This window comes from Anopheles coluzzii, chromosome X (genome assembly GCF_943734685.1).
Source record: "Anopheles coluzzii chromosome X, AcolN3, whole genome shotgun sequence".
Taxonomy (NCBI): Eukaryota; Metazoa; Arthropoda; class Insecta; order Diptera; family Culicidae; genus Anopheles; species Anopheles coluzzii.
The window spans coordinates 10,580,887-10,722,878 of NC_064669.1; the positions used below are offsets into that span (position 1 = coordinate 10,580,887).

Sequence of the window (141,992 nt, forward strand, 5' to 3'; positions counted from 1 at the left end):
TAAGATGGACAATTTTCTTCACTTGCCGCTCGAACGCAAGTGAGTGCAAAGTTGCTTCGCTTTTACCTGAAATGAGACCAAAGCAAACAAATAAACTAAACGAAGAAAAGGAGAAAGAGAGAGATATATATAGGGAAATAGTGCGAGAGAAATGCATAATAATGCTATGATTCCTTTTCGATCCTCACCTCCATCTCATTGTATATATGGTACAACAGATCAGAATGTCAGTAAGACCGGAACTCCCTAGCGGATGGGAACGTAGACAAACCGAAACTACGAGAACAGGTCTGACAGCAGTGAATAGTAGAATGATAGCAGTAGTAATAAAAATAGTAGTATGCAGCTCGATTCGCTTCTTGGCCCACAACGTCACTCTTAGAGTGTAGTAGCCGTACAAAGGAACCGGCGTGTCGTGTTCGATTACGAGTGTAGAGCTCGAAGAGAAACGAAGAGGGCAAAACACTTGAAATGAGGATTCGGTTTGACACGGCACTCTGGCCAGCAATCGAAAAAGACATAAGACTCCAACAAACGTCTATAGCTATATGGAGGTGCACCGTTAGACATCTCGAACCAAACAAAACGAACAAATTCCATACGTTCTTTCGAGTCTGATGTCCTGTTCGATGGCTGGCAGAGCGCGCTGTTACTGTTACCAGCGTTGTTTATTGTTGTAGTTTCCTTCGAGGAAGATAGTTTAATGAGGGAGTAGAAGCAGAAGTAGAGTAAAAACTGAACGTTGCGTTTTCTTGTTTCATTGTTCATCAGTCATCATGCTATTAAATGCTTCAAAAGCGCAACCGGCACGATTCGTTAACAAATTTGAGGTTATAAATAGTTTATATATAAAAATAGATGTATACAGTCAGCTATCGTTGTCACCGTTCATATTACGAAAGCATCAAAAACTCGCCGTACATTAGTGTAAATGTATCGTCTATTTTATGATTGCTAGTGAATGCGGAGCTTGGAGCAAGAGCGCGAGCCAATGCACCGATGCAAAGCTATTGGCAAGTAACACGTTTTCCAGACATTCTTAGCTAGAGCTGCGGAAGAGCAGAGTGTTGCGGACGGCACAAAAGCTTCCACTTTAGGTTGAATAAAGAAGCATCCAATATTAAATGTTACCCGCTGCGGAAAAGTTGAAAATCACCGTGAGCCTAGCTATTTCTTGTTGTCGGAACGCAGTCAGTTGTAAATTACGTTAGCTTCATAGACTACTTTCGATAAAATATCACATTTATAACATCAAGACACATTCCATATACGGGCTACTTTTATATTGTGATCTTCTTATAAGCACGGTTTCAATAGTTTCAATTTGGTTCATGAATCTGACTTCCACATCACCACAAGGGTTGTCTATGTCAACCGCGATGCCCCTGAATTTTAAGATACCCCTAGATGTCAAGGAAAGGAACAAAGTAAAATGTTGTACGCTACATCAAGCATTCAACACTTCAACTCCTTCCGATGACAATGATGCAGACCAAAAGCATTTGTTCAGCGTTGATAATACCTTTACTTTCTTCCTTTCTTTATTTATCCATCGCCCACCTGGGCTGACGAAATCGTCTGCATTTAAGCAGTGCTCTTCGCAATAAAACAAAATACTAAAAACTGAACAGGCCGAATGCATCTGTAATGAGCACTCTCGATCAATAATTTCGCTGATGAGATAACGCAGCCCCGGAGGTATGCCGCGCATCCGGTATTTCGACATACTGCGCAAAGTGCGTAGCACCTAACACCCGAAGTAATGGAGCGTGTGAAAGCGGTAAACGACAGGGTCCAGATGGACGTCACCGTATCAGCCAGTGGATGCGCTGAAGTGCTTCATGAGCACGCAAGGTGGAGGAAACGTGATTGGAACGACCAGCCGCGTTGTCCTGTGTCGCATTTCCCATCGGCTCACGCTGATGCCAACAAAAAACCGAGCGCAACTTAAGCCAAGTCATATGTCAAGTGCTTGTGCTCACGCTGTGTGTGTGTGTTTGTGAACAGTACTGCACATCGCCTTTGGTAGCCTGTGGGAATCGTGAATTCGAAAAGGCCTTCGGCCAACAGGTGTCGAAAGCAAACGTGTGATTCGCGTTTTTAAGTGGTTTAAGTAGCGATGGGTAGCTCCGATTCAGATTCATGAATCTTAATGAATCTTTGAAATGAATGATTGAATCCGAATACCAAAAATTGAGATTCAAGAACCTTTAAAGATTCATCAATGCATAAAGGTTCTTCAAAGTTTTATGAAAATTCGGAAAATCATCATGAAATAATTTGTAGAGACTACAAATTGATGATTACAGCTATAGGACGTTATAAAACCTTTAAGTTTCAAAAGATAATTCAATATCTAAACAATCATAAAACTCCATTGATTCATGAAGCATTAGATCATCAGAGACTTATGAATCTTTGGAGATTTATGACTCTGAATGGATTCTTGAATTTTTGGAACTTCATGCTTTTTTGATATGCATTAATCTTTGACGATTCATGAATCACCAGATATTAGAATCACTGATCGCTGAAACATCTTAAGAATGAATCTCAACGATAGCTTCATGAAGCACAACACTAACTTTAAGATGAACTCCGCGTTTGAAAGGATGAGCACAATGCACTTCGTGCAGGCGGGAATTGGCATAGACAAGCCCTAAAGCGTACGAAGCGGATTGTATCTGCTCTTTCCCTCGCTTACACTTTTGGGCCAAGACATTTAACAATCCATTCCCAACTATGGTTTGATCCCGCTGGCAGCTTGCGTTTAGCGCGCTGCGTACGCACCATTTACGGTCGCGCCCGGAAGGAACCACCATGCACCGGCGTGTTAAAGCCCGTCCGTTGAAATAGGTCTGTTCGCTCCGTTGCATTACAGCTAAAGCTTACCATTTCGTGCTGCAGCAGCCCAACAACAGGACGGTCGATGGCGGGAGAAGATCAATCGACCAACCGAAGATGCTCAAATTAACTATTTTCATTGCGTTGCTGTGTCCTTCGTACTTGCTGGTGCAAGTCAAATTTGGACAGCTAGTGCCACTAACGAAGCCGTGCTGTTTTGCTGTGAGGGGGGGGGGGGGTTTCCCTCTTATGTTTTCCAGTTTTTCACCAGCGGGGAAAGGTTTGAGAATTCGCACAACCGGGGCCCAGCCTGCTTTGCACGATGAGGCAATAGGCAGTGAGGCCACCACCAACGCGCGAGGGGATGCGATTAATGAACCGATGATTACCAAATGTGTGGGATCGCTACGGTAGGGGCGGAAGAGATTCGAGAGGTAGGGTAGTATGGGAAGCAATATACAAATTAAAACGCTCCCCACACACACACACACACATACAAAGTGGACGCGTGGTGAGGAGCAAAAAAGGGAAAAACGGTGAAAACATCGTAGAAATTAAGCGCACCGCTTCCCCTAAAACTTTATAGCGAACCTCCGCGGCCCCGACACAGAGACAGAGAGAGAAAGAGACAGAGAGAGAGAAAGAGAGAGAGAGAAAGAGACAGAGAGAGAGAAAGAGAGAGAGAGAAACCATGGAGTCAGCCGGGGCCGGGATGAAGTAATCGAAGGTGTACGATGGGCCGTTGCATTGCGCAACGGCGCGCCAACATTTTGGCCCCACGGAGGTGATTCCGCAATTTCTCTTGCCGCTCTCTGCTGGGTGGAACGGTGTTATGATGGGTCGATCATCTGTTCGCACCAGTCAACCAAGAAGGGACGTCCTTTTCCCGATTGACCGAGGCCAACGCCGAAGAAGGCCAACGAACACCACCTCGACTACCCGTGTAGCCAACCGCGGGCATGTTGTGAGTTCAGGGGAGTCAAGACCTCTAGGCGTACCGAATCCGGAATGGGAAGATTACATGCAAAAGTCAAAGTTTCACCATTTCTTTGGGTGTGTGTGTGTGTGTGTATGTGTGTGTGTGTGTGTTCCAGGCGTTTTTAATATTGGACCAATGGCCAAGTACTCGCTGGCAGATGACAATAATGGTTTTGTTACGATCGATGCCAAAGCATTGCAAGCGATTGGAGTGCGCGAACATCAGCGCATCCGGAAGTTATCGTAGGAAGTTGTCAAAGCTACTAGCAAAATAGAAGGCAGAAAGAAGGAAAGCGTTCTGAGTCGCAATATCCATCCAAATGTATTCTCTTCTAAGCGGAAGCGAATGAGCTAATGCCACGGATTTTACCTCTCGGTGGACCTTCTCGGGGATGCTCAAGGATGCAAAAATAGATGTCCAAACCTTTGTCCAGTGTTTTGAGGGTCTCTTCCTCATTAGTTCTTCCATCACCAGTTTAGCCATATTAATCGTTCGCCGGTGAACGAAGCAGACGGTCTGTCACAAGCTCTGTTCGACTTCCTGGAAGTTTAAACCTGATATTCTTGCTCTGGGTGTTGGTCGGTCCGTAAAAAAACACACATAACCAATGTTAATCATATGCTAATGGGTGACATCGGATCTACTTGCAAGTAGACAAATACGATCTAGCAGCAACCACAACAACAACTGGTATGCTGATTAATAATGCCCCTGAAAGCTGTCAAAAGCACCTGCGAGTGCGCAGTCCTGACCGGTTCACGGCAGTTGAGGCCCCGTAAGGTCAAGCGAAGGTCAGTCTAGAAGAATGGGCCTATCCTTGGGCATTTTCAGATATTAGGAGACTCCCTCCCGATATTAGAAGAAGACTCATTTAAATACACGATGAGGCTAATCGTGTAACTACAGCTGATATACGCAAGGTACAAATTAAAAAGGGCACACACATAAACGTACAAAACAAACAACGAAAGCGAAACGAAAGGAAAGGAACAATATAATTGATGCTAAATGTTATGATAGCTACGATTTTTGGATTTGATCGTCTCGCTGCATCGCGGTATGTATTTATTAATTTATTTATTTTTCCATTTATGATTCCGAGCTTATGACCGATGTATCTATCCATAGCAATATTTAATGGCTTTAGTTACGCCATAAGCCGTAAACTGCATGGATTTATGGCTGGTTTGTCAACCTCAACTAATCTCATGATTTTTTTTTGTATCTAACATTTTTATATCTTTTGATGCCGGTATCCAACTTGATGCAATATACACCTGACTTTCATGCTGCGTTTGCTAGTTTTTCTCATTATTTACCATTAGCTAAATTATATCAACTAGGTTTTGAAGATGGCGTTATCACCAATGCCTCCTAGCTGGCTGGGACCATTAACTGGCTGACCTATTGCATTTAAATTATCGATATTATTGGGATAAAATCGGATCTAAACAGTTTATTTGTACGTCAGATGTCCCGTCAGGTTGTGTGCTAAGATTCGTCTCTCTCACTCTTATTACATTGTATATTCTATCAGCGGTCTTGGTGTTATACTTGATAGTCGTCTATACTTTAAACTGTAACTAGATGAGGTTTTACTAAAAGCTAATCGGACCCTTCTGTTTATTTTACATTTGACCTCCAACTGAAAAAGAAAGAACAAAGAGCCTGTACTGTACTCTGGGACGACCTATTCTTCAGCGTTATTTGGAATCCTCCCTCTATCGATGGCTGTTGAGAATTGATAGCATTTAAATCCATTTTATTATCTCTTTGGATTTTACTCTTCTCTCAATTATTTTTGTTACTACGTGGTGTTCTTTTCTCTAATTTCTCTAACTCTTCTTCTTAGTTTCCTTTTTTTCTATTTTTTATTTATAAGTTTACGATAGTCTCTTTGCGTTTTGCCTGTCTTTCTTTCTGTCATAGACTAGTTTAGTTTAGATTATGAACTTTATTTTTGTTAGTTTTTAGTTTTAAGTATTCGATATTCAGCCTTGATTGGCAGATTCTGAAATAAAATAACTGTGAAAATAAAAATAAATTTAAAATAAAGAAGATGTTTAGTGTTGGGAAATGAAAAGTACTGAGCCTCACTCGCTCACTTCACTCTATACTCCATAGAGAGTTCCTCGCATGTTATAAGTCCTGTAGTGTAAGTGCAGTGATCCTCATTTTCTCATAATGAATAGGCCAATAAGGTACCGAAACCACGATACGAAGGAGAACTTGGATGATGGAAGGTTGTAAATGTGTAGTAAAATGAATTGATATGCAACTGGTTTAACTATATCTTAGATGTGACAGGTTTTGCCAGTGGTTCTTTTAGTTATGGGACACTTCGCTGACCCTTTCTTATAGGAAGTGAACTTGGAGTCCAATTCCCATTACATTAAGTTCAATTCACAATAAGAAAGAGTCAATAAAGTGTCGCACAGCTATTAGAACTCCTGGAAAACCCTGTATTGCAGTAAGAACTATTTAAAGTTTTCTTCTTCTATTTGGCGTAACGTCGTACGCGGACATGCCGGCCTATACAGGCTTTCGAGACTTGATTCATTACCACGTAGCCGGATAGTCAATCCTTGCTACGGGGGGGGGGGGGGGAGGGACGGTCCATTCTGGGCTTGAACCCATAACGGGCATGTTATTGAGTCGTTCGAGTTGTCGACTGTACCACGGGACCACCCCCAAACTATTTAAAGCGATTCAAACTACACTACACTCTCTCTCATTGTGAGTGATTTCAAAAATGGAAGTGTTACAAATAATTCCACTGAATCGATTCCTCCCCAACTTCCGCTCTCTACCACTGCTAACGCTACTTCATTTTTAATAACGCACCATCGCGATTGAATCGTAACGCGGCGCGCTTAGTTCCACCTTACCAAACGGTGGTGCGATTGCGATTGCGTATCACAATGCCACCGTCACGATAAGATTCGCAATCCCTTTTTCTCAGTCCCTTTGCCAACACTTGCAGCAAACCAACCCCCAACAAAACGGTGGCACAATGATAGCTAGCTGTGGTGTACCTTAATTGACTGAGAATTGGCACTCACCACGGAGGGGTGACCGGCTTAGCAACTCATTATCTTTCCGTTCCATGCGCTGTGCCCGAAATGGCAATCGCAAGTGGAGCGTGCGTGCGTGCGTGCACCGATCGGCGGGAAACAACCGGCGACCCACTGGTCTGGCGGATCCCAATGTGGATACGAGCGTTCAGAACGAATCTGGTATTGTTGTACGATTGCCGTCAGAGGCTCTGTCAGTCGAGCCACGCGCTGAGGCAACTCGCACAATAGGCTGTTGGAGCTGGAAGTTGTGTACTAAGAGCTGTGTTCCAAGCGTGTTCAAAAGAACTTGGAGTAGTTCTGTCACATTATATTTTCAATTTATGGCAAGTATAAATTATGAAGGCAATGGCGTGGCTTCAGTTTCCCGATACAATTAATCCAATATGTCTCAAAGTGTGTCCAACATATTGCAAACCGCAATCCAAAAAGCACCGTAAACTATTCCATGCATAACTCTTTTACGCAACGTCAAGCGTAACGATCACACTAGCCCGACAAAATCCCACGTTACTGAGCACTGGGCTCTTTTTATTTTTTTTTTCTTCCAAACAGCCGATCAACAATCATCTCCCTGCACACTCCCAACAAAATTACCGTCAAACCTATTGATGAAGCTCCGCTTGACTCGTTTCGAATAGGTTCGCTTCAGTCAGCGCGCTTGTTTAATCCATCGCCCATAGTTGCCACAAGGCCACAGCTCTACGCCTGGTTTCAATCGATAGATCTCGGAAGAAGAGAATATTGTGACAGAAAAGCATATCCAATAGGAAAAGCAATCGAATATATTTCCCCAACAAATGCAATAGGTTCGAAGATGATCTCAGTACAAAAGTTTGAGGTCAAAGTACACGAAGACGAAACTTTGGAAGTGCATAGTGACCCTGTTACGGGGACTACATAATAGCAAAATCACCTGCAAGTTCATCATCATCAACGAAAAACAAACCAACCGATAACCGCCGTACCCAAATCCTTGCGCGTTCGGAGTTTAAACCTTTTACTGTGGTGCACATCCCGAATACCCGTGTCCCACCGTGTATGATCGATTCAATTGATCGGAGAAGGACCGAGAGCGAGAACGGGAACACGTCCCGGGCGATGATGCCTTACCGATTGTTCCGGGTCGCGGTTCAGCTCGACGATTCAGCCAGCTGGAGTCGTTCGAGCTGATTTCTTTTCCTCGTTTGTTTGTCCATTGATTTGCATAGGGGACGGGGCAGCACGAGTACGCAGTGAAACACGGCCCCGGTGGTACCGTATGGGTAGGAGTAGCCAGCAACTTCCCATCGACGCCCTGCCTAATTCGCAATGCGGTGAAATGTTTATTGGGTAATGGAATTTCGGGCTTTCGAAAGCCGCACGCATATTTACCTAGTGATGTTTACATGACGGAGGGGGCGGTGAGGCAGTGGGTGCCGACGATAACACTCGCGTGAAAGCGCACATCCCGCAACAGATGGGTCGCAGCCCAATGTGCAGCGTTCTTCTGAAGTCTTCCCAAAAAAAAACAACATCAGCAACAACTACAAAAAAAAAAACGAACGAAAACAAGCCCACGCGGGAGGTCCTCATATTTCAATTTGTTGATCGAGGAAGAGAGCCGTGCTATGAGCGAGAGAAAGCAGGGCAACGCGAGTGTCGTCAACGCGAGTGCTGTCGAGCGAGGCAGAGATGACGTCTGAGATGTGCTGGCGAAGCGTCCCTCGGCTGGGCCGAGCCGAGTGACACGCGATCTGGATGAGAAATAGATGTCCAGGTCACGGGCTGTAATTTAACCTCCAGAAGAAAAAAAAACAGGAGTGGCTCCGGCCAGCGTTCATATGCGAATTCGCCGTATTTAAGTGTAAGAGTGTGAGCAGCGGACGTGGGAAGATATCCGCGTTAATCCCCACACATCCGAAGAAGGGTTCCGGGCGGCTTCACGAGGGATCTTACTCAACCATTCAAAAAAAAAAAAAAATCCGCTTACGCTGGTGAGGGAGCGCAGCATGTGGAACCCCGAAAAACCCACCCTCCACCAGACGTTAATTGGGCTCGGAGTTGCGTTCCTGCCCGCTGAACACCCTGTACACGTTCGCACACTTCGCACCCTGGGCACCGTTTTACATTCCATCGCTCGGATCGCTCGGGGTGGGCAGCATCGTTTCATTGCCGCACCAGCCGACGGAGCAAGGGAGCAACCAACGAGCACGGTCATCTTCGAAAAGCAATATTATTTTCACAAAGCAGCAGGCCCGTGCAGCCGCCCAGTGAAAGTTTAACGCTACCCATCCCTGTTCTGCACCGTTACTGAAAAGGGAGCAAGGGTATGGGGGGGGGGGGATGAAGCCGGGCAGGCTTTAATTCGATTCGATACTCTCGATGGTTCAATTTTAACACCGCTTGCCCGAGCACGAGTAGGACCTATACAGCTCACGGTGTGGTGGTACACGCCATACTCACGGGGCAAACATTTTTCCAACTTGAATAAACTCTTGCGTGACTGCGTGTTCCGCCTGCTAGAATTGTCATCTATGATTACAATTGGAGCCAGTTTGGGATTAGAAACAAACCAGAAACCCGTTCAGCAAGAACCAAGAGAAAGAGAGCCATTACGCCTAGGGATCTCGATAAGCTCAGATCAATTAAAATGATTATAAACTATCGCATCCTATGCTGGAAGCGTTGGAACCCATCGATCAGGCTTAGCTCTGCGCTCCGTCTTTCTAGCGGACCATTCTTAGGGGGAAGCTTTAGCGACGATGCCACCACGAAACTCATCTTTAAGGAGGGGATACGAATGACGCATCCAACTTCAATTCTGCCTTAAGTTAGAAGCGTCCAACAGCAATGAAATTGAAATGAAGTGAAGCTATCTGCTTTCTTCGGATCACGGCTATGCCAATGATGATGCAGACTGGTAGCTTTACAGGCAGTCCCTAATCTTGTTTAATCTCAACTTCACTACGGGATGAACTGGGATGACCTTTGGTTCTTTGGTTTGTTATGGAGAGTTCTGGCTCTGATTTGCCAGAGTTAAAGCAGGTAGCGCTGGCTACAACAGCTGGTAACCTGTCATTTCGGCGCAAGCGATGTCACCCTGTATGCCGGAATGTACAGATGAAACCTCATCGCTTTAACCTACCTAAGCCTGTCTCCAGCTCAACGCTGGGATTGAAAGTGAAATCGTGAAATCGTGAAATCCTTTACCTCTTATGTCACCCAGCATCAAACCAAGCGGAGGAGCATCAACTGTACGGCAGGGTGGCATCGAACCGGAGACATCGGGACAGGCCGAAGTTATCGTGCTGGCTCATCCCGCTTTATCCACTTCCTTCCTGCGCGTGCCCCTGGAAAACCGAAAGTGCCTGCTGCCGAAATCGAAATTGTTCACATTCCTTCACACGCGCCCATCCGCTGCGCTGCAGGCGCACACATGCGCCCTCTACCTTCGCCTTACACCTTCATCAATCATAAGCCGGAGCCGAGGTTTGGAGACGGACCCCTTACGTCGGCTGGGATGTTTGGAAGCACACTGCGGTGTAGCATATCGATCTCTTCGCAGACTCATACACTCCGCTGTGCTGTAAGTGTGTGTGTGTGTGTGTGTGTATACACTAACGAGTATTTGAACACCATTGTAAATTGTGTATGAATGATTGTGTGTTCATTTTTTTTTTGCTGTTGCTTTCCTGTCATCCAACACCCGTCAAGAAGATGATGATGATGTTGTTGTCATGCAAAAACTATTTCACGACACTGAGCGGCTTAATGTGGCGCAAAGGGTTGCGATTGGAAATCGTTCGGCATGAAACAAAAGAAAAGGAGGGGAGAGGGAGGAAGGCGACGCCATTTAAAGCGGCACAGTGGACAGAAAATCGGCAACAGAGCAACACAAAAAAAACGCACAAAAATGATTAATATAGCAAGCCGTCACAGTACACACTGCCTTGCTGGACGCAACAACATTGTTGGGAACGAAAGTGAACCATTTACACATTCCACGCCACATCGACATACTGCACAGCACACTCGTGGGTAACATTTTGTTTTTTTTTTTTTTTTTTTTTGGCGCATAATTAGAAATGATCTCGGCCACCGGCCACGGGCACTACTAAGCACAAAGGCCACGCAATCGACCATTATGCTGCGTTTGATGCGAGGCTGCACTTTCGTCAGAACTGTTGGGTGTGTGTGACTGGGTTGATAGATGGTTAGTACTTTTTTTATTCGTTTTTCTTTTCAGCACGCACGCAAAGTGGATGATTACGAACCGTTGCGTTGAAGTGAAAATTGTAATTGTTCCGCGCCTCTCGGTGCTGCTTAATTGGAACAAAACAAAAAAAAACGTAAGAACGAGAGTACAGGCGACGAACCCGCTGCTGACCATGTGGGGCTTGATTTTCGATGGTTTTTACAAAGAACTTTTACAAAAAAATGTCCCTGAAATTTAACAATCAGAATAATCAGTATGGAACTTTTCAAGTCGCAGTGGAACCCTTCATAACGAGTGTTTCGTCTACAGTAGTTGTCGTCAAATTTTGACTTTAATGCATCAATTTTTGACAGTGCACATCATTCTAATTTGGCTCTAACGCACCTATCTTTGACTGTAAGTCAAAAATTTTTTAATCTTGTTAGATTTATGATAGATTTGCAAGGTTTTTGATCAGATCTATGACATCTGTTATATGATATCAATGTTGTTTTCATACTTTCCTAGATGTACTGGAAAATTAAAATAAATTATTTTTTGGGGGGAAAACTATCAAGTAGGTTGTAAGCTTCTGAGCAACAAACTCTTCCTTGACAAAAACCAATTAAACGCCGTTTTACATTATTTCCTCATATTGCTGACTCTACGAGCAAATGACTTTTGTGAAACAATAGAGTTTGTCTGTTTTTTTAATAAATATTAAAGAAACCACTAAAATATTTCAAGCTTTCAAACAAATACATTAATAATAATGGGAAATAGTGCATTACAAATGTCTTGATATTTAATATTAGTTTTACGGTGATATTTGTGATGTTTTCATTTTGCATGTATGATCTTTTTACCAGGCACATCAGTGGTGCTGGTACCAATCATTGCACATTTCCTACTTATTGCATGGAAAAGAGCCTCCCACATAACGAGTTTTCCATGTAACAAGTGAGCCACTGGAACGGATTAAACTCGTTATGCCAGGCTCTAGTGTACTTGGTTTGGAAATCATTCGATCATGATCGTAAATCGATAGCTTTTCCCATTGATCAGAAAAGTTACACAATTACTTACAACAATGAAAAAAATAACTAAATAAAGCAAGAAAATGTTTATGAAAACCATTGAGTAGATTTAAGATTGCTTTTTGAACCATTTCATACAAACAAAATATCAATATTCTCCCTAAAATAGAGCAATATTCATCAGCCGGGTTATATCCATTGTAAACAATTTGGTCCTTCCATTTTGGATCTCACCATTTGTGTGCAAACAAAGATGTATTTTAAAATCATATTGTTTTCATATTTTCTGTATAATATAGTAGATTTTAGTACTTTAAATAAATTTTAAAATATCAATCAAAGTTTTTTTTATTTATTTATTAGGCTACAGCCAAAAACTTCAATCCCTCATGAGCTTGGTGTGTACTTTTGTTTTCGGCAGAATTTTGGCTCAAAATCTGATGCGTGTGGTTTTGTATGGAGTGTTGACATGGTTTCAGCCGTTAACTGTCAAACTTCATATAATAAAGCTGGCCAGTATCGCAAAGCCCTCATTATTAATCTAATAAAACGAAAGAATAGAAAATATGCACACAAGCGACGAACCCGCGGCTGGCTTATATGGTTGTCTAATTTGTTTTATATTAGTGGTTTGAAACAATAAAAGCCATAGTTAGTGCAAACAAAACGCTGTCGATCAACTCGTCAGTACTGTATTTCTATCAATTAGCACACGCTCGATTGGGGCTTATAATTCACTTTAAATGAAGTTCATCGCAACAATGTACGTCCGGAAGAATGTGTTGCGTTGGTCGGTGTTGTGCGTGGGCTGAGCCAAACAAACAAAAGAAAAAATCCCTCACCCAACAACAAAAAAAAAAAAAAAAAACACTCAAACCAACGGCAGATCGTGAATCAATCCCAACCACATCCGACAACTGAACCACACCCAAAGCGACACACGTGATTCCGCCGCGCTTAATTAGGAGCCTTCCATTCGGGCGGGTGCCTAAGCAGATGCTGCTCTATCCGTGAAACCCCACTGCACTCGCCCCCTCCCCCAAAATCCTTCCGAAATACTGACCGGTTCGGCAGCTTGCCGACGGTTTCGAGCCTGCCGTCTCTGTCTGGCCGGCGCGCCACAGCCAAAGCGCACCGACTACCCGTGCTCGCGGCATGCCGTGTTGCTCCCGCAGCGCGCTAACCGTGCCGCGGCTGCAACAACCGGGGAGGCTGGGAATACGCACCCCGCAAGCGCAACAAAATCTCGCGCCCACCAGAGCAACCGTTTCAGTCGAACGTAGACGTTCGCCGTGCAAGCAACGGAAACTGCGCGCCGAAGCGATCGCAACAAAATTCACGCCGCCGCAAAGCGAACACATTTTCCCGGCCCTTCTCGGGCCAGCGTTGTCATTTCAGTGCACTGTTTGTGAGTGTGTGCGTGCGTGTGTGTGTTTTTTTCCCTCTCATTCGAATAGTGGCCACCGTGAGAGTGTGTGTCTTGTGCTGTGCTGCGCTATTTTGAGTGGTAAAGTAGTAGGCTACGCCTGGTGGAATCGTTCTAATGACAGCAGAAGCGAAAAGAAAACACACAAATAAGAACGAATAAACAAAAACATCTCCGTCGTGACAGTGCGTGTGTGTGTGTGTGAGAGAGAGAGAAAAAAAGTGTGCTACGTGTATCAAAATTGCGGTTGTGCACGAACTAAAACCCAAAACTCTGTCGCAGCAGCATCCCCTCATCCTCAACGGTCGTTTCCACGGGCTCAAATAGCACATCAACGTGCTCAACCTTGAACGCAGCACGCGTGCCGCTAGCAGCAGTTGCTAGAGGCGAACCGGAAACAACAAAACGAAAAGAAAATAGAGCAAAACAAAAAAATTAACAAAAATGGTAAGTTCAAAATTATAACACAATACGAAAGATTTGAGTGCAAGTGACGAACCTGGACTTAAAGTGAGCTGAACTCACTTGTGTTGACACTCTCCCGAGGCGCACACTTTGTTTGTTCGATTTGTGACCCTCCTCCACTGCCTTTCGCTCCCACTGTTGCGAAGAAAATGAGTGCCAAAGGTAATCACGATCGTGGGTGACCGCACACTACCCCATTGGCCAAGCGATTTCACGTCCGCTGGTGGTGTTGATCAATTTCGCGCTACATTACAACAACCTTTTCCATTTCCATTTTCTCCCGTTCTGCTTACCACACCGCACGTTTGCCCACACACGGAAGTATGTTCATTCAGCTGGCTTCCGTTTCGTACGTGAAGCGGCGCAGGTGATGGAAATGATCAGCTTTTACTCCCCACCCTGCGTGAAATTATTTGGGACGGGCCGAACCGCAGCAATTTGCCTGCGGTTGACATTTGCGAACGGGCAAACCCCGATCGCCAATGCGCCAATAGCTAGGCATGAAGGGTGTATTTGTAAATGTGAAAACAAAAAAAGGGAAAATACCAAAATGACTCTTTCGTGACGTTGCGGAATGCGGGAGACAGATACACACCGTCAGTACCCATGCACCCGCGGCTGGAGCGATGGAGGGAACAGAAACGCTTAACCCTTCGCCACAGGCAAGCGAAGCCCTTTTAATGGATTGATTAAAAAGACGAACCAAAAAAAAGACAAAAGGAAAAACAAAGAAAACAGCCTCTCCTCGAACCAGTCCCGACTTTGCTGCATCATAGAATCGTCGTCGGCGTACGGGGCGACAGCAACTAGCGGCCGGTTTGGTCGGATTTTCACTGCAGCGTACTGTAACCCTTCTTTGAAAAAAAACGAAGCAAGACTAACCCGAACGTTTGTGTGTGTGTTTTTTGTTGTTTCTGTTTTGGTTTCTTCTCACTAATTTATCCCTTCCCATTTTGTATCGCATTTTTCGTCGGTCAAAGAACTAGACGAGAATCGACGCGTCTCGGTGCTTAGCAGGCTGCAATGGCCGAAAGACAGTTCACTTTCCTTTCTTGCTCCACCGATTTGCTGCCCTGGGTTCCCTTTGCCTCTCATGCCGGGGATGCGCTGGTTCGTTTTTCGTTTTTAGTTCACCTTGCTTCACACCAGCCCGAGTGGGGGCTGTGGCCGTCCAGGAGGCTGCACATGCTTCCCGTGCTGCTTCTAATGGAGCGCACTGAGTGGATGCACACCGTTCGGCGCTGCTTTAAATTGCTTTTGCATTTCCGTTGCCGTCGGTGTGGCGTCGGAGGCAAAGAGTGCTATATAATATAAAGGAGAAAGAGAAAAAGAGAAATAACTATGCATAGCCAATGAAATACCCTTGGCTCTCTTCACCTTCTATAGTAAAATAAAAGGATTAGGGTAGACATGCGTGAAATGGTGGGACTAATGCAGCAGCGCATTCCCTAACCAAGGAACTGCTTTCAGTAATAACGACAATCTTTTTTGGTGCAGAAATTAGAGGAACGGGAAGCATATTTTCAATATGATAAATTTAGACCATAGAGACATGCCTGTTCTCTATTCCTGTAGTGGCAAAATAGTAAAAAAAATGCCTAAAATAAAGAAGAAAAAAAAGCCAAAATCCAATGTGTTTGTAAAAATCAATAATAGTCTTATTAGACTATGGAAAATTCTGCCATCCTTCATTGGTATTTTTCTGTCAAACTTAGACTCTGGCACAAAACAAAATCTACCGTATATGAAAGTTTTTCTATCAGTTTTCACATGTTTCGTTCAATTTATTTGATTGCTTGAGCTTTATCACAAGCAATCAAGAATTGATTATCATTTACATTATTTTTATCAAACACCACCATTAAATTCAAATGAAGGATCCTGGGGCGAAGTGGTCACCTGGAAAAGTGGCAAATTTACACGTTTATAATGACTTCTAAAGATTGAACAACATCAAATACAAAGCCTATCATAACCTAAGATTTCGAAATAAGTGAATAAATGAGCAAATAAAATGTATGCTCAAAACGATGTCATTTTCACCGTCTCGAAAATAAGCTTACGTAAGAATTTAACATTGAATTAGAGAGAGAAAAAAGAATGTCTATCCAGGAACATGATATTTATCTATGATTCACGTGAAAAAAGTAACCATTCTAATTGAATGAAAAGTTTTGAAAGTAAAGTTTGTAAAATGTTACACTTGGAGCAAAATGGTCATTCCAGCAAATGGGCAAAATAGTCGGTTTTTTTTTGACACGAGCAACATGATGAGGATGTGCTATAGGCTAAGGTCGCTACAAATATACTAGCTTTACATAAATAAAACTGTACTGTTTGTATACTATATCAACAAGAAAAATGACTGAAAACACGTGAATTATTAAAATATTCCAGCATTTGACTAAATTATTCAACAAAACACATAAATACTAAACTTCAATTTCTAATCTCATAATCCTACCGCGATGCAAGAGCTTAAACCAGAGCCTTTAGTTCAATGTTGTTGTCCATTTTACCCCTTCATTTTGATGTGGTTTGACATTTCGTGTAAGGCTATTTTGCCCCATAGCAACACCATTTTACTCCGCACAATACAGTTTCACAGCGCTTGACGTTAATTTTTAAAATTCATTTTAAACATATAATTTTGTTATTCATATGTCAACTTATGATTGTTTTTCATGAATAAGTCGTTGAAGTATCGATTGACCTCAAAATAACAGTGCAAAGTGGTTTAACCAATAGGATACAGTCCAAAATCCTTAACTGGTCCATTTTGCCCCGCTTTCCCTTACTTCTATCGACTTTGACAATCCTCTCCGGACCAATTTGGAAATGAGCATGTCGAATTCCGATTTCTAGACCAATCAAGGTGCCAAGTACTTTCCATCATCTAATAAACCTATAACAAACATTTGCAGCGTTAATAACGCTTGTTTATTACATGCGAAGGAGTCCGACAAAGTCACTTAGTAAAGGCTGTAAAAAAATCAATTTCTAATACAGAAAAATGATTTTGATATCAAATAAAAGGAATTTCATTTATATTTCAATAAAAAACATAAAAATAATCCTTAAATTGTTGGTGTACTGATAAATGCAGCGACTTATCCTTTGATGCCTGTCGTTAGAGTCTGCCCTACCGATATAACGTCTGATCTAGATTTTTTCATCTGTAGTACGCAATTTGTAAAGGTGTTTTAGAGCCACTGTGCCCCTTGATAATAGGCGAAATTCATGTATTAGGGTATATTATTTATTTATTTATTTATTTATTTATTTATTTATTTATTGCTCAACAAGACGTCAATATTGCCACTCATCCAGTAATTATTGTTTATAAATGTTTGCATTTATTATTTTATTGGTTATGAAAGTCCGTGTGATGTGTCTTCACCTCCCACATAATTTGTCATTGCTTCAATATGCCGGCAAATTTCGCAGCAAAATAGTAATTATATTTGTTGGAGACATTGGATCTTTCTTTGGTAATATGAAATTTTTGACCAAGAACCAATTTGAAAGAAGTTTCGAAAACTCTCTTTCGCCTGATCATGTTGAACTATAAAGCCAACGTTTTCTTTTCTTCTTTAAAGCTTTCAAAAGCGATCGTGCTAAGAATGCAGTGCAGTTTACTGCATCAATCGAACAGTATAGAGATATAGTGAGATGACACTACAAATGTAACAGTTGAAAACATCACAATAATAGCTAAATTCGCTTCGCTTTCCCGGGTGAATGTTATCTGCAACGTCTGCCACAACTAATGATTTAATGACCCGATAAATAGTTTGCATTATTTTCCATATAATTCATCCATTCTCCGGCATCGGTTCCAAGCTCCAAACACTTTTCTATCAAACTTAAGCTCTAATCTATTTTTTTTTGTTATGATCCATCCAGCATAGGCTCCAGCAAATGATTGATGGTTACGGACGATTGTTTTCACTTACTGACTTACATATAAATGAGAGAAAGAGAGCGGCATCTCTCCGAACGAAAAATGATAGCATAATTAGCGTGACTCGCGAAGCGAAAGGTCAGGAAGCTTTGTGCGCCCAATGTCGTAACGCGTAACGCACAACTTTTTTTTTTTGTAGTTTTCGGTTGCGCTCACCGCAATTGTGACGTATGAGCACGCGGCACACACCGATGCTGTTGTGTTCGCGTGCCGCGATTGTTAAGGGGTGCCATTTTTGTTGTGGTTGTTGTTAGGCAAAGAAGCAATAATACCACCACCAACCACTCAGCATCACGTCTGCCAGCATGGTGTGGTGTATGAGAATGCGTCTGTTTTGCTGGATGGGGTGTGAAAATGCGTGCGCGCACCGCATGCGGCCAAATTACGCTTCCAGCGTTGAATCGTTGAATAAAACTTGGGAGCGGTTGATGCGCGAGCAGTTGAGCCTAAGAATGCACTGGAACGCAAACGAAACAACCCAACTAGGTGGTGCCGAGGGAGGAAAATGGTTTTTAAATTCATGTTGTTGGTGTTGTTAAAAAACAGGCATCGAAAGGCAAGAAAACGAAACATCACGATGACAATCCATTTCCACCGGGCAAAGCAACCGTTCTAAATCGGGAGTAGGTACGCAAGCGTGTTTCGATTTCATTCGGCTATTCTGGTGGCGCATTGCATTCGGGAAGGGGCGTTTGGGAGAAAGTTTGGGTAGTTTTCGAATGGGTCTGCTGGGCCGCTTCGTTGGGCAGTGTGAGTGAGTGCAAGTTTTTGCTGCTTCTTTTCTCCAGTGCCCGTGGGAAAGAATGTCTAGCAGTGAGTGGTAGAATGTTAGAGCAGGAAGCACAAACGCAACTCAAGAAGGGATTTTTTTTTAATTGACAAACAACCGAAACTCGTCTAGCTTTACAACTGCTTTTGCAGCGGCATGAAATTGGAAAATTTCCTCCATTTCGAACCCCCCCCCCCCTTTCCACTGAAAAACCTTGCACGAAACTATTTGTTTGATCGATAATGATGAAAATATGGCTATTATGAGCGGAGCGGCTGTGTGTTTGGGGTCGCAGTTTGAGGCTTCAAGTGGAAATAGATAGCTGCCCGTGGAGAAAAGGAGCGTGGCACCGTGGTGAGGGTGCGTCCCCATTTTTCTTCGCTCGTTGCGCGTATCACATGCAAAGCAGGCAGCCGCACTAAATCGAAGCGGAACGAATTTGATTTCAACCGACCTTGAACCGGTCCGGGCGAGCATTTTTCTTTTCTGTTTAGTGGTAACTACACCCCAACACACCTGCCCATACCCTGCGCGAACGAAAGTGCTGAGTTTCACCCTGAAAAGGCGTGTTCAAAAAAAAAAGGGGGTAGCTTGAGTGGTGTCGCCTAAGCCGTTGGGCTTAAAGTCAACGACCGCGCGGAGAAACGAAAGAGCGTCCGAACGGTCAGAGCTGTCCAGCAAAGTGGCTCATGAAGGGTGAAATGGTGGAGGTTGTGACCGTGAGAAAGCTCAAGCAATGTTTTTTACAGCTGAGCTTTTACTTTCCACGCCTTTTTTGCCTGCTAGAATCTTACCTTCCGCTTAGAACACAGCATCTTGCGAGCCGTTCCGTTCCGAAGTTCGTTCCACGCAAGGTCAGTACACATGTAGGGGAAGGTAGGCAAAGATGGACAGTCTTGTCATAAACACAAGTTTGTTGATGTTAATTATTGAGTTACTCAAAAATTCAGCGTTCAAACTGAAGGTATCACTACATATCTCAAAATATTTTTGGACATGCTATCTGAAAAATTGGTTATTACGGACCTCATGCTCCATAACTTGCAATGTAGTTATTTTCAGGCAAGTATATTAACTGAATGAGCTGTCGTGGGTTTTAAGGTAAAAACTGGTGAAAGAATGACAATGTAAGCACTACGAAATTTGGATTTTTGATAGTATAACCATCCTGACACCAAAGTGCGAAAAATGGACACCAATTGTCATCAAATACCTTAAGTAAGAGTAGTCAAAGGAGATAAACCATTAAGCAACTAGAGAAAGCATTGAATAATGCGAGAATCTTGGTCAAATTAGCAGCCATACGTCACTCGACGCTGATGAGGAACTTCACGAAACGCAATATCTTGCCACGACACATTGATATGGCATCATTCAGGAGTAGATAGACGATTCCATAGGATTACAAAGAACAAAAAGCTGAATTTTTAATGTCCTGAAGGACCTATTAACAAGACCACCAAACATGCTGGGGACGTGGACTTGAGTGAGTTCCTAAAGAGAGGTTCGTTACATCTGTAAACTGGAATAACGTCCAGTGATATCGCCCGAAATTTCAATAATGCCTTAGATTCTGCATCCAACGATGTGTTTGAAGCTGCGCTAAATTTGATAGAAACTTAAAAGTCTCAACACGATTTCAGACAAAATATGAGTGTAAAGTAAGGTCACTATATTGAGTCTATAATGTGTCCGTCTGTACCAACCTTCCCCTATGTCTTCGCATGGTACTCCGTAACGCGTAACCATTCACCGTCGAGCTTTGTTAGTTCCTGACGCGCCTGTTCCATCGTACCATTTGCCTCGGTACTTGGAACTGTAAACGTAAGTAAAAAAAAACAACATCCCATTCAAGAGGAGTCTTCACCTCCTCCCACCCGATGCATCCGTGTATGGACATACCGAATTAGCATTAAAATGTGGCCCGACCCGGACCGAGAACCTCCCAGGAGCGGTAGGGAAAGTACGCTTCGTTTCGAACACGCCAATGCCAGGATTTCAGACTTCCCAGGAGGAAAGGGCGAAACAGCTGGACAGGGCGAAGATCTTTACCCGTCTCCCGGATGGCTTCGGGAGAAAGTTTCCCCACGACTGAAGACGACACCGATTACCAGGCATTGGCGGCGTGCCCATGGGGCCGGGCGGACAAGCAGTAGGCGACGAAATTACGAAAGATCCGGCTGGTTGAGACGTTCGTGGGGACCGGGTTGACAGTTTTTGACAGTGCAGCATTCGATTCCCGCTTGACCGGTAGTTGAAGCGGTTGAAGATGCGTTACAACCCGTAAAGGGAGAGACAACAGTGAGAAACAGAGATAGAAAGAGAAAGAAAGCTAACGATAAAGCGTTTGCTGCTTTGTTTGGTACGCTTTCTAGCATCGAGCAGCTTAAACACCCGATTGCGCTCAAGTGCTGTACTCCTCTTCACGATGGTGAAGGCTGACGGTGGTGGAAGGAAGGTGCTAGAGCAAACGTGGTCGGGTCACGCGCACAAACCATCGCTAAATGTCAAACATCAGCGACGACTAAATAAGCAATATCGTGCGCGGCACAAGGCAGGCCTCATTTCACAGCGAGCAGGTCCCACCGGTAGAGCTACCGGGGATGCTCCGCGACGACCCGACGACGACCTCCCGGCAGTGGGCAGAGCTGACAATGAAGCTCGTAAAGCGCATCGGTACTCTTTACTTTGCTATCCGAGTCGATCCGGGAACTCTCGCCCAAGGTCCCGTAGAAAACCCCCCCGAGCCTGGGGACGACGCACGCGGTACATTAATGGGGTTCGAGCTGTTTTAGCCGTTTTCTTTTTTTTGTGTTTTGTTTTCTATTTGTCCTTCCCAACCCGTCCTAACTTATTCCCACCAAAAGAGTCTCGTTCGCTCTCTCAATGGTTTTGTCTTCCCTCGTCATGAAACATACGATTAATTAAGGAAGGTAGTTAAACTACCATTCGATCGGTTTCAAATTACGACCTTTGTGCATGGAGATGACGTCAAAAACAACAACATCAACAACAACAACAACTAAAGCGACTTTAATCAAGCTCGCTCGCCAGGCAGCACCAATCAATTCCTGAAAGCGTTTCGTTTGGCCGCTCTTCTTAAACACTTTCCAACGCGGTTGGATTACAAGTTTGAAAAACAACAACTACAGCCATTGCAACATTCGTTTACTTTCAGCTGTCATTGTCGCTAAGTTTTGCCTCGAACTCACATATGTTTGTCGCTAAGGCACCAATTTTTCACAATTTTTGTCTCCAAGGCATCAGTTTGTGCTAGTGCGCATCCATTTTTGTCTCTAATGAATCAATTTCAAGGCTCTAAGGCATCAGGTTTTGCCTACAAGTCAATTGTTTTGTTTATAAAATTTAACCTAAAGTTTGAAACTGCGCTATGCTCCAAAATTATGCACACTTACGACAATTTCACGTGTAATATGTTCTCACTGATTCAAATTTAATCGATCATACCTCTGCATAACTCACTTAATTGAAGCAAATCTTCAAAAGTTTACGAAAAAAATAAGGTCTGCTATAATTTTACTCGAAACATTGCAAAAACTCATGAAATTGAATCGATATTTGGATTCACATTCCGAACAGTTTTGAGCCCATATTTCAAATTACGGACGTTTTGATTGAAATTCCAGATAGCCTCAAAAGTTTCGTCAATGATGTTCACATTCATGTATACACACACACAAAACCCTTTTTTTAATTTATAAAAACTTAACGTCTTGTAAGGTCCTAACATCCAATTCTGAGTGTCGGTGTCTTCTTGGACCGACAGTACGACAGAAAACATTTATTTATCGTGATAGGAGGGTCTAGCCAGGGGTCCGACACGTTTTTAATTGATTATAGTACATCATGGCAATCATGCAGAATTAAAAAGCGGCATGGCCAGGGACTGGATTTGAAGAAGTTAAAAAAAACATGATGCATAACCGGAGTTTGAAGCTGTCCGTGATTTTAAACCATAACGGTAATTGATTTAATTTAATTTAAGACGATTGAAAATATAAAACTGTTTTTGTGATGTAAAGTACAAATGTCATAAAGCTGCTTAAATGACTTGTAAATTTTTCTCATGATTCCTACATCATGAGTCAAAAAATTGCGGATTTGCAGTCAAAAATGGATGCTTCAGAGCCAACATTTAGCGGCAGCTACTGAGTGTATTTGTGAAAATAGCGACACAATGAAAATAAAAACCTTTGCAATACACATCTGCTCATCGTGTGGTTTATAAACTCGTGCCATTTCGGTTCGGTCGAGAACTTTCGTTCACTTTCACCCATTCGCAGCGCCGACAACAGCGCCCGGTGCGCATTGCGCAGAGACAAATCGAATTCCACATTTAATGGCAAAAACAAAACCGTTTGAGTCCGACCGTGTGCCAGTGCGTAACTACGCGTGGATTGCCTTCGTGTTTGACTTTTACCACAATGCCAACATTTCATAACGTCCCAGTGTGTGGCAGTGTGGTTTGTTTTTTTTTTTATTATTTGCTCCATGTTACTGCTTTTATTTTTCTCTCTCAATGAGATGCGCCGCCGCCGTTGGCGGAAGATGCTGTGCTTCGTGGCGTCTAAATATTTATGTGCGAATCACATTCTCTCACTCACCTCCCCTGGTATGCACCCGAACGCTGGCTTGGTTTTGGTTGCTGCTTGGAGTGTTGTGTAGCCCTCCCACCAGCCCCCAATGCTGCAGCATTAATGCCCGAGGCGGCGCATCTTCCCCCGGGCGCTCGGTGGAACGCACGTGGATCATAAACAGCTCGTTAAAAATTAGTGATGGTAACGTGGTGGTGGACGGCGCCGTGACGCTCGCGTCCGTACGTGTGACCAGATGGCGCTGTTTTCCCTCTTGTAGTGCGCGCCCGGTTTGCTTTGGTGACGTAAGCGCGGTGCGCACAATAAATCAAAATCAATCAACGGAACAGCAGAAACCCAGGACCGCTGGAAACGTTGCCACTGGTTGCGCCCAAACTCTGCTCCCCCGCGCTCTCGGGCTGTGAATTATGATAATAACGGTCACGAAGGGTTGAGCCCACCACACCCAGGCCGAACAGGCTTGTGGCCGGCACATGTGAAAATGTGCATGCCGTTGCTTTGACATTTGACGCCGGACACGATCCGCGGGAGAAATTGCCTCCCCCGCCCCGTCCATTTGGCCGGACGACACACACACACACACACACACACCCACGGTGGTATCGCAAACATGTGGTATCGCTGGACGTGTGGAACCGTGCGAACGGTAAAAAAAAAAACAGCGCAAACCGGCGAACGAATAAATGGCAGTAATGAAGCATCAATACACCCATCGACACGTACAAGTGTGACGTGAACTGTGATTTATTACCTAATGGGTGAATTATCTAACGCAAAGAAGAGAGAGAGAGCGAGGGAGAGCTCAATCAAAAACATAGTTTCGGAGGCTCTTCGTCTGCTTCGCGGGACAGCAAAAATAAAACAAAAGACGCACGCGTGCATCTCCCCAAGCAGCAGCAGCAGCAGCAGCAGCAGCAGACAAGCCTGATCTGAAGCCTAATGCGCAACAAAACACATTCATGCGCCCGGTGCAAGTAGATTGCCGTACGGGTGCGAAGAGATACGCGTGTAACATCTACCGATAGAAAACTAATTGCGGCGCTGCGTCTTGCCGTTATCTCACCTGCTTCTTCGGCGGCGGCACTGACACGCGGAAACGCACGACCCCAGCTTGGGTGTTAAGGTGGGCAACATTTTTCAGAAGTGGCAATAGTGGTATTTGCACTAACAGTAGCAGTAAGCGAGGGTCATTCATTCTGTCTTTTTGCGATGTCGCGCAACAAATTGATTTTGACACAGCTTGAAGCGCGAACCCTGTCCAATCCAAACAGAACAAAAAAATCTTTGTTTGGTGAATTTTGAAGTGTTAATTCAATTTTGAAATATAAAAAAAACGGTTCAAATAACACACTTCGTTCTGCAGCCCCTTTCTGTGTTTAGTCCGCGTGATGATGTGTACACAAATGTGTCAAATAATGTAGTATACATACACTACGCGAAATAAAAATAGCACCACCATGTGTGTGTGTTTTTTTTTTGTATTTGTTGCACTTTTTGAGGAATTACCTTGCTGGTTCAGGTTATTTTAGTTCAGAATGCACAAATTACCCGGTTAATTCATGAGCAAAATATAAATAACAGCGAATGATACTCGATCTGTTCCAAATGTTAACCAACAGGAGATTTTAGCATGCCGGATCTGTATGGTTTTATCAATGTTCATACAAAAAAAAAAAACAATAAATAACCAACAAGGGTAGCCAAATGATTTTTCATTGCAATTCAGAACTGATTAGCACTTGATCACTGCAATATGTTTGTCAACAATCTAGCTGTAAAGTCCAATGCAAGCTTCTAATAATAGTAATAATAATAATTTCAAGTTCTCAGGCTCCTTTTGTGACGTTTTATGCATTTTGATCAATTTCCGATTGCCATTTATTAAAAGATAAAGCTTTCCAAATAATAATCATCAATTTCATCATGATAATCATCAAATTTAAGCTTAATTTCACCCAGAAGAAGAACATTTTTACAGTCTTTCTTGGTAGAAAAATACTTTCCGAAACATTAATACGATTTAGCACTCCATCAATCATCGTTTACTTTGGTATTTACTCTATTGTATGTTTGATTTGTTGCAGAATTTAGAAAAAAAAAACAGTATTTTGAGTTATCGGAAAGGGCAATCATGCACGATTTTGATGAACTATTGTTAGCTGGTACACGACTTTTCTATTTAATCTTCTCTTATCTGCCAATTAAAGCCTTGTTTTTGCTCGAAATTGTGTCTGAGAGGCTGCTGAATTTTGGACATTTCTCATTATTCTACTCTCCTGAAAGATTCTTCAAGCGCCTTCACGGAAAAGAATACTTCCACCATATTGATATACCAAAAAAATATCAATTTTGCTTTTTTTTTTGAGCAAACACATATTTTCTGATGATTTCTAATCGAAACTGAATCATAACCTAAACGAATATACTGAAGTAATTTGCTTTAATGGAGTAAAACAGGTTGTTTTAACATTCTCAACAAAAACAATCTTAATCGGCATGGTAAATCCGCAATAATTGCACAAAAATATAACATGTTGATGCTATTTTAATTGCGCACAGTGTATAAAAACCTGCCTCTATGTAAAAAAAGGTGTCAAAAATCAAATTGAACGGGTGAATATTTATATTGGACCAGTAAAAATACGTCGCAGGTTTCAAAACCAGTTCCGTATGCAACAATCATCGCACCAGGCATCGTTGTATGTTGTATGGTAGTAAGTGTCGTTGTTTGTAAGGTGAGGGACGGCCACTCGGCATCGACCGATTGTAAATAATAGCGTAATTATGACAGCATTCACATCCACCGCTACTCAATTGTACTGTTTACAATGTTGACAGAGCCGCGCACCGCCGAAACGGCAGGAAGGATTAAGCATGGCGGAGGTGTACGGTGTTCGGGCCGACCTGGAACATTGCCTATTCCTTAGCGGGTTAACCAATGCAATGTCGTGCCATGGGTCGCAATGTCCCCGCCGTCCCGGAAGTAGCCGTAAAACCGAGGAAGCGTTCATCGATTGCGCCAACCATTTAATCCAGGAAGATAAACGTAATCATCAATCGTACGACGCTATCTTGCCGCCGGGCGGGATTCGGGGAGAAAGTTGATACTGCATCTCCTAGTGCCGGTCGGAGGAAAGGGGCTTCAAACCATCGACTACCAGAAATTTGATCGTAACAACAGCACCAGCCGCGGTATATTGCAGGAGCTCGTGTGTGATGATGCTGCTGCTGCTGCTGCTGCGGTTCCAAATTTACCAACACGTTACCTTCTTCCCGGGGCGATGCAGCTTCTTCACTGCCAGAGAAGCCAGTCGAAGCTTACTTTGCCACAGAGCAAAGCGCAACCCACAGCACTGGCAGTAGCTAGAAAGCAGCAAAGAAAAGAAATCGGTACATCGTAGCGGGATGGTGAATGATGTCGATTTTTCCGTTCGCTGATGTCGAACCGGGTCGAAAGATGAGCTCTGCTTACGTAAAACATTATGCGCCGAGCAGGTGGAGAGCGTATGGAAACGGGAGAATGGGGGAGGGATATAAATTTGAATACAATCAATAGGTCCTCGTTCAGGTACACCTTCGCCGCATGGTGTATCATTGCCGATGGCAGTTGGGTTTATCACTGACTGACTGTTTGACTTTCTTTAACCTACCCGGTCTCTCTTCTCGCTCTCCCTCTCTCCCTCTCTTTTCTTGTGTACGAGTGGTCAAAGTTCACTGTTGATGGTATGTGAACATCGGTGGCCCCTTCCAGAGGCCACCATCTCCTCTTACCGTGTCTTGTTGTGACGGTACTCCACGGTAATGGAGCTGTTTTCGCACATCGCGTCATCTTTTTGCAGACCCGGCGGGTGAAACTTTATGGATGGTGATGAGGAGGATGCCCAGATGGCGCTAGTGATAATTTATCGCCCTCTTCACCGCAAACTGCCAAACCACATCCGCTTGCACAGAGCTTACGCAGGGGCTGAACGATTGTGTTCGGTACGGCGTGCCTAAACAAAGCAAAGCCGCGGGGAGCAAGTAGTGCTGCTGGGAATTTCTTCGGTTTCGAGAGCTAACCCGCAACAAGAAAGTATTGGGTTACGATTTTTGATTTCTCGAATTTGAATCAACCAACACCGCTTTCAAAAAACATGAAAACCCTAATCTACGCCGTCTACTATGAGCAGGGCGCTCGTTAAACCTGCAAAAAAAAATACCCCGTGATGTATTGAAACGTATACTTACGCACCGGAAAGCATTGGCTTGGCAGGCGAAAGATGAGAGGACAAACCCAGCCTCCAGTCACCAACCGTGGTACGAATTCACAATCATTGAGCTCTTGCCTGCCGTACTTGAACCCGGAATCAACGACACTGTTACACACAAAAAAGCGTGGATTCAATGACACTGTTTCACACACCTAAAAAAAAACAGCCATCTCACCTCTGTTTTCATCGTCTATATCAGAGATGTCAAACTGGCGGCCCGCGTTGTCTTTTGGTGTGGCTCACGACTATTTGAGCCAAAATTCTGGACACCTGAAATAGGAAGAGATTTACTGAGAGTTGGCAAATTTCGCTACTAATTCTGAGAGCATCCATCGTCAGAAAACCTTTGAAGCCAGTAAACAATTGTTTAAAGAAACGACTGGTGTTTTAGCTTCAAATTCATACAAAATCGTAAAAGTCTGGAATTAACTGGCACATGCTTTGTGTGGTTTTGAACTATTATTATTTATTTTTTAGACAACATTCAAGATACTTGGTGACCAAAAGAGCTATTTCTGTTAGAAACATCTTTTGAAAAATTTACAAAATCACTCAACAAATTCGAATTGAAAACGCAAGCCAAAGTATCAGGCCAAACTCCTCTTTAAGCATGATTGCAGCTTAAACTTCTGCAAAACGATTAGACATCAGCTTTGATAGGATGTTGCAAACGATTTCAAGCTTTCCATCAGGCAGTATCAAGGCGACTAGATTAGACTACAGGTGGTACCCCCCGGACTGTCCAATGAAGATTTGTCTAAGCATTATACTGGACAAACTGACCTGTAATAATGTATGGACCAAGGATAGCTAGGATTTCTTACATTCTCAAATGCTGTTGACAGTCAATACCAGCTCAACAATATTGATCAGTTATAAAACAAAACGTAGTCAGTCATTGCTAGGTATTGTCATTATTTTTGCGTACCAAATTTTGTTATTTGAAACAAACCTATCCAGCATTTGATGTAGCATTTTGGTCCAGTTGGTGTTAAACAAGTTTGACAGCGCTGAGGCTATTTTTTTTTTTGCAAATGTATCCCAGCCGATGAACGCACGCTGTCTCCCGCTCTCCTGTTGCACTGTTTGCAACGGCAATAATTTAATTTTAATGCGGCACTGCCTGTCACAACACCCAAACTGCAAACGGCCGTCAGAGCCGTTTTGGTAGGCCGATGTTGTTTTGGGTTTGTTTTGCTGCCCATTCTCGGAAGTGTTTGAGAAAATAGTAAGATACTGAAAGATTCCGAACAAGCCATGGGCTTACAGTATTTAACTAATACAAGCTATTTTACGGAACCGAGCACAGTAGCAATCTCGAGTTTTCGCGTCGCTAACGAATTCCTATGGCAGAATAGTGTTTAATACCGATTTATAGGGTCAAACAGAATTATGAAATCCATTTTTTCACTGGTAAAACATGTGTATGTATCACATCAACATCGATCTAGCATGCTCTTTAACTATTATTTCAAAGAACACACACGTGGAGCTGTCAAATTAAGAGGATTCACGCACTGCGAACTCGCGTACATCGAGTATCGCAAACTGCAGATAATTGTTGTATTCTGCGAGGCCTATGCTGCACACTCAAATCACTAAAGTGTGTGGATGACCGTCGGACGCAAAAGAGCAATCTGCTAGATCGTCCGCTCTCGTACAATTGAGTGTTGGATGTAGTTGATTGAATCTTTGAAATGACTCAATAAATCTGAGTATCAGTTGAAAAGAGTCTTCTCAAGGGATTCACAAAACTCAACAGATTCAAAACGCTTGAGCTTCTTCTGATGCTTCTTCTTGACGTAACGACCTACGTGGCCATGCCAGTCTGTACAGGCTTTCGTGACTTCTTGGATAGTCCACGCAGCCGGATAGTCTGTCCTAACTACCGGGAGACAGTTCATGCAAGGTCTGGACGGGCATGTTGTTAACTCGTACGAGTGAACCACTGTACCATGGGATTGCGCAAATTCAATATTTTGAAAATTATACATCTCCAAAGATTGAAGAATCTCTGGAGATTCATGAGTTTTTGTGGATTTACGGATCCCTGGAGCTTTATGAATCTTGGGAAATTGCTTTACTGAAATCGTTCAGTACTCCATTATTTTACTGATTGTCAGCATTAATGTCATGTTTTTACAGATGCTACAGTCTACTAAAAAAAAGTGCTGTATGTAGTTCCGACCCGCGCCGGCCCGACACAATGACTGGCGACCAAAAAGTATCACGTCACGCTCCCGAGCGGCAGTGGCCGGTAGGCTCCGCTTTATGCAAGCAGATTACACAGCGTGCCCAAACCTTGATTAGCTGACGAGTTAATGGGGTGGATTAACATTTCCTGCACTTTTTTGGTGTTGTTGTTGTTGTGAGTCTGAAGATGATGTGCAGTGTGCTGCCTGGTCTGTTCGCTTACAAGCTGGCCGTCACTTTTCGGTGTGAAAAGGGTATTCTATTACCTTTTTTTTCGACTCGCTTTCAAGAAAGCGTTCAACAAGAAGATAAGCATGGGGTGCCAGTATCAAGCGATAGCTGTCAGATTAAGTCAAACCTAATCAGCTGAAAAGCGTATAATGGAAACGGTGCGTTTTGGCTCCGTTTATGGAGCGATAACTGCAAGAGGATCTCTGTTCAGTCACTCACTCCAATACTTTTGAGTTTTGTGGGTCGAATCGCCTCGCAAGTACCAGTGATGAGGGCCTATTTTGTCGTGGGATCTTGGCACCTCATGGGTGATCGTTTAATGCTCATTTTGATAAGGCCGCATTTGGCCCGTGGGCCACGCGTTTGCGACCCAATAAAAGTTAACAATACATTAAGTTCTGTCGATAGCTACTTAACAGTTCCGAGCAATCCTTATCCATAGATTCTTAAGGGAAGTAGCAATGCCTTCATCTTCTTGGCGGATCCATGATGTAACCTTACCGTAGGTTGGTTGCGTTGCAGCACCCAATATCTAATTACGAGAACGTCTTTCGTGTGCCACGCATCTCCAAAAACATGCCGCTTTTTTCCCATATATTCATTCATTGCCCGTATATTCCTCCAGCGCCGCTTTACTACTCCCGGTGGGATGCGCACCTTGCGTTTGGGTCACATGGGAAACATGGGGATTTTGTTTTCGTTGAGCAACGTCGCCGAAAAAAAACAACAAGGCATAAAAAAGTCACGAACTACACGCAACTCGGACTTGGAAAAGTGGTGTGTAAGATTTCTGTAAACACACACACACACACAAATAATGCACAGCGCTGGGGTTCCGGATGCGCTGCTACGGCAGGCAAGCGGTTGGGCATTATTCAGCTTCGCTTCCCTTCGCGCGGCCGATTTCATGCTGGATGGCGGCGAAAAACGAGATATTCAATTGCTGCCGGCGTGAGAGCAGCGTGCCATTTGCGATTTCGGCACCCACACTTCGTTTGCGTCATCGCATTTTTATCTCAGCCCCTCACTGGCGCGCTCTGTCTCGCACCGTTTTTCTCACCGTTTTGTTTTTTCTTTCTTTTTTTTTTGTTTTGTTTTTTGCTCACCTCAGCTGTTCCGGCCACTTTTCCTGGCGATAGTGCTGCTGGCCGCGGTCCTCGCTGTGGCGGCAAGGGAGGAGGGTACGGCCGACCGGAAGCTCAACATTGATCCGGCCCTGCGCAAGGCACTGCTGCGGGCGCTGCGCCACCTGAAGGAGCGCCAGGAGGAGGAAAAGCAGGACCAGCAGCAGCAGCAGCTGGGCGACGCGAACACGACGGAGGAAAACTTCGCCACCACCATCCTGGACGAGCTGCTCGAGGAGAGCACGGTGGCGGACGGGGCGCCGGTCCCCAACTTCCAGACGTACGTCGCGAACGCCCGGGAGGACGACACGATCGAGGGCGAGGTGGAGCAGCGGGATACGGGCGCGGTGGCGATCGGGTCGGCCGATGCGAACGAGATCATCAAGACGATCATCATCGCGAAACCGAAGGCGACGCCCGTCCTGCCGAAGCTCGAGTCGGAGAACGAGATCGTGCCGGTGGGCGGTTCGGACAGCCAGCCCGGCACGACGGTCGCACCGACCAGCACCACCACCCAGCAGCCCGAACCGGTGTCCACGACCCTCTCCCCGGTACCGACGACGCCCGCGCCCACCCACAACGAGGACGGCGAGAACATCGAGCAGGTCAAGTCGGAGGACGTGAAGATATTCCAGGCACCGCTCGTGGCCGCCTTCACCGTGCAGCAGGACCAGCTGGGCGTGCCGCGGAACGTGATTCCGCTGCTGCAAACGCCACCGAAGCAGCAGCAGCAGCAGCAGCAGCCAGCCGCCGGGACCGACTTTAAACCCTCGCCGGTGATACTGCCGGCCGCCCCATCGGTGCCACTGCTGGCGCCGCTCCAGCCAGTCCCGCCCACCCAGGCGCTGCTCGCGCCGCTCAAGCCGACCGCAGGGATCGGGCTGAGCACGCGCGCCCTGGAGGAAAAGACGCACCAGCTCGAGCAGCAGCTGATAGCGCTCCAGAACCAGCAGCGCGCCCAGGAGCAGCTGCTGCGGGCGAAGCTCCAGCAGGAGCAGGCCATCATACACCAGCAGCAGCAGCAGCTCCAGCAGCAGAAGCAGCGGCTCGAGGAGGAGACGCGGCTGCGCATACAGCGGTTCGAGCAGGAGCAGCGGCTCTTCCGCCAGCAGCAGCAGCAGTTCCAGCAGCAGCAGCAACAGTTCCAGCAGCAGCCACCCGCCCAGCAACAGCTGCCTCCGTTCAAGCCGCAACCGCTACCGCTGCAGCAGCAGCAGCAGCAGCCGCAACTGCCGCTAGCACCGCAGCCTACCTTCGTCCAGGAGCTGCCACGACCCGGGCCCGCGGTACAGTTCATACCGAGCGTCAGCCTGCCGGGCGGCAAACCGATCCCGATCTCGGTGGAGCAGCAGCTTCCCTTCAAGGAAGCTGTCGACTTCCAGCCCCAACAGCCGCCCCAGCAGCCGCCCCAGCAGCCGCCCCAGCAGCAGCAGGGAGTCCAGACGACGACCTCCGTCGAGCAGGTGAAGGCGCTCAGCCAGCCGCCGCAGCTAGCCCGCGACCAGGCCCTGCCGCTCAAACCGTTCCAGCCGTTCAATCTGTTCCCGGTGCTGCCGCCGCTACTGCTCGGCCCGAGCCCCTTCGATCAGCAGCAGCTGCCACCGCTCCAGCAGCGCAATCGCGTCTTCCGCCAAGAACCGCCGTTCACCGGTAACTTCGGGCTCAACGGAGGTCCACCACCGCAGCAGCAGCAGCAGCAGGCACCGTTCCGTCCATCCCAACCGCTCGCATTCAACGGGCAGCAGCAGCAGCAGCAGTCACTCACCGACAGCCAGAATCTGCAGAATCTGCTCTTCCAGTCCGGCATCACGTCCCGCTCGGCGGAGGATTTCAACATCATCACGAAGGTGCTTGCCCTGAACCACGGCATCCCGCAAGCGTCCTCCCAGCGCATGTTCGCCAAGCTCAGCCCGGACCAGCAGCGGCAACTGCTGTTCCGGAAGTGAACATCTCCATCCTCACTCGCTCACATCGCCCCCCCCCCCCCCCCCCCACCATCCACCTTCATCAGAACGTTAACGTGTAGTCCGCTCGTTAGTGTGGTTTTGGTTAGCTAACCTCATCTCTGCCATATTTATTATTTGTCACCACTTCACCAATCCACTGCTGCCCATGGCGCGCAGCCCAACAGTGGGACGGTGTTTTCCTTTTCCCTTCATTCTTATCGCTGTCGTCATACTCTCTCCTGCCTCCTGCCACATTAGAGCCTAGCTTCTACCATCAGGTTAGAAGTTCACGCCTTTTTGCCGCAGATTGGTCCTCCTCCTCTGTGTCTCCTCTCTCTCTCTCTCTCTCTCTCTTGCTCTTTTATGCTAGTATTGTAAGAAATAGTACGTACGTCGGCCGTCTTGGCGTTTTGCACTCCCGTGGTGAGCCACATTCAGCCACTCAGCTAGCGTGTAGGATATTCTAAATCCCTGTCCGGAGGCTTATCCCTCCCATTTTTTGTTTTAAGTTTCTTTCAGACATTGCAGGTTGCATTGCCGGCAAACGCAGTCGCGGCTTGCGATTGGAGATTATTAAGTAGCTCTTTAGTATTGTATTTCCTCGCCGGTCGGTTCGCAACGATCGGTTGATTCACTGAAATAAATGGTACTATAAATAAGACGGCGAAATATGGCGTGGCAGTGGTTGTGTTTCTCCTTTCCAGATCAGATGGTAGGTCGACTTTAATGTCGTGGAGAGAATCAGTATGATGCAATGCGAAAGAATATGTTCGAGGCATTTGAGTGCGGCACGGTTTGTTGCGGCTGTAATGTATGCAGTGGTGGATCTTACGATTACTCCGACTCCGGACGACTCCAAACGACTTGGACTCCAGTTGACTTCAACTCTGGACGATTCCGACTATGGTTGACTCCAACCCTGGATGACTCCGGCCGACTCCATTAGACTCCAGACGAATCCGTACTACTCCGATATTGGGTTACTCCGACTCCAGGTGACTCCGGTCAACTCTGCTCGATTTCAGATGACTCTGATTCCGACTCCAGGTGACTCCATGTCGGAGTGAATCGTTCCGGATTGGAGCGTCGTCCTAAATCTCCGACAACTCCGACTCCGGACGACTCCGGACAACTCCAGATGACTTGGACACCGGTTGACTTCTACTCTGGACGATTTCAACTCCGTTTGACTACGACTCTGGGTAACTCCGGACGACTCCGTACTACTCCGACATTGGGAGACTCCGACTCCAGGTGACTCCGGTCAACTCTGGTCGACTCCAGATGACTCTGATTCCGACTCCAGGTGACTCACTGTCGGAGTGATTCGTTCCGGAGTGGTGCGTCGGCCAGAGTCTCCGACAACTCCGACTCCGGACGACTCCGGACAACTCCAGACGACTTGGACACCGGTTGACTTCTACTCTGGACGATTTCAACTCCGTTTGACTACGACTCTGGGTGACTCCGGACGACTCCGTACTGCTCCGACTCTGGGTGACTCCGGCCAACGCTGGTCGACTCCAGACGACTCTGATTTCAACTTCAGGTGACTCCAGGTCAGAGTGACTCGTTCCGGAGTTCCAATGATTCTAAACGGCTCTGGATACTGCTGGGTGGACTTGTGTACCTGCTAAAATTTTCGGAGTCGGATCGGAGTCGCTGCCAGATTATTTCCAATTTTATACAGCACTAGTTAGGACCCCGTAATTGACAAACGCTGAAATCCAAATTGTGATGTACGGTGGATCGCGCTACACGCAGCTATCGAACGAGACATCAGACTCGAAAATGAATGTGACAGATTTGAGACGATGTTTGTCTTGTTTGTTTGTCCGTCAATATGACCTCCATATAACCCTATTCAGGAGACCAAGATACGGCTGTATTTGGGACCGAAAAAAATGTCCCCAAGCAAGGTGTAATCCGAAAAAGTCATATGTCATCATTCTATACAATATCGGGTAGTTTAGGATCCTTCAGGGGGGCGGTCCCGTGGTACAGTCGTCAACTTGAACGAGTCAATAACATGCCTAGAATAGAACGTCCCCCTGTAGCAAGGATTGACTATCCGGCTGCGTGGTAATGAATTAAGTCTCGAAAGCCTGTATAGGCCGGCATTTCCGCGTAGGACTTTACACCAAATAGAAGAAGAAGAAGAAGGATCCTTCAGAAATGTAAAGTTAACGTTTATCAGTATTTTTTTGTTGAAAATTTATCAATTTTATCTAAATAACAACTGGGAAATCAAAAAATGAACATCGCATCTCAAGCAGGTAGTATCTCGAGGGTCTTCTTTGTTGCGTTTGTTCTGTACTCTGATATCTTGTTCAGACAACAATCAGAGCATCGAAAGAACAGCCGGTTCCGAATAGCCGACGACATACCCTGAGCGACACGAACGAACGCTTGGCAGGGAAGTTGATGCAACCGGGCAAACAGAGAACAAGTGAACCATTAGAACATTAACATGCATGTCAGGGAGCGGATATATCGCGTCCTGTGGTTTCTGAAGGCAATGAACTGCAACCACACATTCCCGAACATGAGTTAGTCTTTAGCGAGAGTCGTACATTACAATAATACGTTGAAGATATCACATATAGAAACAATGCGAAAGCAACAGGAGTACGATACGGGGATATTGAAATTCATTAGGTAAAAACAAATCAATGCGTCGAACACTACAAACGCCCTCAAGAAAGCGTCATTCTATGTAGGTTGCTGGCCTGCAATTTAGATGATTAACAGAACATGCGTATTAGGAACACAAGTCGTGCACATTAGATAATTATGTGATGTCACTCCCGTTTGTCTGAAGCCTACCAAACGCACAATCAAGTCTATAAGATCCTCGAAACAGCTATCTCAGCCTTCTGGAGGTATTGAAGGTATAGGCGACCAGTCTGGGAGTTAGTGTTATGCAATCCAAGAATGTTATGCAATTCCGCGAGATCTTGGAGAAAGGTCCAGAATTAAATGTTGTCACTAAATATGACATAGGGATCATAGGATATGGGATCATTTGACATTTGAACCAGATTACTGTTAGTACACGAGCTATATGAAGCGTTCTATTTGAGCACATTGGAGTACATATGAGACGTCTCCAAGACTGTCTCAACTTCAGGCACAAAAAAATGATCCCTAATTTTGTTCAGCACGATTCAAAATTTCAAGGTCAAGCTTGTCTGTTTTGAATAAAATTTACTGTTATTTCCTTCCACTGCACCTATTTCCACACCGTCCGCACTGGATAGGCTGCTAAACGCTTACCCGTTACTTAACTTCCACCAAAACCAATCCCAGGGAGCGGTGGCGCACGAAACGATTGCCCATTTCGCTCGTGTTTTTATTGCACCCAACAACAAGAAAAAAACAAACGAAACGTTTACGACCCACTCACATTAGCATAGCGCGTCAGATCGCGTGACTTTTGCCGTACATCAGCGGTGCCGCGCTTGCGGGGGAAGCAACAAAAAAAGGTATGAAACAAAACGCCTAAATGTAGGCTAGAGTGCACGTGGTCACCATTGCATGCTCAAGGACGTATGTCTGTTTGGTGTGTGGGCCTCGCTGCTCTCCCTCTCTCTCTCTCTCTCTCTCTCTCTGAACCCCCTATTTCGGACCCACAGCATGGCTTCAATAAATTTCACTTCGACAACGTTTCCAATATCGCACACCTATACCAACTATCAGCCACGGGACCGTGCGGACACCGCCGCAGTCGACTGCGGGACACCGGGTCCGCGTTACACGCGCTGGCAGCAGTTCCGGACCTCTCGCCATTCTCAAACTGTCCACGGACAACCGCGCAAGCTGACGCCGGACGGGCGGACGGACCTGTTGGATGCGCTGGCACGGTTCTCCTACTTCGACCGGTGGTCGGACGAGCAGCGGCGGGACTGCTGCCACCGGGCCCAGATCCGCCAGTTCGAGCCGGACCAGACGGTGTTCGTGGAGGGGCAGGCCCCCGTCAACTACGCGCACTTCATGCTGAGCGGCGAGTGCGGCCTGCTGCAGTGCCTGAAGCTGCACCGGTGGCGGGACAGCCGGACGGCGACGGTACGCTACCGACTGTCACGCGCGCAGCCGACCGAGGACGAGATTACCCGGTTTCATCGGCGCCGGGCGCAGCGGGAGGACGCACTGCACACGGTGGAGCCTTTGCCGACGGTCGGGTAAGGTGGAGGTCATTGCAAACACGCTCATCACTATCGTCTATTCAGTTTAATCGTTACAGTTGGATTTGAGTGTGCAACAAGACGCACAAGACGCGACCTAAAAGCTAAGCGAGCTGTAGCGCTGTAGCCCTTACGCTGAGATAAATACATAGAGCCACGTGTAAGAACTAAGCTTTAAAGTTACCCCCTCTATCGCTAAGTACATACGGTAAAAGACTGCTCACAGTGAGATGGCAAATTGTAGTAAAACGAGAAATTCAAAATTTTGTCAATGAGTAAACAATAACATTAATGAGCAAAAGAGAAATAGCAACTAGTGGAATAACTAGTTGGCTGTCGAGATTATATAATTGTGAAGTGATCCTGATTAGCAAAAAACAAACAAATAACAGTTACATCAATTGCCATCTCTGTAATGGCAGTACTGTGTATGTAAAGTATCGTAAATGTTTCTTACTAACAACATAATATGGCTCCCAATCTCTGCAACGCTAACTACTATTGATTAAAACTTTTCGCACCCACAAGCAAATTCAATCGATGTACAAACGGCTATTCCCTTACAACTGTAATGTGTATTCACTTTAACTCTGTCTGTATCTTATCATGCTATTATCTAAAATAATATAACGTTCCCCCCCTCCCCCCCTTGTTAAACTTTCGCAGACCGAGCAGACCGCCACCGCCGACTGGCCGGGACCGGATCGAGTACCATTTCGTCGACATTGCGACGTACAGCCGCGGTTCCGTGTTCGCCATCGGCGAGCACATGGTCGACCGGGCGGTGTACGCTCGCACGCCCGTCCAGTGTCTGCTGATACCGCGCTACTGGCTGCTGGAGAAGCCGCAGAACCGGGGCAACATCTGGAACCGCGTACGGTGTTTTCTCGAGCAGCGGCAACCGTCCCGCGATCGGCTGTTTCGCTGGTTCCTCACCGAGCTACTGTGGCACCGGTACCGCCGCCAGCTAGTGGACGATTTCCGGCTGGTGCATGCGCCGCGCCATCTGCCCCGCCCGAGCGACGTGCCGCTCGTGTGCCGCATCGAGGAGTGTGATGTGCAGCGGCACGACCACGACTGAGACCGCAGGTCGGTTGGTTGGTTGGTTGATTGGTTGGTTGGTTTGCTGGTGGCAAGACACAGCCGGTACAGCGGTGTACAGCTGTTGGCAAACAAAAATACTCCTACTACTCCATCTACTCCTGCTACTACCGCTCCTATCGCCTAACTAACTCTAGCTGGTCTGTGGCGCCGACTGTTGCTGCGGCGCTGCGTACGGTTTCGGTTCGTTCAGCTCCTGCACCTCGTTCAGCACCGAGTGGCTGTTGATGGTGCGCTCAAATTGCTCTATACAATGCAGGAGAAAAAAAATACACATTAACATATGACCCAGTAGAATGCAGCTTGCGATGCCCGCTTACCGAAGGAAATGACTCCCCGCTGGCTGGTGTCTGCCTCCGCAAACAGCTGATTGCACTCCGCAGGCGTAATAGACGCTAGATGCTTAACTGCCTGGTAAAGACCGTCGCTTCCGATCAGATCACGCTCCTCGCTGTACAGCTGAAATAAAGAATGCAATCGTGGCATACATCACTGGGTTTGCTTTTTTGTTTGTCTTTTTGTGTTAAATTTACTTTACCTTAAACAGAAGCTTCATCAAGTCCAGCTTTGGTTTGCCCAAGGTGGACAGGAAGAGGGCTAGCAGCAAGTACTGCCTGAAGTCAATTACTCCTGCGCTGTCCTTATCCTGTTGCGATAAGATTTTATTAGTTTTCGCTCTATCTCTCACAGTTCAGGGTTGCCACTCGGATGAAGATTTTAAATTCCCGTTTTTTTTTCCTCGATTACCTATGTATTTATTTAACACAAAAAGGCAAATTATGGCATCAAATGGCACAGACAAGGGACCATCAAATCACACCTTTAGCAAAAAAAAATAGTTTAGCACTAAAATGGCACCAATAGCAACTGAAACCCTTTAAAAACTGAAGAAAAGTCATTTGACGGATGCTTAACAAGTATTCCACTATCAGGCTTTTGACTCATCTACATTGCCCAAACACTACGTAGACACGAAGTAAATCTAAAATTATCAATCTGCTAGTGACACGATTCCGGTCTGGTGGTACAGTCGTCAGCTTATACGACTTAACAATATGCCCGTCATGGGTTCAAGCCCCGAATGGAAAGTGCCACCATACGTAGGACTTGACTATCCTGATATGGTAATATATAAGTCACTGAAAGCCAAACCCCGCAAGTAGTATAGGCAGGCCTTGACCCCGCTAGTGGCTTAGGCAGGCCTTCATCGACAACGGTTGTTGTGCCAAAGAAGAAGTGACATGATACTAACTCACTGTATTTTTTGTTATGTCAATAGTTCTAAAGGCCTCAAGTCAGAGAGGACAGAGAGGCACTAAAGGAGTTCAAGGAATGAGCCATGATGGCGAAACTCGTATCTTACTTCTGTGCATTGCCTATCCTAACCATTTTTGAAGGATGTAAGCTATGTGGATGTGGAGCTATGTTGCTCTGTAATGGGATGGGATTCGAAGCCCTCCGAGGGATAACACAGGCTCTCCCATCCAACTCCTATTCCGACACGTCCTCGTCGTGCAGAGTGGTAACATGTGCCTGAACGTCGAGGGGGGGGGGGGGGGGGGGCAACCCGACGCTAAATAAAACGGCCACGTGGGCGCAGGGCCAGTCACCCAGTCTCACGGAACAATCGACTACGGAAAGCAACAGGAAGCTATGTGGAAGGCACCATTACTTCTTTTAATCAGCGTTTGGCCATTGTTCTGACACCAATTGTGTGTCAAACTATGAGCTCAGCAGCCATCCCTGTCCTTTAAACTAATGGAAGGAGCGGTTTATTATAAAAAAAATCAAATATAACTCAATAATCATTACATTCCGCAATGACCGACAAGTTAAGGAGAAGTGGTGAGTCACATGTTGTCGATGGGTCGATGTTGCGTAGTATAATATCAGCTCATCAAATGGCTTGAACGAGTTAGTTGTTACGAAAAGGCCCTGTTAACAGATTGAAACAAGTTTGTCAACATGTCGAGATCATACGGCCGTCGTGTAGTATATGGGAACTTTGATTCTGGCATGCCTAAAACCATTTGAATCTCAGTTTTGAAAATTTTAACCTAAAAAGTATCACATGTATCATCAAGTATCAAAGTATCAAAGTATCAAAAGCATCACCAATGCCACTCGAGCGGGAGAATATACAGAGTATTGCTGTTTGCCCAAAACCTGCCTGCACGGCTTAGAAAACTCTGAATATGATATCAGTATCAGTATCAGTACCGTATCAAGATTCACATAAGTTAGCGCATTGGTTAGACCCCTTCAAATGACTTTTTTTTTTACTTTTTAAGTGTTGCATTCTGAGAAGAAACGAATGAACGATACAAGTAACAGTCAGTAATTCTACAGTTGAACACGTTTGCGTTGTTTTTCGATATATTGTTCCGTATATCGGTCTAATATTTGGCAGAAGCATATCTAAAGAATGTCCTCTGACGGCGCGTGAGGAAAGTTTTTCAATAAGTAGCCCAAAGAACTGTCCAGAAAGCCTCATAGTCAGAAGATGTCTTACGTTAGGTGTAGGATATAGGAATGGGGTCAGGATCTGTCATAGGACCGATTTGGAATCTTATTCAGTTCGAGACCAGTATGGGTTTGAGATCTGTCTCATGATATGTATGATGTCAGGATCAGTTCCAGGACCGATATGGGTTCAGTGTAAGTTCTAGGTGCAGTTCCAGGAATTCCACGCCAATTCCAATAGTTTCAGGATCAGTTAAAGGGCCGGTAAGGGATTAGGATCAGTTTCAGAGCCAGTGTAGGTTCATAACTAATTCCAACACCGGTATGGGATTGGAATCAGTTTCAGCTCCAGCATGAGTTCTTTAAATACCAGGATCGACATGCGTCTGCGATATGGATATTTCCGGATATGGATTCTGAATCAGTTTCTCTTAATGTATCCTTTGGAGTTAAAAATCACCTGGAATTCGCGTTATCTTTTCAGATATCCTTTGCACGCATCCTAAAGTTGTTAAATACCTTCGAAATCATGTTGCGTAACTCTGTAACTGGGTCCATTAACTAGAATTCAGATAGAATCAGCAATCGCAGTGTACGATCGTATAAGAGTAATGCTAAATTCCCAGTTTTTGAGTAGAAATTCCAAGTTTTTCCCGACTATTTCCGGATACATAAAATTCCCATCCGATTGTCGGTTTCCCCCGATCGAGTGGCCACCCTGATAGCAGCTTCCAATCTAACCTTGTTGAAAATTTTGAACAAAATCCTCGTGGAATCATTATACACCGAGACGTTCAAGCGTTCGGCAAATTCTTCCAGCGTGACGAATGCGTTCCGGTCCGTGAACGGTGCGTACTGCTCTACCAGCTCCTGTTCACGCTTGCCGTCAGCCAGTCTGCAAAACACAGAGAGAGACAAAGAGACAAGGACAATTATTGCAACAAAACAATTCGCCCCACTCCCCACTCGACATTACCCTAACCATCGGCGCATCTTCGCAATGTCATGGCTCCAGGCAAAGTAGGGCATCCCGATGGCGATCATGTAGTTCATCAGCTTGCAATCGTTGTACCCGTGCTCGGTCCCGGGAATGCCGAGCGACTGCGCAATGTAGTTCCGAACGTTCAGCGCGTACAGCTTCGCATCGTTGCGCTCCTGCTCGTTCGGGTAGTACACCGGCAGGAAGTTAATCTCCAGCCCGGTGTGCAGGGCGGTCAGCGTACGCCAGAGCAGTACCGGCCTGCAAAAAGGATTAACGCAAAACTGTTGCAGAGCACTCGCAGCTGAGAGAAGGCACCGGCAGCGGCAACTTACACGCCCGGACCCTCCCACGTCCACGACACTGTGTTCGTCCGGTTGGGGTAGCGTATCGCCACCGGCTGCACCGGCAGGCCCGGCCCGAACGCACCCGGTTTGAACTGCACCACCGCGTGCCCATTGCTGCAGGTACCCTCGGGGAAGATCAGTATCTGGGGCCAGTCCTCCTTCGAGATGACCCGCTCGATGATGAGATGGCGCGTGATGTGGCGCGAGTTCGGATCCTCCCGGCACACGTAGATCGGCTGCGTGATGTCGATAATTTCTGAGAAAAAATGGGAAGAAGAAGCAAACAGGTAGAAGATTTAGTTTGTTTGTTTGTCATTCCATGGCACGCTGCTACTGCTCGACTTACTGCCAATGATGGGTAGATCCGCGGCTTTACTTTTCGCGACGACGGTCGAGGGACCGCAGTACGCAACCACGATCCCGTCGAACAGACTGTAGTGCGGGCCGACGACCACGATTGGCGCTTCGCGAGGCGACGCACACACGCCATTTACCCGGATCCGGTGGAACGAGCCGAAAAAGTAAACCATCCGCATGGCCACTGCGGTCAGCTCGCGCATTTCACTGGAAAGAGAAACAATGCGTGGTCAGGTGCCGTCCGGTCTTAGCTCTAAATGCAAGATTTGCAAAACTACTGCAACGCTATAACGAACAATATATGTGTGCTCTAAAACTGTCAATTTGAATTCTGAAACTACTATTGTTTGTAAAATATCACCCTTTTCAAATGTGTTTGGCATCTCTTACCAATTTTGCTGAGAGCAACACTGTAGGATATTAGAGATTGTTAGGCATCTAACAAGAATGCTGTCTGAAAATCATTCTATTGGTGCAAAATGGTAGTTATTTAACAACTTTACTTCAATAATTTACCAACATTTTCATCGAAAAAGTGTGTTTTCTTCCATAATTCTATAATTTATCAAACTAAACATTGATGCATACCAATTATCGCAAATATATCATAGATGCTTTGTTACATGTCAGCAAATCGGGTTTCTCGTTTGCTATTTTCGCAATCTAAAGCGGTACTATGCGTATAAAGCATCAGTCACTTGTTCGATGTTATAAAATCAGTTTCATTAAAATAAAGCAGTCTTGTAGGATTTGCATACGAAAAAAGCGTATGGTCCTACAGCCAAGTGCGGTCTGGTTCTTCCCTGATCGTTAGTTAGGGTAAGTAACCCGCTCTTCCAAGATACTTGAACAAAGGCTACAACTCTTCATTTAAACAGACTCAAACGGACCATCATCCTGATTTGTGCACGTCCTCTGCGTCTCGTGCCTGAAATCTGGCCTAATAGCTTCCAGATGACATGCAGTATTATCAGCTGATAAGAAGTGTGTTCAAATACGGACACACCTTGTGCTATCAGTAGAATATCACTACACAAATTCTACTAAAATTCATACGCTATTTCCTACACTAACTCCTACGTTGAATTCCTACGCTATTTCCTACGCTGCACATTTACAACCGGGTATGTATATGGTTTTGTCGACTGGAACTAGAAAAGTATCGGTTCCAGGCCCGGGCTGGATTCATGTTTCGTTCCGAATCCGGAACAGGTCCAGGTACAGTTCCAAAATCAGAATAAAGTCGGTAGCTATTTCAGGACCGATATGAGTTCGTGATCAGTTCTAGATCCGGTAAGGGTTCGGTATTGGTTCCTGGCCCGGAATAGGTTTAATATCAGGTCCAGGACCGACATGAGGACAGGATCGGTTCCAAGAGCAGTATAGGTTCATGACAGGTTCCACAGCAGATTTGGGTCCATGATCAGTTCTTGACCCGGTATAGGTTCAGTATCAGATCCAGGACCGACATGAGGTCATGAACGGTTCCAACACCGGTATGGGTTCATGATAGATCCCAGGGCAGGTTTGGGATCAGTTAATAGCCCGGTATGGATTCAGTATCAGGTCCAGGACCAGCATTAGGGCATGCGCAATTCTTGAACCCGAATAGGTATTGGTGTTAGGAACAGTATTAGTTTGGTTTTGGTTTTAGGTATGTTAGAGGTTGTCATAAGTACCTCACTTTAGAGTAAAGAGGATCCTATAACCTGGCCAAATCAACTATTGAAAATAGTATTTTATAAGGATTAGAAAATGAGGTTTGGTTTACATATCCTCAAGTTTTAGCTATGACGTTAGGAACATTTCAACCTTAAGATGCATTTTTTAAATTGAATGTTTCTATGATTCCGTTAAAACCTAAGCCAAAAAAATGCTGTGGAATTTAAAGATTTTAGGCTTCAGGAAAACATAGACTTTTGAAACCTCAACCCAAAACTTCATTTTAGAGCAACAAAATCGGTATCTTGAGGACAAATTTACATGCAATTGGAAGTATTAGAATTCGCAAGTACGATATGTTGTCAATACCTACAAAAACAGACACCTTAGGTTCAAGCGCTACAGAGTTAATAATAGATGGGTAAAAGTATCTAGAGCCATTATTCTTCAGTTTTTGCCAGCATTTCCTCCAATATCTTGCTGTGCTAACATGCGACAAAACAACTGAATAAACAACGCTAGTGCTCTCTTTCCCCGCTCTCACTCTCAGATAGTTTCCCTCCCTGGTAGCTAGGAAGGGGGGAAACAATTCTTGGCCAGCAGACAACAGATTTTTCATTTGCATTATGATTGTGCATGGGGTACTAAAAATATTCGATTGTTGTTGCCCGGCCGCGACTGCAACCGTTTTGCGCAGCTAGCAAATGCGCGCTCGGTCCCCGGTGACAGTCCACGGTCTCAAACTGCCACAGCAAAAAAAAACAAAAACAAAAACAATCGAGGTGACACGCCGTTGTCTACACTCCGGCCCGATGCCGCATGAAGAATCCCCAACCAGGACAACCTCCGAGAGGAAGACGCAAATTCTAACACAGAAATCCCCACGAGGGACTTCGTTCGGGCAGGCCAAACAAGTGTGCCAAAGAGACACCAAACAACACACACACACACACAAAGGCATTACAACGAGATCCGTGTCGTTTTGCCATTGCCTTTTACTTGCGGGGACGGGCGAGTACAAACGCTGCCAAACGGTGAACGCGAAGGCCGCGCGTGCACGGGGAGCGCGCGATTGGGTTAAAAGAGACGCAAGCGCAAGCCAGTTCGAGGTTGTTGTTGTTGCTGTTGCCTACACGCGATACACGAGCAGATCACGCCACATTTTCCGCCGGTGACGAGACGGGTCTGCGTTTTAAAAATAACTTTGTCCCGCTCTCGCGCGCACCCAATGCTTCGGTGGCGAGAAGGCGAGAGGAGGTGTGTGTGTGTGTGTGCTTTGCGTCGGGTGCCGGAAACGGGTGGTTCCAGTGCGTGGAAGTGGCTGATAACGCGCGCCGCCAACCAGCGAGGTGCGTGTGCGGCCTAGTCCAAAGGTTTCACGATGCTCGGCTGATCCGGCGTGGTATCGTTCGATTACTCAGCTGTTACGTCTTTCTCTCGCTCTGTCTCACTCTCTCTCTTTCTCTCTCTCTCTCTCTCTCTCTCTCTCTCTCTCTCTCTCAATTCTTTCGCTCTCGCGCACACTGAATCCATTCAACCGGTTTGAGAGTCCACGCTTCTGGACGCAGTGCTTGCAAACACGTGTTCTTGGGGCGTTTTGGTGGCCGCCTGACCCACACGGAAACCTACCGTCGCCAGCCAGCAATCGGTACCGAGCGGCGCTCCTTCTCGGTCAGCCCGTACAGCCCGATGGAGGCGAAGGCCCACGCCACCAGCAGGCACAGGCCCATCAGCACGACCCGTATCGGTAGCACCAGCAACGTCATCAGATATGTCTGCAGCAACAGCAACAACAAAAAAAGAAAAGAAAAAAAACATGAATCAATGTACGGCTCTGTCGCCAGCCGAGACCATCACGCGCACCTTTCTCCTTTCCCAAGGATCGTCCAGATCTAGCTTGAGCACGAACGGGTTCACGTATTCCGCTTCCGGGATGCGCGTGACCGTACTCGTGATCGTAGTTGATCGCTGAAAGTTCATCTTGAACGGGTTGTTGGTGATTGGAGTTCAATGCACGATTCTGCCGCACACAGCACGTCACCCACACACTGCCTACACACAATCACACACACACACAGCACACACTAATTGCTTTAACACGAGCGCGCTAACGGCCGCCCAGATGCGAAATGGGGGCCGCCGCCAAACCGATCTTCGTATCTCGCGGTCACAGCCGTCAAACACGCTTAGCTACCCTTCCGACGTCACGCCAAAAACGCACGTTCGTCGTCCGCGAGACAGTGAAAGGCAATGCTGACGGGGGCGCGAGCGCGCGCACTCGCTCTCAACATCTTGTGCCTCCCTTTTTTTTTTTTTTGTCTGCGGGAGAATCGCAACGGCGTTTGGCTCTCGCCCGCGATCGAACGCGGGAAACTCTCGCCACGGTCTGTGCAAAGCGGGATGGCCAACAATGGCGACAACGATATTAATAGAAGGGCCCGCGCTTTTGCCAAACGGCCGGGTTGTGCGGGGAACCCATGCTCGCGTGTACGTGTCGCACACGAATGTTCTTGTACCGTGAGGAGAGTACATTGAGCCTCTTTGCACGAAGAGAGAGCGAGAGAGAGAGATGGTTGCGTGTGAGCACTTTGAAAATATCTACCAAAACAATATGCAACGATGTTATGAGAGTTAATTTAAACAATGTTGGGTCATTTTTGCACAGCAAAATGAAGACTAGATAACGTTCCAATCACACAGAAAGAAGCAAATCATTCAATCACGCATCTAACGTTTCATCCAGCTGCGTCACAAAGCGATTTTCTTTTTGAAATCAATCTCACGCCACCCTTCATCATCCAAAAGCGTTTGCTTTAGAGTTTTCTTGTTTTATTATTTCTTCTAAATAGTTGTTTTCTCTTTCGTTCATTCTTTCTTGGTTTGTGTGTGTGTGTTTTTTTTTCACTGTATTTTGCTACATTTTCTTACATTTGCTTTTGTTTTCTCGCCGTTGCGCTTTCCTTTGAGGACACTGAGTAATAACACATGAACATTGTAACAGCTCGGAGAAAGACGGCGGAGCGTTGCGGAGTACGAGGTTGGAGTAGCAAAACAGCCCCAACCAGCGTCCTCCTCTCCTACTGCTCCTTCGCGCTGTTCTCTCTTTCCCTTCGGGCATCATTACTTTTTTTTTGCAATATATGTATATTAAATTATCTCTATTTCTTATATACCTTTGTGCCAGTTCGGTTGTGTTCTGTATGTTTTCTATGACCGTTTTTGTTCTGTTTTGTTTCGTAGTTGTGTGTGAGAGCGTGTGTGTATGTGTGTATGTAGATTTTGTTTACACTACGACATTTCGGTTACAGCTTTTCTCTCCGTTTTGTGCCGGATGACCCAAGGGTCGCCCGCCCCTTCTCATAGCTGTGGCAATCGTACAGCCCAGCAAAATGCGCATCTACGGCTAGACACTTAGTCAATAAATAAATACTCAAAATATCTCTTCATCCGTGTGAGTGTGTGTTTTTCTGCGCATATTGTGCATTTTTCAAAAAAAAAAAAAAACAACAACAAGTTCTGCTGCTCTTCTTAACCAGCTTTAACGCCTGTCTATTCGTGCATGTTTGACTGCTCTATACGTTCTTAGGCTTTTTGCTTTTGGCAAATTTTATTCACAAAAGCTTATTTCCGTTTGGTTCTCCTCCGTTTGGGCGCGTGGTTCGAAATTATTTCGTTTTTTTTCTTCTATATACGTTTGCGTGTTTTGCGTCTTATCACGTTGCCTACATGTTTATGTTTGTTGGAAGCTTTTTTGTCGCCTTTCCTTGTCGGCTTAGCAGGAGCGGGGAGCTACATAGCCCACACAAACATACATTTACACGCATGCACACACATATATATATATATTCCCGTACACATCCATACATTTTTTTTGCATCTATACCTTAGCATGACTTTATTTTCGTTTTTTTAACTTTAAGTTTACTCTTTTTGTTTCCTTTTAAGTGTGTTTCTTTGATTAGAATTTACTCGTGCGTCGAACGAGTTTCGTGTATGTGTAATAGATCTACTACTTTTTTGTGTTTTTGTAATAGTTGAAGCTCTCAGGCTGATGACAAACAACGACGACATTGCTCCGTTTTTGTGCTATTTGTTGTTTTTGTTGCAGAATCTTTCATTAAGAAAGACCCCACAATAGCGAACCAAAGATGTAGTGCTGCCGCAGCAAAACCCAAATTCAAACCAGACTGTTCCATCAAGCCAAGTTAATAATAATCATACAACGAAGAACAAACACATACCACATGACGTTTCACGAATCCTGCGAAACGCTCGCCCGTCTCGGAGTACGGACTTCAGACCTTCTGTTTGGCATGAGCATTTAGAATCCTGCATCTTCTTAACACTTAAACGTAACCTAACAGTTGCTTGAGTAGTTGTTGCACGCGACCTGCGCCGCCCAGTGCGGAACGGTGATACATATATAGATAATTATTACTTATAGACGACACGGCAATACACATACGTCCACATGCGTACACACATTGATTGTATGAATGTGTACGATTTAAGAACAAATTGTGCAAACATATGTGCGCTACAACGTAATGCGCTGTGCTGCCGCGCTACACCGCGGCCTTGGTTTTGGCCCTAAACGTAAAGGATGAACACGGAATAATTACAACTCGCTGGACGAAAGCTTTACACATACACACATACACACACACACGCACACCTTTCCATGTTTAAGCCATTCAAAATCGCCACAACGACACAACAACCAAAAACACCTCCTAACACTCATCGAAGCGCATACAAACACCATCGTGGTGGCTCAAATGCAGCGCGTGCGCTCGCGGCATTGAGATTGGAACGGAGTTTGACGTCGAACGTCGATTTTTGTTTTTTTCCCCCGCTGGCTTATGTCTAGCCTACATATTTATATATATTTTTTTAAGTTCCCACAGTCTGCTTCAACGGTCAGGAGCGTATGCTAGCGACAAAGTTGCTGGCACCTACGCAGGTCCGCAGCGGTGGCCAGCAATGGGGGAGGAAAGAGCGTGTGGTGTAAACCCGTACAGTAGCAGCGAGCGAGAGAGTAGAGTTCAGATTGTGCGTTGCTTTAGCCCAGTCTTAGGTTGTTGGGATCGTTATTCTTCTGCAGCTTGGCTAGCAGTGGATTGCGCTCTATTGCCTTGACAAATTGACCTGCGGAAGAAAGGCAAAGTAGAAAAGGGTTGAGTTCGTTAGTTCTCGGTTTTAGCGGTTTTAGCCATCAGATTGAACCATACTGTAGTCAATCGTGCCAAGATTGTCCGGATCCGCCTGTAGGAAGATGCTGTTCAGCTCCTTCTGCGAGATTCGTACCAGATTCTGGAGGGTTTGGTACAGTTGCGTACGGTTCACACGTCCATTCACACCGTACAGCTGCAATTGAACAGATGCCACAGATTAGTAAACCTTGGATGTTGTTTCGATACTGCACATTCTAAGATAGTATTGATGTGTGCAACAAACAAAACTAATCCTGTCCTTAGTTTGTAATATAAAATCACACTTACACAGTTTTCGAGCTCAAGCAAACATCGTTAAGCAACTTTTGAACATTGTCATTTGACCGCCAACTAAAATTCTGATGCCTCCCGGCACATTTTACCAACCGCAACTGAACATTTGCTTTCCAGAATATTAACGTACGTTTATATTACCCAGATTCGTTTCTTAGATGTTCATTTTGTTGCAATTAAGTTGTTTTGTGCTACATCATTATTGAGTTTGTACCAATTTAATAGCCAATTATTCATTTTGAAGGTACCGAGATACATTATTGGCATATAAATTCAAACTGTTTTTGTAAACGAAGGTACTAACAAAAGTCTAAACTCCCTACAGCAAACGGATGGACTCAGAGGTTTGCTTAGTTACGATTGAACGAAGTTCAGATTAGTGTTGGGTTTTATGAATCTTTCGTTGCGATTGAATCTTCAGGGATTAATGATTCAAATCTCAAATCGAATCTCCTAAGATTCATGAATCTCTAAAAATTCATGAATCTCTAAAGATTCGTGGGTATCCAAAGATTAATGATTCTCAATATTTGTATGAGTCTCTAAAGATAAACATTCTTGAAGCTCCAAGGATTCATGAACCTCGTAAGATATATGAATCCTCCAAGATTCATGTATCCATTAAGAATTATGAATTTTCCAAAATACATGTATCCATGAAGATTCATGAATCTCCAGGGATTCATGAATTTTTAGAGATGATTTTAAAAATATTTCATTTGCTTCATGCCATACTGTGGTACAGTGGCTAACTAGCACGACCTAACAACATGCCCGTCTTGGGTTCAAGCCTTGCATGGGCCGTCTCCCCGTAGCAAAACAAAGTTTCCGGCTGTGTTGAACATATCAAGAAGTCTCGAAAGTATGACTGTGTAGGCTAGCATGACTACGTAGGTTATTACACCATAAGAAGAATAATAAGAAGCTCAATTTCTATGAATCTTTGGAGATATATGAACCTCTAGAGATTCGCAAATATTTAGAGATATATAAATATTTCGAGATTCATGAAGCTTTCGAAATTCATGAATCTTTGAGATTCGTGAATCTCTGAGATTTTTCAATCTTTGTGATTCATGGATCTTATCAATATAGATCTAGATAAATTGAATCATCTCAAATATTCAATCAGATTGATGAATCTGAATCAGAATTACCCAACACTAGTTCAGATAGGCATCAGTATTTTAGTTGGAAGTCGAATGTTAATGTCAAACAATGTTCAAAAGCAGCTTAACATTGTGTATTTGCGCCTACCGCAACTCTACAATTCCAAACCTTGACAAACACTTACATGAAAAAGATATTCAACAAAGATTAGTTTCGGCTTGTACAGTGTGATCAAGAACAGTGCAAGTAGTAGGTACTCTCTGAAATCAATCACATCCGGCGTTTCAGGCTAAAATGAAAAAAAAAAAGATACGGATTACCATCGTAGTTAGGAGAGATTCTGCTAACATGGAAGCATACCCGGATCAGTTTGTGGAAAAGATTGTGTGCTGCCTCCTGCTGCACGTCCAGCTGCATCCGCTCGGCAAACTGTGGGTAGGTGAGCAAACTGTTCGCATCGGTGAATTGGCGCTCACTCGCCACGATCTTGCTTTCCCGATCGGTGGCGGCAATTCTGCAAGGCGAGAACAACAAAAGCAAAAACACAGGTCAATCAACACCGTTTCACACACACAGGCAGTTCTTCGAACGACTCACTTCAGCGTTTCGCGCAGCTTTCCAATGTCCGCAATCGCGGCCGGATGAGGCATGCCGACATTCTTCACGAACGTCATCAGCTTGCAGTCGTCAAAGGTGTAATCGGAGATCGGTATGTCGAGCGCCTTCGCCATCAGCATGCGCACGTTGTCGGCGTACAGCTTCGGGTTGGCCTTTTCCGCCTCGCTCGGGTAGTACACGGGCAGGAACTCGATCTCGCAGAACGTGTGGAACTGCGTTAGGGTGCGCCACAGCAGCTGGATGCTGGAAAATGGAGTCGAAAATATTCACGCGCTCAGTGTGGTGCTGCAACGTAATGTTATGTCAATGTCACAATAACATACGCGTTCGGCCCCTCCCAGGTCCAGGTGACGGTGTCCACCTTGTTCGGGTAGCGCATCAGCACCGGCTGGATCGGTACGCCCGGGTAGAACGCACCCGGCTTAAACTTGATCAGCGACGTCCGGTTCGTGCAGGTCCCCTCGGGGAAGATGAGTATCTGGGGCCAGTCCTCCTTCGAGTTGGCGCGCTGTATAATCTCCCGGATCGTCGTCTGGCGCGAATGGGGATCCTCCCGGCACACGTAGATCGGTTGGGCGTAGTCAATCAGCTCTTAACACACAGGAGGGGGGTTGTGAGTTGTGGTTTATTTGAAGGGGGAGATACAATAACACGGTTAGTAGAAGTTGTGTTGCCAGTGCGCCATCGGCCAAATCTCACCCTTGTGTCACGCACACACACACACACAAATTCGCCATAAAGGGACAAAACACAAACCGAACACGAGCTACACATACAATGTAATACTACCTCCGAACGCTTTCCCGCACGCTGAGTGCATACTATTGATGCCCTGCCAATCACAACCACACACTCACACGCACACACACACGCACATACAAGCACACAAATGATAAGGGAATAGGAAAAAGTCGATCGCCAAGCTCTGTATAAGCAATAGATTTAAATACTCGTCCAACAAACAAAAGCTATAGAAATGTAGTAGCAACTGAGGAAATACTGTGAGTTTTTGGATGTAAAGTATCAGTTTCAATATCCAACAGGTGGAACTTGATACTCTTCTTGTTTTTCGGAGAACAATTCTTCAACAGAATCTCATCAAGAGATCTCGAGCGATCCCAGAGGTTCCATTGGAATTGTCAGGCTGTAGTGGTAAACATATTGGGGATTTCTTGGATTCCTTTGAAGGATATGTAGTAGAAACTGGGTAAATTCTTTGAGTTTTTGGATGTAAATTATCAGTTTCAATATCCAACAGGAACTTGATACTCTTCTTGTTTTTTTGGAGAATAATTCTTCAACAGAATCTCATCAAGCGATCTCGAGCGATTTCAGAGGTTCCATAGGAATTGTACAGGCTTTAGAGATAAACATATTGGAGATTTGTTGGGTTCATTTGAAGGATGATATTGGAATAGATGTTATGGAATAGGAACATATAAGAAAGTTAATTCAAGGGGAGTACTTCAGATGATAAAATTTGACGTAAAGCATGTCCAATTCCAGTTGCCAATCATTGTAGCAAGTATATCTTATAATAATGTAGAGGGCTTGAAAAGATTGTAATAGTATTGTATATCTTAAGAGATTGTATTTGAGATTTATTTTTCAGGATTGTATGGATATATACATCTTCCTAATATGCATCATGTTTGGTTACATGTCAGGAAGATACATGGGAAGTGTAGCAGACATTGGGATTGGAATTCGATAGCGTTCAAATTCACACATCCAATGAATGAGCTAGATCAGCGGAAGCTTCGAAAGTTGGGCACTGGTGCCTTGGGGACATTGGGTTATTAAAGGGAGAAATTATATAAAACATTATTTTTTTTACAAAGGCGAGTTCAATAAATAGAGAAGTGATAGAGATAGGCCGGAAAAAAACAATAACAACAATAACAACAAAAAATAAAACACAAGAAATCAATCACAGCTTCTGTGTGGACACTTACTCCCGAGGTTGCGGTCAGCGTTTCGCACCAGCGGACTGGACAACCCGGTCACGTAGATGATGACCGCATCGAGGAAGGAGCTGTGCGGGGACACTACCAGTACCGGCGCTTCGGCACGGCTCGCCTGCCGCCCCCGTATCGTAATGCCCAGCCCAGCGCAGGTGTACGCGAGCGTGGCGAACTCACCGAGCGGCCCTTTCAAGCGTCTGCTCCGATTAATGCAGATAGTGCAGGGTTTTGCGTTTTGCGTGTTTCGATATTTTTTGTGTTTGTACGGTCAGAGAGTTTTTGTGTGTGTGTCAAGTGGCATTCAGTATTCCACCGGGCAGTGTAGTACGATGTCCAATGTGAAGATGGAATGGGATGAAGCGAGTCCGAGATGGCAGTGATTTAGGAACAATGTAATTGCGTCCAAAGGATGTCCAGAAGTATATCACCAGTCCAGCCAGATCGCGTCCAGGTCCGTCCGGGAAGGGTCGGGTTTTATGGTCGGATATAAAATAAGTACAGAGAAGACAGAAAGAGAGAGAGAGAAAGACAGAAAGAGAGAGAGAGAGAGAGAGAGAGGCGTGGGGGAAGAGATAGAGCGATGTGAATGTGGATGAGCATTTGCGAGCCTCGTGCATGCCGCGCATGTGCAGCAAGATCCGATCCGTTGTTTGGATCGAGAGAGCATTGCAATCAGGGCAAATTACACCGAAAATGAATCCGATAGGCATCCAAGTAGCAGAATAATAAGAAAAGAAAGAGAGAGAGAGCGACAGACAGAGAGTATCGGTGTGAATGAAGTCAATATGAAATAGTTTGCATTTGCCAGCGCACATCCGGATGAGGCGAAGTTGCGGATGAAGTAATGGACCACAGGCGTTTTTTTTTTGTTGGTTTGCAAAGATCGATCACCCGATTGATAGAGAAGCGAGATGAAAAAGAGAAGGAAAAAGAGAAGAAGAGAGAGACAGAGAGAGAGAAAGAGAGAGAGAGAAAGAAAAAAAGAAAAAAAATCCATGAGAATGAGCGGGCAATGGGAAGATGAGCGGTAAGTTTCGTTTCTTTCATCAGAGAGGCGATCTATCGAATTAGCCTATTTTGCAAACATTGATCTCATTGCTTTACCAGCCCCCCCCCCCCCCACCACCACGAACTGTCAGCAAAAAAAGAGCAAACCGCGTGAACACGCTGTTGAAGCAAATATACACCCGGATGGGGAACACGGGGCAACATGGGTTCGCTTTTAGTCGACAACGTTTACAACAAACTCAATATGCATAAAAGGCAAGCTAGTTTGATTGGTGAAAGAGCACCATTAAAGAAGATGGAAAGAGTTTTTTTTTAAATGAAAAAGTGAAAATTAACTCCTGATGGTACTTCAACTCATTTATTACAAAATGTCTATGGCAATATTTTTCCTTACGGTTTAGACAAGTGTTGGGTGAATCTGATTCACATACATGAATCTAAATGAGTCCTTGAAGTGATACAACTAACATGGATCTCGGTGGAACAGATTCATGATTCGAGATTGGTTTATGAATCTCAAAAGATTCATAAATCTCCAAGGATTCACGAAGAATTCTCTAAGGATTCACAAAAGAATTCTCGAAGGATTCTCTAGGGATTCATGAACCTCTCAAGGGATTCATAATTCTCAAAAAGATTCATAGCGCTTGAGCTCCTTCTTATTCTTCTTCTAGTTCATATTCTTATTCTTCTTGTTCTTCTTATTCATAACGACCCACGTGGTCATGACCCACGAGGTCAAATCTCAATTTCAAAGAATGATCGCGCCAATTCAATTAATCAGCCTTCAAAATCATACATCTCTAAATATTCATGACTCTTTAGAGATTCATGACTCTTTAAAGATTCATGATTCTTTAGAGATTCATGACTCTTTGGAGCTTCATGATTCTTTGGAGCTTCGTGATTCTTTAAAGATTCATGATATGTTAGAGATTTATAATTGTTAAGAGATTCATGATTTTTAAGAGATTCATGATTCTTTAGAGATTCATGAGTGTTAAGAGATTCATGATTGTTGAGAGATTCATGATTGTTAAGAGAATTCATGATTGTTAAGAGATTCATGATTTTTTAGAGATTCAAGTTTCTTTAGAGATTCATGATTCTTTAGAGCTATATGATTCTTCAGAAATTCATGAATCTTTAGATATTCGTGATGATTTAGAGCTTCATGTATGAATTTATGGAAATTCGAAACACTCATCGCTGAAGATTCATATGAACGAATCGCAACAAAAGATTCATGAATCACAAAACTAGTTTAGACGTCACCTTTCGTCAAAAACACTGCACTTGCTTTGAAGTGAACAACTTAATTTATTGATTTTTTATCTGTTATATATTTGAATAAAACACGCTTTGTATCATATGTTAATTGTGACGGTGACGTCATACGCAGAGTAAGAAAAAATCCCTAACATGCCCATGTTGACCCATTGCTCCCCATAGCCTCGGGTGGTGTTTATCGTTCTACAGAAATGGAGCAACCAGAGACTAAAGGCGACAAAACGAGACAGCAAATTTTGGAAGGTTAACCATAACGGACACAAAACGAAGGAGCGAGCAGCGAGGGTGTGAACTATGGATGGCCCATTCGCCTCATTCATCCTAGCCCCCGGCTGCAAGAAATATAAGTCGAGCAAAGCTAGCAACAAACGATTGAACGAAACAAAAATCGCTGCAACTGCACAACTGGCCTGCTCCATCCGAACGTCGAAAGAGTGCAGTAAAGGCAAAACAAACACGACACCCGAAAGCAGCAAAGGTGTGCGCAAACCAAATGTGTCGAATTCTTCGGCCTTTGTAAGGTGAACGGCACACGGGAGGACGCAATAGCCCATTTTTACGCGCAGGAAGCGTAAAACTGAACCGGTGACGCATTAGTATGGTGCAGCCCAGCCGAAGCCGCTTCGTGATGGAAACACGGTAGTAGAGGAATTAGTGATGATGTTAAATGTTCGGGTTTAATTTTAATGTACATCAAATCTCCCCACACATACACCCACACATACAGCATTTCTTTCCGAAAGCAAACCCTTGATAACTGCACCATGAAGTTATGATGTTAGAACGGGTGTAAGCGCCATATAATCTACATGTTGTTGTACTTAGCAGACAAAGGTGGATGAGTAAGGAGCAAGGGTTCCGGCTTGCAGTGATTCATCTGCTTTTTTAAAGTTACCGACACACACAGGAGGGAAACAGAAACAAAAAAAGGTATGACGGTGAGAGAAGATACAAAGACAGACCAACAAAAAATGACAGGAAGATACATGCACTGAGCGATGAGATGATTCGTTGACAGATGACGATGGAAGTGATCGTACGATGATGCGATGGTTGTTCGTCCACTGTCTTGACGTCGCGCGTACCTGCTGTCTGGGGGGTAAGCCGAGCTACCGCGGCTCGTATTGCGTGTTGGCTGTCGTTTTGGGTTATCACAGCCATTCCCATACATGGTTATACGTTAATCAAATGTATGTTCCCAAACACATACACACAATCACACACACACACACACACAAACATACGCACACACGCACTCATACATATGTGTAAAGCCAACATACAACCAAGCACGCCTATCACATTCACATATCGCCAATCAAAAAACACATTTGCTGTACATTTTGTACTACCACTTTCCTTTTTTTTTTCTTGAAAATAGATTGTCTAATACGTAAATCGTCACTATTGTTCCAGAATAGTGTCCCCTCAGCGTTCCCACCGTTATATGCATGCATGACGATAATTCCAGCACCCTTGTTCGGTTCGTTGTTTTGAGCTCTTGCGAATTACAAAACAAGCGCAGTGTGTGTGTGTGTCATATGCTGCGCTGGGTACGTGCGTACGTGCGGGCACAGCACAAGGGGTAAGAAGCAATGGAAAGCACACACAGAGAGGGAGAGAAAGAGAAAGCAGAATCGATCGCGACCGGGCGCGATCGGCAGCAAAAACACCTACTTCCGAAGAATGGCAGCGATGCGGTCTCATACTTGGCGACGACGGCCGACGGCCCGAACAGGACGACACACACCGAGTCGTAGAATGCGGTGTGCGGCGCCACACAGATGACCGGCGCTTCCTTCGGCGACGCCCGGACGCCCTTGTACCGGATGTAGTTGAACGAGCCGAACAGGAAGAGCGTGCGCATCACGAGCGCGGTCAGATGGCGCAACTGGCTGTCAGGCCGAAGACGATGCCGGTAAGAGGAAGAGATGGAAGGAACATTGAGAAGATGGGAGCATAGAAGAGAGAGAGAGAGGACAAAAGATTGATTGAAACACTGTTGGTTATTGGGGAAATGATGAGGACCTCCTCTGGAAGAGCGTTCCTCGGTTGGAGTTCACAAGATATCGAGGTACTTTCAAGATCTTTCCTTAGGGATTGTGTGGAATAGGTTATAGACGTCAACCCCTTTAATCAGCAACAATAATGGAGTGTAGAATTAGCGAAACAGCAATGCGTTATGTCTTAAGGTATCGTTTGGAGATGTTTCGAAATCACGATAACTTGGATCTACCAGCCTATGTATAACGGAATGGAACATATCCAGTCAAGAGAAATACATCGCAACATCACAATCTTGCAACAATGGATCGTCAACAGTATATTGAGCGGACGGTGGAAAAGAGTCCCTCTACCCATTGACCATTGTCACGCTGGCATACACAAAAGAGCTCGCTTGCGGTAAATCAAACGTAAGGGAAAGGAGTTCCGCTAATAAACATTTTTGCAGGCTTCAGGAACTGGCTACCACTTTTCCCTTGGGTGATGGAAGGGCATCATATTGGCAGGAGAAGCTATAGTTTGAAGGCGCAACTTTCCCCTGGAAGGAAAGTTAACGACGAACTTTGAGCCTTCTGCCAATCACGGTGTGTGTGTGTGTGTGTGTGTGTGTGTGTGTGTGTGTGTGTGTGTGTGTGTTGTTGATGTTGTTGTTGTTGTTGTTGTTCATATATGTGTGGGATTCCATTTCAGTTTTCTACTGTATTCTTCAGTATTGAGTTAGTCACACACAAAAGGCAAAATATACGCTACTGCCAACCCTCCTCCCCATGACTACGAGATAAAAGGCACGGATACAACAACAACCACAACAAACCGGACATACGACCGATTTTCCCGGAGAGAAAAGCCAATTTCACCCGAGCACGCTTTCTTGCTTCTTTCTCCTCTTCTTTCCCAATAAGCAACTAGTGTTACATTCCCACCCGAGGATTGTTAGTGCGATGAGTTAGAAGTTCAGGACCGACGCGTATCGACATATCGACGATTGTACGGGGTGGAGAGAAGGGATTGGAAGAAAGCGCATCCAATCGGCGGCATTCAACCACCCGGCGATAATGCCATTCTACCACAGCGAATGGGGCGCTATTTGGAATTAATGAAACCCTCCCCAACACCCCGTCGTACATGAACTCTGTGCGGACCCCCGCCGGGCCCGGTGCTAAACATAGCGGAGGGCTTGAACGACGACGACCTCCGGCCTCTGTGTACGGCAGCATGCAACGATCGGTTGTTTTACATTGTTCAACCGACAGTGTTTCCAGTGCATTCGCCAACACCTGGGAGCGGCTGCAAACGTGTACCCACCCCTTTTTGCACCGGCTCCAGATGTTGGAGTTAGTGTGCGGGTTCAACCGATATTTACAGGCTCGTATTAGTAACTTCATACATATTACAGGCTCCAATTATAATCACAATGTGTCGTTGTCACAACATTCTGGGAACATCTATTTGGGAAGCTGGTCAGAATTGGTGAGTCCTGTATTGCTGGAGAACTTGAGCTATTATTTCGTGGGCGAAGGCACAACAATTTCAGCAAATTCATTGCTATATAAATATAATATCTTTTATTGCAGTACTTAAGCATCCGCTTTGGTACTCAGAATACTCACCGCCGCCAGCCGACCAGTGGCTTCGTACGCAGATCCTCCTTGGACAGTCCATAGAGGCCGATATTGGCGAGGGCCCATGCCACCACCAGACAGACGAGAATTAGGACGACGCGAAATGGCAGCAGTATCACCGTCAGCAGTGCTGTCTAGAAGCGCGGAGAGACAGGAAGTAGAGTAGAGACATGGAAGAATGAGATGATAGAGCTAGTGAGGGGAAATAGTAAATCTTCGTCGGAATCGATTCCAGCTAGTTCCAACGTTTTCTGGAATCTATTCCGGATGGTAGCGTCCGGAAACAGTTTCTGGAATCGATTCCAGATTCGGCTCTGGAATCTGAAACGGCTTCAGAATCGGAATCGGATCTGAATTCAGAATCGGCTCGGAAATCGAAATCGGATCCAAAATCATAATCTGCTCCGAAATCTGAATCGGATTCGGCATCTCCATAAGAATAGGCGTTTGGGTCCTGAGCTGCTAAGATTGTATTGACAGCCATAAAGCATCCAAATTTACTTGTAAACGATCCATTCTCAAGGAGATTCCGGGACTGATTTCTCGTCTGAATCTTTTGATTTCAATTCCAGAACTGATTCTGATTCCGGAGAAAACACTGCTTCTATTACGGAGCCAATTCCGATTAAGTAATTGATTCCAGAATCAGGTAAGGAATTGTCTCCAGAATCGGAATTGGCTTCCGAACTAATTCTGAACACGGAATCGGAATCGGAGATATCTGATTCTGAATTCCAAACAAAAAAGAGAACAGCCCAACATTAATATTAACTCAACAAAACACCCCAACCGTAGGGAAGGGAGAGTAGAGCTCGCTATACCTCTGAAGTAATCATTTCGATGCAGAATATACAAACAAAACGCGACAAAATAAAGGAAAGCCACCATTGGCCACCGGAATGTTGGTTGTTACTGCTGGCACACACACACACCCGTTAGTCTCTGGCTTCCTCACATGGGGATGGTCGAACATTAAAATAAGTTGTTTGAAACTGACGCACACACACACATCATGAAAATGCAAAAAATAAAAACCATCTTCTCCCCGGAGAGAGGCTACAAGGGAACGTGTGCTGAAACGCGGGGATATCACGTTTATACGATGAAATAGATGTCTTGTCCGGGGAAGATCTTGAAGAGAAAAGACTCCCAAACAAGAATATAGTGCATTTTGTGTAGAACAATTTTCAAGAATGCATGAATTTCATTGTGTAATTATTTCCACTGTATTAATATTCATGTTTGGGTACTCAGGGAATCCTCATAAATGTGTGTATCAAATTCAAATTCGTATCTGCGAATCCTTGTATCTCGAGTGGGCCGTAGCTCAAGGGTCGCCTGTATCCACTTTGATATATAACTTCAACCAACCCCACCGCACTCTATCCGTTCCGTGCGATTTTTTAATGAAAATTTTCCATCATTCCCCGGGGGGCAATTACTGCGCCGTGGTCTGCTCTATTTATAGTGCTATTACAGAGGGTAGATGGAATTGGCATTTGGCTGTCAAAATCGATTCCAGCGAGCTTTATAGGACATTGGAATTCTTCTCTCTAGTGTAATAAGCAGCGCGCAGGGCATTAGAAATGGAATTGCTTTCAGTTTTTCTGTTTGAATGACTAAAACGATTCCCAACACGTTTGAAAGCATATCTGTTTTGGTTCCACCTTTCATTTCCATCAGTATGGGGTTTTTATTTACATTTTGTTCAGCATTCTGACAGTTAAATTCCTTCCGTAAAAGAAGCTACGTAAGGCAATCCGAATTCTTTATTTTTTGTTTCAGGACCATGTCCTTCTTCAAACGACATACTGATTCCAATGACATTTACTAAATTTAAAACTACTTATTATTGGAGCCGCTCTCGTAGTACAGTCGTCAACTCGTACGACCTATCAACATGCCCGTCATGGGTTCAAGCCCCAAATGGACCGTGCCGCCATACGTAGGACTGACTATCCTGCTATGGGGGGAAATCAATTAGTCACTGAAAGCCAAGCCCACAAGTGGGTACAGGCAGGCCTTGACCGACATCGGTTGTTGAGCCAAAGAAGAAGAAGAAGATTATTGGAGCCAAAAGGTCCAATAGGCTAAAACTCCAAAATCCAAACAAGAATAAGTGTTTACTTAAAAAGCAGCTTCTTCCCATAAGAAATCGTTTAGGAACATGTTTTTGCTATAAGACTCGCTACTGTATACGGCCTACCATAACTATATGTACATTGATTTTTTTTTTTTGCTTTTTTCGATTTACGGAAAATCCTGAAGAGATGGATAAAAAAGAACAACGAATTTAGGGTCGTAGCATAGCTTAAGTGTCTTAAGAAATGGGGTTTTCTGAACAACTAATTCAACAACTTCAAAATTGTCCAAAAATACATCGTTGCCACTAAATTTTGGCTCTAGCCTACCAATATTTTCCTGTAGGGCACGGATTTTTGACAGTGTGCATACATTTTTGTCTCTAAGGCATCAATTTTTGACTGTAGGTCAATCGCTTTATTTACAAAATTTAACATAATATCTTAAACTGTGTTCTTTAATTATTCAATTTATGTTAAGTCATTAATAATTAAAATTTCAACGAGAGAATCTACAATATTAAAAATGTTGAGCCAGTTATGTAGGTTGTAGTGGAATGAAAACAAATCGACATGTATTTTCAGGTGTAAACAATGTCTTGATTTACTAAGATAAATTAGTCTTTTCCATTCAAAAACGGTCAAATTATACGGTTTTTGTAATGTTTATGTGACTTAAAGTTGCAATTACCAGAAATCTTCTCAAATACCTTGTAAATTTATCATGACTTAAAGCCAACATTTGGCGGTAACGACTGTATGTTTGGAGCCTTTCCAAGTCACTTTCGAATATGCACATAATTATTCACCGCCTCCAAGATGTTTTTCAACAGCTGTCAAATGGTGTATTTGCTTCATAATGAAATTTCAGTTTTTAAACATGATTTTCAACACATCAAAAAGTACTATCAAACTCAAACCAGCTATAGATGTGTTGAAAATTATGCTTAAGAAATTAATAATTATGATACAGGGTTTTCCAGCTCACTTCACAATAATTTTCAATTACTTCAACATGATTGTCAACACGACTCAAGCGGGATTCAGTTTGACAGTTCTTTGTTATGTGTTATAAAATCATGTGTTGAAACTGAAATTTCATTTTGAAGAAAATACACAATTTGACAGCTGTTGAAAAACATCTTGGATTCGGCGAATAATTATGTGCACACATTCGAAATCTTGCACGCGGTGAATAACAATGTTTGCATTCGAAACTTACATGGAAAACCCAAGTAAGTCATGTAAATACAGGGTTTTCTAAGCCAATCTCCAATGTGCACATCGCTATTCACCGCCTCCAAGATGTTTTTCTTCTTCTTCTTCTTCTTTGGCACAACAACCGTTGCCGGTCAAGGCCTTATTGATTCCCCCCCCCCCCCCCCACCCCATACCAGGATAGTCAGTCCTACGTATGGGGGGCACGGTCCATTCGGGGCTTTAACCCATGACGGGCACTGTCTTTAGGTCGTAAGAGTTGACGACTTTACCACCAGACCGGCTCAAGATGTTTTACAATTACAATAAAATTTCAAACCTTCCACATGATTTTCAACACATCACATCATCACATCATCACAACATCATGCGAAAGAACTGAAATAATGTTAGTGATACAAGTGCAACATTGGACAGCTGTTGAAAATCATCTTGCAAGCATTGAAAAACGTTGTTGGCATTGGAAATTGACTCGGAGAACCCTGTAATGGTGGGTTTCATAATAGTGAGAAAAATATACACAGATATGAAAAAGCATTCGCTCTTGTTTTCTATCTCTTCTGGATTTTCCGCAAAAAATTAAAGAAAATCGAAAAAAACAAAAATAAAATGTAGCAGCATCCGGCATACGTCACAATCGCTGTGTTCCATTCAGCTTCCCGGGGGCTGTCAAGCTGTCAGATCAGCTCAGCAGCGAAATTTCGATACATCACACCAAAAAACGTTGTATCTGGAAACGACGCAAAAACAAAACACACACACACACACGTGCGCGACCAGAGAGCACAAGCACATGGGCACGCAACCCCAAAACCAAGACGCAGAAGTGATATCTTCCTTCTCCCATCTCCCCCGGGCCCTACGCAATGCCTCTACCCCGCGCGACCGTTGATTTTATCCAAATCACACCCTCCCCCCCTTTGCAGGCCCGAACTTTAACAACAACGCAGTATACTGTTTTGCTCACAGTTGGCCACAGCGCAGCCCGCGGCTCGCTGGTGGCATCTCATCCGCCTTCCCGCTCCCCCTTACCTTGGCCTTGTCGATCGGATCGTCCCAGACGAGCTTGTGCACGAACGGGTTGACGTAGTGTATCTCGTCCGGTTGATTGTTTTCCGCTTTCCGGTTGATTGCGGCCGGTGGGCCGGGCGCCGGTGCCGTCCCCTTGCGTTCCGGTTGCGCCACCGGGGCCGCTTCCGGTGCCACCGGTGGCTCCCATTCGGCCGTGGCCGCCATACTGCCCTGCGCACACAATTGTCACGCCCGGCTAGGTCACAACAGGTAGCGAGCGAGAGAGAGGGACGCGGCGAGAAGGGAATGGAAGAGAGGAAAAGCAAAGGAAAGTTGGGACACGGCGCTACACGACCGGAAAATGTAGGTGTGTGTGTGTTTGTTAGCGGGAGGGAAACGGATGGGATGGGGGGATTAATTGGCGCACCCACACACACACACAAACAAACACGCGGTTTTGTTGTTGTTTTCTTCCACTGCGTGCTGGAAAAAAGGGAGAGAAAGAAAAGAAAATCCTACATACACATGTTCACTTTGGGAGGGAAAACTCCGCACACACACACACACACACACACACAAGCACACGGAAGGGAAAATGAGTGTTTTTTTGTCTTCTTCCTGTTCGTAGGTGGGTCGCTAAGGCAACGCATGCACGTACGCACCCCTCAACCCCACCCACCCACCCACCCACACACACGCATGAAGAGTTTTTCTTTCTCCCCACCCCCCTTTGTTTCTTATTTTTGTTTTCAATCCTTTTTTGACACACACACAAATACACACTTAATTGATTAAGGAAATTAAACAAAAAAACTAACACTACCAAACACAATGGTTCCGAAAAATTTTCACACATTTTCCAACCCCTCTCATTGCCAAAAAACAAAAACACAACAAAATCCTATGTGCAATTGTGCATGTGTGTGTGAATGATTTTTAACCGAGCAAAATTGTTTCTTCCCTCGCTCACTTTCTTTCTTTCTCTTTAATTGTCTTCTTCTTCTTCTCCTGCTTCTTTCTCTTCTTCTTCTGTTGATTGCAGAAAATGGTTGTGGTGTTGTTGTCATTGTTCGACGCGCACTTTCACTGCTCCCTTCCCAGTGCTACCCCCCCCCCCCCCCTTCTGCACCTTTTTGCCATCCCTTAGGGACACCCACACACACACACACACACAACACTTGTAACACTTGTAGGAGGATGGATGGTGCATGGGAGCGAACAAAACGGTACCTCGGCACATACCGGGATGATACGACAACTCCCTTTCACCCACCACCACCCCACCTCGCATACCTTACGCCTCTCCCTAGCTAACGAAATTCACAGCACGGTCACTGTCCAACCTCCCCCCCCCCCCACTCCCCACCCCCCACTAATAGCTCCAAAATGCCATAAACCGGCACTCGCAAAAACTCGAAACCAACCACCCCCTCGATTTGCAACTGCGATGTTGTACCTCTTCTAGATGATGCTTTCGCGAACGTGCACACACACACACACGGCACACGGGCGCAGTGGCAAAGCACGCCGGAAGGGCGGGAATGGGCTGTGCAACGCGAGGTTGATGCGATTTCCTTCGAACGCGAACGTTTCAGCGCGCGTGTGCTCGATTTCGGTCGGCAGCTTCTGCTTCGGCTGCCAGGCGGTATTTGCGGGCGGTCTTTCCTTTCGGAAAGGGGCAAAACGGGCGTATTGGCATATACGTATGCAGGGCTTGACGGGGCCACGGCTTATATCCGGCACGATACATGAACAACAGACGCACCCTGCTGCTGGGGGAAATGAGACGGTTCTGATACGGCGGCACTACATGCGGTAAAGAATCGTTCATCCGTACAATGGCAAACAAATAAAAATAAACGAGCAACTCAGTTTATTTTGCTGATCAAGAAAAATCACCGATAAAAAGATATTAATTTTAGATACACACATAAATACGGTCCCAGTTGCGAACCAATTGAAGCAGCAAGCCCTGCAGCAACGGGTTTTGCGAAAGTCGGCGAATTTAAGCCGTAGTGATGGTACGCAGTGTCAGCACGATTCATTCCGCTCCGGCACCGGAACTATTTGGTTCCGCGGAAATGTTCCTGCCAACTTTGCTTCGACTGGACGTCTCCGGACGAGTGAGTATGGGTGCGTTTGGTAGCGACAACGACCGTTGGAACATTTTCGCATTATATGGTCCATTTCACAAAATCAGGCGACAAAGGCGACTTTGTTCCTCCTGAACATAAAAGAAAGATGATTTGGCATGAAGCTGAAAGCTCTGTCGACTCGGCTCGGTTCGCTTAAACACAGCCAAAGGCAAGTTGAAAGGTTTAGTAGACGTCTGCTGCTTTTCAACAATAGCAACAATGCTTCAAATAACAGTATGAGCGTGGACAATATACGATTGTAATGAATTTCTGCATTCAAAATCACACTGTATTTTGAATTTAGAAACTACAAGTGGTCCCCGAGATACGCTATTAATGGGAACCGAGATTCTCCTCGACTGCGTATCTGGAATTTTCGCTTAAATGCCCTTCTAAATTACCGTTAAAATAAACATAGAGCGTCAACGTTTCGCGCGACAAACAGTAGCTCAGAATTTCACTCCACGTAGATCAAAGTAGCTCACTTGACACAGACGTGATTTGTCGAAATAAAACATAAAATAAAGAGTTCAAATGTGTTCAAATTGATTTTTTGAGTTTTGAATTAGTCCTGCTCATAAACTAACTCGATAATTCGATTGTTTTGCATGAAGCAGAAATGTTGCGCGAGAAGTAGCTCTGTTTGCAAAATTGAGCTACTTTATGTCGCGCACGACTCAAATGCCGGAGGTTAAGCTTAAACGACTGGAAAATCAAATATCCTTAGAAAAAATATGAAAGCTCCATAGCTCGATTGGTTTGCTCAATAGATGGCGCGTATTACTTCTTCTTCTTCTTCTTTTGGCTCAACAACCGATGTCGGTCAAGGCCTGCCTGTACCCACTTGCGGGCTTGGCTTTCAGTGACTAATTGATTCCTCCCATAGCAGGATAGTCAATCCTACGTATGGCGGCACGGTCTATTTGGGGATTGAACCCATGACGGGCATGTTGATAGGTCGTACGAGTTGACGACTGTACTACGAGAGCGGCTCCAATAATAAGTAGTTTTAAATTTAGTAAATGTCATTGGAATCAGTATGTCGTTTGAAGAAGGACATGGTCCTGAAACAAAAAATAAAGAATTCGGATTGCCTTACGTAGCTTCTTTTACGGAAGGAATTTAACTGTCAGAATGCTGAACAAAATGTAAATAAAAACCCCATACTGATGGAAATGAAAGGTGGAACCAAAACAGATATGCTTTCGCAAACAAAGAACTGCCAAATTGATACAATTGCGTATTATTTTCGAATATGCGTCTAAAAGCTACCGCGTAGCTCGAGGACTACCTGTACTTTCATCATTTCCTCCTCCTCTATCTTTTCTCTCCCTCTCTTCACATAACATAAACGTCACATGAAAACAAAAACAAACACGTTCGAATCGCGCACCGGTAAACAACGCAATCCCGACCGCGAAGATGAGTACCTTCCCGGGCACGGTGCCGGAGCTGCCCGGTATCGGGATCGATCGGTTCGATCAGCCGGTCCGGGATCGGGCCACACTCTTCTTCCTGTCCCATTGCCACGTGGATCACATGCAGGGCCTGCCGGACGCGGCGCCACTGCCCGGTCCGCTCTACGTCAGTCCGCACACGGCCGTCATTGTCGGCCTCCGGCACCCGCAGCACACGCTCGTCCCGGTGCCGGTCCGGGAGCAGCTGAACCTCACCGTACGATCGCCGGCCGGACCGGCCTACGAGCTCTGCGTCCGGACCGTGCCCGCCGAGCACTGTCCCGGCTCGGTGATGTTCTACTTCGAAACGAAAACGGTCCGGTTGCTGTACACGGGCGACTTTCGCCTGTCGTCCGCCAGCCTGACCGCGATCGCCCGGTACCGGGTGCGGCCGACCATCGTTTACCTCGACAGCACCTTTCTCGACCGGCGGTACGCGTACTTTCCACCGCGGCAGGCCAGCATGGACCGGATAGTGGAGCTGTGCTCGCGCTGGCTGGCGCACGACCGGCGCAACGTTGTCGCACTATGGCCACCTGCATCGTACGGCTCGGAGGAGCTGTTCTGTCAACTGGCGGACCGGCTGCACCAGCGGATACACGTGTACGCTGCCCAGCGCGAACCGTACAACCATTTCGCGGCGCTCGATGAGGTCTTCACGGACGATGCGGCCGGTGCGCGGATACACGCTTGTCGGGGGAAAACGCTACAGCACGAGAGGGCGTGTCGGGCGGCGAAGCCGGAGGAGAAACATCCCGACTTTGTGATGACGATCCGCCCGACCGCGCGCCGCTGGTGCAACCTGCGCCCAGGGGAACCGTTCTGGCAGCAGGGCAGTGGCAATCTCTGGTACGTGTGCTACTCCTCCCATGCCAGCAGCACGGAGCTGGTGGAATTCCTGCGCAGCCTGCAGCCGGACGTGCGAGACATTCGCTTCAGCGTGGTGGCGGACGAGCTGGATCGAGTCGGGAAGGAAACGTTGCTGCGCTCGCTGCTGGAACCGGCTGGCAACGAGCTGGTGCCGCCCGGGGAAGAACCGCAGCGGCTGCACTGCCTGCCGCTGGGTGCCTTTAAAGCCAAAGCCAAGCTCAAACAGGCGGCCTGCAAAGAAAGCGACAGTGAGACGGAGGACGATGAGTTACACCGACGGCCGATGAAAATGGCTCGGCGAACCGGTTCGGATTGAGATGGTAGATGGTAGATAGGTTATAGGTTAATGATTGTTTTATATAACTAAGTAATGTTTTATAAAATTAGAATAAATGCCAATTCCATTCCGCCTTTCAACTTGCTCTGCTTGCAATCATTTCGAGGTGTGGTTGTTGTGTGAAGTTTACGACTGTTCCGAGTGCCTATAGCCATCTCGAAGAGTGCCCACAACTCATACGATCTAGACCAGCGGTTTTCAAGGGGGGAATTTCGACTTTCTTGGGGGGGGAATTTTCGATCAAAAATTCACAAAGTTCAATGGGCCATAACTAGAATTTTTATATTTTTAAAAGTAAGAATCATTTAAGCAATACGGCAGAAGCGCGTTCTTTCTGATTAAAAAAGAAGAAGTAAGAATCGACAAAAAAATGATTATTCGTCCAATAATTTGCTGTAGTTTCCAGAAAGTTCAACTTAGTACAGTTTGTTGAAACTTTAATTTGCTGTGGAATAACTCCCAATTAAATCCAAAATAAGCTTATAAAGTTGCAAAAGGAGTTTCTGCAGAAATGTAGCAATGCAGAAATGTGCTTAAAGAATTATATGCTAAGATTTTCAGGTTCCGATCAGCGATTCGTTGCATAATGTTGAGAAAACGGCTTTGCCAACTTAAGACCAACGCAAGACAATAGATCCAAAATGACATGTGATGTTGGGAAGAATGAAAATACTCCTATTAACCCTCTAATTGGGGGAAAAAACCCACATGGGGTGGAAAAGCTGCAAAAAGGATGAAAACCACTATTCTGGACCATAGTCTATAGCCGATCTTAATAGTCTGTAAAAGCTAAACTTCGATGCTGCTGGTGATATTTAATTTTTCATCTTGTACATTAGACGCTACACTAATACAGCCCAGGTGATTTACTGAGCGGCTCTAAAAAAACCGAGTTAGATTTCTTTAATTCCAACCAAACACTAAGCTAACAACAAAATAACGAAAATATCAATCCACCCAACACTCCCTGACCATTGCCGCCAGAGCTCTAGGTTTTGTTCTCCGCCGGCGGCTCCTCGTCCTTCTGGCGGATCTGCTTTTCCAGCCGGGAGAACTCCTGCTCCGCCACCTTGTCCGCCTCGTCCGTCACCTGCTCGACCGACACCACCTCGGGGATGTAGAACTGCAGCATGTTCTGCACGCCGTTCTTGAGCGTCACGATCGAGCTCGGGCAGGACGAGCAGGAGCCCTGCATCTTCAGCTTCACCACGCCATCATCGAAGCCCATGAAGATGATGTCCCCGCCGTCCTCCTGCACCGTCGGCCGGATGCGCGTGTCGAGCAGCTCCTTGATCATCTGCACCGTCTCGTCGTCGTCCTCGTTGAACTGCGTGTCCGGGTTCGGTTTCGCGTCGGTCACCACCGGCAAGCCGGACGCGAAGAAGTCCATTATCACCGCAAACACCTCCGGCTTGATGATGCGCCATTCGGCGTCCTCCTGCTTCGAGATGGTGACGAAGTCGCCGCCGAAAAACACGGCCCGCACGCCCTCGACGCGAAACAGCAGCTTGGCCAGCGGACTACACTGAGCGGCCGACACCGAGGGAAAGTCCATCGTTTGGCCCTTCTCCAGCACGGGCACGCCGGGCAGAAACTTCAGGCTGTCCGGGTTCGGGGTGTCCTGCGTCTGGATGAACATGCTGCGCCGGCTGGCGGCCAGCGTGGCCGGGCAGGCCAGCAGCTGTCTGCTGCCGCCCGGGTGCCTTGCCAGCGTGCCTGGGCGGAAGGCATTGCTGGTGCTGGTGCAGGAAGGAGCGAAACGTTAGTGATTGTGTGTGGCGGAGGAGGGAGGAATTTGGTACTTACAACGCACGCCCGCAGCTCACGGCTGCAAGGGCACGCAGGTGCCAGGCGAACTTTCGCGTACTTTGCAACATATTTGGAAACTCGCACCACAGCCACGGACGCCGCAAGTGATTACGTTTGTTTTGGTTGTGGTTTTGCGTTGTGTTGACGTTTCACCGGCCAAACAGATGAGGTTCACTTGTGTGCGCATTGGGCGGCCGGCGGCTGCGAAGCGTATGGGAACACGGTGCAAAGCGGCGATATTGTGTTAGCGTTAATTTTTAAATTCATTTCCAAATGCAAATATAACTGCTGTTGTCTTGGTTGACATAATTGTCCTTTTTTCAGCATGTTATATCAATGATCAAGTCGGAATTAAGCGGGATGGCACTTCTGAAGGTTTTAGTGATGGGCAAAATGGGCCTGCAGCCGGATTTGGATCGATCCGAATCCAGATGCTTTCGGATTCGAATCCGGATCAGCTCCAGAGGTAGTTAGGGTGGTGGGGAGGAGGTGCTGGTTTGGTTGAAATATTTTATATTACTTTATTACTATTTTTATAGAGACTTTGAGTCAATTGGCCTCCTTCGCCTCTTTATGTTGAAATAATGTTTTGTTCCGGAATAATGTTTACCTTTTAAAATTCTTAGATACATTTCACTGTCCTTAGTAAATTATTTGTTAGTAAATTATTAAACACAAATTACCTTATTACGTAATAGATATAGTTCGTAATTTAAATTCATTTATCTGTACTACACAGTGCCACTATACGCTCAACAGCGAGAAAAAAACATAGACAAGAAACGTGAAGCAGCATGAATTGAATTGTGAACCAATACGACGAAGATGAAGTACCTGGTTGCCTGAGATTCAGACCATCTGGTAAGCAGTATACTAGTAGATGGCGACTGCCTTGGGATAGTAGAAGAATTTTGCTATGGGTTGGTCGTTACTTTGGACAATGACTTCAGGGGTAGGTGAAGGGTAATCCTGCTTGCTATCGGCTTCAGTATCTGCTGAGATCCATATGAGAAATATGAGATAAATCGCTCATTGATTACTCCGAAGGTCCGGTGGGGACATGAGTCTTGGAGTTTAGAGGAGAAGGATAAATCACGAGCTTGCTGAGCTGTACGGCGAACCCTTATGCTTACCTTAACCTTATGCCGAACCCCGAGCATCCTGAAGGTGGCGAAGGCTGGCAGAATACGATGGCTGGGGCATGTTATGAGGATGTCGGTCTTATGCCCCACCAAGAAGATGTTCGACAGCGATCCCTAGTTCGGCATAAGGCGCAGGGGAGCACAACGAACTCAATGGCTGGACCAGGTGTAGCAAGACCTGACGGAGGTCAGGTGTCTGCATAGATGGGAGGCTACAGCCAGGGACCGAGCATCCTGGAAAATGATTGGCAATGGAGAGAGAGAGAGAGGGAGAGAGAGAGAGAGAGAGAGAGAGAGAGAGAGAGAGAGAGAGAGAGAGAGAGAGTCAGAGAAAGGAGAGAGAAAGAGATAAAGAGAGAGAGAGAGAGAGAGAGAGAAAGAGAGTAAGAGAGAGAGAGAGAGAGAGAGAGAGAGAGAGAGAGAGAGAGAGAGAGAGAGAGAGAGAGAGAGAGAGAGAGAGAGATACAGGGGGTCCCCGAGATACACGGTTAATGGGGACCGAAAACGACCGCAAAATACCGTGTATCTCGGATTTCCGCGTAAGTCGAATCTCGCGATTTTCAGCTAAAATATCACTAATTTTCGTGTAATGTTGCAAGTAGGGGGTGGTTTTAGTCACTTTATGAATTATTTGACATGATTCTGACTGAATATAACTGTTTTAAACCTTTTGAAATAGTTTTTAACATTCGATCAAAACGGAAATTATTTGGCAATTTACAATTGATGTGTCAAATCAGTACAATTTGTTCAAAGAATTGTCAAATTTAGAAAACCGCGTATCTCCGAATCCGCGTATAAGAGGTACCGTGTATCTCGGGGACCGCCTGTACAATGTAGGGGAAAGCGGGGCAAAATGGGCATGTGGGGCAAAATGGGCACCCTCTATTTAAGCATTATTTGACTACAAAGCTACTTTCCAATGCTCAAAATGTATTCATTAGAGTGTTTTATGAACACCATGTAAGTTTCATAACCCTAACACAAAAAATAACCAAGAAAAGTGCAAAATAAGGTTTAGTAGCATATTGATGTAATTTTTGTCACATCGAAAATAAGCTTAACCCAGTGTCACAGGGATGCGTTGAAGTTTTACATTATATACTATTAAAGATATGATATTTCTATACAATTTGTCTGAAGAAAGCAAGGCGATCGAATGCGTATTTTTACTAATATAACATAAAATACAAAAATGGTTCACGTGGGGCAAAATGGGCAGTTACGCTTGGGGCAAAATGGGCAGATACTTTTGACAAATGGCGTTTGGTGAGGCTATGGTGTTGTATTTGTCGCCTCAATAATGATAACAGACACAGCTTCAAAAGAATCGATTTTGTAGATTTAAACGTGTAAAAACTGTTTTAATTTTGATAACATATTTTTGGAAGAATTTTAAGGGCTTTCCTGACCAGCAAAACAAAAGATAGAACGAAAATACAATTCACGAAACGGTGCGCAAAAGCATAGACCATTACCTAAGCGCAGTTGTTGTGGCCCATTTTACCCCAGTGTTTTGACGTTTCACAGTTTATTTACATATGCCCATTTTGCCCCAGGGCTATGCCCATTTTACCCCGCGTGTCAAAATAGCTTCTCGTAAAACATCAACTTTTATTTTACACTGTTTTCATGATTTTAAGTTGTTTTCATTCTATGTGGCAATTTTAATCCATAGATAAATAGTGGAGGCATACAATAATGCATGAATAATTGTGTTTTGTGGCATATTCAATGGAATATTCAGTAAACTGCTTAACATGCCCATTTTGCCCCGCTTTCCCCTATATTCACGTAGCCAAAAGCTATAAGTTTCCTGACTTTTTTTTTCATTATTTTCTTATTGGTTTTTTTTTAATATTTATTAAATTCATTTATTTATTGCAGACATTGTTTGGATTCAAATAATTTATTGGAACTTTTCAACAATGTTTAGCACGTTGCTCAAAATTGTTTGAATAATTTGCATAAAAAAAATTAGAATAATGCCAATTGATTTTGGAAATGGGCAACACATATGCGGGAAACTGTCAATGAATCGTTTAACAAACCCAAACATATCAGGAAAGCAAATAATAAATCATAAAATTTATCGAAACAAACAATCTAAAACATCCTGAAAGCCATGGAAAACCCAGTATACAGTTGTTGCCGGCACGCAAATAGACGATCGATTTTTTACTTATAACGGTTAGCTGTGAAAACAGCCATGTTAGCTAGGAACTAGGGCTGCTTGCAAGCTTCCTTTTGTAGTGCAAGTGCTTTGCTCTACGAATTAAGCACGGTAGAAAAACGGATTCAATAGGAGCCATTTGGATTCGATCGAAGTAATCCGGCTTTAATCGGAGCCCATTGGACCTATATTCTTTCGGAGCAGCAGGATTCGAAGCCATATTTTTTTCGGAGTCGGATCCGGATTAAGAATGTCGGAGTCGGAGTGGATGCACGAATCCAATTCCAGGACTCCCATCACTAGAAGGTTTTTAATGTATGTTTGATTTTTATCCAACAGCAATATTTAACGCTTTTATAACATTTTACCAAGGCATGCAAGAGTCGTTCTCGTTCAAATATTTAATGTAAACGACTTGTTTATTTAAAACGCTTCTTTATCATCGAAATATTAACAAAATATATTAATAAAAATACTTACTCTCTAAAAACATAGCTCTATGTCTAACAGTATTGTTCTACACTCGATTACTAAATATAATACTATTCATTCCCATTCTGGCTTTCCCCTCGATATGTGTACAAAGGAGAACTGTTCGCTTCCTGTTGTGCACTTTCTAGCGTTGCATCTTGGAAAGAAAAAAAAACAAACATCTCTAATTTTAAAAACTATTCAATTTCAGTATGTCAGTCTTCGCGGTTGGAATCCATTCGATCCACTGGCAGTGTGGTATCTTTGGTTGTTTGCGGTTTGCTTTGTGTGTCCGCGCAGAGTCGCTCATTCCGCGGCTGCCGCCGCCGTGCGCGACTGCAGCTGCCGGGAGATAATGTTTGGATGGCAGTAGCGATAGAACACCAGCATCAGGCCAATCCCCACCAGGAACGTGGCGATCGGGAAGCAGGTCAGCAGACCGGTCCACAGCACCGACTGGCGGATCGTCGGGTTGCGCACGAACGTCCCGTACAGTGCGCTGGCCGCAACGGTTTCGACGAAGCACACGGCGTAAAAGAACGTGTACCGCAGCCGGGTAGTGCCTTCCTGCAGCGGGATGTAGTTGAAGATGAACACCGCACCGAAGGCGCAGGACAGCAGGGCACGCTGGGGAATAGAGTCGCCGCAAAAGCGGGGCCGCTCGTAGCAAAACACCCACGTCGCCATTAGGAGCGCGTGCACCGCACAGGCGGCGGCGGTGTAGAGCGGAAACACGCTCGCGACGGTGGCGATCGCGAGCACGCGCGCCACCGTGACGGAGAACTGCCACGCGATGTGCACGATCGTGCCCGACCAGGGGATGTGCCGCTTGTCGAGCCGGGCAAACCGGACGCACCGGTAGTGGGACGCCATGCACCAGGCGATGCTGCCCATGGCGCTCACGATCGAGAGCATCTGCAGGACGGTGACCGGCCCGGTCGACAGGACGATCGTCAGCTGCAGTATCTTCTGCAGCGTTACCTCCAGCAGGCACTCGAAGATGCGGAGCAGCGCCACGTCGCTGTCCTCCTGCACCAGCAGCTCGTACGTTCGCTTCTGGGCGGCCCAGTCCTGCCGGTGCTTGGCACGGTAGCACGCGTACGAGAGGCGCAGGGAGTGCCAGTAGCGGCAGCAGAACGGCACCACCACGACACAGAGCAGCGTGCTGCAGCAGGGCTGCCGGTCCCGCCGGTTTCGGCGCGCGTCGTCCAGGTACATCAGCAGGTTGAGCAGCGAGGTGATGATGCCGGGCACGAACAGCCCGACCAGTGTCAGGGCGAAGTAGACCGTGCGCCCGTTCCGGTAGTACTCGCAGGACAGCAGCACGGTCAGACTGATGCTGACCAGCCGGAACAGGATCGAGATGGCCGTCAGCAGTATGTCCCACCGGCTGACATCCACGCTCGGTTCGTCCGTGCGGGTCAGGTAGCTGAGCCGCCCCCCGACCGCCGTCGTTAGCTTGGCGCCATCCGTTTCGGAACCCCTCAATCCTTCCGCTTGCACCGACGGAGGTGTCATCGTGGGGGCACTGGAACCTACAACTAGCAAGAAAAAAACAGTACATTACCACACACACACACACACGGATAGCAACAGGCAGTTCAGCAACTCTTACCACGCTTGAGCGAAAAAAAATGGGCACTAAATTAACGAAAATTCCTTCACAGCTAAAGCCAAACGGGCCAAATGACAACAAACTAAGCGAAAGATTTCTGGCGCAATGACAGTTCGTTTTGTTATTGTCGAGGTCGCAACGACCCGCAAAACAAATTTCGAGCAGTCCGCGCGAGCTCTGCCCAGTCAGACAGCCCAAGTGCATTTTCTCGAAATTGTTTTCCCATATCTGCTCGATTAGTACTCGATACGCTTGACATTTTGGATTAGTATGTGATCAAGTGTGTTGAAAGCGCCAAAATTTGGTGCGTTCGTAAATTAGACGTCCCTCTATCGACGGACGATGCCGTCGAGGTCATTTTTCATTCATAGCTATGGTTTTTTGATGAAAAACAAAAGCTAATTTTGTGTGACGTTATTTTATATAAAAAAAGATTTTATTTAAGTATAAAATGGGAACATGGCCAACTAAAACGAAAGGAAACATCATTTCCGAGCGAATGTAGAAGAAAGTAACGAAAAAGCCGCATCACAGTTGATTTTAAAGGACTTTTTCTGAATTCCCTTAAACTGGTGCAGTTTAAGGGAAGTTTAAGGCTCCAGTTTAAGGGAATTTGCTCGAATTCCCGATTATTCGTGCTCGAAAATGTCAGCAGCTGGAGCAGCAACTAATCATAACCCAATTGAAATTTTCGAGCACGAATAATCGGGAATTCGAGCAAATTCCCTTAAGCTGGAGCCTTAAACTTCCCTTAAACTGCACCAGTTTAAGGGAATTCAGAAAAAAGTCCTTTAAAATCAACTGTGATGCGGCATTTTTGTTACTTTCTTCTACATTCGCTCGGAAATGATGTTTCCTATCGTTTTAGTTGGCCAAGTTCCCATTTTATACTAAAATAATATCTTTTTTTTATATAAAATAACGTCACACAAAATTAGCTTTTGTTTTTCATCAAAAAACCATAGCTTTGAATGAAAAATGACCTCGACTGCAGGCCATCGGGAAATCGTGTGTCCAGCTGGAGGACTTGCACATCTTTAACGTGGCAGAGTGCAGCGGAAACCCATTGCGCTTGCTAGCGAACCCGTCCGGCTTGCGCCAGCTGAAAATTTTGCACAGCACCACGCCCCATTCGTTCGCGGACATTGAATTGCCGCGGCTGGAAAACGCTGACGGTGGGTTCGGTGGCGGTCAATTGGCAGGCTCTCAAATACCTCAAGATCGAGATGCCGATAAGAACGCCAAACAGGGTGGCGATTAACAGTATTTGTGCCGCTATCAATCGAAACCGGAGTCAGCTATGCTTCCTGTGGTGCGTGTTGCCCTGCGCACGCACCGTCACCCAAAAGCCGCCCAGTCACCCCACCGTCAGTCTACAGTCGTCAAGTTACACGAGTTAACTACATGCCCGTCGCGTGTTCAAACCCCGAGCAATCAATCAAAGCCGGCGAAAGCCTAACCCACCTGTGATACAACGTCAGGTCTTGATCGACTACGTGCCAAAGGAAGCTTTAAGGATCCTTTGATTCCATGTATAACGTGATATTTTCTCTTTACAACCAGTATTTAAAACTCTTAAAAATAGTTCAAACATAGAAAGTAAGAGAAAACTGGAAGTCAATTGCAATAAAATGTTGAATTTGTTTAAAAAAAAAAGAATTGTGCAACGTTTTACTCACAGGACGGATAAAAAACGAAAAGCTAAGAACATTTAATATCACATCTTTAACATATATTACGACTGTGTTTTTTATGCAATCGTCTGGAAATTTCTGAAAGCGTAGCGTTAGATTCAAAACCATTCTAACCTTTATAAAAATCAGAATTCTCAATTCGAATTTTCTTTGTAGTTGCGCATTGGTTGCTCTGGTAATACACCAATCGCATTCCCAAGCGCCACAGATTAAGCTTAAACGACTGGAAAATTGAATATCCATAGAAAAAAAATGAAAGCTCCACAGCTTCGTTGGTTTGATCAATAGATGGCGTATTACAACTCATCATTATATTGCTATCCTTTTCTTGCAATGTGTTTCGACAAGTTTCATCTTATCATGACCTATATAGCCTTCTGACTTTCCGAGCAAAAATCTATATGAATGGTCGTGTGGTCAGATACGTGGGTATCAACACCAACGACCATTACTCAAATCTCACTTGCTTCAGTGCTGGTGGTTTCCGTTGGAGTTTAGTATTTAAACAAGCGTATCGCCGTTCTAGTTCTAGCGATGCATAACTTCAATGCGGAACCATACAACAGTACAGAGGAAATGAGAAAGCTCTCCTCCAAGCGATAAAGCTCAACTGGTTGGGGTATCCCACCAACAGATAGCGCCATCAGCTTTTTTGCTATTTTTAGAATGCACGAGTCGTTTGCCGTCTGCTAAACGAAGTCTTTCTATATTCCGTTTAGGTAGCGAACTTGAGTCGTTTAGAAGCCGTTTAGTGGTCGTTTAGTGGATGTGTGGCACTTGGGTTGTTACTATCTGTTAGAAGCGTAAGTATCGAATTCTAGTATGCTTTGGCTATATGAGTTAATAGATGTTCTTTTCTGTGTTACACTTCTAACCCTATCAGACGTAGCATTCAATAATTTACGGGCCCAGGATGCGACAAGCCGTGATTCACTCGGATTTTTACGGCCCAGGATGCGATCTTTGGCCACCAAGATGGTCCTAATTAAGGAGAGGACCTGATGCGTAGTGAAGGAGCTAGCTGAAGGTGAACCGGTATTCGAGCGAAGAATATATAGTCAGCATGTATTGGCTACAGTTCGTCCCAGTATTGCTCCAAGGATAGACGGAAACCGCACTAGGGATGCTAAAAATGCGAAAGAGTCGTAGGATAATCTTTGAAGTACGTACGAGCCTTGTGGATCAACTAGCAGGATTGGTCTTCTGGGACGGCTAACAGATATTCGTTTGTTCGGAGATGAACGAAACGATCATCTGCCAGACAACTCAACATTATGTGAATGATTTGGTCACGACTAGTCATCAGTTGGCAGAAGATGGATTCAACGTCGATGGTGCTTGGTTGATCAGTTAACTAGCTAACTTGCCAAAGCAATGCGATTCAATCATCCTTTACATGAACTTATCCTTAATTAAGTTGATTCCGGATATTATGCAAGCGAAATTGATTGCAAGACGTGAAAGTTGCAAGCGCGAGGCAGACTGTGGAAGCATTCTAGCGCAACTCGCAATCGACGGCAAAGAAGCGCAGTGAAAATTGTAGTGTACAGCGCTATCGGTACAGACAAATTTGGCCACTATGCATCTCAATGTTTGAGTCAAACAGCTTGCAAAAATTGGGAAGAGAAGTACTGATCATGCATGCTCATTCTTCAACAGTGATCATGCATGCTCCATTCTTCACGGCTTATCAATGAATCCCTATCAGCGAAGGGGTATAGGAAGAATGGTTTTTTTTTACTCTCGTACAACGTCTCTTTTGAGCCGGAATAGCAATTTGTTGGTTGATCGTCAAGCATCAACGTAGCCAATAATGTAATGCTATTCCAGTGGTTGGTAAATGGTTGGCGAACGTATCAGCAGCTGTCGGAGCATCAGCATGTGAAATTGAGATGAATGACGTCCTGTATGTACGGGAATTGACGATTAATTTATTGGCCCGTTAGCGAGCTGTGTCAGAATGGCTAGTGACTTTCCAACAGTGACGTTCCGCAAACAGAAGTGGAAGGTGGTCAGTCCGACTTGACTAATCAAGAATCTGGCGGTTGGTACATATTAAAAAGAGACAACCTAGACGTCGGTGAACACGGTCAGCCGAATGGAAGCTATTTTACAACATTGGCATCGTAGCCTGTGTCACATGACTGTTGGATGTATGAAGCGACTTGGAAACATGGCAAGCGAATTTGAATTTAACGCGACGAATGGAATTCAGTGTGTACCATGTATTATATTATAAGGCACCATCGACCACCGATCCGCCCAGTATTATCTGGAGTCGTTCGGTATAGTCCGGAATCGCCCGGAGTCGTCTGGAGTCGTCCGGAGTCGTCTGGAGTCGTCTGGAGTCGTCTGGAGTCGTCCGGAATCGTTCGGAGTCGGCCGGAGTCGTTGGGAGTCGTCGGAGTCGCCCGGGATCGGCTAGAGTCGAAGACGTCTAGAGTCTGCCTTCGAAACAAGGGTCGAACAACATACGAAGTGCACGCGCAAAGTGAAAGAGAAAACATACAACGAAATGAAACAGCCGATTACAATCATATTGCACCGGATAGCTCCTGTTGACTCCGACCGACTCGGATACTGGTAGACTCCGGACGACTCTGACGACTCCAAACAACTTCCAACGACTCTGGACGACTCCAAACAACTCCCAACGACTCCAGACGGCTCCAGAAGACTCCGAATCCCAACGACTTCGGACGACTCCGACTACGAACGACTCTAGGCGAATCCGGACGACTCCGATCCCGAATAACTCCGAACAACTCCGGACGACTCCGGGCGAATTCGGACCACTCCGAACAACTCTGGACGACTCTGGGCGAATCAGAATGACTCAGGACAATTCCGGACGATTCCGGACTAATCCGGGCGACACTGGACGACTCCGGACGACTCCGGACGACTCCGACTACGAACGACTACAGACGAATTCGGACGACTCTGAAGGACCTTGGACGACTCCGATTCCAAACGACTCTGGATGAATCCGAACAACTCCGGGCGAATCCGGAAGACTCCGGACGAGTGTGGACCGTATGTTGGAGTTGATTGATAGATTGTTCATTCATAGATGAACAAAGTCTCCATACAAATAAATGAAATCAAAAATATGTGACGGAATGAATGTCCGATAAACGGTAATTAAATGCCCTCTAGGATTAAAGTTAATTTAAGGTACAGCTGCAGCAGCAATGAAATGCGTGTGCCGATCAGTTTTGATGAAAAATTACAATGGAAATTGTCATGAAAATCACGTTTTCAAATGCACGAAATCATAGTACAATACCAACGACGCACTATCGCCGAGCCGCTATTTTTTTTTTAGCAAATATACACAAACAAATGATTTTGCTGCGATCGCAGCTAGTATAAAAAAAAAAACCGAGCGAGTATAAAAGGAGTTCCCAGCCATTGCTTCACAGCCATTCCGAACGACTCGGCAATGACGTCATTATAACATTCGCTACCATGCGTCCGAGCATAGAAGATGGCTATAAAAAGCTTTACAACACAGCATAAGGGCGTAAATGGGTAGGATGGTTCAGTATATTTTTCCATGCCCAATTCTAAATGGTACAATTCATATGAAAGTTTAATTTAAAATGCACACACAATTTACTTCCTTCGCCAAACTTACCATGTCAGGTACGCATGAAGGTTGAAAGATGGGTTTCAAACGCTTACAAATAAACACATCAACAATGAACGATTCTATTAAAGTCACTATCTTACATTTACATAGCTCTTCGTTCCTCTTGCTTTTATCTAGTTATTCGCGACCTGCAAATGCACTGCAAATACTATTTCACTTTGCACACGCGCCTGATACAGCTACATCATTTTACAGTTCCGAACTAACTCCGGTCTATCAGAGTGCACAGTGCTTTATAACCGTCTTCCTGTGCGATCTACTGTACTCGTTCCAATAGGTTGTATAGAGCATACCTAGCAAAAAAGGATCACCAAATTGGGACGCGAAGGGCAACAGCAAATTGACATTAGGAAATGTGGTTGCAATCGTAACTCCCTTAGCGGGCTCGAGACACTGTAGCTTACAGATTGCAAGCATCCTTTGGAGGCCATGATACTTGAACCTCGGCGCTATAAGCGTGGAGTATTCTATAACGGTAGCGAGGGTGGTTGCTGCGATAGGGCAGCAAATCTTGTGCGCTTAAGATACCAGGAACAACAGCCGTTAGCAATTGTGCCGCTCGAAGCTGCTCGGACAGCAGGGTAAACATGATTCAATGTCAATATAGAGACCGCGCGGTCACACGAAGCACATAATTAGCTTGCCTTGCGCCGGGTGTGGTGGCCGTTGTGGATAGACGGAGGCAAACAGAACCAGCTACAAAAAAGGTTTGAAAAAAAAAAACGGACAAACAAAACGCCGTTCTAGCCGTGTCGGTAACGGGGATATCTGGTGGGTTGGGTTGTTTTGGTGGATCGATAAGCCGACGCGAAACGGCTATTCCCGGTTCCCTGGTAGCGTTACTCTTAGCTGGAGTGTCGGGCCTGTCAGTTCTTTCCTGTAACCCGTAAGAAACAGCGTCGGTAACGAGTTCTGTAAAGATAATTGATATATCTCGTAGTGCGAAATTTTGGCGCGTGTGATCCATCGCCGGGAGCTCTGTCTGTTTTGAATCGGATTGAAACGTAAATTGAATGTAATAACTGTTTGGAAAGATTATTTGTTGTAATTCTAAGCTTGTGCTAGTTTCACTCGGCAACGTCATCAGTCTTCGGGGTAATTTCCTCTCCATTATTCAGTGCACAAGTGCGATAATGGCTATCATCTCGAAGGCCCCTATCAAATTTGTTTCCTATTCCGTATTCTAATCAGGCTAGTCAAACTGACAGCAATCACATATATTAGTATGCGAAAATAATTAAAATAATTGTAAAAATTCAGCTACACCCCTAGCCAAGATACATTTACGTCAGTGTGCAAAAATTGTTACATTAAAAATATTTTGATAAAATTATCCATCCCTTTTGATTATATTTCCTTTTGAATCCGTGGTTTCATGTTAGTAGACACGAAAAAAAAAAACAACACACATAAAGGAAAGCGGGGCAAAATGGCACTATTAAGGATTTTGCTCTGTATCTCATTTACCCAATGACCACTTATTTTGACGGAAATCGATGTTCTAGCATCTTATTGATGAAAAAAAAAATCAGAAGTAGGCTCATTAATATCAAATATAAATGAATAAAATGAAATTAAAAAATCAAAATTATAAGTTGTGAAAATGTATTGTGCGGGGTAAATGGTCTTGCTATGGGGATAAATGGTCATGCATGAAATGTCAAAACACATCAAAAACAAAGATGTAAAATGGACCACAACATTGGACTTTAGGCTTTGATTTGGTTTGCTTCTTGCATGTAGATAGAATTGTAATGGTAAAAAAAATTGTTTGGCAACGCATTTGCCAACCTTCACCACAGCAGGCAAAGTGAATTTGTGCATGCACGTGGTTGTTTCCGTGCCGAGAGGAATTTAACTGTCAGAGTGCTCAATAAAAAGTAAACAAAAGCTTATTTTCATTTAGATGAAAAACAAAACAAGCACAGAAAAGTTTTCAATGTGTTATCAACTGTTTCTATCGTTGAAGTAGAATAATTACCACAAAACCCAATATTCAGATTCGCCGGGCGTTATTACACTAGCGATTAGAATTTTTTTGTCAAATCGCTCGCTGTCATCGGTCTTGACACAAGAATTCCAATTTCACCTCCCTAGTCTAATATGGCCAAAAATGGTTACTTTTTTCATGTAAATCATAGATAAATATCGTGTTCTTATGAAAGCATATTTTCGAGACAGTGTAAATTACATAGTTTTGAGCAGACTAGGCAAATTTATTCAATTATTTTGAAATCTTAGGATATGAAATTTTCATAGTGGGCTTTAAACATTGTATTTTATGTTTTTCAACCATTGGAAGTCATAATAAACATGTTAATTTGCCAATAATGCAGGTGTCAACTTGCCCCGCGTTCCCCTACAAACCGATTCTTGGTATTCTTGGGATGTGAAGGACAAGCCCGGGAAAAGGTGTTTGCCACCCCTGCGATTCGATCGAAGCAAGTGGCTGCGCAGAGCGATCTGTCAAATTGGATCGGGCAGGTTGTTGTTATTGTCGTTTTGTGGCTGCTTTAGGTAAATACACAAACTGCACCGTCGTTTAATTGCTAAAAGCCCCAATCGGTTGGGTTTTGGCTGCCAATTTGTGCCACAAAACCGTTGCAAGCCACAGTGGTGCAGTACAACAATCAAACGCAGCAATCAAACAGTGTGCTTCGATCAAACCACCACATCCCGCAGCAGAGGTAAGCTGGCAGCAGCAAACAGGGAGATGACAACAAAGGGAATTCTCTAGAATGCTCCGCTCTCAATCGGGGCGAATGCATCACTCTGCTTACTGTGATATGATTTCCATTTTTAGCATCACGATTACTGTGAAATGCACGACACCGTTGGTCGCCTGCCCATCTTTCTGCTGCTGCTGTTACATCCGGGAATGAAGATGCACCACTGAGAGACGTACTCGTCCAGCTAACGTACCGGCGCAAACGAACGCTCTTTTTTTTAAATTCTGTTTGGTTTTGCTGTTGTCTAAATTAAGCAGCGAAATATCGAGAGAAGAAAGCTTAATCAGCGAATCAGCATTACCCGGTAAGAGCACTGAGGGGGCGATGGGGATGGTAGAATTAGCACCAGTTAGCATTCCCCGGGGCAAGCGTGGCGGCACGCGACAATGCATCTGTCCCACACAGCTCCTCGCTGCGCTAATTGACGGGTAAACAAAGGTGTGCGACAAAGGGGCTCGGCGTTCGCGACGACGGGCGCGTCAACAGCCCCTCCCGTCGCAAATTGTTGCGGCTAGAAATGGCTCGAAAAACAAACAAATGGATAGTTTGGAACTTAAGGAGCGTTTTTTTTTTGTAGGCGGCATGGAAGCCCTTACCTAGGGCCGGCTAGTGTCGCTTTTGCCAGTCTTTTAAGGACTTCAAGGATAATGCTCGTCCTGTTGCTGCAAGACTTGTGCCGGAGTGGTACCCAGTGCCACGAGTTTGATCCGTTCGGAATGACCCGCTCGGTATACGAAAAACTCGTTATACCGAAGGCTTCTTTCCATTTCGTTTGTATGAAAAGTACCAGTACAGGTATTCCCCGATATACGCCATACTCGATATACACGATATTCTAAAACTGACAGTTCTCTGAGAAAATTGTACTGATTTGACACCTCAATTGTCGAATGCAAAATAAATTCCCTTTTGAGAGAATTTCAAAATCCATTTTCCAATCCAATCCAAATCCAATGAATCTTTGAAATGATTCAATAAATCTAAATGGATCTTGGAAATGATTCAGTATATCTGAATCTCGTTTGGAAAGATTAATGGATTTCAATAGATTCATGGATCTCAATAGATTCATGAATCTCATTAGATTCATGAATCTCAAAAGATTCACGAATCTATAGGGATTCATAAAGCTTAAACATTTAATTATACTTCTACTTGGCGTAACGACCTACGTGATCATGCCAGCCTGTACAGGCTTTCGAGACTTCTTGGCAAGTACCAAGCAGCCGGATAGTATATTTTGCACAACCGGCATGTTAAGTCGTGCGAGTTAACCACTGTACCATGGGATCGCGCAATTTCAATAGTTTGAAAATCATACATCTCTAAAGATTCATGAATCTTTGGAGACTTATGAATCTTAATGATTTCATGTATCCTATAGGTTCATGAATTCTGAATCTTTAGAATTTCATGAATCCTTGGAGATTCATGTGGTCTAAATTTGAAGAGTTCTGCTCCTTTTGAATTTCATAAATCCTTCGAGATCCATGATTCTTTAGAGATCTTTGAATCCATGGAAATTGGATCGACATTCGAATCACTAATCGCTGAACTTGTATATGACTTTCATTCATGATTCATGAAACCCGACACTAGTAATGGCATTTGAAAAACGAAAATGCCACTGTACCTACGCTATTATTATTGTCCCATTTTCTTGAAAAAAGAAAAATTCTATTGATTTAGTTCTTTCTTCAATATTTACCGAATAGATCAATTTTGGAAAGATCTTTTATCGGTGCGTGTGTGTCTGGGTAAAGTTGTTATTCCGCTGTTAAACATTTCCTACATTTATGTTAGCTGTTGAAAACCCTTGACTCGTAAACAATAAAAAATGTTCTAATTCACCGCCTCCAATATGTTTTTCAACAGCTGACAAGTTCAACACATCGCAAGGAACTGTCGAACTCAATCCAGCTTGAGAGACGTGTTGAAAATCACGTGGAAGCATTGAAACATTATTGTGATGCAAATACAACATTTGACAGCTGTTGAAAAACATCTCGCAAGCAATGAAAAAAGCTGTTGACATTGCAAATTGACTCGAAAAAATCCTGGAATAATTTTTATTTTCTTCAGCATAATTTTCAACACCTCAACGGTCTGTTGCAATCGTTTAAAAAAACGATTGCAAACGAAGTAAAACTGGGATTTGAAGCCGGATTTCATCATCCGTTGATCGTTGTGGTGTTGAAAATCATGCTGAAGAAATCAAAAACTATTATGATGAAAATGAAATATCAGAGTGATATGGAATAACTTGCAAGCGGTGAAAAACATTCTTTACATTAAGTAACTTTGAAAATTCTGTGTGATAGTGTTGTATAGGAATGTCTTAATCATTCAATCCTCTCATTTGAGGTACTCTTAACTTACCCAGAGTTTAGTTCTGAGTACGATAAGGTTTGGTTTACTTGGTTTCTGATTAAATATAACACATTGAAAAACGTTCTTGAAAAGTGCCTTATCGCAACTGGTCCCATCATTATATGTATACGAAAAAAAAAACTGCCAGTGTTAGCTTCCCCAATGTTGTTACAAATCTCTGTTTGCTTTATTCTAATTGTTGCTCCATCTTATCACCGCTCGTTTGCAGCCGCGTTGCGATGGGATTCGCACGAAGGGATGCCGTCATCGCAATGCTGCTTATAATGGGAGTAACCGTGCCGGAGCTGCCCCTGCCGGCGGCGATGGCTCGCATCGTGGACGACACGGTGGCCGGCAGCAACGTTCTGTTCACCGACGCACCGCAACTGCTGTCGCAGGCGCTCGATCATACTACGCCGATGCATATGGTCGCTGTCGGAGAGCCACCGCTACCGGTAGATGCTGTGGGAGGAGAAGGAGCAGATGGTGGTGGCGGTTTCAATCCAGCTAGCGATCATCAACCGGGCAGTGTCGATGGTGGTAGCGCCGGCAGATCGACCGAATCATTTGCCGCAACCGTACCGATGGTATCGAGCAGCTCGCCAGCATCGGCACCGAACGGTCACGCAGGCTCGAGCACACAGACACCCCCGCTCTCAACGACGGCCACACCACCACCGATACCGTCCGCGGTAACGACGACCACCGGCGCACCGGTCGCTAGCTCTTCGAGCACGCTGGCATCGACCACGACGACGGCGACGGCGACGATCGCTGCCGGTGCGCCAAACGTTGGGCCAGCGCCCGCCACCGCCACGGCCACGAGCAACGGGCGCTCGGCGGTGTCGGCCCCGCCCCAGATCGAATGCTACCACGCCCAGCCGGAGCTGTGCGCCGAGCGCAAGGGTGACTGCGAGTGCAGCGTCGATCCGGTCGTGCCGGCCGCCCTGTACTGCTGCAACGTCACCGACATCAATAAGGCGATCGGGTGCGTGACGAACGCGCCGGAAACGGCCAGCTGGAAGTATCTGCACATCCGCAACGTGACCGTGCGCGAGATGGCGCTGAACGTGTCGAACCGGTACATCAAGACGCTGCTGTCGCTCGCGATCACCGACGGCACGATCCAGCGCATCAGCACGTCGTTCGCCCGGTTCTCGTCCCCGGTCTGCCTGAACGTGTCGAACAACAACATCAGCGAGATCGAGCCGCGCGCCTTCCGCGAGCTGCGCAACCTCACGATGCTCGACCTGTCGTACAACAATCTCTCCACCATACCGTCCACGAACGGGAAGTTCCGGCTCGACATACGGTAGGAAGGGGATAGAGCAAAAAAGAAAAGAAAGAAAAAAAAAACACCCGCATTTGATTCCGTTTTTCTTCCATTCTTTGCAGCGGAAACGTTGGCATGCTGTGCAAGTCGCTGCTCGAATCGCTCAAGAGCGGCGTCAAGTTTAAGGATCCCGAGTCGACGTTCTGCCTGACGAACCGCACCTTCAACTGGTTCAACTCGACCGACAGCCTGCCGCTGCACCAGCTGGAGACGATCCAGCGCGTGCAGGACGAGTGCCCGGAGAACTGCACCTGCGAGCTCGACCGGCTCAACTTCGACCTGAACAACACGGAGCGCAAAACGATTACGACGCGCGTGGCCTGCACCGGGCTCGGGCTGACCAAGTTCCCCGATCGGTTGCCGGCCGGCACGGTGACGCTGAACATCTCCAACAACAATGTAAGCGGTGGTTTGTGCGAAGCGTGTGGTGAGTGGCGCGATAATATGACCCCCGCTTCCTTGTTTGGCTTTCCCCGTTGCAGATCACCAGCCTGGAGGCGCTCAACACACCGCCGTACCAGTCGCTGCTGCGGCTGCACGCCGACGACAACCAGATCAGCTCGCTGAGCGACCTGGAAGGGATGGACTTCATCTCGCGCTTCACGCTGTTCTCGATCCGGCGCAACAAGCTGAAAACCGTCCAGTCGTACATCTTCACCAAATCGCTCGACCTCGGCTCGTACATCTTTCTCGAGGGCAACCCGATGACGTGCGACTGCAACGCGGCGAAGGGGTTCAAGAACTGGCTGCTCAGCCGGAAGGCGCAGGTGCCCGACCACGAGAACATCTTCTGCGAGGGCAACACCAACCTGCAGCAGCTGGTCACGATCCAGGAGAGCAAGCTGTGCCAGTCCCAGCACGACTGGACCGACTACATCTACTACCTGATCGCGACCGAGATACTGCTGCTGGTGGCGCTCGTCTGCAAGGTGTCGTACGACTACTGGGTGTTCAAGACGGCCGGCTATCTGCCGTGGCCGGCGAACAAAATGCCCAAGCTGCCGTGCGACTGCCTGTGCGAATGAGCGGCGCGATCGCTCGTATGCAAATGTGTGTGTGTGTGTGTATGTGTGTGAGTGTGTATGTGTGTGCCGTAATTATGATGAATGTTTCCAATTTGTCTACCCTTTTTTAAACAAACAACAACAGCAACAACAACAACAAAAAACTCTCTTTTAATCGTTTCTCTCGTCAGCTGTGATAATCCATACAAGAAGGCCTTCTGTCCAATGTCCAGTCCAGTCTACAAATGTGTTTGTAACGCGATCGGCTTGGAAATGTATCGTATCCGTCTTTATCATAAATAAAGTAAGTTATTGTAAGTGATCGTTTTGTGTTTGACGTAATGTTTTAAGATAGATCAGCGTGATTACTAACCGTTTACAGGAGTCTGCTCTTCTTGCCTGAGAAGAGCATTGCAAACGCTTCATTCACTCCCAGAATTTAAGCGCTGAGTTCTCAGTCGTGCCCTGGAAACAATATTTCTATCTGAAGAGGATTGGTAGGGATTGTGAGCAGAATCTACACCATACTATATATGGCCTAATCCTACGCGGGGAGAGAGAGTAGAGTAAGAATTAATCGCAACAATGCGTCTCAAGGTTAACAAAAACCACTGCTACCAGAGTTAAAAGAGCAACTGCACAGTAAATCTCCTTCCGAACATCAGGATCTAAGCCTAATTTAGCATTCTGAATCTTATGGATCTCGAGGATTTTTGCAAATGTTCGTCCGACGATATCGAAACCGAGAAAACCACTGCTACCAGAGTTACTTACCAGAGAAAACTGCACAGTACATCTCGTTCCGAATATCAGGATCTAAGTCTAATCTAGCATTCTGAATTTTCTGGATCTCGAAAAGTTTTGCAAATGTTCGTCCGAGGATATTTCTCTCGTAGCAACGTTTGAATTACATTTAGGCATGTTGTTGTTTTTTTTAAGATCTACCTTTGATTTTGCGACAAAATTGTTGGAGTAGAGCTTTTGCATCATGTTGGTACAGACAATTTTCGATGGGACACAGCTGGAAGATGTTGATTCGATTCGCTGACTAGAGAGTCATATCGAAATTTCACTGAAATTCACATTGCGTTTTTGCGTCCTTGCCTGCAGATCCGAAACCAGCTGGACGCGAATTCTGCTTCCTGATATGTTTTTTTTTTCATTGTTCCCAGGTACTATTTCAACAAATTGGCCGGTAATATCAACCTCCCGGCCAAGCGAACGTGGCGATGTAGCGACTTTGTCCTACGTTTTCGTGTTCAGTATCATTTGGAGCTTATTGTCGTCGGGAAGTTTTTAGGATCGTCGGCCATTCGGAACTAGGCTTTCTTTCGATGCTCAGATGCTGGAACAGGCTTATACGACACCCACAAACTACTGCACGGAGTCCGTTTTAGACGCTACGGAGTGCCGTTTTTTGATAACGTACGCTTCTGAACGTAGTTGCTACACTCTTTTGGCCAGCACGGTTTTGAGTTTGAGCGATAGAGATGTCATATTTTATTCGCTGACTCATGAGATACATCCGATTAAAAATACATGTTACTCTAGAGTCTTGGGCCGGTCTGGTGGTACAGTCGTCAATTCGTACGACTTAACAACATGCCCGTCATGGGTTCAAGTCCCGAATAGACCGTGCCCCCATACGTAGGACTGACTATCCTGCTATGGCAATAGTATGTCACTGAAAACCAAGCTCACTTCACTAAGTGGAGTACAGGCAGGCCTTGACCGACAGCGGTTGTTGTGCCAAAGAAGAAGAAGAAGAAGATTACTCTAAAGTCTAGACCTGCGATGTCAAATTCATGTTAATTTGTTATAAGGTCCCAACAAACTGTCAGCTAAGGCGATGTTTTTGTGTGTGTACATAGGAATAAAAAGGAAGAAAACCGCGCAAAATAGGTTATTGCGAAAAATCACGCAAGAGTGAAGATTATCGAGAATTTATTTTTTTGTTGTACCCATTTTTTAGAGCACCAGTTTCTAACACAGAGATATATGATATTTCCTACATTTCCACAGTTTTGTGCAAACTAACAAGATAAGTACGCAAAGATAATGACAACAACTGGTCATGACTCATGACTAACTATGTTAGTTTATCCAATACAGAATAGTAAATTCTTGGAAATCTTGATATTGGTGTCATTTTGATTATCAATATTTTTGAGCTGGTATTAATTGTGAACAGCATTTACCTACGTTAAACACAGCGAATTCTTACATTTGATGCTGCCCAATCTCCATAAATTACTACAGATCGGTTCGTCCAGTCCAGTCCAGAGTGTGGACTCCAGACTTGGACAAATCTTCATTTGACAGTCGGGGAGTGCAAGGTGTCATACAAGCCCTTCGTAACCGTTACTCTCGTCCTGCCAATATCCATAGAAATGCTAATTCATTATGGCCATCAAAAACAGAGTCATAAGCCCACCTAATTTTTTCTAATCACATTGATCTTGGTAGGATGCCTCATGAAAAGCTTTGGATCGTTTGTAACAGCCTATTGTGCTGACATCTGATTTCATCTGTTTTCTAAATGATTTGAAATTCCTGATGGTGGAGTGATTTAGTACAATTTTCCAATTCTTTTTCTTAAATAAATTATTTTTATTTTTAAGCAAGGTAATACTCAAGGTACTTGGTGGGAAAAAAAGTAGAATCATGTTCCAAAACCACATACAGATGGGTAAGATACTTCCGGACATTCCCGGTTTTATACATTAGTATGAGATTGAAGCTGAAATGCGAGTTGTTTCTTTAAAAACTTGTCCATCACAAATCTGTGCAGAAATGTTTCTACAAATAAATGTTGGGTCAAGCGGTCGCGGGCCACACCGAAAGACCTCTGGTCTGGTTGGGCCACTAGTTGGACATCTCTGGTCTAGACAGTCGCAGCCATTAAATGTTTCTGAAAATGTTGTTTCAAACAAACGTTTGAACAACATAGAAATATACATCCCCTCTTGCAAAATAGAAGAAGAAGTCTCATGAGATACTATTATTGAAAGTGCAATTAACGTTTCATTAGTGCGGGTGAAGATAAAGCAATAAAAAAATCTCCAATTCCAAGCTTCCAATCTTCCAGTATCAAGACCTGAAGATGCGTCACGCCTCTTGCCAAAAACAATGTTTCTTTCAGCGCTTGTAAATCTTACTTCCTACCCGGGGATGAAGCGGATGTATGGTTGTTGTTTTGTTTCGTAACTTTATTGTGTTGGAAAACTCTCTAGCGGGAGAAGCAGCAACAGCCCATATTTCGTATGCTATTCGCACAAGATTGGAGGTTAAAATGCTGCCTCTCTTCATCTTAAATTCTATAACGACATCTTGCTGCGGGGGAAGTAAGCACAAGGAACACCAGCAGCCGTTGTGTCGGGTCGCCCTTATCTCTGCCCCAGCCACTGCGCTGTCACACCGCGTTATTACGTCTTACAAATCGAACCTTAACACCTAATCGTAACTATCACGTTCCTCGCACTGCTCCAACAGCGCCGGAGCCTAATACGGACAGAAGGGTGCGGCCGGGTAGGGTGCCCGCCCGGGCAGCGCGTACGGGGCCGGATTGACCACCCGGCAGATGTCCTTGTAGTCGCGCCCCTTCGCCTGCCGCTTGTGGCTGGTGGCCGAGCTGGCCGTGGGGCGATGATGGCTGCCGTACCCGGTCCCGCTGGCACTGCCGCCGCCGCCGCCATAGTAGCCGTACTGGTTGCCACCGTAGCCACCGCCGGAGTAGGTCGGCTGGTAGGCCGCAAAGCCGAACAGCTTGTCCAGCATGACCGGGGACGCCTGGCAGGGCGCGGAACACTGTAGCAGGGCGAGCAGGACAGCCAGCAGGGCCAGCGCCACTAGCCGCCCGATCGAGGTAACGGCGGTGTACATCGCACTGTTCGGCGTGTCTGTTCGACCTTCAATTAACACACCTTGGCGGTTTGAGTGTCCGTTGTATAACGGCTTTTCTGTTGTGGTTGTTGTTGTTGTGGTTGTTGTTTAGGCGACACAACTTCACACCTTGTACGCGAGCTAAAGTCGTCGGCCCTTCAGGGATCCGATGGCAGGTTTGAGCGGCAGGTTTGATAGCGTTGTTTTGACTTTAGACGCAGAAGAAGAGCAGCAGCAGCAGTCGGACGAGATATGTTTTGATTGCAGGCCACGCGGGGGAAGAATGTTTTTTTTTTGTTTTGTTTTGATTTACCGGGAGACTCTCCGGTTGCGGTCCGCTCGGGTCTTCTAATCGCACCAAGGATAGACGCTACTCTGCACGAGCGTACTGTACGGGCGGCGTGCTTTTATAGTAGGGATGTGATGATCAGGTGGATGCGTCTCTCTTTCTCTCTCGCGCGTTCCTAGCAGAGCGGCCAAACGCTCTCGGTGCGCTCTCTAGCGACGTCGGGCGCTCTCGCACAAGAACCTGCAGAAAGATCGCAAGATCCTTGGCAATGTTTGGTGAACGTGGTAGCGCGGTAGAAGCGTCACACAGCATCCAGTCCGAATGAGCGGTGGCAGCACTCCCACCATTCACGGTGTGTTCTGTTCTCGCGCGAGAGGCGGGTTCCCCGTCTGCTGCTGACCTTGACTCGCGCGAATCTTAGTGCACTGACACGCGCCCCTCTCTGAGGTCGAGGATATGCAGCGACCGTGCACTGCTTGGCGAAGAGGAACCCGTTAACGGTCAGGTTTTGCAGTGCAGCTTTCTGCTTTTTTTGTTTTAATAATCAGCTGTTTCGGGGCGTGTGACGTCCACTGGAAACGGTACGCTTAGCAGCCTGATCGAACCACACCTGCCGTCTTCCTGAATCCCGGAAGTTTGCTTCACACCACTGTTGGTCTTTATCCATAAAACCTTTAGTTCTTACTTCTTCTGCTTTATAGTACGTACAATCACCCAACACTCCACCCAGTTTGTTAGTCTGTGCGGCAGTAAGCTTATGGGATTCTGGGACCTTGGTTTTAGCCCTTAATCATACAAACAAAGCTTCACACACCTTAATCCGCGCTACAGGCCTACCCACACACACACACACACCGCACAAAATCGATTCGCTCGGAGCACTACCGTGCGAAACCAGCTGCGAACCGAAACTGGCAGTGCCACGGCAAGCTGGTTCGGCAAGGAAATGGAGCCACGGATCACGGAATCGTGTACTGCAGGGCGCACACACGGTGGCATGAGGAAATGCACCCACCCCGCATTTTCGTTGCTGGCGGTTGCCGGTGGCGCACCGTGTCGTACGCGGCGCGGAATGCCATTTCGTTCGCAGTTTACCATAACAGCGTGCACGTTGCGCGCTGGAACCGTTCGTTGCTCTCGGTACGGTGCTTTTGGCCTTTTCCCTCCTTCACTTGTTGTTTTTTTTCCTTTCTTTTCTAGCGCTTACTTTTACAGGTTTATACGATCAACGATTTTAGCCTCAACGCTAATGCGAACTTTGTTATAGGGTTTCGCGGCGAGCTAACCCTTCTCCCGGTGTGTGCGCGTGCTGTGAAAGGAAAGGGCATTGGCGGTGAGAAATGTCTTGCAGCGGTGTCGCTCCAGGGGAGACGAATCTTCATAAGCACGCGTTGGGGAGCTGTGTGATTCACACAATCGATCAAGAATTGCACTCCAATCATAATGCGTACCGATCTGAGCGGGAAAGCCCGACCGCTGAGTCATGCTGCGTGATGCACCAGGTTTCTGCTGGAGGTCGAGCATTCTTGCGAACACGAACTACCAGCGCCAGTTTGTTAGTCGGCAATAGCAAAAAAGTAAACAACTCCCAATGCGCAGATACCGCCCGAAAGTGTAAACACACAAAACCACAATCATGTAAACAGTTGTGCGACCATGATGCGATGAAGCGGACCTGATAAGCCCGGAATCTTCAGAAAGACCTTGAAACCAGTCCCACTTGGCTGGTGCACCGGAAGTTACCGAGCGCTGGTAGAGAAAGGGAAAATGCACCTCAAGTTCCCCTCCCCTCCACCTCACCGTTCTGGTTTATGAATCGCGAAATCGCACCCCAACCCCGGAACAGCAGCGACGGTGTACCTCTCAAACCGCGCAGCTCATTGCTGGAATTGGCGGATCTTCGTGGCGTCCGAAATTGAAGTCGCTCATGGCATGCACGCATTAGATGGATACAAGGAGGGGGGGGGGGGGGAGAGAGCGAAACTCTTTTCCTGCACGCAAACAGTGTTTGTTCGGAGCCGCTCTCTGTGGTGATGACTTTCCGAGCCAGGCGACCAAGGCGTTGTTTTTCCTCTTCTTCTTGCTCTACGCCCTACGCCCATACGAGCTGCCTGCAAAATGCCTAGTTTCTATCAGTTGCTAACACTAACAAAATGGAACAACACATTTTGTTTTTAATAGCAATGATCCATCGAATTGAAAGAATCTAATAATTGTTTAAGAAGAAGCGAAACGATTCTTTCATAATTGCAAACAAACAGTATTCGGAATTATAAGGTTTATCTAATTCCAGTGTAATCTCTATCTCTAGGTGAATCTTCAAGGGAGCGTCAGAATACAGAGATATTGATGTTGGGGAAAAACGAATGAAAGTGTTGCTAGGAAAGGATCCAAGAAACTCTCCCGTGGCATCCCTTGTCCAATATTTTTGAGTACTGTCATCCAACATTCGATCCCAGAGAACTTGAACAGCCAAATCGCATTTGCAGCTTAAAGAATATTCGGCATAGGGCATAGATATTCTGAAGACATCTTGTATTCCGAGACATCTTGAAGAGAGGCATTATATATATAAGTAATATGACGGGACCTTCAAAATGTTCATCTTACAGAAACAATCAATCTTCAAGACACTACATCGTAGGGAGATTCCAGTGTATTTACAAAATTTTGAATACATCTAAAACGGTTGTCCAAAGAGCTTCCGGACTCTAAATTTCCAGTTCCTTTGATACAAGCAGGGCGTTGGCTGGGTGACATTCCAATGCCTTAAAATTCCTTTTTCCAAATTATTCTCCTAACACTAAAGGCACCAACAGGCCTGACATGGACGCAGTGTAGAGTATGGTTGTAGTGCCTACCGACTAGGAAGTGGGAATTTTTGTTTTCATTTCGCCGCGTTTGTTGACATGCCACTCGTCCCGGCAGCAGCTAATCGCAGCAGCGACACGCCAGCGTAGAAGGACACAGATTCGATGCTGCGCGTCAACATCACGCATCGACACGGATAGTCGCCCGAACCGGGCGAGGTTGAATGAACGTGGCCGATAGTGGGAACTGTTTCACGGTCAGTTAGGAGCAGTGCGCGCGTCACCCTCTGACCTGCCGCGCGATAGGGACGCACGGTGCCGTTGCAGTTGGCAGCCCAGCGCATCCAAAAACGGTACTCCAAAACCGTCCCAACATCAACATCACACAACACCAGTCCACACGGTCGGTTTTCATGTTGGCTTTTTTTTTTGCTTCTTCTCTTTTTGCCCTTTTCGGAGGGCGAGCTAAAAATAGCTAACGAGCGGTTGGGGGAAAAACGTGTCTGCCAGAGGTGCCCCAAGCCCAAGCGAAAGGGCTGATCGTGTGTGTGTGTGTGTGCGTGAATGCACGTGCACGGCAAACGAAAAGAAGAAGAAGAAGAAGAAGAAAAAAATCAAAACGGAAACCGGTTCGTGCCAATTCGTTAGCTAATGCTCGCGCGTCCCATGTCTGCGGGCACGACTAACGAGCAAGCCGAGCGCCTTTATGGTTTATGTCTGATGCCCGGCGGCTAGCATAACGATACCGGTGCTACCGGTCGCCAGATCTGGACCAGATCAAGCGCTATTGTAAAGCGGGGGGAGGGTCGCAAAAAAAAAAAAATACTAAAACTGTCGCTACATAATCGCACATTCTCTCGGTACAGCAACGCTGCCCGAAACGGCGACAAGGCGCAAAGAAAAAAACTGGGAACAATTTAAAGGGCTCGGTAGCGCTTAGCGGTGCGAGCTCACACCAGCGCTAGAACGGCGCGGAAAACACAAATCCTAACAGCTGGCAAACCCCGAAGCAGGGCATATGGTAATAGAACAAGCAGGGCCATTATCTTTTCAAAGGTACCGCCGCGCACGGCTGGGCGGACGGTGCGCAAAAACCAGAACAGAAGTGCAGCATAATGCACCACGCATGCGGCGGCAGCAGCCACTAAATCCTTCATTAAAATCCACTCGGTGTGAGCGCGAGCGGCTAGGGAGGATGGGGAAAGGTACGTTACGTTCGGTAATTACATCTGTGATCTCCTTTTTGGGGCCGTTAGGTTAACGACACACTGTATGGGGACACATTTTTTTATTACCGTCACACCACCGCCACCGACCACCGTGCGACGCTCGTTTGCTACGCGCAAGAGCGGTCGAAAGGGCTTTTTTCAGTTAATTTAACACGCGCGACACGTGATTCGCAACGCGATCGGAGCGTTTCGGGGGGAGGCAGAACTAACGATCAGCCATTAATGCGAAGCCCGCGTTATTTATTGGGCAGTAGTGGGCAGGCCGCTTAAGGGACAGGTGAAAGGGTGTTTATTAGAGTTTTGGTAGTTGGACCGAATGGTCGACGTCTGTCGCTGATCGGTTGGAACGATCGTTACGCTAAGGTCGGTCAAGGTTAGGCCAGGTGCGGAAGAAACCAAGGGGCCCGCTGGCTCAGTTGGCGGATTTAACGGAAAGCGGATTGAGCGTGCGACCACGAGGGCATCCGTAAATGGTAGGTTCCGGTATATATCAGCATGTTATCATCTGCAGCTGGGTGTCGAAAAATGTCGGGTCCTGGTATGTAGTGGAGCTTGCGAGCCCCACTTAGTACAGCTAAGACTAATAGACGGAATTCGCATTGATGCCGTCATTCACATTAAGGATTTTGGAATCATCCATGACACGAAACTGACCTTTAACGCGGAGGTAACTATAATCCATGCTCCAGGCTCTAAGGACTGGTTCAACGAGTGATTTTAGAGATTTGTGAGACCCAATGTGTGTTTGGAAGCCATTATATCTGACCGTATTGAGTCAATATAGCACAGACTCACCCGTTACACGTTGCGTCTTCTCCCGTGGCATCCAGGCAGTCTATGTTCGTCGTACAAAACACACCTAAAGCTACTTTGGTTATAAAAAAAAACTAAGCGACAGGCGTCGCATAGCGCAACAAATGTTTGTTGGAGATCTCCTAACAGGGAACATCGACCCAGGCCAGCCCTACTCCGACGACTGAACGACTATGCTCTGACGACTTTTCTACGCCCGCGCCCTCTGCTTAATGTTCCACGCCGTAGTACGAACTAAAGCTCAGGTGTTGCTATCATGTTCAATGTGGAGAGCAAAGTCCTTTAAAGACCGAATTCACGCCTGGATATAGTAGAGTGTGTTCCTCGCTAGAAATGTAGAACCTACGATAAGTTTAAACCAGACATGTCAAACATACGGCACGCGAAGGCTCCAAATGCGACCCGCGAAGAACTTTGGCAGTTATTTGAATGAAGCAGAAATAGATTGTACATTATAAGATAAGAGAAAACGGGTATATTAATGCTGATTCACTGAGGAAGAAGCTTTCATCCTTCGGTGTTAATAGTTCGATTATCGAAGAGTGAAGTAAGTTACACATAGTTACTTGTTTGGGAAGGTAAAAAAAAGTAAATAATATTCTAGGTCCAAGAATAAGTCCTTAATTTTTTTTTGCCCATTGAAAGCACTCAACTGCGGCACCGCGAAAATATTTTGAACCGTAATCCGACCCGCGACCCAAAACGAGTTCGACGTCACTGGTTTAAACCTAATAAAATTGATCAAGACTGTAACTGTCCTTTGTAGTGATGTGTGTAGTTGCCAAAAATCCGGTGTCGTCTCCGATCAGACATCGGAAATTTCGAAACCGACTCCGGAAGGTAGATTCGTTTTGAGTCGCCCGGAGTCGCCCGGAGTCGCCCGGAGTCGCCCGGAGTCGTCCAGAGTCGTTCGGAGTTGTTTGATATCATCTGGAGTCGTCCGGAGTCGTTCGGAATTATCCGGATTCGTTCGGAGTCGCTCCGAGTCGTAAAGAGTCACTCGGAATCGTACAGAGTCGACCGGAGTCGTCTGTTCGCTCCAGATAGCACATCACTAGTGCATTGAATAAACACGTAATAATAGTAGTAATAACAATAATGATAATACTAATTATAATAATAATATTAATATTTTAAACAATAAAACTCACAATAATAATAATAATAATTAAAATAGTAATAATAAAAATTAATAATCACAATAATTACAGAAGGTACATCAAGGACCTACGAGGTCGATAGGTTGACTTGGTGATTTGAGAGGTCCAAAACACCCTCACGCTCGACACCTTTAGGATGCCTCTACTACTGTTAGCGCTTAGGCTCCCCGATACCCTCAATCCGTCACGCGATCGGCTAGCCATCCGACGCATCGGAGCTGTGTCATTCCATGCTCAAACGGTCGCCCCTGCCTGGCATGCGAAATCGGGAACGTGAAAGAACCAGCAAGTAACACATAAAACATTCGGTAGTTCCCGGAATGTCTGCACCAGGAAATAAAATCCCCCGGGGAATGTGCCCTGAGGCGGCCCGGCCTAAAAACCCAACCTAAAAAAAAAAAAAAATCCCGATCTGCTAGAAGAGGTGTCAACCATTATGATTCACGATGTAAGCCCCTATTGGGCCATAAATTCTGGCACGCCAGGAACGAGAGACTTCATTAGACCGGGCCGGATCGGATTCTAATTGCATGTGCGTAGTGGCTTTTGCACCGTCTTCTAGATGACAGCTGGATGGCGGCATTAGAAGGGAATATGCATAAAAACAAAAAGAACCGAGTATTGTTGTTCGTTCTAAAGGTGTCTGTCTGCTAGGCAGAGGGTTGGTATGTGACGCAACACGCGCGGGAACTCGCGAAAAGCACGCGTACGCTGCGCATACTGATGGATTGGGTAATAATCCCTCCCGGTCGTGTATAAATATGTTACGTCTTGAATTATTAATTGCACCTACACGCAGAAACCTACGTCGCGTGATGGTGTATTGTTAAAGCTAAGGTAAGATACCTAAGACTGGAGATTCAAGCGGGCATATAGCGTATCTTCCGTATGTCCAAGATGCTCATGAGCAGAAGGATGCACTATAGATTATCGGTACAACATTTAAGGTACAGTAAGTGTTCGCTAGCTAAGATTTGTTTACTTTCTGAGTTAAATCAAATGTTATTAGAATCATCAAGGCAATCAAATAGAAACAGAACATTACTCTGGCGTATTGGTTTCATCGACAATGATCGTAGTTATGGTTAAGAACTCGCGTATTTGCTTACAGATTTGCTTTTTTATTTCATTGTCCAGCTAATGAAGAGTTCGGAATCCGGTACGATTGTTGAATAAGTTTTTTAAGCCTTTCGTTGTTATACACATTTTTGATTCACAAACATCTTTGGAATAAGGAACATCTTAAATCTGTTTTTGAATAGGCAATAAAAAAAGAATTATGCACAAAACTCAAAGCTTCTAAAGAACATGGAATCGAAAAACTTGGAATATGCAGACGTTTCCGCTGTTAAATGAAGCACTTTATTTATGCATTCGTCAGCAGCGAGAAGCTAATATTACCATCACAGGCGTTAAAAATCAAGCGATCAAAGAAGAATCCTTGCTAAGCCAACTTTAAGATCCTGATTGGTTTGGCAAAGATTATATTATTCATATTACTATTACAGTGTTGGACTACATGTGAAGCGTGTAGCCTGTGGAGATGGTGTTTATTGGTACTGCTGCAATATCACGATCACTGCCGAGCAGGGAAGGGCTTCCGGTTTGATTATTGTAATTCTACAAAAATCAAACCATACTGAAAACGTGAATTTGTTTCGGCTGGAAGGAAGTTTTCCAGTGCGTGCAATCTAGTGCCAAAGGCGTTGTTGGTTCCAGATAAGATAGATAACTGCACATCATAGAGCGGGACGTGAGCATTAAAACTTGAACTAGAAGTTTGAGGAATGGTTAAAGAAAATATATTTGCAGCAAGGCATTGAATGGTTGGCAGCCGCTAGGTTCATCTACGATTTAAAATTCGTAGAAGAACGAGTCGTAAGAAATGCAATGATGTTTTTTTTTAATGATCGAGTGTACGTCGAGCAGATTTAACAGCTGTAGTAAATGCGAAGAGACTGGCTGGAACATGGCTAGAAGAAGATCTTTACGATGACATTAACAATCCAGCTTGGATTACAAGCATGGTTTACACCGATGATGATACCATCAACTTTGTGAGGTGTTAGGTGATACATTTAATAGCGAGGATACTATTTCAGATGAAGCAATCAATGATAGTTTCGTCCATGCTTCCATATCCATGCTTTGCGAATGCCATCAAATTTGTAGATTATTTGCTTGATAATCATCATGATAATATCACAGAAGTTAGTCGTCTTAAATCATTACACAAAAAACTCATCGAAAACGAAAGGCGCAAGCGGGCTTTGTATATAATCTTTTACAAAAAAAAAAGAAATTTTAGAATAGCACGCCAGCTATCTGGTTATAAAATCTGGAAAATAATGGCCAGGCAGTGATATCAAATTGTGATCTAATTTGAATTCTCCCGCTAGAAAGCATCTAGCTGCGAAACCTTAGGCCCGTATCTGTGCTGCATCGGATGCGATTTTATCGGAAGGCCTGTCAAAATTTTATATGGGATTTGACAGATAACGTCGGACGTGCAAGTTGGTCGTACGACGGAATCACAAATGTTTGCTTTCGTCGGACGCCGAATCCGATTTTATCTGTCAAACTAAACTGTGTAGTGTTTTGTGGGAACAATCTCAACTGAATTGGTCATAATCGTTGAACTACCAAAGTCATCTAAATAATCACAATATTATACGAAAAAGCGTTTGACAGCACGTGCGATAAAATCGCATGCGATGAAGCACAGACACGGCCCTTGTTGCAATAGGTTTTCAGAAAAAAAGGAAGTGTTCTAAACGAAATTTATTTACACTCTCATTTGCAATTTTGGATTTTGTGTCAAGGACGTGAAGATATTGACAGTATGTACTCCCATCATAACATATCTAATAACACTTCATGAAAAGAGGTGATGATGACATTTTAACGGAACTCGATGACATGCAGTGGGGTCATTGCATTTCGTTTGCACTGAAATAAGGTGACGCCCTTTTGTGCAAGATGAAGGTCCAATTCCATGCTTGAGTTGCAGTACTACAGTTTTTTTTGTAAATGTTGCAAAAGTATTTATTTATTATTTATACTCGCTGTACATTGCATGAAGAGCTTTACCAATGCTCAACGAAATTATCTTCATGCCGATGTGATATCTACGGACGTTTGTTGTAAGTAAAAATAGTGTGTAGCACATTGATGTAAGTGATTCTTAATTTTATATTTCTAGGATAATAGCATCCTGAGTTGAATAACTTTAACCTGCAAGATACACACTGTTATGCAGTATCCTCTAGCAAAATACCACTAGCGAACGTTCGCTCCCGCAATCACAACAGAAAGAGATTAATCTCAGCACAATAGAGTATGAGTAATGCAACAACAGATCATAAAGCAATAAATGAAACGAAAAATAGGAAACATGATCACCTGTGAGGGAAAGAAATGTTAATAAGGCTTAATACTACTTCCCCTTTTACCGTGCACCGTCCGCAGACTGCCGACGACTTCCGGCGCTCACTTCCACAGCTTGATCACGCCGTCCCGGCTGCTGGACGCGATGAACGTTTGCTTCGCCGAGCGGCACATCAGCAGATCGCTGATCACGTCGTTATGCCCGTGGGCGGGCATTTCCGGCCCCACCCGGTGGTCATCGTCCGGCTGCCGGCCGCCCCGCTCACCGGACCCGCCGGCACCGGACCCTGGGCCGCCGGGAGTCGCCCCTGCACTGCCGCCACCCGGTGTGTTCGCATTGTTGCCGGCCGTTCCGCCACTTTGCCCTCCGCCGGTCTGGTTTGCGTTGGTATTGCTGCTGTTGTTGCTGTTGTTGTTGTTGTTGTTGATTTGCACGTTGCTATTGTTGTTGTTGTTATTGCTGTTGTTGTTGCAGTGTATCTCGGAGATTACTTTCGTGCCGTCGATTAGGCGTGATCTACAAATAAAAAAATAAAAGAAATGAACGGAATAAAGAACAAAATGCGGAGCTAATGTTTTTTTTGTTTCTGAATACAAACAATTGTGAAAGAAACGCAAGATATCGGGCAATAACTTTCATCTAAAATGGCGCATCTTTCGCCGAAAATAGTAATTAATAAACAGAAAGATGTCAAAACCGACATGCGAATGCTTGAGTCCAACGCGATACTCTGACTGACAAGCTGAGCTTAATGCCGGCGCAAGCATTATCATGATTTTTTTCATGGCTGTGAACAGTGCTATCAACTGTCACTGTTTCAGTCACCAACACACTGAAACGAAGTTCAAATCAGATCACGTACACGGCTGAGATGATCAGAGGTGAGACTCAAACAGTTGGTGGACCAATCACGTGCTTGGTGACATTTTGTTTAGTACCCCACTCTTGATCACTCACATTTTATGTTTAGTGATAATCACGACATTCTTGGAATGTACTTGACGTGTGATCTAAACCAACAAAATGATCATGCTTTCTAGTTCTTACTGCTTTGATAGTCTGTCGGGTCAAATAGAATATAAAATATGCTCAATTTATTGGTTAAGACCATTCGCACACATCGAATATCTCCCATGGGTATCGTGATGATCACCGAAAGAAAATATCGCGACCAAGTGACTGACTAAATGTTTGTATACAAAACAAAATGTCACAAAGCATGTGATGGTCGCATAAACTGATTAAGTCTCACCTCTGATCATCACAGTAGAGCACGTGACGCTGACATGATTTTGGTTCAGCCGGAATTTGTCATGACTTTGTCAGAAATGATCACAGTAAAAAAGTCATCACGTAGTGACTGACCAAGCGATGGTCGCAAAAATGTCACGAAGCATGTATTGATCACACCAATCGTTTTAAGTATCACCTCTGGTTATCATGTCAGATATTTTTATGTCATTGACAGTGATATTTTGCAGCACTGTATTCAGTAGCATACTTTCAGGTTGAATAAGAAAGCTTATAAAAAAGAATGGATAACAATTATATCTTTCTTCAGTACAATTTCTTCTATTGAGTAGTTTCACTACTCAAAACTCCGAACATATCCGGGCTAGCTTGATGCTCATTGCTGATGCTCAATGAATGAGCGTCATGACATGCCGAATGCGACATGCGAATGTTTGAGGCTAACCCGATACTCTGAATCACAAGTTGAGCTTAATGCCGTCACAAGCATAATCAAGACTTTTTCAGACTGTGAACAGTGCTATCAACTGTCACTGTTTCAGTCACCAACACTCATGACTGAAACGAAGCTCAAATCAGCTCACGTACACAGCTGGGATGATCAAAGGAAAGACTCAAACAGTTGGTGGACCTATCACATGCTTGGGGCCTTTTTTTGTAGCACCCAACTCTTGGTCACTCACTTGGTCGCGACATTTTCTGTATGGTGATAATCACGACATTCTTGGAAAATATTTGGCGTGTGGTATAAACCAACAAATTTGTGCATTCTTTCTCGCTCTGTCTGCTTTGATTGTCCGTGTTTTGTTGGAACCACTCGCACGCACCGCATATCTCCCATGACTGTCGTGATGATCACCGACGGAAAATGTCGCGATCAAGTGACTGACCAAGAGTTGGTTGCACAACGCGTCACCAAGCATGTGATGGTCCCAACAACTGATTGACTCTCACACCTGATCATCACAGTAGAGCTCGGGACACTGACATGATTTTGTTTCAGTCGGAATTTGTCATGACTATGTCAGTGACATTTTGCAGAAACAAAGTAAAAAAAAAAGTCATGACATAGTGACTGACTAAGTGATGGTCGCAAAAACGCCAAGAAGCATGAATTGGTCACACCAATCGGGTTTGGAGTATCACCTCTGATTATCACAATTGAGTACGTGACGCTGACATAGATTTTGTTTCAGTCAGTTTGCTTTATGACATTGACAGTGACATTTTGCAGCACTGGCAGTGGCCGTAACCATCGAGAGCAATACTCACTCGTACGTGACGTTGAGCGGGGCATAGTCCCGGGCGGACGGCACAACCAGCGCACAGTTTTCGATGTTGACCGGATCCCAGTAGCGCAGGCGCTGGTCGGTCCCTCCAGTCAGCAGGAACGGGTTGCCATCGTTCACACCCGGCAGCAGCGCGCAGACCGAGTGCGAGGACGCGTTGCTGTTGGAGAGCGGTGGGCTCGCGCTTGCCCAGTACGCCTGCTGCCGGTGGCCTGTTTCGATGTTCCACACGTACACCTCGCTGTTGCCCTGCGAGGCCGACACGAGCCAGGACGATTCGGTCGGATGGTGCGAGACGCGCCGGATGCGCGCATCGTGCGGATGCTTGATCTCCGCTATCGGCAGCTGGAAGCGCAGATCCCAGCACACGTGGCGACCGCTGCTCGTCCCCACCGTCAGCCACGAGCTGGACGGATCGATGCAGAACGTGGTGATGACGCCGCTGCGCAGGTCGCTCTGCAGCCGCCAGGCGTAGTCCGGCATGCGAATGTCCCAGCCGACGAGCGCACCGTACAGCGTCGCGTACACGATCACGCTCTGGGCGCCCTGGTCGAGGGGGTGCATCTCGACCACCGGCCCATCGTCCGGGCCGAGCTCGCCCGTCGAGCTGGAGGCGGACGTGTAGCGCGTGTCCGCCTCGAAGTGGCGCGCCTGCTGCAGCGCCATCTTACTCGAGTTGGTGTCGATCTTGAGCAGCAGCAGCGTGCCGTCCTTGCCCGCCACCGCCAGCGATTGGCCGGCGTCGCAGGCGGCGACCGCGTGCAGCGGCGTGTTGGCGTGGTACGACTGGCGCGACCGGTTGACCGACTGCTGCCCGTCCAGCTTGTTGCAGTCCCACAGCCGCACCGTGCCGTCGATGGAGGCGCTCGCGAACAGCGAGCCGGCGTGCGGCTTGAGCGCCGCCATCCGGGCGACGGCCGCCTTGTGCTCGGCCAGGTGGGCCACGAGCGTGCCGGACAGGCGCCAGCCGGCCGGCAGGGCCGGCCCGGCGTTGGTCGACTCGCGCAGCTCTCGCTGCCGCTGGTACGTGGCGTAGCGGGTGCGCAGCTTCGCGACGAGCGCCTCCATCTCGAGCCGACAGTCGGACAGCCGCTCCTGGTGGCCGGTGGTGCGCTCCGGCAGGCTGTACTCCACCAGGCTCGAGGTGGTCGGCGTCGCATGATGATGGTGGTGATGCACGGGCGGCGGCAGGGCGGCCGCGATCGTGGCCATCGGCACGGTGGCACCGGTGGCGGCGACCGGCGGCGGTGCGGGCAGAACAGCCGTGCCGGCGACGGTTAAATCGCCACCGCCGCCGCCCGTCGGTGAGCTTGGTGAGGGCGTGTGCGATTCGATCGCGCTCAGCATGTGCTGCCAGTCCTGCGCACTGTCCGATTCGCTTTTGCGCGTGGTACGTCCGCCCGCCTGCTTGCCCAGCCCGTCCCCCGTTGGTGCCGTTCCATCGCCAGCACCGCCGGACGCGGCTGGCCGCCCCGGGAGAGCGCCCCCTTTCGCCAGCGGGAGATGCGTGTCGGCGCCGGCCAGCGGCACCTCGCCCATCACGTCCGGGTAGTGGTCGAGCACGATCCGGCCGGACGGCTGCTGCGTGTGGCGCGTCTCCGCCAGCTTGTAGTGGTGCAGCTTCATCAGATGGACGCTCATCGCGAGCAGCTGCTCCTCGATCTGCTCCGTCAGCCCCTCGGTGGTGAGGCGGCGCAGCAGCTGCTGTATCCCGGGCGGCGGTGCCTGCTGGCCGCCGTCGGGCAGCGGCGACTGGTGCCGGTCGCCCTCCCGCTCGGCCGCGAGCGTTTGCTGTCGCGCGCGGGCCTGCTTGCGCTCCCGCAGCACCGCGATCAGCGGCGCAATGTCCGGCCCGAAGCGTAGCACCGCGTCGTAGATGTTGCGCGGCACCGGCGGCACCAGACAGTCGAGCAGCAGCTCCGGACAGGCCAGCTCGATCAGCGGCAGGCGCAGGTGGGCCGCAATCGAGGGCCGCACCTTGCACTGCACATCGATCGCGGTGAGGATGCGGGCGGCCGTCGCCACCAGCTCGACCACCTCGTGCCGGATCCACAGGTTCGGATGGGCGAGGTAGCAGGCGCACTCGCCGATAAACTCGATCGTGCCCTGCTTCTGTATCAGCCCGAGCTCCACCAGCAGCGTGGTCGCGTGGATCGCCTTCGCGATCACGAACTCCTCCGGATCGGTCAGGCCCTGCTGCAGCAGCGGCAGCAGCATCGGCGCACAGTGCCACCCGACGTACGACGCGACGCCCACGATGCAGTCGAAGAAGGCGCCGCGCAGATGCCGATCCTCCTTGTCGTTCAGGAAGGTGATCATGTGCGACAGGATGACGTCGTTCGCCTTCTGCCGGCCGAAGAACACGCACAGCTGCGTGATGCCGGACGTCATGAGCGTCTGCTTCACCGCGGACTGCGCGTCCGTCAGCAGGGACAGCACCGTCTGGTGCAGCATCTCGTGCAGCGCGCTCAGCTCGGTTTCGTAGTGCGGCGGCGGCACGTTCTCCGAGGTGCAGGTGTGCTGCGACTGCTCGAGAAAGCTGACCGCGGTGTCGGCCAGCGTTGCGATGTTGCGCGCGTACGTCATGCGCACGAAGGTGGAGTGGTCGGTGGCGAGCGGTGCGATCGCGGGCAGGATGTACTCGGGAAAGACGTTCGCGTCGCTGCGGGGCAGCTGGCGCACCAGCCGCAGGCAGCGGGTGAGCGTGTTGAGCGAGCAGACGCGGACGCGGGGCGCTGCGTCCTGCGCGAGATGCAGGATGTAGGGCAGGATGCGGTCGAGTATCGTTTCGGAGGTGGTGTTTTCGGCCAGCGCCTGCAGGATTTCGAGCGCGAGCAGCTTCGACCGGCAGAAGCTGAGCCCGCGGATGCAGGACGTGATGACGCCCGTGATCAGTATCAGCCCGTCGTCGTCGTCGTCATCGGACGGTTCGGGCGGGTCGTCGCTACCGCCGCCGCCTCCCCCGCCGCCAGTCAGTATCTGCACGATCTGGCCGATGTCGCCGTGCAGCCGGGTGACCTTCTCGTCCGGCGGCACCACCGGCACGGTCGAGAACATCTGCAGGTAGGACTGCAGGAAGGCGTAGAAGTACTCGGGGAACAGCTTGCCCCGCTCCTGGTCCAGGTACAGCTCGGCCGATTTGCGATCGCGCGGATCGGGGCTGAGCATCGACTCGACCAGCTGCCGCAGCCGCTCGTTCTCGATCCCGTCCAGGTGCTTGCGGACCAGGTCGACCTCGCCCCGCCGGTACGCGAGCAGCTGGGAAAACTCGAACGGCGCGGTACCCTCGGTCCACAGCTCGAGCAGCGCGCAGCCGGCCGAAAAGATGTCCATCTCGGGCAGCAGCTGCCCGGCACAGTACTGCCCGTCGCCGACCAGCGGCCCGTCCTTCGGCTGGATCGATTCGCCGCTGGACGAGCGCACGAACCGCTCCGGCGCGATGTAGCACGTGCGCCGCCGGCTCGTGTCGAAGAAGTAGCTGTAGTCGGCCGGATTGTCCTCCGGCAGGTAGGTCGGCTTGAACGAGGCAAAGTCGGACAGCAGCACCCAGTTCCACGAGGTGATCAGGATGTTCTCCAGCTTGATGTCGCCGTGGCAGATCCGCTGCTTGTGGCACTGGTGCAGCGCGCACAGTATCTGGAACGTGATCCACTTCTTCTCGATCAGCGTGAGGAACGGCCGGGTCGAGACGCGATCGTACAGGCTGTGCTTCACGTACTGCCGCACGATCAGGCACGCCTTTTCCATCGTCTGCGAACGAGTAGCGAATGCGGAGAAGGGGGTAATTCTTTGTTTGTTTGTTTTTTGTTTTGTTTTTTGGTTTCAATATTGGAAGCTTATTTTTATGATAAAACTAGCCGATTTTGACCTGCCTTTGAAACAATTCAATATACTCTGCCTCTGCAACTTTAGGCCTATTCAGTAGCAACCTTTGGCTCCTTTCTACCGTTTTACATGGATTCTCGATATTTTCAATGTGTCATTCGTTCTGATTATCAGAGCTGTTACAGAACTCACGATTTAAAAATCGCGAATGCCGCATCAAACTTGTTTGAGATTCGCGCCAATACGAAAGCAACTTATAGATTTCTTGAATATTGATAGTAGTGATGGGAAAAATGAAGAATTCGTCGGAATCGATTCCGGCTAGCTCAGAGGATTTTTTCTGGAATCGATTCCGGATAGTAGGCCCGGAACCAGTTTCCAGAACGACACCGGAATCGGATTCGGAATTGGTTCTGGATCGGCTCCAGAATTGGTTCCGGAATTGGCTACGGAATCGGTTCCGGAATCGGTTCCGGAATCGGATCCGTAATCGGTTCCGGAATTGGATCCGTAATCGGTTCCGGAATTGGATCCGGCCCCGGAATCTAAATCGGCTCCGGAATCGGTTCTGGAATCGGCTCTGGAATTGGTTCCGGGATCGGCTTTGGAATCGGTTCCGGTATCGATTCCGGAATCGAAATTGACTCCGGCATCGGAATTGGCTCCAAAATCAGAATCGGCCGCGAAACGGAGTCGGTTTTGGCATTTTCATAACAATAGGCGTTTGGGTCCAATGATTTTAAGTATTGATAGCCGCAAAGAATCAATATTTGCTTGATCCATACTCAAGTAGATTCCCGGACTGATTTCGCTTCTGAAACTTCTTATTTCAATGCAAGAACTGATGCTTGAAATCGACTCTAAATTCAACTCCGGAATCGGCTCCGGAATCAACTCCGGAAACGGCTCCGGAATCGGCTCTGGAATCGGAATCGGCTGCGGAATTAATTCCGAACACGAATAGAATGAAACCGTATGATGAGCAGGAAACGACTGAGGGGCGTATGATACTAGTCTGCCCCAATTCTTGCAGATATAAAACAAAATCTATGGTTTTAATTTTATGCACGGCTAAAAAACTCGAAACAATGTAAAATTAAAAAAAAAGAACTATAATCCACTATGATAATTGATATTTGAATAACTGCTTTGCCTTTAGTGCCATAAATTGTTGCGTTTTACTTTGAAATTCCTAAAGATATCTTCTCGAATCCACATTTTTTTCCTTAAAACTGTTTTGAAATTCTTTCCACCTGTGCCATCCACATGAAAGAACAGTAGAACCGCCCGTAACGAGTTTAATTTCGATCCAGTGACTCACTTGTTATACAAAAAACTAGTTACGCGGGAGGCTTTTCCACATGAGTTGTATGAAAAGTTAAATCATTCATTCCAGGCCCACAAATGTACTGATAAAAAGGGCATATACGAACAAATTTGTCATTATTAGTTTCGATAAGATATTTGTAGGTCACAATCGTTGTCGTCATTGAAAAAGTGATTGATCGTTTTTTTGTGTTTTTTAATTTCCCAAATACATTGTTTCTAGAACGATATATTTTGGTGTGTGTCTAAGAAGGTTTTGTTGTTGTGCAGATGGATTTTTTTAATTCATCATAATTGTATTTTTAAGTGGATTGTTTTTATGGATGTTTTTTTTTAAATTCATCATAATTGTATTTTTAATTGGATAATATTCTTCAGCATGAATAAGGTCAAATCTACAACACAGATCTGTCTGTATCAACGTGTTGGCATTAGTGGTGGGAACTCGGAGTCGGACCTACCCGACTGGATTGACTCCCAAAAGTCAAATGAGTTCCAGAACGAGAATCAGTTCTTGAATTGAAATAAGGAATTTCGGAAGCGAAATCAGACCGGTAATCTCCATGAATATGGATCGTTTACAAGTAAATTTTGATTCTTTGCGGCTATCAATACGGACCATCACGAGCCATACGGATCATCATGGACCTTTGGTGGATTGCTTATAGCAAAAAACTTAGTTATAATCCATTGGTTACAGCAACCGTGGTTGCACGAAATATCAAATAATTGTTAGTCTTAGTTCACTCTTGGAACGGTGTACATCGTATTTCAATCGTTCCCACAGACCCAAATGCCTATGCTTATGGAGATGCCGAAACCGATACTAATTTCGGGACCAACAAGAAGTTTATCAATTGCGATTCTGAGGTGACAGAAGGAAAATAATGTCGTTTTTATAGGCTATTTTTCATTTTCGCTAAATCCGCGCTAGCTGTAACTAGCTCTGGATTATGGAAATCGCTCATGCAGCCTTCGTTGTTGCATTCGTTTCATTGTGACACTACGCTTGGTGGCAAGCCGCTGTTACTGATCGTCTCCTATTTTTTTTTTAAATTTTTATGTCCTTTTCAAATACCTATTTTGTATGGCTGAAATCAAATAAATACAAAACAAGAAAACAGTTCCTGCAGCAAGTTACTTTTCTTTGCTCTTCCTGCACAATAATCCCCTAAATCCCTACATAAATGAAACAAACAGAATAAGCAAGTCTCAAAAAATTACCAGCACTTTCTGGAATGGTAAGCAGTTGACCGCGTTCGCAAGATGCTTCTTGATGTGCTCGATGCGCTCGAGGTGCTGTTCGAGCGGCAGGGAGGGATCGTGCCTTACAAACACCTTCACGACGGCCGGTCCCTCGTCGACCTTCACCTTGGCCACCTTCATGAAGCGGGTGCTTCCCATACTGCAATCGAGCGGAGCAAGAAAACGGACAATTTAGTTTTGCAACCATTTTTTTTTTGCTGGACATGTTACCTCTTCTCAAACTGTAGGTCAAACTCGAACGTCCCCGTGAGGTAGTGCTCGACGGGGAAGATTTGTGACGGTGCCAGCGCAACCAGCTGGTTGCCCATCGTGACGGAATTGCTTCACCCTCTGCCCCGCCCAGCCCCACGTCCAAATCGGTTGATGGGTTGTTCGCCCCCCCCTGCACGCTAGGGGCCTGCTGTTTGATTGTGTGTCCGCTAGTGCGCTGGTTCAGTAGTGTGTTTTTTCACGGCGGATGATGCTGCAGGCTTTCTTTCTACGTTGATTGATGTCGGCTGGTGAGAAACACCTTTTTTCTGATTCTTTGAAGGATTCACAACCACACATACACAAACACGCGAAAGAGGTGATTCAGCTGCACTGTTATTTTCGCGAGCCAAACGAACCAGCACAATTCAGTGCGTGTCCATTGTTATCAGCTTGTTGTTGTTTTGCTTGCGCAGCGCTTTTGACGTTTGCTTTTGACGCGTTCGGTTTGACGTTTCCGACAGGTGCCCAGTGGTGTGCTGCGTTATGGGACATAGCTGGGCAACAAGATTGAAATTTGAAATTTGTAACGGTTCTTATTTTTGTTCTATTATGTTTCTTCCGTACTGGTTAATTTTAATCCGGTTAACCCGGTTACAGCTCCATTTGAATAAAAAACTGATGAGTCTCATAAAAAACTGCCTAAAGCTGAAACAAAATCTACCGGTGTTGGAACTAATGCCAAACCCACACTGGTCCTGGAACCGGTACGGAACCCACGGTCGTTCTGGAACCGATATAGAATTCATATCGGTCTTGGAAGTAATACTGAACCTATACCAGTCCTTAAACTGATACTGAACTCATACCGGTCTTGGAACTGATCACGGACCAATACCGATTATAAAACAGATACTGACCCCTTTCGATTGTAGAACGGATACTGAACTCATAAAAGTCCTGAATACTTAACCCATACCAGTCTTGGAATTGGTCATAAATCCACGCCGGTCCTGGAACCTATCATGAACCCATTCCGGTCCTGGACCCTATCATGAACTAACATCGGTTTTGGAACCTATCACGAGCCAACAACGGCCCTGGAACCTATCATGAACCCATACAGGTCCTAGAACCAATCATGAATCCATACAGGTCCTGAAACCATCATGAATCCATATCGCTCCTCGAAACGATTATGAGCCCATACTCGTCCTCGAATCTATAATGAACCCATACCGGTTCTGGAACCGATCGTGAACCCGTATTGATTCTGGAACCTATCATGAACCCGTACCGGTTCTAGAATCTATCATGAACCCATACAGGTCCTGAAACCTATCATGAACCCATATTGTTCCTTAAACCTATCATGAAGCCATACTGGTCCTGGAGCCATCATGAATCCATATAGCTCCTCGAACTCGAATCATCACCTCGAATTATGAATCCATATCGTAACTCAAACCGATTATGAACCCATACAGGTCCCCGAATCTACAATGAATTCATACCGGTTCTGAAAGCGATCGTGAACCTGTATCGGTTCTGGAACCTATCATGAACCCGTACCGGTCCTGGAACCTATCATGAACCCATACTGGTCCTGGAACCTATCATGAATCTATATAGCTCCTGGAACCAATCATGAATCCATATCGCTCCTCGAACCGATTATGAACCCATACCGGTCTTGGAATCTATACTGAACCCATACTGGTCCTGGAACAGATCGTGAATCCGTATCGGTCCTGGAACCTATCGTGAATCCGAACCGGTTCTGGAACCTATCACGAATCAGTACCGGTCCTGGAACTAATCATGAACCCTTATCATTACGGGAACCGATTATGAACCCATACCGGTCCTGGAACCTATCAAAGTTATTTGCAATTGAAACCAATTTATAATTTACAATTTTTGAATTTGTTTCAGAATTGGGACTAGGCTTGGAACTAGTTCTCAGGTCGGGAATAAATCCCAAACTTCTAATAAAAGATTAATTCTGGAACCTATGATAAGCTTAAAACCAATACTAGAACATGACTAGTCCCAACAACAAAGCCTAAGGTATTCCTACTAGGCCGTATTGACAAACAGTTATGACATCGTAGTTGCCATTACATTAATTTTGATTGGAGGTTTTAGGTCATCCAAGAATAGTTTTACTCTGAAGATTGGGCATAGTTTTAGGGTTGATACCGGTTAAGGATTATTTAAAAATCAAAATCTAAATAAAAACTGTAATCATCTCAAACAAACTTATTAGAGAAAAGGGAAAAACACAGTTCCAGTTAAATGATTTTTATTCTACTTCGACGCAATACGAAATCACATTGCAAATTTATTGCACAATAAATCTAGTTTTGTTGTTCATTTCATACGAAGTGAATTGTATATGCTTTGATTTGATTAGGACTCGACTGTTTGGGTACAGAAGAATTGATTCCTTCTTTGTTTGTCCAAACAATATTTTTGTTTGGGTGACATTTCAATCCCATTTGATTTTCTGATCGATTACTCGGCTAATTGCGCCAGCACTTCTTCCTCCGCCGGCGATAGCTCTAGTTGCTCATTGGCCTCATCGGCCATCACGCTCAGCTGGGCCTGCAATTCCTGCACCTCCTGCGTGCAGAGGCGTCGCTGTGTCATCGCGCAGTTGCGATACTCGCGCAGTAGATGCGTCTCCCACAGAAAGTCGGCACAGTTGTCCAGCTCCGCCTGGCAGCGCACGTACAGGGCCACCACTAGCGGCTGAAATTCGGCCGGCGTTTCCTCCGGGAAGGCACGAGCAAACGACAACGCTAGCCGCTGGTTCTGCTGGTCGACCGTGCGCTGCTCAAGTGAAACACCGCCCACGGTTGCCATATTGCCCGCACCGAGCGCATTAGATTCATCAGGCTGAAAAAAAAAAACTCAAAAAGTGTTCCGAACAGTGCTTCCAAGAAAGTTTTGCGTATCATCCGCAATGCTACTGCTTACCTGTTGGGCCACCGCTAGGCCAATCGCTAGCACGGCAAAAATCGTCAGTGAGCTGTTCATTATGCTTGTTGGAGTGGTCGTATCTCGTCTGTGCGGAAACTGTTCGCCAGCCGGCAATAGATATAGTCGGGCCGGGGTGTTTATCTGATGCCAATGGAAAGACCCCCGGATAGCAGGGGCTGTGTGCGGGTGTATTAGAATGTTTGCTGGTAGATTAGTGGTGCAGTTCCGCACTGGGCACGGCCATGTTGGTAACAGGAGCGCAGTGTTGATTATTTGATCTTGTGTTACAATATCTCTAGCGGCGGGGGACATTGCAGACGATTAAAGTGATCAAACCACTAACGCTTCCGCCACAGCAACTAGCTAGTTTTCGAACTGACGCGTCAGAAATATTTTTTTCTCAGAACCCTTCGACCAGTTGAATAGATTAGTTTTTCAAGAAAATGTGGCCCAAAGTTCATAAACATTCAACTCAAAGTCTGTTAGCCCATTCCAAGAATATATTGGTAGAAATTCAATTCGAGTAAAGGCATTATCATTTCTGAGAATATTTAAACACTTCAAATCCTTCTCAAAGCTGAACTTTTGAGGCCAAAATCGTTCACACAATCATTCAATTCGCGAGAGACAATCCTTTGTAAATTGATCCTCAGTTTGGAATTAGAATACAAATCTGAGTTTCATATACAAATTTGAATTTAACTCACTGTGATTACTGTGATGGTATGTTTTGAATCGTTAAAAGCCTATTGCATCCTTCGAGAGCCTTGCAACAATAAGATATCCTGAAGATGGTTAGTAAAACTGGATATTATTAAAAAGCACGTTGATGACTGTTCAGACTAATTATAAGACTTGTCGCATACATTAACAAAATGTTACGACTGTTTAAATTATGGGCATATTAGGTATCTATCTATAGAAATATATTGCAGCACATGTCTGAACCTCCGAAAAAATAGTATATTTTGAAAGAGATTTACTTTTTGACATCTTGAATTACTCAACTTCAATTATTGTCCGATTACAACTCCTATGCCTCTATTCGACAGTTACATTCAATGACTTGGTAATAAAAGCCAACGGGCGTACACGCCTTTCCAACAAACTTTCTCCCATTTGCCGCAAATCTCACAACCGACCGAAGTTTAAATTATGACGACCATTAATACAATAGATACTGATAACACCTTCTTATGTTCGCCCCGAAGAACGACAAAGCGCTGTTGTAAAGTACGTGTATCCACATGGAGGTGCCCTCAGCCAACATGACAAAAAAATCAACCACAGCGATGACGAAGATATCAACATGGCTCACATGGAATGGACCGCGATTCTAACCCTACCGGGAGTATTACTCGGGGTGTCTACACCAGTCACGTGTGGCATTGAAGTGTCGCAGTAATATTGCAGCACAACGTCGAGCAACGAGCGCTGGCTAACGGTCGGGCAAACAGTGCACACAGAGGCGAGGCGCAGGCGACAAAAAGCCGCTATATAAACGAGAAGTGAAGAAGTCGTGGCATTTAATTAAGTTTTTCGCTCGCCCCGGTGTCTAGGTCGGCTCGCGGAACTATCTCACACGCCGCCTCCTCTCGGATCTTAATTTGCTTACTAAGATATCGGTGTAACTTGTACACCCCTCGCTGTAGAGCTCAGTGATACAGTCAGTGATAAGCTTTTGCTGGTATCCAACCATATTCTGCACACCTCTCAGCCTTTGGTTTCTTTCCCTTGGGTAAAAGCGGGACTCAACTGTAAGTTACAAAAAAGCGATAAGAAAAACGAAAGACGGATATCCTTTCGTTTTGGCAAACTAACGGATATCCTTCATTTTCTTCCCCATCTTTTGCGGATCAGAGCGTGTTTGCTGGGTGAAAGTTTGAAGAAACTTCTGTAAAGTATATACAGAAGGGGCAAGACCCTCTGGCCGGAGATAGAGTAAGAGAGAACGAAAGAACAGCGCAGCAAAGCACGCACCATGGTTCGCAAGGCACTCCTGTCCGTCGCTGTTGTTTTGGTGGCAATTTGGGCCACCGGGAAAGTACGTCTGGCAAAGGAGCACCTAGTATAAGGCTAATGTTTACACCCCTCCCGCAGGCACAGGAAACGGAACAGAGCGGCGGCGGTGCATTGACCCTGGAAGAGCAGGCCGTCCAGTACAAGGCGACGGTGCTGCTGGTACTGGCGAATCGGGCAACCAGCCTGCCCGCCGAGAGTGAACCGGCGGTGGCGGTCGTGGTGGAGGAGGCTACCCAGCAGCTGGACGCGTGTGCCGCCGGTCTCAAGGTGCACCAGCAGCTCTGGCAGTACAAGGTGTGCGGTTCGGCCGTATTGCAGCAGGGGCTGAATGCGCTGTCGGCGCTCCAGGCGGCTAATGGAGCATCAGCCAGCGTCTAGGCTCTGGTAGGCAGTGTTAATTGGTAGACATTGCAGGACGTTGGGATATGACTTTTTTATACTATTGGGACAGACAATAAAGGTTTCTCGTTTGGCGGGGAATATAGATTAATCTCTCTGAGTGTCTTTATTGAGGACTTTTGGTGAGAAATCGTTGGATGTTACGAAGCATCTAAATCTACAAAAAAACTTTGTTTTCGTCCCCGAAAAATCTTGTCCAAAGCCCAACAGACTGTCCTAGAAAGATCGTCCACAGACCCAAAGCTCTTCTGTTTGGTTTGTTGATCGTCAAATAATATAAAAAAAGAATAAGTAATCACACTTGTCTTGGGTTCTTATGGGACTCTGCGGGCAGGAAATATGTTTCTGAAGTGCCATTTTTCGGCCATACGCGGTTATAATTCTTCCCATCATAGCACAAAGCAGCAAAAGTATGACTGGTCCCTTCCGTTTCCCCAAAATGGGATGGGCAGCATCCATTTTGGCGAACAAGAACCAATCATTTCGCTCCAGTTGGTCATCCGGTGTGTGTGTGTGTGTGTATGCTGAAACCTCGCCAAGAACTGTTTTGATTTTTCCCCATCCTGCAAGAACAAACCGTCCTTGCCAACTTCGTACGTACACTGGTGGACACAAAAATAGGAACTTTTTTCTGTGACCGAAAAACATAGTTCTTGTCGGAAATATTTGGTAGCCCTGAAAAGGACTGTTTAAGTGGTTGTTGGGAGGTGGTGTTGCAGTGTTCCACAGAGCGGAAACATATTCTAACGGTCAATGTGTTGACCGTTATTCGCTATCACTTCCTCACAGCGTAGGGCCATATCGCCGATGAGGTTACGGCATTTGCTTCTGTCTATGCGTTTCCAAATAGCCTTGCAGCGTCTCCATAGTGAATCGGCAGAACGTGCATGCTTGTTCTTAAGCTGACGCTTGAGAGTTGACCACAGATTCTCAATCGGGTTGAGGTTGTTGGCGATGACACACCTATTGCACGCAAAAAAACACACAACAAATTTTTTTCCTATCTTTTTGTCCACCAGTGTACTCCGGGATGCTTCTCCGTGATGGCTGTTCTTTGTCCAAGCCTATTGTGTGTGTATGTGTGTGTGTGAGTGTATGTGTGTTAGGAGAGTATTTTGGGTCGCAAAAAAGTACAACAAAACCTGGAATATATGACTCGAGCTTAATTGCACGTTACTTTGTTAAGCACCGTACAAAAATGTTTTGGTACACAATCTCATCTCCAACCTTTTTCTCTTCAACTTTCTAAAAAGAAACAGTTATGTTTCACTTCTGCTTGCGCTCAATTTTGCAACAGCTTGATTTGATGTGTGTTCTTGTTGTTGTTGGGAACAAGGCACCAAACTGTGGCCCATACGCTTCCAATGTGTGAGTTTTTTTCCCCGCCCGTCCCAGTTTTGCAAGAAAAACCCCCGACCACGTGCGCTGTCATAAAAAAAAATAAACAAAACACAAAAATCCCGCAGCGAAGGGTTGCTCCAGCTGCGCCGATGAACTTTCGGCAATACCTCATCATTCCCGAAATGTGAAAACTCGCCGCTGCGAAGGTAGAGCAATAAAACCATAAACTGTGCCGCCCCCGGTGCCGTCCCAGTTCCGGTTCCTTGGAGGTGGAATTTTTCCACGATCAATCTCGCTTGTGGCCGCGATCGAAAATGATTGACTGGAACCAGGACGCTCCTCGGGAGTGGCTTCTTCGCGAGGGCAGGCCGGACATGCGGACACCGACCCCCGCTGGCTATGCCCTGAGCATGGTCGAGCAATTGTCGAGCAAGGGGCGAGCGAGTATGCCGTTGAGTGAGACATTTGTTATAAAAATTACCTCCCCGAGGCGCTACTGCTGCACAAAGCGTACGGGGTAGGGTGGCGAAATGTTGAGCCACCGGAAAAAGGTGCTTTGTTCGGCCGTGCGCTATTTCGGCAAACCATTCATTCAGCACACTGGTGCGTTTGATTGCCCTGTCGCTGCCTCACCTGAACGCTGAGAGAGCGGCCGAGAGCCTGCAGAAAACGAAAAAAAGCGAATACCATTTGTTCAGCACAAATTGGACGTCTTAAGGCTACGTTTCAACGGGGATGAGGTTTCCTTCAGCGGAACACCACTATCCAGGGGAAAAAAAGCTGATGGAAGAAAAGAGTGTCAGTTTTAATAACGCGCCCGCTTCCGTTTACAATACAGGAAGAAAATGCTCCCCCATCGAGGCGCCCTTCCGATCATCTCGGGGCAAGAAAAAGTAAACGCGTGTGTGCAGCAACGTGTAAAGAATGCTCGTTTTACGATTTGACATTACAAAGCATCTTGCACAACAATGGGGCGCCTTTAATTCTCGTGACCATTTGTGTGTGTGTCTGTGTTTGAATTTCCACTGAAGGATAAAAATGTCATAAAAGCGTGCGTACTCGCTGGACAAACAACCGCTCCCTCGCTGTGTGTTTTTGGGTCGGAAGGAAGAATCATGGTCCTTCTTTTAAAAAAGTACTTTTCTCAAATCTTTTTTCGGGATTCCAGGCTTTTCCAGGCACGAGAGTTTCAAGCACCGCATGCTGTACATTGTGGTAATGTGTTTTTGTGCCCTATTCATCACACCCAAAACTGTTCCATTCCGGCCCTGCGGGGGTGTGCACGTATGTGATTGTGCGGAATGTTAGCGAATTATCTAAAATGTGTACGCTACACCGCACACGAATGGGAGCCGGGAATTTTCTATTTCGATGTGGGAGTTTTGTTTGTTTTTTTTTCTGCTCTTGCTCTAGTGAGTTGATTCTTTTTACTCGGTATGGATCCAGGATGTGCTCTTCACTTCTTGGAATTTTGAGCCTTGCTTTGCTTTGATAAGGATAAGATCAGATATTTGGTTTTTCTTTTTCAATTTAATAGAGCACATCTAATGGTTTTGTATAAACTCCCTGTGCTCATCCCGAAATTGTCCTATTCTTGGGTGTTAATAGCAATAGCCTCGAGCCGAACTGGGGGTCGCTGTCGAACATCTTCTTGGTGGGGCATGAGTCTTGCCATCCTCATAAAATTTCCTAGCATCCGTCAGGATACTCGGTTCCCCTTACAGATCCGCTTTATCCTTCTTCTCCACACTGTATGATCGTACACATCGCCGAAGATGGTCCGGAGGATGCGTCGCTCAAATACGCTTACAGCATTTGCATCCTCCGCTCGGACGTATGTCCATAGAGGACCACCGGGCGAATCAATGTGCGATTTATCTCACATTTCGTGCGGTCTCGAAGTCTTCTAGATTTCAGCAGTCGGTGAAGTCCATAGTATGCACGATTCCCCTGCACAATGCGTTTTCGGGATTTCACTGCTGATGTCGTTGTCCGAAGTAACGACCGTCCCTAGATAGCATAACTCCTCTACTACCTCGAAGTTGTCGCCATCAACTAATATACTACTTACCAGATGGTCTGAGTCTCCGGCAATCAGGTACTTCGTCTTCGTCGCATTGATTCACAATCCAATTCTTGCTGCTTCGCGTTTGAGACCGGTGTACGCCTCACACACACACACACCTTCGCTGTCGTCTTGCCGATGATGGCGATGTCATCCGCGAAGCCAATAAATTGGAGAGACCGGTAGAGGATCGTGCCACAGATATCGTTGTCTAGCCCCGACACTTCGAATGACACCTTCCAGGGTAATGTTGAAGAGCAGACAGGAGAGTCCGTCACCTCAGACCTCCGTGAGATTCAAACGATTCCGACATCAAGGTCGACACTCTCTCCTTACACTGCACCCCGTTCATAGTGGCCTCTAACAGCCGGATCAACTTGCCTGGAAAGTGGCATCGCTGCATGATGTTGCATATGATGTTCCTCATTCCCATCTATGGTGTCGTAGGCCGTCTTGAAGTCGATGAACAGCTCTCGGTATTCCTGAAAGATCTGCCGAAGAGTAAATATTTGCGAGGTGGTGGATTTGCCTCCCTTGGGGGGAATTCCCCACCGGTTGAAAATCGCTGGCGTAGGTCGTTACGCGATATAGGAGAAGAATACGTTATGAATGGCATTTAGAGCGACTCTTTTGCTTGCTGAAGATCAATAGGAACATATTTATTGATTTGTATGTTCTTATCCGACGCGTGTGGCTCAACAAGAGATTGATATCGAATACGATAATAACTTATATGCTAACCTAATGCAAATAGATGTTCATACAATTGAATAACGAAGGACCTGATTAAGACTATTAAATTAGAAGCTAACATAAAAATTAACGCAGTATAAACATAAACTACGTGCCATGCCATAGGATCATTCAGTGCGTAAATATTATTGCACCGCTCCCTTTGCTTTCTACCGAAGATTGACTAAGCTATATAAACCTAGCAGCAAGTATCACGATCTATAGGGAATCTCAGAACTGTTTGGCCATCTTAGAAGTCTTATAGCATGCATCGTCACATTGTTTTGAACTTTTGCAAATCATTATATCCATTAATTTAAACTACAGAAGAGAATTCTAACATATAAAGCTCGTCACTTAACGTATCAATCCAAAAGTCATATTGGCTCCACTTGCTATAGCATCGTACTGGTTACGCATTGATAATTAGTCGCCTAGTAGTACACCTAGATCACGGATCCTATTGACGCGTTGTATTGGGAGCCCGTTTATTGTGTATATTTGTTTAAGCAGTCTACTGAATCGGATAAATGACACTAAAAAGGGTAAAGCACATTTTTGGATACAAATAACTGGGAAAGTTACTAGCACATCGATTGGCAAACAAATCCACAAGTTCTGGTAAAATATCACAGTTTCTATTCGATATTCACAGGGAGAAGAATCTTTAGGTCGTCAGTGTACATTGAAATGCTGTCATGGGGGGTAACACATATCGTTCACATAGAGTAGGAATAGTGAAGGGCTAGTATTGCTTTCTGATGGAACTATCGATATACTTGTGAATTGAGGAGCACTCTTTTCGCCGAATTTCACAAAGCCCGGTCCCGGTTTATCAGATACGAACGAAGCCATAATAGTAACGAAAATGGGAGCTCTAGCCTATCGCGATTTGCTACCAGTACATCCATCGATACACTGTCGAAGGCAATATTGAGATCAGTGTAGATACAAACCATTTGCTTCCCCTTGTCTATTTGCTGCTCAGACACTCCGTAGCAAGTTCGCCTAATTTTTTTTAGGTCGAATTTGAAGACGCATGAGCTCATGTAGAGCATCACAAATATAGTTTTTACTGGGCATATGCTAGCATCATGCAACAGTTATACACCAGGAGAAAGCGAAGTGACATCTCTATAGTTAATGGCCTCAAATGTGTCATCTTTCTTATGTATGGGCGATAAGTTATCATGTTATCATGTTTGTTAGAAACGCATTGAATAGCTAAAAAAAACACACCATGCCTTGCGATATTTAATACATTGTTACATCAGTTCTGGAACAAGTGGACATAGATTTCTTTCCAAGCAAAAAAAAATCCCCAAAAAAATTGTAAAGCCGATGTAACTCTTTACAGCAGTGCACGAACCAAATTTCACAAGTTCCAAAATTCAGCTTTGAAGAATATGCTTTCAGATGTTGTTTACCTGTTCATGTTGCATATCAGGCTTCGATGGTGGTTTACTGGTCTCCTTCTCGCTGTTAGTGTGATCCCTCTGCTCGATTGCTTTCACATCCTTCATATGCAAATACCGAATGTACCACTTTGTGCTCGATTGGCTCAATTATACGTGTATCGTGGAAAACTGTTACGAGTGTGTTTAACGGAGATTACGGGATAACTCGTTCTGGTCGGGTTTGCACAGCACAACAACGGCCACGTGGGTCGGTGTGTATATGCAAATCGATCGATTAGCGGTGCGTAAAGTATTCGTTCGTTTAGTACCAATATGATAATATCTGTTACCATGCACCTGATTAAAACAATGTTCAGTGTGTACGCGACCGGGTTAAGAAAAAGGTGGAAGGAGGGGAAGGGGGGAGGGGAGACGATGAGGTGGTGGTGGAAACGAAGGGAGGTATGGGGGGGGGGGGAAGGTAGGCGCGTGAAGAAAGATATGGATAATAAAAATTCCATTTCAAAGGCCCTTCTCTCCCACATCACGACATTGCTAATGCGGTGCCATTAAGAATAGCAAAAAAAAGAAACAACACGCACACACTCACAAAAAAAAATGTACAAAATGCTCTAGGCAACCCGGTACGCATTTAAATGAATCGCACGGGGTTTTTTCTTTCCCTTCAGTCAGTCCATTGGGAGGGTTTCCAATCGTGCCGACGACGACCTAAGACGACATCCTTTTCCCAGCGCACGTAACCAGCGTTCGGGAGCTGCTGAGGGACTGTGAGTGTGTGTTGCGGCTAGCAACCGGCGCACAAAGGCAGGACCCACCGGGCTGGGAGGCCAGCGAGCCCGAACGATATGTGAGAAAAATACGAAATTAACACTCTGCCGGTATAGAAATGGCCAAAAAAAAAAAAAAAAAAAATTCTGGGTGCCGGTCCAAACAACCGCACTGCGAAGCTGCACGGGGAGGGGGAGGGTTGGCGTTTGGGAGCCCGCAAAACGTCGGCATAACTTATCCTTAGCCTTGGTGATCGGGCAGAAAATGGAAATGTAGTGAAGCATGCTGTTGGATTCACTTCGTTCCTTTTTTACTTCGGTTTTCGAGGCTGCTCTGGTAGCCTAAAACTAAGCAACAAAACGTGTAAAGAGAGCTCCAATTGATTAACCATATACAGTTAAGAGCCAAAATAATACACGAACACACACAAAGAAAACAAAAACACTGAAGGGCGATGCAACCAAAATAAATCCAAAAGTCTTGCTAAAACTTAGAATAAAGCAAATGGGAAAGCAAAAGTAGAAAGAAAAATAGAAATAGAATAAAACAAAAAAGGCACGGCAAAAATAACACACACACACACTTACACTACCAGCAACAGTGAACTGGAAATGGATCCTGACAGTTTAAAATTCCAAATATGCTACCGGCCGAGCTAAAAATACATGTATGTCACCGGAGCGTGAACATGCACGTATTGTTTTATTTTCTAGTCTTTTTTTGTACTGGTTGTTTCGCTTTCTGCTGGGTTTTGCCCCTGCCTGGGCAAATCGGTAATGGGATGTGGCGAAAAGGAATGTCCTGTACCCATTTGGTGTTGGTGCTCATCGTGTTTTTTTTTCGTTTTCGCTTGCTTTTTTCTCTCCCATGTGTTGCGTGAATCCTTTTCGCATTTTTTGTTGTTGTTGTATGCGATTGTTGTCCTTTCTTTTGCCTTTCACCATTTGAGCAACCAGTTTCACCACACACGCATACTTGTGCAAAGAGGAGCTTTGCTACTTGCAAGGGGGCAGGATGTTGTTGTTTTGTTCGCCTGCTGCGATGAGTGTGGCAAGCGCTAGGAAAGCCAGTGGGTCGCAGTGGAACATAATAAAGAATGGAGAGAAATGGGTGTTGATGGGTGAACGCGTAGCGTAATGGGGGCAGTCGCGCCAATTGTCCCTGTCGGTGGCGTGCCCGATGGTAAGGGTTAACGGATAATCATAAACATGTACGAAAGGGTGGCACGAGGAGGAAGGGGCAGGGCGAGCAGGGCAGACAGAAGGGAAGGAATGTGAGAGGTGAATGTGAAGCAAAGCGGTACCACGAGTGCATTGGCGTGCGGGATCTTGCAATTAGCACATACATACATGTGGCCAATGCGGTGCCATAGATTCAAGCGCAAGACGTGTTGTTGTGCTTCGTGTGCGTTTTTTGAGATTAGGAGTGAATATTAATAGCAACAATTGTGGATGTTTTTTTTTGTTGGCTGCGTCACGACAAAACTGATAATATTTAATTAGTTATTTAATAAGGCGTCATCCATCAATTACGTAACGATGATAAGGGGAGAGAGGGAGGGGGGGGGTTGATGGATTATGTAACATATGCTCAGAGACCTGCGCAATGGTGATGTGGAAAAATAGGAACCACTAGTTCCGTCCGGAGTCGGAATCATCAGGAGTCGTAGTTGTCCGGTGTCGTCCGGAGACGATCGGAGTCGGCGTCGTCTGGAGTCGTCCGGAGTTTTTTGGAGTCGGAGTCATCTGGAGTCGACCGGAGTCGCAGTCGTTCGGAGTCATCCAGAGTCATCTAGATTCAATCGGAATGGATTAGAATCGTAGTTGGTCGGAGTCACCTGTACCCGTCCGGTGCAATGTGCTTGTGATCAAGCATTTCATTCCGTTGTGTTTTTTGTCTTTCAATTTGTGCGTATACTTCGTCTTGAGGCCTTTGTTACGAAGGCCCGCTCCGGCTAACTGCGGACGCTTCTAACTCCGTGCGATTTCGGACGGCTCCGGACGACTTCGAATCCGGGCGACTCGTAACGGCTCCGGATAATGTTGGGCGGACCTACCTTTCGGAGTCGGATCGGCGACTCCGGATTTTTGCCAATTTTGCCCATCACTGCTACGAAATGTCAGGGTTGTACAACGCAATGAAAGATTTTGCAACTTTCTTCTAAATATCAGACCCGGTGGCAGCTCATGTCTTATTTTACTCAGTAGATACCCTACATCATGTTTATATTTTATACCATACCACCAAAGCTGCCTTGTTTTACCTTTTATCTGCTATTTTTCCATCTTCTTTAAGATGAAGTGTTGTTTTTCTTGTTCCGCAGGATTTCATTCCGTTCTTATAAGTTTTATAGAATTGGGGGCGGTCCTGTTGTTTCGTTCGTCAACTCGTACGACTGTACAGGCCGATTTGACCGAGTAGGTCGTTACGCCAAATAGAAGAAGCAGAACTGGCTGGCCAGTCGTTGCTACTAAGTAATCTTATGAATTTAAATCTATTCCATCTGCTGGCCTGCGTATCCTGATTTTCCGCCATCAGATCATTTACCTTTCACTTTAAAGTGACATGTTAAAATTTTCTGGTAGTACTCCCATTTTTGCAGCTTTAATGACATCATTGCTTGATCCGAGTTTAGATCTAGTAATATGAAACTAAAATTCAGGCTTCCGGTTCAATAGATATTCCCCTTCTTATCTCACATGCAGTTAATGACCACCTTCTGACCAAAATTCTCCATCCTCTTATTTGGCTGACGTGGTTGGATGACGCCTAACACATTTTATGAGGCTAGCTATATGAACTATGGCCCTTGCCATTAAATGCAATGAGTTAAAACTAACCTGGCTAATTGCGAAGTGCGTACGATTCTATTATCCTAGCTATAAAAGTTTCGTAATAAGCATTGAATTGTCTATACATTTTCAAAATAGGGTCATTATACTACGCTACTGTTCTTGTATATTCGTTGTACAGGTATGTATGTATCTAGAATGGACCGTCTCCCCGTAACAAGGTTTGACTGTTCGGATACGTGGTCGTGAACGAGTCTCGAAAGCCTATATAGAAGACCGGCTTGTCGCCACGTTACGACCAAGTTGAACCAGAAGAATATTGTACGTTCTCGATTAGTTTTTCTTGCTGGTGAGTGAATAGAAATTTGTGTTAGTAACTCAGCTGCCCTTCATGAGATCATTTCTTGACAGTTTGGCTACAAACATACTCCAGTTTTTCGGCGATGTTCCAGAGATTGTAGCCCAAGCTATGCACATCAAGGTTAAGCATCAAGGTAAGCAACGTACTGCGACTCTGCAAAATGTTCGTTCTACAACTTTTGTTTTTTTTTTGCAAGGTTCTATTCATTCGGGGACATTACGCTACAAAATTCTAGTAGAGAACGGCACTGTGTTTGCATGTGGGTCATGAAAGAAGGAGTGTTTTGTTCAAGTTCAACGCCGTGGTTCAGTGTTAATATTATTTCATGGTAATGGTTTACCTACAGTCGTTTGCAGCGGTGGAATGATTGATGATCTTATTGACAAAAATTTGTAGTCTACAGCGTAGCACAATCCTCATGGTTACGTACTGTTTTAAAGAGTCTCTAACATTGTCTGCTTATAAAAGAAATGAATCGTCTGGTAGTTCATGCTCGACAAAGGACTAAGGAAACAGCGCGTACGTACGGATACGGACCAATCGGATGTGAACTGTCAGCTAGAGTCTAGACTGAAGTATATTACTAAGAACACGGGGCAACACGTGCAAAACCCGTGTTTTAGAGCAGTGTTTGTAAAAAATGAAACAAGATCAAAACTTGGATCAGCTATCCGTTGTAAAATAATTAGCAATTTAATAACACTTCAATCAAATCTACTCTCTACAAACTACTTGCGTGTGATTTTCCTGTGTAGCAATCTGTACAGCGCCTTCAGCAATCCAAATAATTAAGTAAATAAATAAATAAAAATAAAACGCTTCAAAGCAACTGTCAACCTCTTCCTAGCAACATGTCTATTTAATGCCCGACAGTCCGAGGGTTTTATTGAGCGAATATTTGATTGATGCAGCGGATAATGGTTGTGGGCTCGTCGAGGCGACCGCACATATTTATCGCAACTGTATTGATGTTTATATCGGTGCTATAGACAATCGCCCTTCTGTAATATCGCGTAAAAAGCTCGGCTATCCGGAAAGTAGCTGAATTCCCAAAAAAAAAAAAAAAAAACAAAAACATACGAAAAACATAAAATCAACTTAACTCTGTGCTGCACTTTTCCGGCAGTTGCCAAGTACACTCTGTGCTGTCACTTTGTCAATGCCAATCCGCTGGCCAGGGCTGCAGGCGGGTGAGTCGGGACAACAACAACAACAACAACAAGAACACAGAAATCACAAAACATGACAAAAGCTAGGCCAATGTTCGGTGTAATCCGGGATGGAGGGAAAATATAAAAAAAAGCCCGAAAGAGAAAAGCATGAACCTATGTACAGTGTTCTTTGGTTTGGTTTGGTAGCACTGGCTAGCTTGTGTCAAAGGAAAAGAAAAAGGCAAAGAATGATCTCAACAAAAAATAATAAAATAAAGTAGAAAAGAACGACCAAAGGCGTGTGAAATGGGGGGGGGGGGGGAGTGAGGAAAGAAGAAATAAATCATCGATGGAATTTCGACGCAAGAGTACGAGCCCGGTCGGGATGAGTAATTCCGTGGATTATGATGATGGGTTCTTCCATTCCTAACTACCCCCCCCCCCCCCTCCCTGCTCTCCGTCCCTTTTCTTACGCCTCATTCGTACCCTTTTGTTTGTTCTTTTCCCTATCCTCTTGGTACGCCGATTGCAATTGTTGCCATCGTCACCCCGTGAAGTTTGTGATAGTAATAAAAAAAAAACACACACAGACACACCAAGCCTCTTGCCCTTGGAGGTAAAGGAGGGGTGGGTCAGGGCTGGTAAAAAAGAGAAAAAAACACGCAGCGCCACACAGGCAAACAACCGAACGGCCCGGAACGACATAGCTGCTAATGATAATGATGAGCCATCATCCATCAGCGTAAAAAAGCAGCAAAACCCGGGGAAAGCTCCATTACTTTCGCTCGCTTTATGACGGGTACAGACGCGAAACGGTGATCTTCCCTAGCGGCGGAGAGCGCGAGAGGTATGGGGGGAGGGTCGAAGGTAGTGTGTAGTCGGAGGTCTAATGCCACCGCTCCTCAAGCGCAGCGGTGGAGTTGGGGATTGATATTGAGGTGCTCTCGCCGAGTGGTGAGCAAACTTTGGCACCACGCGTTAAGTGGCGTAAATTTATACCATCACTTGCCCTTCGCTTACAACAATTGGGGGGGAGGGGGTTGTTGAGGGGACCCAGTGTAAGATATGGAGGAAAAAAAACAGAAGAAAAAACAATGAAAAAACAAGGGAGTAAGTTTCTCTCCACTCTCCACTTCCATGCCACGTAGTAATTAAATTTCGGATTATGCTGAGGATTTTTAGAACCTCGCTAAGTGCCCTTGTAGAACAAACCCAGAACCCTCTCAGATTTTAATCCGCTTTTCATGCTCGCGCTAAAGAAAATAAAAGAGTAGAAAAAGAGCAAAACAACCCAAATAGCTGGAGAGGATGAAGACCAAAAAAACCCTTCGTATTATTTTATTACACTATATTCCTGCCTCTTTTTCTAAAGCGGGAACCAACAAAAAAAATATAACAAAAGTTTCTTACGGCTTTGCTGCTCCCTCGCTTTGATTTGGCACCTTTCAACCTTCGTTCACACCTGTACCACGCCTGTCTTAATCGGCTTCAAAACTGTGCCCGTGCCCATCAAACGAGTGAAGGCCGCCCCGGTCGGCCGCGAGAGATAGATGTTCCAATAAATTATCGCCAGCACAGTTTGCCGGGAAGGTGCGTGCGTTTTTCCACCTCTCGCACTTTATTAGCCCCGACCGGGCAGGTGGGTTTGGCTATGGTATAGGAGGAGTTATACAGTGGGAAGAATAAAAAAAAACAAGCCCCCGAATTGCACGCCTTTTGACGTTTTGGTGTAACTTTTTCTAGCGTTAGATATTTAGGCGGCTGTTTGTTTTCTCGCAGCGCAAAATTAGAAGACAGTTTACTAATAGAATTACACCTTTGCTTATAAACGATTCGCTCGAGCCACCCCGGTTGGCAAGTGTGTTAAGGGAGCTGTTTTGGGGCGCAATTAACCACAGCTGTACGCCATACATAAAGTTGGACATTTACTTTTTTTTTAAATTCAAAATGCTTCCATCCTCTCAACGTTCGCCGTCACATATGGAAAACTTTTCGGCTAAGATTTATTGAACAGGAAGAGGTAAGGGTCTAATCTTAAGGGATAAACGAGCCTCATTCGGGTAGTTTACACTTTACTTAACTGTGCATAGTGGGTCAGCGAGATAGAGATTCCGTTTTATTCTTCATAATGATATAACTTTTAGTTATTAAAACAAATTTTATTGCTAATGAAGTCTAGAGTGGTGTTGTGGTTCATTTCGTTGAGATTCATTCACATTCCTACCCAAGCTCCAGCTTACGCTGGATTTCTTTGGTCTTTTCGGGGATAGCTTGTTCACGATGTAGCACAATAAACAAAAAGGTGTGCACGAGGGTCCAAAAGTTCATCGAAGTGTGTGAGAGCGCAGGGTTGAAGAATAGAAAGAGCTGCCAGGATGCTTGTGCTGATTGACCGCTCGATGGAAAGTTCATTTCCGTTAAATGCCTTCTCTTCGCATTTGTCGTCGCCGGCGAATTGATGGCGATTAGAAGCGCATTTAGCAGTATTTCAATGCCTTTGATATGTTTCATTGAAAAATTTCATTCGACAACGTTTCATTCAATTGCATGAAATTTGTTGCGTTGTGGTAGTGATTCCCAGCGATGTGTGTGTGTGAGATTCGGTAGTACAATCTACGCTTCATGGTTCATTGATGTGAAAATATTTTTTTTAACGAGCTATCTTGTTAATTTGTTCTTTAATACATTTTATTTATACTTATTATAGCAAAAAATAATAAATTTGAATAGAAACAAATACAAAAAAAAATAAAACAGGTGCTGATGAAAAACAAGCTTTGATTATACACTTTCTTTGTTCTAAACCAAACAGCCACATTGCCACTGTTCTATTTGTCAGATTCATCAGTAGAGATGCAAAACCGATATGTAAACAAAGCTATCTGCTCTCGTTTATTTCAAAATTTTAAATACATCAAAGGGGAACCTGTTGTGAAAACTTTCGTTTCAAATCTTTATCTTTAAGGGTTTAAATGCATTCTAATCGCCTTAAAACCCGTGGGATGGATTCTTCAACGATGGATGATTCAAATCTCGAGAGAATCATGAATCGCTACTCTCTTCTTCCTCTATTTGGCCCAATCGTCCTATACGGATATGTCGACCAGCATAAGCTTTCGAGACTCAGCGAGGGGACGGTCCATTCTAGGCTTGAACCCAATGATGGGCATTTGTTATTGCGTCGTTCGAGTTGACGACTATTCCGCCGGACGGCCCTCTAATCTCTATAGATTATAAATCTGTAAAGCTTCATGAATTTCATGATGATGTTGGGAGATTTCTGAATCCTCAGAGAAAGTTAGATAGAGTGTTCTAATGTGTATGCACTCTTTTGCCATGTTTCCTGGTCCAGCGTTTCCAGAGCTGTTGATTGGGCGCGTTTAACCCTCATTCCACCTGATCAACATGTTTTGCAAAGATTTAAAACAATTTGCGTAAAAGGACAGGAGCCCTGGGTAAAAGGGAAGCAATGTGCGAAAGTTTATGCTCATCTAGATAAACAAAAAACTCACACGTGTATACACAATGTTATCGTACATGAACATCGTTACTTGCTGTGTTTTGTTCTATTTCTCGGTTGCTACCATGTTTCACTCCGCCACCCGTCAGCACAGGTGTGGTACTATTTTTTGGCAAAAGTTTGCATGTTCGTGTTTCGAGTTGAGCTCGTATGAAGCTCTATCATACCAAAGCATGCATGGTTAATGTAAAAGTCCGGCTAGTACCGTACAAATTTCCGGGGTGCCAACCTAGTAAAACAAGTAGAATAAGAATAATTATAAGTAAGAGAATAAATTCGCGACGCCATATCCTTATTGTAGGTAAACCTTGGAAGGTTGTGTGGGCTTTGGCGAGCTAAATTAAGGATATGCTTATTTTTCTGTGATCTTTTTCTGAACCTTACAATTGAAATGGGAGATGAAGTTAGTGTGTGTATGTGGTTTTTTTTCTCCTCACATTAAGATCTCTTACATTTTAGCACGTTTTATTGCTAACTGTGAAAAAGTTCAGCAGCAACTTGGAAGTAACAGCAATTTGGAACTCTCACGAATACGGGAAAGAGGGCCTTCAATGGAGTGGAAAATTCTACCCGTTCTCTCAGCCGCCCTCCCGAAACCAAGTTTGTCTTCTCGAGGAGCGTATAAAACTGATGTTGTATTGCAGGAAGCGATTGTATACTCAACATTACTTTGCGCATGTGACTTCGCATGAGAAAGAGAGTTAATATATCAAGAGCATCGTTCGATCGTGTGGCAAAATGTGAGATGCTATGATGGAATTTGGACAAGTTTTTGTGGGCGGTGAAACGGATGCTGTGGCAGTCACCGGTTGGGGATTGAGTTTCCAGCCTTCCGGCTTTTAACCAATTATGCATACTTGATGATGTGATGTAAATTATACCCCTCCCTAAATGTTATCGGCCGGTGATAATGCGTATGAGCGATAGTTTAGAATTAATGGAGCAAAAACATCGTTTAACATTGCGAGTAATAACTACAAACAGAGCGAAAGTCTTGACGATGTTGAAACAATGTTTTAGCACATGTCTATAAATTGAGGTAATGTCACAACAATTTAAAACACAGTAGAACGCCCAAGAAACCATTCCTGTGCCTAAAGTCTAAAAGCTTTACCATTGTTCGATAAAACTAAAATTGTGATTTTGTTAATAGAATTTTATCAACCTATCAAAGTATTCGTAAGTTCGTCTTAAGGCTATCCATTTAAGATATAGACGTTATGATCAACTGATCTTATTATACGCGTGTTAAGAAATGCAGGAAATGTACTCGGGACGGACAATGGAAAAAGGTTGCATTTCTAAAACTACACAAATCCACATCTCTTTAAGACACCAAAAGACCATGAGAAACCCTGTGTAACGAAATGAGCTCCGCGTATATCATTACAGATTGCCTTAACGTGAGATCAGGAAAGACACATTGGAATTCATTTTTGTTAACATGATGTTTGATTGCTGGTTCCAATGTGAGCAGCCCACTACAATGTTGATGATGATGACAATGTGTCTTAAACTAAAACACAACAACTAAACGATGTATATAATTGGGGCGTTTTGATTAATTTAAAGTTATTATGAAGTATTTTAATAGTTAAATTTCCAGCGCAAGAATTTCTGCTCATACGTGAGCGATTTTATGAGAGATTTATTTGTGACTTTATTAGTTCCGTCCCATGAACGTATCCATAGCAATAAGCAGTAATTTTGTTAATTTTAGTTGCGCTTTGCCATCTTAAAGATCTAGCCGATTTCTGTGGACCTTTTCAGTCTTAAATGAGTTTTTTATAGTTATTTTAAGTCATAAGACATTCAAATGATAAGACTTAACGAAATAATCTTAACGACATCGTTCAAACTATGATAAAATATGAGTAAAGGATTCGAGTGTGTGTGTTTTAAAACCGAATGTTTTTCAAAATATTATTTGCATAATCAATAATCAATAATACTATGAAAGAAATAGTGAACTACACATTTTTTCTAACATAGTAAAGTTATGAATACATCTTTTATTTGTTCAGATGCATGTTACTTTCTGTAGTAAATTCGTCGTCTAGTAAGGTAGAGATCATGATCATGAAATATAGATATCGTAGATGTTGAAGATGACTGATTACCACGTCTATTTTGCGTACCACTCCCTAGCCATCGTATCTCGTAATTGTTTGAAGGCTCCGGCTCTGCAGAGCCTGCTTATATTCTCTGAGCCCTTTGTGGTCGATATTGTAAAGCCAATTTCGAATGTTCCCGATACCTTCCGTAGTCTGTTGATACATGGGGCAGGATCACTGGCAGGGTGACCAGATTCCTAGGATGTCCCGGGAGATCCAAACTTGGATATTTGATGACACATGTTTCCACTGCGCACGAACAGGGACGTCTGAATAGGAGTAGAAATTGGGGGGCCTACATTATCCCTCAAAGTGCCATTGAATCCTATCCCATTGCAGCGCAAAGAATAAACAAATATTTTCTTTATTGGTACATTCAACTGTTCCAACTTTGGCAAAGACTTTAAATTTTTTAAACTTTGAAAATCAATAATTGCATATCTTTTTACTCTGCTGATGTATAAAGCATCGATCAGCGAAGATAATATTTTTAAGTGAAATATTCAACTAAAAGAAAACTATACTAATCAATTGTATTTGCTTTCCCTCCGCTCTCGTCACATCATTGCACAATGGGCAAATGAATGAATGGATGAAATTAAAAAAATCAACTTTGTAATAGCACAATTCCAAATAATAGGTTTTAATACTAAGGGTTAAACTAAGAAAAATACCAAATATGAGCTCTTTATCTTTTCTGGTTCTCTAGAAAAGACCTCTCTAAGTCGAGACTTATTAAAAAAATGCAGAAAAATCTTCATTTTTTTGGAAAACTTTGAACCTTTGTAACATTTTCAAATATGAACCGATATTGATAAATTTAGACATTTTAAAAGGGATATTCAGTCAGCCTGATAAATACATAAAAGATTTTGAGTTTAGTTAATTTTATGCAAAAATATACGATAATCACTGAAGAAACTTCCTAAAAATTTTCATCATTTTAATCTTTGACTTGATGCCATTATGAAAGTGGCGTAGAGTGGCGTTGTCTCATATATGTCACATAACAGTGTAAAATATATACTATCAATCTGTGAAGAAATATTCTGCGAAAGTTTGCGAACGCGAATTTTATTGAAGTTTTTTCACATCAACTTTTTCTAAACACAGACACATGCGTATCTAGGCACCTCCATAGGTGCCTAGTGTAGCGTATTACGTGTATTCTACAAAAATATATTCTACGTGCTTTTAATCACCTTTAATTTCCATTACGAAGCTGTGTATCTTAGTTTCAGCTCATGTACTTATCTAATATGTAAATTTCTATTATAACCTAACTTTATTATTAAATATAATGAAGCAAATCAGAACCAAATACCTTTTGGTCATATTCCAGATTATAGACGGATGTAAGGAAAATAATTCTAAAATTAGATGCATAACAGGAAAACGTTATGAATGCACCAGCATGTATTGGCGTTTAGGGAGAAGAAACTCCCAAAAGTCATGACAAACTAAACATAAGGATAGAGGGGAGTATGCTACAAAAAATATTTTGCAAGAAAGAAAATGCATCCAGAAGGACATTTTTTACAATGAGCTGTATTCATCTGATTCGTTAACCAGTTCAATATCAGTAGCTACACGCACTAAAACAAAGGCAGAGTTTAATTTTACAAATGAAGTAAATACTTTATTTGTAGTCATCGTTGAATTCTGATTTTTTCAAAAAGTTGTAAAACCAAGTACATCAGATTTTTAGTTTTATTACCCCTTCTGAAGGCAGTACAGGACTTGGAAAAGTTGGGGATGAATATTGTGTGATATCAATGCTCAGGAAAATGGGTAATTCCTAGTTTTTTTAAACAACAGATTTAAAATTGTAACCTTCAAAGACAAACAATATGTGCTGCTTTTCATTACTAATTTGGGAACTACTTTATTTCAATGTACCTGCTCTGTCTAATTATTCAAATGCCTTTATTCAAAGTTCTTTAGAAATGTGAAATAGACGTCAGGAGCTTTTAATAGCATCCCCCTAAATTGTGTATGTAAATTTTTAATATTTGTACTAACTGTTAGTAAAAGTGATGAGAATCAGCTACAATTGTCCTATACAAAGCAGAAAATATTATCTTATTCAAAATTATTAAAATTGTTCATAAATTATGGAATATTACAGTATATTTAAAAATGGTTTATACAATTAGAAACAACAAGATAAAAAACACACAAAGATCTCTTAAAACACTATTTTATGTAGTGCCACCTGGCGGTATGGATGCGAACTACATATACAATTTTATTTACTGCCATAATACTTTACTACAAACGATAAAAACTAATAATTTCTGCAAAAATAATTTCATCCCGAAATTTGTTCTAAACTGCCCATTGTGGCATTGGCACCCCGATGAATGATAATGCATCGGTATCGCATTCAAGCTGGCGCGCGTGCACCGAGAAAGTCAATTTAATTAATGTGGAAACACAATACAGCCCATAAATCGATGCCATCGCTGCCATCTTGCAGCGGCTTTAATTTTGCAGTTTTTATTTCCCACCCCTTTTGCAAGGTGAGCAAAATAAATGAGTGCTCGCATGCCAAACCGAATTGCGTCCCTAATTGTGCGGGATGGATCAGGAGCCGGCAAACTCAATATGCAACCCCATCAATCACTCTAATCACGTGCGCAAACGCATTAAACTTGAGCTGACGTATGATTTCATTACCCTGCTTTGACCCGTCCCCTTCCCCTCGCCACACTCTGTTCCGCTCCCATCATTACATGCTGCAATAGATTGAGCTTTCGATGGCATTATTTATGCATTTTCATTACACCTCAACGTCGCGGTAGTCGTCGTCGTGCCGGTGCCTCGGTTTACCGAAGGTGTGCTCCATACCGTGTACGGAAGAAGCGGTTCATTTAAAAATAAATTTATGATCGAATCGTGCCTCCACCGCAAACCGGTAATCAACAAACCGCTTCACTGGAGTGGATATATAAAGGGCGTGGGGTAAGGAGACTGCACATCTCATCGTTGCGTTCGACTACAACTACAAAAAAAAGAAGACAAAGGGTTTGAACAAATCGAGCAAAACATGGCTATAAAACCGATAACACACGGTTTCTAGCACGAAGGTTCCTCGCTTGCTCCGTCCCTCGAATACTCGGCTCGGCCACGGCAACTTCCAGCCAGGGTGCAGCGCAACTGCTTTCCGTGTCGATTCGCCGCTCGGTTCAGGTAAGGCGTGTGGGGAGCAATAAATTTCCTTCCCATACTGCACACGTTTAAGATGCAAGGGAGGGGGGGGGGGGGAGGTGTGTAGCAGTGAGAGTGCAATATTGACGGGATAAAGGAAGGTGACCTAACCGAGCAAAGCAGAAGAAGAAAAAAAAAGAAAGAAAGAGAAAACAAAACAGCAACGATACACAGTCACATAAATTGTGCTTGCAAGGTGCAGTCCATTGCAAAGACGATGAGCAACTGAGTGGAATGTGGTTCCTGCGTTTTTTTTTTGTATACACGAAATAAAAGAAGTTGGAAGAAGACGAACCCGGACCCATCACTCCGGGATGGCTGCTTGAGGTAGATTAATGTGATTGACACAGCTCACAGGCCGGGCGCGGGGAAAGGCGAGTGGTCTCGTCCTTACCCGAGCGGGAATGAATAAAATGAGGTTAAGAGATAAGGAAAATGCCTCTCGGTGTCTTGGCTCGCGCGCTTGGTTCTGCTCGCTTGATGGTATGGGGATTTGTTTATGTGTGTACCTTTCTCGCTTCTTTTCAATTATTATCCCGCGCACAGAATGGTCGCGCATTGCAAAATTGCAACCGTTGCATGCAGCGAACGAACGCACAAAATTGCTTGCTTGCTCTCTCCGCTTCTCCTGGTTGATTGTTTTTTTTTTAATTTGTGTTGGCCATTACCAACGCTAAACGGGTTCCATTTGCTCCCAGCGTTCGAATTGTAACGCACAAACGATCGATCTTGATTAGCGGAGGAAAAGTCTGCCACCTCACCCATTCAGGAGAGCTAATTTACGGTGCGCTAGAAAGCTGTTTTACACAGCACCGATCAGTAACAGCGATCTACCATTACACGGGCCATTAATTTATGAGCTTGGGCTTCATTTGGGGCTCAGTTTGGTTTTGAGTTTTTTTTTTATTTGCTTATCTGGTGTCAATTTTAATTATTTTTACACATTAAAATCTTTTGTTATTGTAACATTTTGAATTACAGTAAAGAATCGATTTGTGTCAAATCAATTAGAATGATTAATTAAGCGAGGGTCACTAGGCAGTGAAGCAGCGGATAAGAATAATAACTTTCAGTTCTAGAGAATTGTCCGAATGAGTTTCCCTACCCGTAAATTTCCTTTAATTGCCTTATGATTGCCATGTAATTGCCGGCGAATTGAAGGCGATTAGTAGTGCATTTAGCGGTAACTAAATGCCTTTGAAATATTTCAGCGAAAGATTTCGTTTTTAATTTGGAATTTGAATTTGCGACGGCCAAAAGAAAACATTAGAAAGCGACTTCAACTTTTTTTTAGTAAATAAATTAATCACTAAAAAGACAGAAATAACCGAATTTTATACACGAATTTCATTCAATAAGTAATACATTACATAAATGATCTATATTCAATAAAAAAAGTCATTATAATTCAAGTTTTTTTTGGCTGTAAAACGTGATATTCGACTTCTGCGAATGTCTCTGGAACGCATTAGTCGCGTATCTCGGGGAAAGACTGTACATCAAACTCATTGCTGTAGTTCTCGTAAAAGGTGAAATGGAATAAATATTTCACCCATCCTGATAATGAAGGGTGAACATAGTGAAATAGTTACGCTTTTTAAAGAGGCACTAATTTGTTATTTTCTCCGTCCATACACATTTGTTTATACTAATTATAGCAAGAAAACTAATAATTGAATATAAACAAATACAAAAAAAAAAGAAAATGATTTATATCAAAGTAACTAAGATTTGAACACATGCTGTCTCGGTTCGGAAACGATAGCGTTATCACTGCTCTATTTGGCAGTTACGTTAGTGAGGGTGCAAAACCGGTATATAAACAAGCTAAGATGGCGGCAAGCTATCTGTTCTCGTTGAATCAAAAAGTTGAAAGATTTCCGTTAGAGAATCCGTTACAGCCGTGAAAGTTGCGGTTGAAATCTTTGGTCGCCCTCTAAGGCGACTAAGGCCTCAAATGCCTTCTAAACGCCTTCAAAATCGTTTAAAGCTGGTAGGGTTGTATCTTCCCTTACGCTTCTTCAAATGGTCGAATGGTTTTTAATCTCAATACTGAGTTTACCAAGTCACTTTGCGATGTGAGCTGCACAATTCATCTCACTTGAGACGTATTTCTATTCTGACGCGCTACTTCATTCGGCCCGAAATAATTTTCTATTTCACCGTATTTATTTTCATCCATTATATGAAGTCTTTTCACAGGGGATGTTAGCTGGAGCCGTCCGCGATGTTTACATTTTTTGCAAAATTATTTTTTTTTTTAGTTATAGTGCTGATTTGGGATAAAATTATGTTGTTTTGTTGAATTGAAATTGAAAATGAAGCTTACAGTGTTGAGTTGACTAGAGAAACTCTATAAGTATAACCCCGTTTGTTCGTGACGCAGTCAAAAAAGATAATTTATGGGATGTAGGGATCTATTTAAAAAAAATCATAATATTTGTTACATAATCGTACCAACATTCCAACATATTTAGATTAATTTAATTTTCAACACTATATGGTTCATTATAAAAATGATTTATTGATAGCAAATCACTTTTATCCCGCTTTTATGTTATAAAGTGCCCACTGTGCAGCGAACGTGTTTGCGAGTGTCACCAGTGTAAATAATACATTCATCGTGATACACCATGCGCCTCCATTTCGAAAGCTTCCCTATCGAACTGGCCGGCATTGAGCACTATCCTCAAAAAGCACTCTATCAGGCTCGTTTGCCTGCATTGATGCGTTACTGTCTATATTAAAAAAAAAATACAGAGATAGTGTCTGAGTGTGTGAGAGAGAGAGCGGTAGAGAAAGGTAGAATGGTAGTGCAATAGAGATAAATAACTTGCGCGGCCGTACATCGGATCAGTGTCACAAAAATTATGCGAAAAAAAATCAACATGGAATCAAAAAAACATGCACCATCCATCCGACCCCGACGGTAGTGCACACAGTTCTATTGAAATACCGAATAGAAAAAAAATACACCCCAAACACTAACCCCCATTTGGCAGGTGTGAGATATGTGTTTTATCTGCTTCGCTCCCTCTCTCTCTCCCTCTCTTTTCCACTCTTCTGATTTTATCACATCGCAACAGCAGCACAGGGCTTAGCGCAAACTTTTAGAATTAGTGCACCGCCCAACGGGAAATCAGAACGGGATCGGGATCGATTTCATCGGTTTATACCGGATGATGTGCCCCGCGGGAGCCGGCTATTTGCTCCTCTGCCCGCTTCTTGCCGGGTCAGTATCGCCCCTCAAAAAAAAAAAACGGATCGGTGGAAATTCGAGAAATCTCATTTATAATCACGCGGTGCGTGCTTCACCGACGGGCTGTCGTCGGTGAGTAGCGCCGTGCACGAAATGCTTTGTCTGGTTTGATTGATGGGTTTTATGGGTGCGTTGAGCTAAACGCCGTCCCAGTTGGATTGGGTACAGTGGAGAAAGGGAAGATAAGGTGAAAGAGAGGGAGAGAGAGAGAGAGAGAGAGAGAGAGAGAGAGAGAGAGAGAGAGAGAGAGAGAGAGAGAAAGAAAGCCAAAAAGAAAGAGAAGATAGAGATATTTTAGAAGCTTTTTCCTCTTGCAACAAATGTTGGTGTTTTAAGATACAGAACATATACCGCATTGCTTAGATATACAGACACCTAAGACGTTTTTGGCATGTAATATTTTCTTTCTAATTCAATTATTATCAATTTAACCTCTTTCAACCCCATTTATTCAGGTAAATAAAGATTGCAAAAAAAAATCATAACATTACAACAATATTTTGATACATACAAGACTTGAACTGGAAATATATTTTGCTCTGCTAGCTGTTGCTAGCTGATTTTCTGTTCATGATTCCTTATCAGAGTATTTTTTATAAACCTAATTGGATTTTGCTTTGACCAGTTCCAGTAGGAAATTTAGTAAAATTTTAGTAATTCCGGACTGTTTCGAGTTCCTGTTTCAAATAACGGACGATTTGATTCAAATTCCGAACGGCCTTTCCCGTACAGCTATCAAGACATTTGTCACATGAATATGAATATGAATATCGTTGTTTTGTTGTGTCATTGTACGGACAGAACTATATATGAGTTTGGAAGAAATTCAGAGCACAATTTGATAAAACACTGTTATTTTCACGTTTATAGCCACTTCCGCTATAGTTTTTTTTTTATTCAGAAAGAACAGCTTCGGTCGTATTGCAAATTTCGCAATATATTCGGATATATTTTTATGGAATTATTAAACAATGCTGAGAATGCCTGTGGTGATGAACTGACTGACAAAAACTATTTATTGACTGTGTCATCAGGGCCTACTAGTGGCGAGACACACTTTTAATTGATTCCAGTACATCACGGCAATCATCTAAAATTTTAAAACTGGCATAGCCAGGGTCAAAATTGAAAGAAATTAAATAAATGTTCGGAATTTGAAGCTGTCCGTAATTTGAAGCATAATGGTATTAGCGTTTGTTTATTGTTGTTAATTGAGCTAAACAAATATCCATCAAACTAACAAGAATTAAAAAATGGCTAAAAGCAAAAAAATACTTCTACCCTTTCTGCATTCCGCAACGCCAAGCAATTGAAGCGTCAATTTAATCATTCACAAAAGCACAAAATCATTCACTTAACGATCCCACAAATTAGGTTGATAAATAAACGTCCGACAGAGATAGAGAGAGAGAGGGTCAGTACCAGAGGGCGAGGTCGAATCGAATTGCAACGTGTTGCATTATTCCTTCATCCCAAAGGCATCCAAAACCCACCCTCCCCGTTGCAAACCATCACACCCTGTTGGACGTGATTCCTTTACAAATGTGATTAAAAGTCTAGCTCAGGAGGACGGAAGAAACGCTAAGACCCTTTTCTTCCATTCAGTGTGCCATTTCTGGCCCCACCAGTCCTTGCCATGCAGCGGTGCGTTTACTTTTCATTTGCCAGCAAACGCTCCACCCAATTCGAACGAAGCACAACGCCCGTTTTTTGACCCTGCGCAGCCCGCGAACCCGAAGCGAGTAGAATATCTGATTACTTATTCATGCAATTGAATTTCAATTCCGGTGCTCCGGTGTTCGATGCTTTTGTTTTTGTTTTACAAATAAATAAAAAGAAAAATACACCCGCCCGTAATAAAAGAAACAGGGGTCGAAACCCGGCAGTTGTGTCCGAATTGCAACCCCCCCCTCCTCCCCCCATGCCTCCCTTACCCTTTAGTGCGGTAGGGTTTATCGATAGGCAAATTCGGCCAAATTAGCGCTTCATTCTGTTCAATTCTTTTCCCGCTCGCGTTTTTTTTTATCATGCCTTAGCTTCTTAGTGAGTGTTCTGTTTTTCTTTACACTTTGGTACTGTCTGTGTGTGTGTGTTTTTTTTTGCGTAAGCTCTCAAGATGGACAAATGCAATTGAATGGAGCTGCACGGTGCTTTATTCCAACGGAATGATTTTCTTCCACACCGCCTTGCTGGACGATTTTCTCTTCAGCAGAAAGAGAGATAGATAGAGAGAGAGAGAGAGAGAGAGAGAGAGAGAGAGAGCGAGGAAAAAAAACACACTATGCGCAACGGACCCGATCCGTCCGGGCTTTGCCTTCATGCTTCACGGGTTTATGGATTTTGTTTTATTAAAAAAATAAATAAAAATTAAAATGAATGAACGTTTAAAATGCAACCTCCCCTCCCCCCCCCCTGGGATGTCCTCTATTTTGTCCTGCCTGCCCTTTTTTTGTTGGTTTCTTATCGCGCGCGCCAGCTGGATACGCTGAAAACGGGGTGGGAAAAATAGCACGAATTTGCTTCCAGTTGCGAACGGAGGGACGGAACAGCAGTGGACAAAACAGGAACAAAGGCTCGCCAAAGCTGAGAAAGGGTGTTTCGGAAGCAGATCGAAACACAATGATGAAAGAAGAAAATCGCAAAAAAATAATGAGAAAACCATAATTTTATCTGCAAAAATACACGCAACAAAATACACTGCAAAGATGCAGCCAGATGCTTCA

At 45.1% G+C, this 141,992-nt stretch overlaps 12 protein-coding genes across 16 annotated transcripts; 5 read left to right on the plus strand and 7 right to left on the minus strand.

Annotated features, from left to right (window-relative positions):
- The first annotated feature begins 12,745 nt into the window (after positions 1–12,745).
- LOC120956294 (putative mediator of RNA polymerase II transcription subunit 12) lies at positions 12,746–33,764 on the plus strand. Its single transcript, XM_040377680.2, has 2 exons — positions 12,746–13,984; positions 31,137–33,764. The coding sequence occupies exons 1-2, from the start codon at positions 13,982–13,984 to the stop codon at positions 33,093–33,095; spliced, it is 1,962 nt and encodes a 653-aa protein (XP_040233614.2). The 5' UTR covers positions 12,746–13,981; the 3' UTR covers positions 33,096–33,764.
- Positions 33,765–36,303: 2,539 nt separating this feature from the next.
- On the plus strand, positions 36,304–38,362 carry LOC120961091 (uncharacterized). The gene is made up of 2 exons (XM_040384744.2): positions 36,304–37,276; positions 37,946–38,362. Exons 1-2 carry the CDS (start codon positions 36,633–36,635, stop codon positions 38,358–38,360), a joined length of 1,059 nt encoding a protein of 352 aa, XP_040240678.2. The 5' UTR covers positions 36,304–36,632; the 3' UTR covers positions 38,361–38,362.
- Positions 38,363–38,368: 6 nt separating this feature from the next.
- LOC120953936 (lysophosphatidylcholine acyltransferase-like) lies at positions 38,369–46,679 on the minus strand. The gene is made up of 9 exons (XM_040374412.2): positions 46,052–46,679; positions 45,818–45,963; positions 42,516–42,733; positions 42,158–42,425; positions 41,820–42,083; positions 41,585–41,738; positions 38,919–39,026; positions 38,701–38,839; positions 38,369–38,626 (listed from the first exon to the last, which is right to left on the minus strand). Exons 1-9 carry the CDS (start codon positions 46,166–46,168, stop codon positions 38,514–38,516), a joined length of 1,527 nt encoding a protein of 508 aa, XP_040230346.2. The 5' UTR covers positions 46,169–46,679; the 3' UTR covers positions 38,369–38,513.
- Positions 46,680–46,978: 299 nt separating this feature from the next.
- LOC120953796 (lysophosphatidylcholine acyltransferase-like) lies at positions 46,979–65,318 on the minus strand. Of its 3 annotated transcripts, none has more exons than XM_040374283.2 (10): positions 65,078–65,318; positions 63,643–64,104; positions 59,300–59,445; positions 53,379–53,584; positions 51,747–52,014; positions 51,403–51,666; positions 51,166–51,319; positions 50,990–51,094; positions 49,420–49,555; positions 46,979–49,336 (listed from the first exon to the last, which is right to left on the minus strand). In XM_040374283.2, exons 2-10 carry the CDS (start codon positions 63,844–63,846, stop codon positions 49,251–49,253), a joined length of 1,569 nt encoding a protein of 522 aa, XP_040230217.2. In that variant the 5' UTR covers positions 63,847–64,104; positions 65,078–65,318; the 3' UTR covers positions 46,979–49,250. The 3 variants fall into 3 exon arrangements, with proteins under 3 accessions (XP_040230217.2, XP_040230029.2, XP_049461320.1); XM_040374095.2 differs by lacking the exon at positions 53,379–53,584 and adding an exon at positions 57,363–57,580 and having other exon boundaries at positions 65,078–65,315; XM_049605363.1 differs by lacking the exons at positions 53,379–53,584; positions 65,078–65,318 and adding exons at positions 57,363–57,580; positions 64,915–65,019.
- Positions 65,319–67,124: 1,806 nt separating this feature from the next.
- On the plus strand, positions 67,125–69,173 carry LOC120952223 (protein artemis-like). Its single transcript, XM_040371444.2, has one exon. It carries the CDS (start codon positions 67,179–67,181, stop codon positions 68,397–68,399), a length of 1,221 nt encoding a protein of 406 aa, XP_040227378.2. The 5' UTR covers positions 67,125–67,178; the 3' UTR covers positions 68,400–69,173.
- A 112-nt stretch (positions 69,174–69,285) lies between these two features.
- LOC120952234 (NFU1 iron-sulfur cluster scaffold homolog, mitochondrial-like) lies at positions 69,286–70,386 on the minus strand. The gene is made up of 2 exons (XM_040371456.2): positions 70,227–70,386; positions 69,286–70,159 (listed from the first exon to the last, which is right to left on the minus strand). The coding sequence occupies exons 1-2, from the start codon at positions 70,295–70,297 to the stop codon at positions 69,409–69,411; spliced, it is 822 nt and encodes a 273-aa protein (XP_040227390.1). The 5' UTR covers positions 70,298–70,386; the 3' UTR covers positions 69,286–69,408.
- A 3,550-nt stretch (positions 70,387–73,936) lies between these two features.
- Positions 73,937–75,956, minus strand: LOC120951778 (XK-related protein 6). The gene is made up of 2 exons (XM_040370685.2): positions 75,631–75,956; positions 73,937–75,556 (listed from the first exon to the last, which is right to left on the minus strand). Exon 2 carries the CDS (start codon positions 75,531–75,533, stop codon positions 74,322–74,324), a length of 1,212 nt encoding a protein of 403 aa, XP_040226619.2. The 5' UTR covers positions 75,534–75,556; positions 75,631–75,956; the 3' UTR covers positions 73,937–74,321.
- Positions 75,957–81,430: 5,474 nt separating this feature from the next.
- LOC120951760 (protein halfway) lies at positions 81,431–88,738 on the plus strand. 3 transcript variants are annotated; one of them, XM_040370650.2, is made up of 6 exons: positions 81,432–82,074; positions 83,316–83,666; positions 83,783–84,012; positions 86,308–87,390; positions 87,474–87,810; positions 87,894–88,738. In XM_040370650.2, the coding sequence occupies exons 4-6, from the start codon at positions 86,318–86,320 to the stop codon at positions 88,434–88,436; spliced, it is 1,953 nt and encodes a 650-aa protein (XP_040226584.2). In that variant the 5' UTR covers positions 81,432–82,074; positions 83,316–83,666; positions 83,783–84,012; positions 86,308–86,317; the 3' UTR covers positions 88,437–88,738. The 3 variants fall into 3 exon arrangements, with proteins under 3 accessions (XP_040226594.2, XP_040226584.2, XP_049461307.1); XM_049605350.1 differs by lacking the exon at positions 81,432–82,074 and having other exon boundaries at positions 83,298–83,666; XM_040370660.2 differs by lacking the exons at positions 83,316–83,666; positions 83,783–84,012 and having other exon boundaries at positions 81,431–82,074.
- A 2,865-nt stretch (positions 88,739–91,603) lies between these two features.
- On the minus strand, positions 91,604–93,605 carry LOC120957183 (uncharacterized). The gene has a single exon (XM_040379244.2). It carries the CDS (start codon positions 92,295–92,297, stop codon positions 91,917–91,919), a length of 381 nt encoding a protein of 126 aa, XP_040235178.1. The 5' UTR covers positions 92,298–93,605; the 3' UTR covers positions 91,604–91,916.
- An 8,167-nt stretch (positions 93,606–101,772) lies between these two features.
- Positions 101,773–111,625, minus strand: LOC120954501 (phosphoinositide 3-kinase regulatory subunit 4). The gene is made up of 4 exons (XM_040374642.2): positions 111,154–111,625; positions 110,902–111,082; positions 104,510–108,276; positions 101,773–102,502 (listed from the first exon to the last, which is right to left on the minus strand). The coding sequence occupies exons 1-4, from the start codon at positions 111,249–111,251 to the stop codon at positions 102,088–102,090; spliced, it is 4,461 nt and encodes a 1,486-aa protein (XP_040230576.2). The 5' UTR covers positions 111,252–111,625; the 3' UTR covers positions 101,773–102,087.
- A 1,795-nt stretch (positions 111,626–113,420) lies between these two features.
- LOC120958008 (uncharacterized) lies at positions 113,421–114,226 on the minus strand. The gene is made up of 2 exons (XM_040380536.2): positions 114,115–114,226; positions 113,421–114,033 (listed from the first exon to the last, which is right to left on the minus strand). The coding sequence occupies exons 1-2, from the start codon at positions 114,172–114,174 to the stop codon at positions 113,650–113,652; spliced, it is 444 nt and encodes a 147-aa protein (XP_040236470.2). The 5' UTR covers positions 114,175–114,226; the 3' UTR covers positions 113,421–113,649.
- Positions 114,227–115,630: 1,404 nt separating this feature from the next.
- Positions 115,631–116,629, plus strand: LOC120957528 (uncharacterized). Its single transcript, XM_040379780.2, has 3 exons — positions 115,631–115,874; positions 115,978–116,161; positions 116,218–116,629. Exons 2-3 carry the CDS (start codon positions 116,099–116,101, stop codon positions 116,515–116,517), a joined length of 363 nt encoding a protein of 120 aa, XP_040235714.1. The 5' UTR covers positions 115,631–115,874; positions 115,978–116,098; the 3' UTR covers positions 116,518–116,629.
- The last annotated feature ends 25,363 nt before the right edge of the window (positions 116,630–141,992 follow it).

Bases quoted from the DNA above. Each gene is read 5' to 3' on its own strand.
- LOC120961091 (XM_040384744.2), top strand. From the start codon at position 36,633: ATGCTCAAGGACGTATGTCTGTTTGGTGTGTGGGCCTCGCTGCTCTCC. The intron at 37,277-37,945 runs GTAAGGTGGAGG...AAACTTTCGCAG, and splicing joins GAGCCTTTGCCGACGGTCGG to ACCGAGCAGACCGCCACCGC.
- LOC120953936 (XM_040374412.2), bottom strand. From the start codon at position 46,168: ATGAACTTTCAGCGATCAACTACGATCACGAGTACGGTCACGCGCATC. The intron at 42,734-45,817 runs GTAGGTTTCCGT...TTCTCTTTCCAG, and splicing joins CCGATTGCTGGCTGGCGACG to TGAAATGCGCGAGCTGACCG. The intron at 39,027-41,584 runs GTTAGATTGGAA...TTATCGCAACAG, and splicing joins TGTTCAAAATTTTCAACAAG to GATAAGGACAGCGCAGGAGT.
- LOC120953796 (XM_040374095.2), bottom strand. From the start codon at position 63,846: ATGGCGGCCACGGCCGAATGGGAGCCACCGGTGGCACCGGAAGCGGCC. The intron at 51,320-51,402 runs GTGAGTCGTTCG...CTCGCCTTGCAG, and splicing joins AAGCTGCGCGAAACGCTGAA to AATTGCCGCCACCGATCGGG. The intron at 49,337-49,419 runs GTATGGTTCAAT...TTTCTTCCGCAG, and splicing joins TCTTGGCACGATTGACTACA to GTCAATTTGTCAAGGCAATA.
- LOC120952223 (XM_040371444.2), top strand. From the start codon at position 67,179: ATGAGTACCTTCCCGGGCACGGTGCCGGAGCTGCCCGGTATCGGGATC.
- LOC120952234 (XM_040371456.2), bottom strand. From the start codon at position 70,297: ATGTTGCAAAGTACGCGAAAGTTCGCCTGGCACCTGCGTGCCCTTGCA. The intron at 70,160-70,226 runs GTAAGTACCAAA...TTCCTGCACCAG, and splicing joins GTGAGCTGCGGGCGTGCGTT to CACCAGCAATGCCTTCCGCC.
- LOC120951778 (XM_040370685.2), bottom strand. From the start codon at position 75,533: ATGACACCTCCGTCGGTGCAAGCGGAAGGATTGAGGGGTTCCGAAACG.
- LOC120951760 (XM_040370660.2), top strand. From the start codon at position 86,318: ATGGGATTCGCACGAAGGGATGCCGTCATCGCAATGCTGCTTATAATG. The intron at 87,391-87,473 runs GTAGGAAGGGGA...CATTCTTTGCAG, and splicing joins AAGTTCCGGCTCGACATACG to CGGAAACGTTGGCATGCTGT. The intron at 87,811-87,893 runs GTAAGCGGTGGT...TCCCCGTTGCAG, and splicing joins TGAACATCTCCAACAACAAT to ATCACCAGCCTGGAGGCGCT.
- LOC120957183 (XM_040379244.2), bottom strand. From the start codon at position 92,297: ATGTACACCGCCGTTACCTCGATCGGGCGGCTAGTGGCGCTGGCCCTG.
- LOC120954501 (XM_040374642.2), bottom strand. From the start codon at position 111,251: ATGGGCAACCAGCTGGTTGCGCTGGCACCGTCACAAATCTTCCCCGTC. The intron at 111,083-111,153 runs GTAACATGTCCA...GCTCGATTGCAG, and splicing joins GACCTACAGTTTGAGAAGAG to TATGGGAAGCACCCGCTTCA. The intron at 108,277-110,901 runs GTAATTTTTTGA...ACTCGTTCGCAG, and splicing joins TACCATTCCAGAAAGTGCTG to ACGATGGAAAAGGCGTGCCT.
- LOC120958008 (XM_040380536.2), bottom strand. From the start codon at position 114,174: ATGAACAGCTCACTGACGATTTTTGCCGTGCTAGCGATTGGCCTAGCG. The intron at 114,034-114,114 runs GTAAGCAGTAGC...TTTTTTTTTCAG, and splicing joins GCCTAGCGGTGGCCCAACAG to CCTGATGAATCTAATGCGCT.
- LOC120957528 (XM_040379780.2), top strand. From the start codon at position 116,099: ATGGTTCGCAAGGCACTCCTGTCCGTCGCTGTTGTTTTGGTGGCAATT. The intron at 116,162-116,217 runs GTACGTCTGGCA...CCCCTCCCGCAG, and splicing joins CAATTTGGGCCACCGGGAAA to GCACAGGAAACGGAACAGAG.